The 144,179-nt window shown below is 38.0% G+C and overlaps 4 protein-coding genes across 5 annotated transcripts in view; 3 read left to right on the top strand and 1 right to left on the bottom strand.

Annotated features, from left to right (window-relative positions):
- Positions 1 to 26,375, top strand: part of LOC127526920 (NXPE family member 3-like) — a 93,856-nt gene extending 67,481 nt beyond the window's left edge. Inside the window, exons 4-6 of the mRNA XM_051924079.1 lie at positions 1,585 to 1,649; positions 3,768 to 3,977; positions 25,561 to 26,375. Of these exons, the coding sequence (XP_051780039.1) occupies positions 1,585 to 1,649; positions 3,768 to 3,977; positions 25,561 to 26,093 (808 nt within the window). The 3' untranslated portion in view covers positions 26,094 to 26,375. The remainder of the gene's footprint in view (positions 1 to 1,584; positions 1,650 to 3,767; positions 3,978 to 25,560) is intronic.
- Positions 26,376 to 36,529: 10,154 nt separating this feature from the next.
- On the bottom strand, positions 36,530 to 38,594 carry LOC114647600 (uncharacterized). 2 transcript variants are annotated; one of them, XM_051924096.1, is made up of 3 exons: positions 37,832 to 38,594; positions 37,370 to 37,438; positions 36,530 to 37,028 (listed from the first exon to the last, which is right to left on the bottom strand). In XM_051924096.1, exons 1-3 carry the CDS (start codon positions 38,195 to 38,197, stop codon positions 37,026 to 37,028), a joined length of 438 nt encoding a protein of 145 aa, XP_051780056.1. In that variant the 5' UTR covers positions 38,198 to 38,594; the 3' UTR covers positions 36,530 to 37,025. The 2 variants fall into 2 exon arrangements, with proteins under 2 accessions (XP_051780056.1, XP_028652038.1); XM_028796205.2 differs by having other exon boundaries at positions 37,363 to 37,438; positions 37,832 to 38,590.
- A 4,003-nt stretch (positions 38,595 to 42,597) lies between these two features.
- wrap53 (WD repeat containing, antisense to TP53) lies at positions 42,598 to 77,745 on the top strand. The gene is made up of 11 exons (XM_028798189.2): positions 42,598 to 42,810; positions 48,342 to 48,962; positions 49,772 to 49,870; positions 51,744 to 51,852; positions 55,463 to 55,551; positions 60,402 to 60,492; positions 60,831 to 60,963; positions 64,768 to 64,976; positions 73,353 to 73,456; positions 73,768 to 73,911; positions 76,063 to 77,745. The coding sequence occupies exons 2-11, from the start codon at positions 48,529 to 48,531 to the stop codon at positions 76,274 to 76,276; spliced, it is 1,626 nt and encodes a 541-aa protein (XP_028654022.2). The 5' UTR covers positions 42,598 to 42,810; positions 48,342 to 48,528; the 3' UTR covers positions 76,277 to 77,745.
- Positions 77,746 to 85,984: 8,239 nt separating this feature from the next.
- On the top strand, positions 85,985 to 143,398 carry si:dkey-111f13.5 (uncharacterized). The gene is made up of 6 exons (XM_028796204.2): positions 85,985 to 86,189; positions 103,194 to 103,399; positions 110,451 to 110,696; positions 116,062 to 116,189; positions 123,365 to 123,434; positions 141,376 to 143,398. Exons 1-6 carry the CDS (start codon positions 86,081 to 86,083, stop codon positions 141,547 to 141,549), a joined length of 933 nt encoding a protein of 310 aa, XP_028652037.2. The 5' UTR covers positions 85,985 to 86,080; the 3' UTR covers positions 141,550 to 143,398.
- Positions 143,399 to 144,179: the final 781 nt, after the last annotated feature.

Below are 144,179 nucleotides of genomic sequence, written 5' to 3'. Positions count from 1 at the left end.
TACCAGTCTCAAAGTGGGTATGCTGGCGTCCTGGCAGGATTGGACCGCCAGAATATTTGCAAGTTATTTAGTCAATGGGAGAGCAGCCTGAAGTCCTTGAGGCATCTGTAAAGATGTTGTAGTGCTTCCTTAATAAGGTGTCAATGTGTTTAAAGCAGGTCAGGGCCTCTGTAATGTGGACACTGAGGTATCTGAAACTGACCACTTTCTCCACCCGAGTGTTATGGTAGTGCCTCTGCTGTTTTCTCCAAAAGCCCACAATCTAATATTCAGGTGTAGATTGCTGGCCTTACATCATTGTGACAAACTCTTCACTTCATCCTGCTAAGCCTATTCATTGTTGTTAGATATCAGGAATACCACATCTGTGTCATGAGCAAACTTGGCAATGATTTTTGAGTCATGTCCTGCCGTGCAGTCAAATATGTAGAGGGAGTACACCAGAGGATTCAGAACACAGCCCTGTGGAGCCCCAATGTTGAGCATAAGGAATGATGATGTTTTACTACTCACTCAAAAACCACAGGGTTCTGCCTGTCAGGAAGTTAAAATCCAGCTGCAAAGTGATTTGATCACACATGGGTCCCTGAGCTTGATGATTATCCTAGAGGGGTTTATTGTGTTAAACACAGAACTATAGTCTATAGTTAGCGTTCACTAATAAGTCCCACTCTTGTTGTCCAGGTGGGCTAGTTTGTATGTAAAGTCAAGATGATGGCATCCTCTGAGGATCTACTGGAGCAATATGAAAGTGTAATGGACCCAGTTCTTATGGCAGAAAATAGCTCATGTGATTTTTAACTAGCCTCTCAAAGCACTTCATTCCTGTAGGTATCAGTGCAACAGGAGAATAGTCATTCAGGCTGGTTGGGCTTGGTTTTTTAGGGACAGAGACAATTATGGATCTTTTAAAACATGTTGGTACAACAGATTGGGTTAAGGAAAGATTAAATATTACCATGAATATTGGTGTAAGCTGATCAGCACAGAACTTAAAAACTCCTGGACTCCTGGAACACCATCTGGACCTGCTGCATTTCTGGTCTCATTTTTCTGAAAGCTGTCCTTACATTGTGTTCTTGCTGACCTTGGCTAATTTTATACAACTACAACAAAGACATGTTCACAGAAGCAATCAAAGCAACAGGTGGCAGATAATACCATTTCTTGCTTCTAGATATTTCCTGATCCTCACTAGCAAGCTTATTCACTTATCTTGTTTACTGTATTGTGTTCTTTTGCAGAAAACATTAAATGACAGACAAAACACACTCATGGGTGGCAATGAAATAAAACAAGAATAAATACATTTCTGATCCTGGAGATTCTGACAACATGAGTCTAAAATGGAGGAATGAATGTTGAGAAGGGATTATCATATTCTGACTAACCTAACTTTTTATTCAACTTTTATTTAACATCTGCACATTGCTCTGTGGATGTGCCTATTCTGAAAACATGCACCTCACAAGTTAGAGTTGTCCATCTTGAATTTATAATGAATGTTTTATTATTAACAAGCAGGCATTTACGAAAAAAGAAAAGAAGTAATGCAGTGATTGTAATCTCTTCCTTTACCCACAGGAAATTAACTAACATTGAACTGCCAGGGAACAAAATACAAATTCACATTGCTCAGAAGAATATCAGTAAGTATTGCAGCTTCATTTTTTTTTCTTTGTCCTATTTCTTTGTAATATTTTTCTGTCATTTTTTGTTATAAGCTATCTAGTGTTATGAAGCTTAGGTTTGAGGTATTTTGGTATCTGGTTGAGAAAGTAAAATTGAAATCAATTTGCCTGCAACAAAACTAGAAGGTCTTAATAGTAAAGGTAATGCATGCATCAGCAAAGTTCAGCAAACAAAAGCAAATTGTCCTTTTGAAACTGTGCCAAGCCACTATGCAAAAATGCTTCTGGCATATAAGATTCATTATTATTTATCCAGGAGGAAACCAATATGATAGTAAATAAATTCTGATCATCTAGGTGTGGAAAATGTACCACAAGTGCAAAACACTACATGCATGAAAAAATAAATTTCAGTAAAACTCTTGCTGGGTAATTTTTGGCAAACAGTTAAAGAGGATCAGGACAAGCACTCCAGACATTCCTCTAATGTGTCTTGATACTGAGCAATATAGATGGTGGAACAGTAGTGCAGTGATTAGTGCTGCTATACCTATCACCATTTATTTATACACATATTGCCATTTCATTATAATATTTGAATAGGTGAACAGTAAGAGAACATAACCAGGATAGACTCTGATCACCAGCAACCATGAACTGAGTTAAGTGAGTTGCCATTGGCTCTCAAACAATACTATGCCAGACTTCATACTCATAGGTAGTAACTCAGCCCAAGAAGCAGTAATGGAAAGCACTTCCGCAGGATACCTGGAAGAAAAAAAGAACAGTAAATGGTTGCTGATGAACACAATTACAAATAATTTAAAAAAAAATTATACCAATGCCAAAAGTTCTTAGGCTTTGAGGTAGTGGGTCTTTGTGCTTTGTGGGGGTTGGGTTGATTTGTTTTCAATCCTATCTTTTGTAAAAATTGATCTATATGTATGGAATGATTACAATAAAATTAATTAAAAAAAAATTCTTATAGCAAGATAGCATGCCTAAATCTGGCAACTAGATCATTTCAAAATGTGAGAGTTCTATATCTAAAGACTCCATCTACTGTTATGGTTTTATTTTTCTTTAGAAGTCTTAAGTTCACAGCGCATGCATGATCATCAAATATGTCTATGTGAAAAGGTTTAGCTGTCAGATAAAAGTACAGTTGAGACATGACATGGAAAGCTTGTTAGTTTTAACTGGCAGACGTTGATTGATTTGCACTTTCAACAGCAATAAGAGTGGAACCAGCACTTACAGTTAAGAACAGTCAATGAATGTGAAATAAATCAAGAAATGTAATTCTTTAGCGAATGTGTGAAGTTCTCTTCTTCTTTAAAAAAATGCACTTAACCACTATCATTTGTCAACAAAATGTTGATTATACCCAGAGCTGATAACTGCCAAGAAACCATTAGGCAATGGCAAGTGAAAAACTGAATGCAGAAAAAAATGGATATAAATATTAAAACAAAAATAAAGATTTGACGGAGTTTAAAAATGTAAAATAACACCAAAAGCACTATAAGAACTTTGGCTGTAGCAAACAAGCATTTTGATAAACAATTTATTATGATTATTATTTAATTAATTTAATTTAATTCATCCGGATAGTTCTTGTGGGAGACAAAAATGGTTCCTCTATGACATGGCTTTAGAGAACAACTCTGGTACCTTTATTAGTAAAATTGCAATTTCATGGTAAGTAAACAAAAGAAGTGCTGGTCATATTTTTACAGTGCTTTTTTATTTTTATAATATATCAGCAAAAGTTTTAAAGTTGATTGCATCTTATATTGTGATTGAAGTTATTGCAGTATAAGGAATTTGCATTTCCATTGCATAGCAGTAAATGCTGTTGTAGTAATCTCTGAATTGATATATTTAAAAACTAACTGATCATGTGTTTACTTTTGAAGCCATTAACCTCTCTACATCTTTTGGTACCACATCTCCAGTTCTCCCCAAAGACTACTTCAGCCTCTTGGTCTCACAATGGTTACTCAGCTTTAAAGACATTTTCAAAGAATGTCAATATCTAATATATTTAATGTTGATAAAATATTGAAATATATCTGTATTAATTAGAAAACTATTTGATCTGGACTAATGGTCCCTCTATGTTTTTGTTTCTAGTATTTGACCTCAAGAAATGCACTCCAGGGATGAAAGTTCCTATGCCAGCTGGATTCTTTTTACAAGACAAATGGAAGTCACTAATTTGTTCCACTCAGACCTTCAGCCAAGTCAACCAAGTGACCAGCTGTTTAAGGAAGAAGAACATCTACATGATGGGTGATTCCACACTGCGTCAGTGGTTTGAGTACTTGGAGCAGTTTGTGCCTTGTAAGAGATGTTAATGTCTGTATTGTCCAAATTGTATACCTCAGTCATTGGTTCTCCTTAATTCAAGTAGAAGCAGATCAGAATAAGCTTACTTGATTATTTTCATAATATACTGCATCTGACCAACACTTTTTCCATTTATTTACATATTGCATTTACATTATCATGTTATTTATAAGAATTTTATCATTTAAAAAGTAAAACGACAGTCATCAAACAATCGATTATATTTTATTGACATTCACTTTCTTAAAAGCTTTTTCTGCTACCTGGCGACAAGTAGGTTACCCAAATTGTGAATTTGTAAATACTTTGTTTCAAATGCTTAGATGTTAAGGTGACCATTAATGTTCAAATTAGTGCAGTTCAAAAGTTTTTTAAAGTTAAGGAAAAATACATTTTATATAAGCAAAAAAAAAACATTAAGATTTACCACCTATTCATTCTTTCACTGAAAGCCTGCTGGGTTCAGGGTTACAGCCTATTCTGGCAACATTAAGTACAAATTATGAACCAACCAACAGCGTGTCAGTCCATCACAGGGCATACACATAACCAAACACTCTTACTGACCAATCTAGCCAGCTTTATAAAAACGGAGACAATTTCTCATTGTAAGTTGAATTTGGAAATTAGCTTACTTTTACATGGATACAACTGATATAAATTCTTGGAATATAAAAGGACTAAATTCAAGCCTAAAGGTATTTTCTTAAATTAAATTTGGCAAAGTAGTAAGTAATTTGTTATAATAGCTTGATGTTAGTCTCTTTTCTGCATTTTACGTCATTCTATCGCAATTGTAATGACAGTTACTGTTATTCAGGAAATTAAAATTACCATGAATGCAAGAAACACATACAGCTAAATATACAGCTCTCACGTGACAGCTTTTAACTCATCAAATTCCCTTTAGCATTTTAGGAGCAAGGGACAAGAACTGTAAAGCAGATGTTTACAAGCTTCTGTTAAATCTGACCCTGGAGCACTTAAATCTGTTTAGTAATAAAAGATCTGTTTAATATCACAAAAGATATCATAGTATCATATACTTCATTACACCCAAAAAGGAAATTAAGCTGTGAAAATAGGTCAGTAAAGTATAAAAATGAAATCTTAGAAACACAAAAGATTAGTTCAGATCAGCAGCAAAACCATGTGTGTGGGATCCTGGCATAAGTAATTAATGCTATAGTCTCACAGTCCCAGGGATTCATCCATGCCAAAGACACACATCTTAGTACAAATGGCATCTCTGAATCAGGATGTTATAAACAAAACATTGTGACTGATAGGAACCCCATCCACTGTTGTTTCCCAGATTCTGATAAGACTGGCTCTTGAGTCCCATAATACTGAAAATGGATGAAGCTGATTTATTAAACTGAAGGATGGATGGATAAGGAGATATATGACTAAAAATGAAATTTTATAGTTTAGTGCTATGTATTGCCCAAAATGACTGTAAGTAAAGAGTTTCCTGAGTGTTAGGCTAATGGCTGTATTGTCATGGTATGGCCAGTAGGGGGCCCCACTAAGCCCCAAGGTCACAATTACACAGGAACAACCAAAGGTTATTTTTTATTTTCAAACAGTACCTCTGACAGGCTTCTTTTCCTCAGTAATATACCATTCAATTCAATCCACTCCATTTCTCTTGTTTTCTTTTTCTTTTTATTTCTTCTCCTCTCTTCCCAAACAAGTGTTGTCTAGCTCCTCTCCTGACTCTGACTTCCTGGGCCAAGTAGATGCTTTTTTTAACATCCAATCCAGGCAGGACCACATCAGTCATTGTGCAGTAAATATTAGTAAATATACTGGTATTCATACATGGGGTTCTCGACCTCAGCCAGACAGGATGCCACAGCTCAGTGTACAAGATGATGCTCTGCTCATAATAGGCAGTCACCAATTGTCTTGTCCTTCCAGGTATCCCTCTGGGGTTGCTGGGACACCAGTCCTGGTGTAATAGCTCATGCAGCATCATTCCGTGTCTACATCCTGGCACAGAAGGACTATCACAGACCCCTCAATGACCTGCCATTATAATGGTCTCCTAGCCAGAAAAGGGAGCAGGTTTGTCCCTCATGGCTGGTTGAATGGAACTCACCAAGTTAGTGTTTGGATTGGTCTTGTCTCGCTTTTAAGTTTGATGCACATACAACAAGACACACACATAGACCTATCCGCTTAAGCACTGATTATAAGTACAGCTTATACAGCTTACCACTCCTCAGTACTCCGCCTAAGGACTCAGTAGTTTCACAGTGTACAACACATATGTGTCCACAGATAAAACCTGAACTTAAAGGCTGGTATACCTTGGTATCCAAGAATAGCCTAGACCAACCAACAATGTGTTACTTCCAACTGTGCTGTTCTCTGTTGGGACATCTCCCCTTCCTCTATGCAAAAGAAAGTGGCACATATCCCCACACCAGGTGACTATATCTGTTTTTATTTGTTCAGTCACTTAAGATAGGCAGATAAAGTTACAGAAAAGTAGTGATTATTAAGAATTTATTAAGAACAGAATAAAATCTAATAGAAAATATAAACAGATAGTAATGTCTACATATATAGCAGCGGTAAAAAAAATATCCTTTCTTTTAAGTCAGAAAGATTTCTGAAAGATTGGCATCAAAAGAAACATCAAGAGGGTGTCATCAGTGATGACTTCTTTAAATTCAGCAATCAGGCTCTCTCTCTCTGAAAGAACTGGAATCCCTCTCTGTCTCTGTGATGTTTCTCCTCTCTGTTTCTGAATGTCCTTTCAGATAGGTCTTTCTTCATGCCAAAATTCATGTGCAGTTCTGGACTTTGCAATGTTTTAGGCAGATGATTGCCTACTTATTCTTCAAATAGAAAACTGTGCCCAAAAATTTTTGATCCTGAATGCTTTATGTGTTCTCTTACTGTTTCTAGTTGTTTTCTTTGAATAGTCTTTGTTTAGAATGACAAGACATGCTAAATTAGTTAAAAATGAAAGATGATGTGCAGATATGTATATACCATGCATACACAGGTCACCATGGTCCATTTGAATAAAAGACTTGTAACCTAGGCAGAGTGTAGCTTGATTTTTAGTGTCTCGTATATGAAGTATCGAGAAAGTATTGTAATCGTCCAAAAATTTGACCTTGAGACTTTGATGAATCTTGATGTTTTAGACCTCCCCGAGTCCTATTTACTTTCTCGTAGGGAAAGTATTGAATTTGTCCAAAAATTTGATTCAAGATTTTGATGAATCTTGACGTTTTAGACCTCCCCGAGTCCTAAAATACATAAACAGCATTAGGCATTAATGCCCATTTTAAAGAACTGGCTGTTACTGAATTTCTTGTGGTTAAAATGCATACAGTGACAATTCTGTTGTTAAAAGCACTGTAAAAGAATAGACACTAGTCAGAGAAAGATTGGGGTGCATTTCTGCAACCAATGATCTCCATTGTGAAATAAAAAGGTTTGGGGCTGCCACCTGTATACCCGAACTTGGCTACAGAAAGGCAAAGTTTTAAGCACAAGTGAATACAGTGTTGAGTCCAAAACAGAACTGATCATTGGAGGGAAGATGTCGGGTTTTAAGGCAGGACAAAAGAAGTGACATCGTTGGGACTGGAACTGGTAGTGATGTCTTTGGGGGCAAAACCGGAATTGACGTCTTTTGATCGGAACCGGAATTGACGTCTTTGGACTCAGGCAGAATTTCCTGTGTCTGGTCTGCAGAGATAAAAGAGGAATATTTAGTGCACCATGCCCTACCCCCAGGCCTGGGGTGGAATTACCTTCTTTTGGTCCTTTTGGCTGACTCCTGTGCACACATGTGTGATACCATATATAGCTGGGAAAAAAAATTGATGGCTTTCAAAATAAGAAAAAGAAGATGTCTTCTCAAATGTGAATCCATATGATGACTCCTTCCATGATGGGAAGGGTAGGAGTTTATATGGCTTGCTTGAACTTATGAGGTTAGGCAAAGAGGCAGAAATGAAAATGACATCTCAGATCATCGACATTCAGAGCTTCTGGTTTGTAGATGCAGAAAAACAGGATATGAATAACAGTGCCTTCTCTCAACCCAGGGTGGAATTAGAGAATTTTGACAGACAATACATAAGTCCTTTGAATGCTTCCTACTCACACATACATGACACACTGATATTTGGTTTTCACAAACCATGGGTTCTGAGAAAGGCCAAATGGAGCTCATTAATGTGCCTCCCTCTGGCCAACAGCAGCAGTCACTTCAGCATTGCTTCAACATGCTGTCCAACAAAGCTTTGAACAACAACCCGCCCAAAAAGACCAACACAGCATGATAATAATCATAATCAAAATATGTGTATTCACATTGGGTTGTTCAAAACCAGATTGTTAATTACAAAACTGCTTGGAATTAGGGATGTTTTCTGTTGTGCTACAAAGCTTAATTTCTCATGGATCATAGCTGGTGAATGAAACACAGATCTATCACTTTGAACTAGGAACTAAAATACAGACAGTGGAAAGAAAAACTCATGGCCAATGTTTTTTGTGTGGAAGGGTAATTTTAGATATCAGTTGACCTTATGCACAGAGGTGGGTAGAGTAGCTAAAAATTGTACTCAAGTAAGAGTAGCGTTACTTCAAAATAATATTACTCAAGTAGAAGTAAAAAGTAGTCCACCAAAAACTTACTCAAGTAAGAGTTAAAAAAGTAATTGGTGAAAAGACTACTCAAGTACTGTACTGAGTAACTGTATGAACATAATAAATGATTTATTTTTTAGAAATGTTGTAATAAGACAGACAAAAATATAAAATAATGTTCAAATTCTGCTATTTCCAAATAATAAAATAAAAAAATGAGTAAAAATCAATCACATCTTTGCAAAATAAAGATGCACAAATAACGCAAAGTTTCAAATCTCAGTTTTTCACAACAAAGCTTTTGAAGCCGATACCTACTACTTACAGTGACAAGATATCCTGTACACTGACAGTATAATACTGCATATGCACTTTGTGGTGTAGCGGGTCTGTGGCTTCAAAAAAAAAAAAAGGGCAGTTTCAAATCCATAAAGCCATGTCACTCTCTGTGGGCGCAGGGAGTTAATGAGGTAGTTGGGGCGAGTCGCACCTGCACGTGCGGATCCGATCATTCTCAATTGATTTATTGGCTTCCTGAGGCATGTAATTAAGGCCCCCGCAGATGGGAGTGTATATATACGGGTCAGCACAAAAAAAGGGGGAATCAAAGAAAAGGAGAAAAGACATGAGGTTAAAAGACATGAAAGGCAGGCTTGGGAACGACGATCTGGTTCTTGCAGTGAAGCTGTGACCGTTGAGCAGTTTACAAGAGCCCCGCATGACTAAAAAGTCTCTCACAGGCTGTAAGACGCAGGAAGTTTGTGTGGTCATGTGACTGCATGGCTAAGTCTGATTGGTGAAACAGTCATGCAGTAGATCCACTGACAACTTCTCTCTTGAAAAAATATAGTTTAATGTATAAATGGAAAAAAGTAACGAGTCGAGTGTTGCCCAATGTAGCGGAGTAAGAGTAGCATTTCTTCTTCACTAATGTACTCAAGTAAAAGTAAAAAGTATGGTGCAGTAAAACTACTCTTAGAAGTACAATTTTTTTAAAAAGTTACTCAAGTAAATGTAACGGAGTAAATGTAACTCGTTACTACCCATCTCTGCTTATGCCACATGGTCAATCTTAGATATGTGCATTCAAACTGATACAAACCTTGCAAAATTATTAAGGGGAACTTGTTCTCACAAAAAGCTGCAGATATCCTCCCCAAAATGACATGATTGCACACAATTCTGAAAACACAGAAAACAACCACAAAACCTGATGGATTATTCTTCCATCATATAGCTCAGATCTTGCTTCCTTAGATTTTCACCTTCTTGGAGCTTTCAAGGATGACATCTGTGAGAAAAGGTTTTGAGAGTGAGGATGAAGTTATTGAAGATTTGGATGTGAGTGAAGAAGTAAGACTCCTAAGAAAAGGCTGGTAAAGTTGACAGACATACTGTTGTATTATCATATAACATATACAGTATACAAGTGAGTCACAGACAGCAATTCTGCTGATACGAACAAGCACATAGAAACCCCAATTTTTTATCCACTGACTTCCAATTTGTTAAATCGAGGGAGTTCCGTTTTTTTACTTGCAAATGAAGCAAACTGGATTTGACACATATGAATGCTTAGCAGCCACCATTAACAGTGAAGAATTAGACTGCACACTATTCACTTTGTCACCATTTTTAATCATTTGGTGCATAAGTCACCAAATGTAACCAGTGAGGTATGAACGAAAGAATCTGTATAAATATGAATTTATTAACAAAAAATAGATGGATCGCCGTTTTCTGAGGATCATTCGAGACTAGAAAAGGCTCTGCAGGATGTGCTCTCATCTACTCATCATGAGCCCGCAGCACCTGCTGTAACAGGAGCTGCATTTCCACTCGCGGAGTACGAAATCCGAAACGAACTGTCCGAACTGAAAGAGAGGATTGCTACACTGGCCACTGCCATGGTTACGGCCATAAATGAGCTTAAGAAAGATAACAAGAATGATCTTAAGAAGGCGAACATTGAGCTTAAGAAGGCGAACATTGAGTTTAAGAACGAGCTTAAGAAGGATAACAAAGATAAGGAAACGAATCTATTTAAACGTTTTGACGTGAACTTTAAAGGCATGTTGGAGAAATTAGAGGAACACATCGAAGAAACTAGATCCAAACTGAAAATGCTTGCCGACCAGATTAACGACGTTACAGATCAGCTGGATGACGTTAAGCAGGCACTCACTGCTCGAGTTGAAACAGCGGAACAACTGGCATCTAACGCCGATGAAAAAGCCACAGCTGCGAATTCCGAATGCAAAAAACTTGGAGACAGACTTGCGGCCCTGGAAGATGGGTATAAAAGAAACAATATAAGAATTGAGGGTATACCTGAGAAACGAGAAAGCTCAAGCCCATTGAAATTTGCAGTAGAATTACTGTCTAAAATAATTGGAGATGACTTTAAACTCAACATTGAAATAGCAGCGGCTTATCGCACAAACAGGCCAAGCATCTTTAAACCTAGGTCTTTTATTGTCCGCTTCGAGCGACTACGATGTAAGCTTGATGTGATGGCACTTCTCAGACACAAGCAAGAGATTATATTTGAAAATAATCTTATTCGTATTTTCCCCCGACTTCTCACCATCAACAGCTGCAAAACGTTCTGCCTACATTGACATTAAAAAGTTGCTACGGAAAGCCGATATCAAATACAGTCTCTTGTATCCTGCCAAACTGAAAGTGGAAGTTCAAGATCAATATATTTTTTCAAGCAAAGAAGAAGCTGAAAAAGAATTAAAGAAGCTGTTTCCAACACTCTTTTGAAAGTTAATAAGGAGCCGTATTCTATCAAGGCACAGGAAGGACCTATGATCTGCTCTCTGGATCCATATTTAAAGAGACTGGTATTATAATTATACATCCTTTTCTTTATCTGGACATCATATGTTTATGTTTTAATTAGAGTTATAGACGTGAGTGTGAAAGTGTGGAAGTAATTAAAGTAGGATTTTTTTTTTTAACTTCCTTAAAATAGACTGTTTAACATAATACCCTTGGTTTATTGCTATCTCTACTATTTATACTATTACTATTATACTATTACAGTAGGAATTACCAGGTCTATCCTAGACTAGTCTTTAAAATCATTCCCAGGGTTGATTCTTTTTTTTATTTTTTATTTATTTATTGATTTTTTTTTATCTTAATATCTTAATATCTTAAAAGTGCTGAAGATTATTTTAAGCTTAAAGACTGTTAATGATTATATTTTTGGCAGATAGTATTAAGAATTTAGCTGCAATAGATATCTCTGTTTTAATTCTCTAACGCCGTTGCGGGGTGGAGTTTGTTTTGTTTTGGACGTGCTCTGTCTCTTGGTATGTCAGAGGACCGGGACATCGCGAAGTGGGATCAAGCCTCATGTGGGGAGGCAAAATGGGGGGTGGGGGGCTAAAGGGGGGAGAGAAGGAGAGCAGGCTATATCTAATCTATTTTTGTAATCCTTATAATTATAAATATCAATGCAACAATAGGCTAAAATTCAATAACTCGTGGGGAATCTTGAAACTAAGATTAAAACTGCCTCATTACCAATTAAAACTATAAAATGACATTAAAAAATCAGAACCAATGTCTCCATGATGGGACAGTTAACTTTGTGAGCTGGAATGTTAAAGGCCTGAATCACGAACTAAAGAGAAAGAAAGTATGCTCTCACCTAACAGGCTTAAACGCTAAAATAGTATTTTTACAGGAGACCCACTTACTAAGCAAGGATCAGTTCAGACTACAAAAAGACTGAACTGGCCAAATGTTCCATTCTAGCTTTATAAAGAAAACTAGAGGGGTGGGAATTCTCATACACAGAACAGTTCCATTTGTAGCATCAGATGTAGTATCGGACCCTGAAGGGAGATATGTGATGGTTGTGGGCAACTTGTATAACAGTAAAATGATTTTGATAAATGTTTATGCACCCAATGTTGATGATAAGGAATTCATGCAAAATCTATTTGCATTTATCCCCAACATGAACACTCATAAAATTATAATGGCTGGGGACTTTAATTGTGTTTTAAATCCACTCTTAGATAGGACTTCTGTGACAGGGGTGACGACATCTAATACTGCAAAGACAATTACACAGTTTTTAAATGATCACAATTTATCAGACCCCTGGAGGTTTCTAAACCCAAACTCAAGAACATATTCATTCTACTCACCAGTGCATTATAGCTACTCAAGAATTGATTATTTTTTTTATAGATAATAATTTCCTGCCTACAATTAAATCATGCAAATACGACACAATTGTTATCTCCGACCATGCCCCTCTAGTCTTGGAGCTAAAATCATTAAGCCCCTCACACTCACCTCACAGATGGCGCCTTAACCCTCTTCTATTGGCAGACGAGAACTGCACAGAATTTATATCCAAACAAATTAGCTTCTTCCTAGAGACAAACACGTCCACAGAGGTTTCTGCAGGAACACTCTGGGAAACTCTAAAGGCCTTCTTAAGAGGACAGATTATTTCATATCTTTCTCACAGAAATAAATTAGAAACCAAGAAAGTGTCAGAGCTAAGAAGTGAAATTACTAGAATAGATGAAGAACAAGCCAGGCATCCAAATGAAGTTCTCCACAGGAAAAGGCAGGCACTGCATACAGAACTTAACATCTTAACAACTAAAGAAACTGAACAACTTATATATAAGTCTAGACATCATTACTATGAACACGGAGAAAAAGCTAATAAGCTTTTAGCTCAACAAATTCACAAACAAGAAGTTCGCAATGCAATACCAGTAATCACCAACAACAATGGAGAAGAAATTATTGACCATAAAAATATAATGCACACATTTAGAGATTATTATAAATCCCTATATTCTACTGAGCCCAAAGAAGACAACGCACAATCTAATGCATTTCTGGATACATCACAGATACCACAAATAGATGCTTTAAGTGCTGAGGAACTGGATAAACCTCTAACGCTAACAGAATTACTAGATGCTATAAAGTCACTTCAAAGCGGGAAATCAGCAGGCCCCGATGGTTACCCCGTAGAATTTTATAAGAAATTCTCCACTCAGCTATCTCCCCTCTTATTGGCAACATTTACAGAAGCTAGAGACAACCAAATACTACCTCAAACATTTCGACAAGCATTAATCACCTTCTTTCCTAAACAAAATAAGGACTTGTTACAATGTGCATCATACAGACCAATTTCACTCCTGAATAATGATGTTAAGATACTCTCAAAAATTCTAGCTAGAAGGATGGAGAAAGTGCTGCCTGCCCTCGGTAATATCACAGGATCAAACAGGATATATTAAAGGCCGACACCTATCTTCCAATATCCGACGCTTGTTTAATGTTATATATTCACCAGCAAAATCAAACACCCCAGAGATATTACTATCATTAGACGCAGAAAAAGCATTTGATATGATTGAATGGAACTACCTTTTCACTGCATTGGAGAAATTTGGGTTTGGCCCGAATATTTGTGCATGGATCAAACTACTGTATACCAGTCCAGAAGCTTCAGTTTGTATTAATAACATTTGCTCAGACTACTTTAAACTAGAACGTGGTACTAGACAAGGATGTCCCTTGTCGCCACTGTTGTTTGCAATCGCTATTGAACCACTGGCGGTTCACTGCTGAAATTCTTATCAGATAAAGGGGATTATCAGAGAAGGACTGGAACAGAAAATTTCTCTATATGCAGATGATATGGTCTTATATATATCAGACCCAGAAAACACTGTCCCTGCTGTTTTAACAGCACTAACAGAATTTCAAAAGATATCTGGTCTTAGAATTAATCTGAATAAAAGTATACTCTTTCCAGTGAATTCACAAGCATATAATATTTGATTAGACACCCTACCTTTTACCATAGCAGATCAGTTTAAATACCTAGGGGTAAATATCACAAGTAAACATAAAGCTCTTTATCAACAAAATTTTGCCGTCTGTATGGAAAAAATTAAGCAAGACTTGCACAGATGGTCAACCCTTCATCTCACTCCAGCCGGAAGAATTAACATTGTTAAGATGAATATCCTTCCAAAACTTCTCTTTTTATTTCAAAACATTCCCATATATATCAATAAATCGTTTTTTAAACAGTTAGATTCAACAATAACCTCATTCATTTGGAACTCAAAACACCCACGTATCCGAAGAGCGACCCTACAAAGACCTCAGGCAGAAGGTGGCATGGCTCTACCTAATTTTCAGTTTTATTACTGGGCAGCAAATATACAAACCATAAAAACCTGGACACAAATAAATGAACATACACCGGCTTGGTCCGCAATAGAAGTAAAATCCTGTAGTACTTCTTTATACTCCCTGCTCTGCTCTCCAATAAATGTAAGTCATCGCAAATATACTAATAACCCAATTGTGCTTTACTCACTCAGAATATGGAACCAAATTAGAAAGCATTATAAGATTGAAAATCTTTTATCGGTGGCACCTCTGCAGGAGAACCACCTCTTTCAACCCTCGCAAACATATCCAGTTTTTAATACCTGGAAAAGTTTTGGGATTAAAATGCTCAGAGATCTTTATATAGACAACATATTTACATCTTTTGAACAATTGCGTTCAAAATTCAACCTCCCAGCTACACATTTCTTTTACTATCTTCAAATTAGAAATTTTGTTAAACAGAAATTGCCCGATTTCCCCCACCTCGCACCCTCCACAATGCTGGAAAAAATACTGCTCAATTTCGAGGAATTAAACACCATTTCCGCATTATATAAAATCTTATTAGAGTCCCTACCTTTCAAAGATCCAAGAGGACATTGGGAAGAAGATCTCTTAATCAATATATCAGAAAAGGAGTGGAAGGTAGCAAAGCAGAGAATTCATTCGAGTTCCATATGCGCAAAGCATAGAATTATTCAACTAAAAATTATATATCGAGCTCATCTGTCTCGCTTAAAACTGTCCAAAATGTTTCCAGGGCAGGATCCAACCTGCGAACGCTGCAACCAAGCTCCTGCCTCACTGGGTCACATGTTCTGGGCATGCACCAAACTAACATCATTTTGGACCAAAATTTTTAAGTGCCTCTCAGACAGCCTTGGTATCACAATCCCTCCTAACCCATTAACAGCTGTGTTTGGTGTTCTTCCAGACGGACTTGAATTGGAGAAGGACAAGCAAACGGTGATTGCTTTCACTACACTTTTGGCACGCAGACTTATTCTGTTAAATTGGAAGAATCCTAATTCTCCACTGATAAGTCAGTGGGAAACCGATGTTTTATATTATTTGAAATTGGAAAAAATCAAATTCTCAGTTAGAGGATCTGTACAAAATTTTTTCAAAACCTGGCAGGATTTAATCAATATTATTTTAGAATAAGAGAAATAACTATTACCGCATTTAATCCCCTTCTCCATCTCTTATTTACATATATATTTATTTCTCCCTTTCTTTTGTTTATTGTTGTCTTATTAAAAAGCCCTAAGCAATTCTCCTTCGGCTAAGCTCTCCTTCTCAGGGGTGGGGTTTGATTTGTCTTCAATTTTGTTGGGTTATAAATTGATCTATTTGTATGGAATGATTACAATGAGAGTTAATAAAATAAAATATATATATAAAAAAAAAAAATTGATTATTAAAAAATGCTCAAAAGAGCAAAAAGAGGCAAAATGATTTGTTTGAAAAACAAAATACAGAGCAAACAAAATCCAGTAGTCAGAGACCCAAAAATAGATGCAAGAACTCAAAACCAGTAGATCTAAAGAAAAAATACTTTCCTAAGGTCCACTACAAACTAATATTGTATAGTAAAATAATTACTATATATTAAAATATAGTAAAATTTTGACTTTGGTATTGATACCAGCTTTTGGAGCACAGTACAGTACCGCTAACCAATTGGTTCTGAAGTAAATAATGAATGACTCCAAAACCCTTTTCTTACTCTAGGCTCCATGTTGCATTGACATCCCCTGTGAAGCAATAAGGAATAAGCAATCAAAGCAATAAGGAGCTGGAATCTTTGCACTGCATCGCACTTCATAGCCACCTACCTACACTGCGGTGCATCAATTGGAGTTGGGGGGGGGGGGGGTGTCTGATGTTTACTTTCAGTACTGAAAACACCAAAGATCTCTTACAATACCTTTTTAAATTTGGGGTTTTAAGTACTTTTCCAGTACCAGTATACTGCACAACTCTAGTACAAACTCAACACACCACATCATAATATTGTAAGAGAAAAAATGAGAAGCATAATAAATACATCTAGTTATCCTGTGAGTATAACAATTCTAAAACTAACATTAACACATTGGCTCTTTGGACCATTTACAACCAGAATGCTGCAGTAAAAGTTCATGCATATATGATAAATAAACTCCATCAAAATTGATAAAGATGTAAAGAAAAGTATTATAAAACAATGGTTTTATTATCAACAGTAATCCTGTCAAAAATGTAAAAAAAAAAAAAACCCAAACTCTTAATTGCTTTATTTTGACCAGCAGCGCAACTAAATGTCAGCAGATGATTGAGAGTCCTTAAAGGATAGCACTACACTGTGTGCAGACTTAGAAGTATGTTTTTTTGCGCTTTCTTCACTTGGTACCCACTACACATTTGGTAGTTGGTGACTGTTTGCACTCACTGCTGGCAAAATGTCCTGACATGTGTGACAAATGCTTTTGGGAAGGATATTCTGCATCAGTACCAGAGCCTGCAGGTTCCGCATCATCAAATTGATTCTCACTATCTTGTTCACTATCATTATCATCAAAACATTCATCTTTCAACAAATCTAGTTCTTTCAAAACATCAGCAGTTGTATACAGCAGTTTTTTGACATGACGTAACTATGGACTGTCTATTTATAGCATAATTTTCTATAAGCTTTTGCGGCTAAAAAAAATATAAAAATTATATGGCTTTCCAGTAGATGGCAACACAACACAGATTACTGAGATGCAGCAGCAGAGCAAGCTGTCTGGGTCTGTGGCGGCTAGATACTGAGATGTGAGTTATATCGTATGTCAAGTCTTAAAAGGCTCAATGAGATACAACTTAACCCATACCTGTGGTCAAAGTGTTAAAAACATTCATTGTAATAAAGTCTGGGAAAACCTTATAAATGTTGCTAAGTAACAGATTAAAGTAAGTGGAACAGAAGGCATACAGCACATGAACAGAAGAGCCAATAGCAAGATCCTTGGCTCTGTCATGACCAATGGTGGAGAAATTGCTCAAAAATTTTACTTAACTACAAAAAACAAGCAAAAATATACTATAACAAATGCTGAAGTACCCCATTAACATTTCTGCTTAAGTAAAATTAAGGAAGTACTTGCTTGTAAATATACTTAAAAGTATTATAGTAAAAGTATTGGTTGAATGTATTCCTTGATGCAACAGTATAATATGACATTATGTGTGCATACTGAATTTATATTGTGTAAAATACAAAAGTAGTACAGGATGTGCCATTTTAACTAAGAATAATGCAGATTATGATTTTGATAATGCCACATTAAGGAATCCATTGGCCCCAGAATTTCCAAACTCAAAAAACATCTCCCTCAACCCCAACCCCCTCACTACTCCATAACGAACATCATATGTGTCAATAATAAATCAAAAACAGGTAATGAAAAAAAACTCCAAAAGCTTATATTGGATTCATTTGACCTTTTTTTGTTCATTACATGGTTGCAAACCAAATATGATTACATTTTAAATAAAGCCCACAGTATTTTCGATTCATAGCAAATATGCTGAGGCACCAAGATTGTATAGATTGGGTATTTTAAAAATGGCATCAACATTAGACTGGGAATAAGTGATTCTTAAAGAAGAAAGTCTAAATCTGACCAAAGCCAGCCTCTGGTGTACTAAAAGACAGCTTTTACAGTGAATAGTTAATTTGTTGAAAAACTACAGAGAAAATTGTGTCTAGAAGCTTGTTGTGAGAAATGTCATCATGAAGCATTCTGCACAAATCACAGCTCCATGAAATTTTTCTAGTTTGCATTACTCTTTGAAAGAAGCATGAATTATAGTACAAAACTAAGGCCAACTAGTTGTAACAGTGTCAGACTGAATAAGTTTCTTTTTTCACTTTATGTTGCATTTTTAGTTTAAGTGTGAACATTTCTGTGCTCTTAATTTTATTTTTTCTTAAGTGGTTACCTTTTTCATTTTAATTTGTAAATAGGCATTGGGTTGATAGCTCTTGATTTTTCCCCAGGTGAAGGTAGATTAGGTGGATAAAAAATATCTGAGTAGGATTGATAGCAGGGCGGGATAAGTGTGAGCACACAGAAAAGAAATGTGCTGTGAGCTTATTATTTCTTTTTGTATTTTCTTGATTTTTAGCAGTTCTGTAATTTTTATTCCTTTTGAATTTTGATGTTGATTTGATATGATATACTTTATTAATCCCCAAGGGGAAATTGTCTTTTTGTATTACCTTTGCAGGTCAGTGCATATGGTCGTCCATTGTTCAGCACCCCTGGAGCAATTTTCAGGTTAAGGGTCTTGCGCAAGAGCCCAACAGAGTAGGATCCCCTCTTTTTTTAAAGAATTTGTCTTTTTCTGTTTTAATTTGGAAATTAGAAAAACTGTAGCTATGAATTTAATTTCTATTTCATGATATTTGAGAAAACAAGACTGGCAGGTGGTGAACCATCATATAGGAGCAGCATAACATTCTCAAAGTTGGATACTACTCCAAGAATGAAAGATTATGGAGAGAGTTGTGGTAGAACTCAAACATATTAATTAAAGGACGGAACCTACCCTCTACCAGGAGAAGTCTGATAAACCTTTTTGAGTCAGTAATCAAGCAGGAGAAAAGTTGTCCATCTGCGTCCTTTATTACTCTTGTAGCAACATGCTGAAGAGGGACCATCCATCACAACAGTCTGTTACAGCATGGTCAGAATGATCAAAGAGGGTAGAGGTTAATTTTATAAACTATTGAATTTACATACAGTGTTAACCAATGCATACATTAACTCTGATTGGTTTGTTGGTTTACATCAAAATGACTTACTGTCTATAAAATTAAAGAGTATTTTATTATATTCTTATTTTTCCTATATTTTAGGCTCTGAGGCTAGGGATCTCCACTGGCAATTGGAAGGTTGCCGGTTTGAATCCCGTAAATGCCAAAAGGGACTCTTTTCTGTTGGGCCCTTGAGCAGGGCCCTTAACCTACAATTGCTGAGTGCTTTGAATTGTGAGAAAAGTGCTATATAAATGCAAAGAATTATTATTATTATCTTTAGGTTTAGCTATTATCCCTGAAATTTCAGTGTATATGACAACTGTGCAATCCTGCTTACAGGGCATCTGATACTCTCTTAATCATCTCTTAATACATTTTATGTATTACATCTTTGTCTTTCTTCTTCATCTGTTTTCCTGATATGCCTGACCAGGTTTCTGACATTTTTAGCCCTTTATGCTATTTCTTTAAGATGAACGCTATGTTACCCTAAATTATTCTGTCACAGAATACGAGTTTGAAAATGCAAGTGCAAATATTTTTGATACTAATCAAACTTTGAAAAGATAGTGGTGAGCTCCTCCACAGTGGACAGCATTTATTTGACAGTCACCACAGTTTTATTAACTCTTTACAAGTTTACAACAAATGAATGCCTTATTTCTCTCACCTAATTCGAAAATTGTCATTGAGATATGCACAGGCTCTGTAATACCAGCCTCTAGCTGTTCTGTCATATGAAAGAAAGTTGCAAACCACAAAGCAAGGGAGGAACAGAATGAGAAGATGTGAAGAAAAAGTGAAACTAGGTAAGGTCATAACCAAGAGATTAAAGAGATGTGAGCCAAAACCCAAAACATGAACTCGTTGTCAAAAATAACTAGCAAGAAATTGGTAACCACAAGACTCTTCAAGAAATTCATTTAGGTTAGACTGTTTACCACCATTTCAGATAATAATTATAACAGCATGTAGATGACATCATGCATCACAGCCTCTGGACATCACTACATAGCAACCAAGGCTTATTGCTACCACAAAACCTTTTCATCTCATGTAGCTGGACAACATCCATGTCTCACAACCATATAGCAAAACAGGAAGCGCTGGGACTCTAAAGAGTGGGTGATGTCTATGGTGACGCTTCCTATGAAGTCAGTAGATAGATTGACAGAACATAGTGGGTCATGAGGTCACTGGAAAGGGGTGTATGGCACTCCTAATATCTATGGAAAAGGACGAAGGTCCGAGTCTTTAGAGTCCTGGGGCCTCATGTATAAATGGTGTGTACGCACAGAAATGTTGTGTACGAACGTTTCCACACTCAAATCGCGATGTATAAAACCTAAACTTGGCGTAAAGCCACGCACATTTCCACGGTACCTCATACCCTGGCGTACGCAATTTATCTGCTCGGTTTTGCAGACTGGTGGCACCCAGCGTCAAAGCAGTGCTACTGTTCTTGACGCGGCTTTATAAATACACTGAAACTAACTGCATATTGTTTATTAGTGTAATGCATCTGATTGTAATTAACCTGCAGCAATATAATGGTCCAGGGAATAGCCATAGTATTCCAAATACCATAACTGCTTTAGCGTTGTTACTCTCAATGCATCTTCTTCTTCTTTCAGCTGCTCCCGTTAAGGGTTGCCACAGCAGATCATCTTTTTCCATAGTACTCTCACTGCACCACTCGGAGTATTTATATCACTGTATCTGAGTGGAGAATCACAGGAGCAGCTGATCAGAAAGAGAATTATCGGTATACAGCATGGAGCAGACGCTGCTTGAGCCACAGTAAAACGTTTCAGAGACTTTCCTGTATGGACTTCGTGGTTTAGAAAAAGTTTCATCCCAAGAACTTTAAACGCACTCAATCAGTCCATCAAGTGCTCCTTGTAGAACTGTTTGTACTTATAAGTACAATTACCTCACTGTAAACTTGCACTACAGTTATAATATTGCACAACCTGCGCCACTTTATAAAGCGCGTATTTACATATGATGATGATTTCATTTTTAAGATGAAATGCAGCAAAATGTGTTGATTATATTATACAGATAAAACTTTAACTTCATTTAAATAATCTGTATTGTTAATAATTAAACATGTGAGGACACTGTGCCGCAGCGCTAGCTAGTTCAGGGATTGTTCCTGCATTGCGTTGTATTCTTGCTGGTGCTGACGCGACACTGGAAGGATAGACGGATAGAATAATTAAACATGTACTATGAAGATATTTCAATGTTCCTTAAAAGTTTTGAAGAATCTGCGTTCTAAGCTTACAAATGGCTTCACGTCTATTACATAGATGATTGTGTGGCGATTGGGTATTTGGAGAAAGAAAAGTAAGGACAGGAATTGGAGGTTAGTACGTTTGAAAGAGACAGTACTTCTGTAATAAATTATTTCATCGAAGGTCGCACATGGCGCAGCAAGCCTCTTGCGTGAGACATGAACAATCACTGTGCCACCGTGTTCCCATGTTTAATAACATGCTTTCATTCCTATCATCATGAAAAAGATATCACGTATACATCTCAGTATTTTAATTATTCAGAGAGCTGTAATATCACGAATGTAATGGATTATGTGTCCTGTCGGAGAAAGAGAAAGCCCATTTAAGAAGCAGGTAGTGATTCACACACAGAGCACATAGAAGATCAAATACAGAACAAAGCATTTAACGTGCTACTTAGTTACAATGGGATTTGAGAAACTAGTAAATTAAACGATTTTAAGATGAAGTTTATGATGTTCTACTTTAATGGCAAAATAAACTACGTGATTAAAGTGGAAATTTCGAGATTAAAGTTGACATTTTGTGCGTTTTTCCCACTGTGTGCCTATTTTATTTGTCTGTACCCTAATAAGCTTTCATATGACACTCAGACGGTGGGATACGACTCGCCTTTTCACAACGACTTTGATATGTGCCTTCTTTTTTATTTCGGGCACTGTGTGATTTTGTGAACTTGAGCTTTCGAGTTTCTCCGACACTCTGTCACTCGATCAACTTCCTTTTGTTTATTATACCACTGTTTAAACCAACAAATAGTACGTTCTTCCTTTGCCTCCACTTGGTATTTGCTGAAATTCTTATATTTTCCCCTGTGCTTTTCCCATTGTCTTCACAGAAGGCTATTTATATTGATTTGCATATTCAAAGAGGTGTAATTCTGGGAGGAGTTGGGGCGGGACAGAAGGCGCGTGCACGTGCGTTACTTTTCACGCTGATCGGGATTTATGTAGCGGAAGAACGTGGAAGTTTGCGTACGTACAGATTCCTGAATCTGGATTTTTCTGTGTGTACGTACATTTCCGCTTTTGTGCTTACGCCATGTTATAGTGTGAGTTCTACACACGGCGTTATACATGAGGCCCCTGGTGCTTCCTGCCTTGCTATATGGTTGCGAGACGTGGATGCTATCCAGTGACTTGAGACAAAGACTGGACTCCTTTGGTGCTGTGTCTCTCCAGAAAATCCTTGGGTACCACTGGTTTGACTTGTCAAATGAGTGGTTGCTCATGGAGTCCCGAATGAGGCGCATTACCTGCATTGTGAGGGAGCGTCAGTTACGGCACTATGGCCATGTGGTGTGATTCTCCGAGGGTGATACAGCTCACAGGATCCTCATTGTTAAGGACCCAAGTGGCTGGACCAGGCCAAGGGGATGCCCATGTAACACCAGGCTGTGGCAGACAGAGAGTAATTTCTGGAGGGTGGGACTGGACCGCATGTCTGCCAACCAGGATCCTGAGCTGTTTCATTATGTGGTGGGTGCGGCAATGAGATGTACCGGTGCATGCTCCCCAACCAGACCTGACCTGACCCCTCTTTCATAATGGCCCCCTCTGTGGAGTGTACAGCTTAAAATGATCCTGTGGATAGCCTCCTTGCCTGGTCTTTGAGTTTTGTGGTCTTCTCTTGTCAGGTGTGTAGTGGTGCCATATTCTTTTTATTTTGTTATAATATATTTAATGGTGCTCTGTGGAATATTCAAGGTTAAGGGTATTTTTTTTTATAACCAAACCTGATCAATACTTCTCCACTACTTTTTCTCTGACCTGTTTAGAGTGCTCCTTGTTATTAATTTTGGTCACTTAGTGGTGTTACAATGTCAGTGTCCTTTCAGAATAGGTCTATGTATACAGATATCATGTAACAGATCATATAATGCTTTGATTGCATTCAGGTATACCCTAATCAACTAATTATGTGACATCTAAAGTTAATTGGTTGCACCAGCTCTTATTTAGGGATTTAATAGCAAAGGGGATAAATACATATACACTCACAGCTTTTTCTTTTTTTCTTTTTTCTTTTACTTTCTTATATACAAAGTATAGGGAAAGTATTGTAATCGTCCAAAAATTCGATGTTGTGATTTTGATTAATCTTGACATTTTAGACCTTCCCGAGTCAGAAAATACCATTTTTGGAATTATGTCTAAATTATTACCAAATTATGCATACATAGGAACAAAATGTACATTTCTATCAACTTTTGGGCAATTTCCATTAACTGGAAGTGGTACTTTACCTTTTATTCGTACAGCTGCAGGGTCCAATTTATTCAAATTTACTTTTATAATAATTGTTCAATATGTTATTAATTTGATTTGATTTGTCATTGATGGCTCTTTAATGTACATAATATAAAAATATAATCATTGTCTTGCGGTTTACTCCTCATATATCCCTCCCCATATATGAGTATACAAGGGCACAGTGGCTCAGTGGGTAGCGCTGCTGCCTCGCAGTTAGGAGACCCGGGTTCGCTTCCCAGGTCCTCCCTGCGTGGAGTTTGCATGTTCTCCCCATGTCTGTGTGGGTTTCCTCTGGGTACTCCGGTTTCCTCCCACAGTCCAAAGACATTCAAGTTAGCTGCATTGGCGATTCTAAATTGTCCCTAGTGTGTGCTGTGTGTGTGTGTGTGCGCGTGCCCTGTGGTGGGCTGGTGCCCTGCCCGGGGTTTGTTTCCTGCCTTGCACCCTGTGTTGACTGGGATTGGATCCAGCAGACCCCCTTGACCCTGGATATTGTGGGTTGGATAATGGATGGATGGATATATGAGTATACGAAAAAGTCTAGTGTAGACCACTCCCGATTTTTTTATATATGTATACAGAAGGTATTTATTTTCATTCATTACATAAAATCCAAATGAAAATGCATTTTAGTTCAGATTGTAATGTAAAAAAACAGGCAAACACCAAGGGGATAAATACTTTCACAAAGGCACTCTAACTGACATTTCCACCTCTAGTTTAGTCTCTCGTTATTTATTGACTACTAAGGACTGACAGCATTTTTAAACTTGGACCTTGAATGTCCTTCTATTTACTGGTTATATTAATTTGGTAAATAGTCAAGACATGTAAGAAGCTTGGCTTTCAATACAGTTTATGTTCATCATCTTGACCTTATTAAAATATAATAATAATTATGACAATTTTAAAGTTTTTGCAGATGAAGCTATACAACAGTATTTCCAGCTAGTGCCTCAGATTGAAGATATTAAGATTGTTAAAATAAGTATAATAGCAATAAAGAAAAATAATGTTTCAAAAAGACAGTAAAACACAAAATACACATAAATACAGACTATTATGTGGCTATCAATGACCAGCTACCACATACCTTCTGTTTTTTCTCTGAAAAATCATTGGAAACTAAAATACCAAACTTTTTATAGCTCCTGGGTGCTGCAGCTTGACCTCATTACTCTACTTGGGGGAATAATTAGGTAAACCATTAGGTAATTAGATAATTAGTTAACGTATTCTGCAGATTAATCACATTATTAACCAACATAAGGCAAAAAGCTAATAGTTTTTTCACATTTGGAATTTTAATGGAAGGTATGAGATGAGCTACATTATTTGTAGGAATGCATTGTAAAGGCTATAAGAGCAGCTGTAACAGATCTTTCTAGATATAAATTTAATATAAATTTAATATTGTCTCTCTTTTTCAGCTCTAAAGCGCATTGACATGCAGTCAGCTCGTGAAGCTGGCCCATATTTGATAGTGGACACTGAAAACCACATTGTTTTGAGGTGGCGAGCTCATGGCTTGCCTCTCCGGACTACCAAGATCATCTTTACAGATCTCCACTACATTTCTAATGAGATTAGGAATTTGGGAGGAGGTCCTAATGTAGTGATCGTCTTCAATTTGTGTGCTCACTTCACCACATTCCCTGTGCATCACTACATTCGACGAGTGGCCAGTATTCGAAAGTCTGTAGTAGAATTGCTGAAAAGAAGCCCAGAAACCACAGTCATCATCAAAACTGCAAACACTGGTTATAAAGACGTCTACGGGAGTGACTGGCTCACCTTGCAGCTTGATACAATCTTGAGGAAGATGTTTGAAGATGTTGCAGTGGTGATTATCGATGTTTGGCAGATGACTTCATGCCACTACTCAGGAGAAAATATCCACCCAGTGAAGACTGTCATCCAGAATGAAGTCGACATGTTCCTGTCCTTTATATGTCCGGTATGATTACTGCTGGTCAGCGTTTTGCTCTGGTTAAAATATGCATACATGATTGCGCACCAAACATTTTTATGTTGTGATGCTCATAATTTTTTTTTCTGTTAGATGGATTGAAAAATGGTACAATTACAGATTATGTTAGGCTGCTTAACTTGAAATGTTTTAGAAACATAACACAGGTATTCACTGAAAAGAAAGTTTTGATTATTTTATGTGATTTCTGAGTTCTAAATTCAAAAATGAAAACAATTTTTCTCAATCATATAACATTTTTTCACAAGATATTTTGTGAATTATAGTTGTTTATAATGATTAATTAAATGTGAACATTTTATTTGATGATAATTTGTTTGAATTTTATCTTTTATAATATTAAAATCCACATGGCATGGTGGTGTAGGGGTCCAGGGTCTTTCCTGCATGGTGTTTGCTTGTTCTCCCCATGTCTGCATGATTTTTCTCCTACAGTCCCATGCAGGTTAGGTGGAATGGCAATTCTAAATTGACCCTAGTGTGTGGTTGGCATGTGTGTGTGTATGTGTTCACTCTGTGATGGAATGGCATCCTATCAAAGCTTAAACCTGCCTTGTGGCTTATGTTAGCTGGGATAGGCTCCGGTAACCCCCACGACCCTGTTCAGGACGAAGTGGATTAGAAAATGACTAATATCATTAATCCGTATTTAAAGCAAACCAATTATTTTATACTTTAATAAGATCAGAATACAGCTTGAATTAAACATAGTGATGAGTCATGGCAGCGGACAGCAGCATATTAAGCTGTTACAGACACGTCAGTAATAAATAAGCATCAACAACTGTTGCTAAATCTATGCATTTGAAAGAAAACTAAGAGGATTTTAAAAATACATATGTGATTTGTGGGGGACCTGAAAGTTCTGTGTGTCTTACTGGGCCAACAGGTCATGGCATACACAATTCACATGTTCTCTCTGTGAGAGGAACAGCAGAGCCAAAAATGTGAAATACGTTCAGAAAGAATGACGAGCTAGAAAAAAACTACATCTTGGTGACATAAACATCATCAGACCGTTCTGTGTCCAGTTAGTGCTGCTTCCATCACTAACTTAAATGAAGGCATTTTTCCAGAACTGATATTAAAGAACTGATTTCTGATGCAGAATCTGATGGGGTGATGAATAACCTGAAACGAGATATCTGGGTGTTTTTAGGTAATGGTAAAGATCAAAATTATAAAGAAATTGTGAAAAATGTGTTAGTTAAGTTTAAGGAATTGGGTTACAACATGAACCTCAAAATGTACTTTTTGTATTTGTATTTGTGAAGAGCAGGGTGAAAGATTCTATCAAGATATCATGGATATAGAAAGAAAGTACTGGGGACATTGCAACATCATTATGTTAATGGACTACTGCTGGATGATTTATAACGGCCTATCAGAAAAAAGTGTGCAAATGATGGGTAACAAAACTAAGAAGTGACAAAACTAAAGAAGTTATATGCACATCAATGGATATATGTTGTTTTCTTTACATTTTTTTAAAATATTGGATTGGATAAATATGTTCTTGTTAAATTTTAAATACATTTTTTCTCTGACTGGAAAACAGGACTTGTTATCCCTATCTGGAAAGGAAAGGGTGATCACCTGGATTGCGGCAACTACAGGGGGATAACACTGCTCTCGGTGCCGAGTAAGGTCCTTGCTAGGGTCGTCCTCAATAGGATCTGTGATTGCTTGTTTACCTACCAGGGACCGAAGCAGTCTCATTTTACATCTAAGAAGTCTACCATCGACACCATCCTGACACTGAGGGTTCTCATGGAGCACAAATGGCGAATATTGGCAGAGTTTCTTTGCAGCCTTTGCATGTATTCCATTTAATTTTTTTAAAAAAGACTTCATTTATTTCATTTCTCAACTTGAAAATTTTAGAGGAATTAAGAGCAAAACACTGTACCTCCAATGTCCTTTAGTCACATTTGACAACATGCAAAAACTGACTGTAACCTTATTCTATTCCCAGGTCACATGGGTAAAATTTCAGTAACTGCTAAAGTTCCAATTATAATTGCGCCTAATAATGCACATAAAATTGTAAAAATAAATTGGCAAAGAGAGAGAAGATAGAAAGAAATAAGGTGAGAAGACTTATTGAGAAATATAAATCTTGTTTTACTCATCATCACTTCAATCTTCAAAGTTACTGTCTTTTGGACAAAATAAGAGATACAAATCATTATATTGTTACAATTTCTTGTAATCTCCTTGGTAAGTTTCATGCTGACACTATCCAAGTTAAATTTTCATCTAGCAAAAAAAAAAATGTAATTCTCAGATATGTTGTGGTGATCTACATGAAACAAATTGTAATTAAAAAGGCAAATGAAATCTTACATTTTAAAAACTAAAAAAAGAATGAATCAAGAAATATTATGCTCAGAATATACTGTATATAGTCCTGTGCACATTTCTGGCCATCTACCACACTGCAAAACAAGACAAAGAAGCACTAGAAGCTGAGAAGAACAATCAAGTGCATCCACGAACTACTGTGAGAGACAAAGAGAATTCAACCTCTTTAGCCTCAAGCACAGAAGGTTGTGTGGGACCTAAGCGGGTTTTGAAAAGTCATTGTACTTTGTACATGTCAAAATAATGACCCTACACATCTAAAGAGTGATAACAATGCAGGTAAAAACAGACAATAACTTTGAATAATGTTAACGTTTACCCCCCCGGGTGGAATTGAAGAGTCGCATAGTTTTTGTATCAGTATGCTGCTGCTGGAGTATGCGAATTTCCCCTTGGGATTAATAAAGTATCTATCTATCTATCTATCTATCTATCTATCTATCTATCTATCTATCTATCTATCTATCTATCTATCTATCTATTTAAAATTTTCAAATTCAATGATACAGTTGATCTAGAACCAATTTTTAAATTAAATACTAAATCAAGCGTTTGATGACATCTAGTGGAAATTAAAGGAACTACAAGGGGAACCACACTAAAGCCTGTAGCAGTCTAGAACGAACTGGACGGGTTTCTCATTACATGGAAAACCCAGATAGCTGTTATAGAAAATCTAGATGTGGAACTGAGATAATTTAGCTATTAACTAATCAAGTTGACTTGGTAAACTGAATGGACTCTTCTCCATTGTAAAATGTATTATGTTTTTATGAAGGTGGGATCCTATTGTCTTTAACGGAGAAGGCAACATGGGGACCTAATTATGTCCTCTAAGTATTACTTCAAAAAATACAATAACCCTTCTGACTCCATATAGTGAATTTAGCCTAAGCTCATTTGTCCTATCCAGCCACTTAAGGAAAACCAAAACATTTGTGTTGGGGATCTCCTTACCACCAACAAAAATTAATACATTATCTCATTTAAGAAGTCTATTTCCTTCTTCTTATGTAAAACAGAATTTGAATGTAAGTCTTCATTAATTATATGGATGTTTGGATTCGACTAGACAGCATAAAGGACTGATGCCTCATATTAGGAGTGTGTTATAGACTCCCTAATGCAGACAATAGCTTTTATCTAAATATTCTTAGTAATATTAAAAAGGCAAGTTTAGAGGGGAATATTATAATCCTGGTGAACTTTAATTACCTGACTATTACTTAGCTAACTTTACCAATAGTGGTGTATATCGTTGTACTTTTGCATACAATTATTTATTTCATAATTTCCATTCTGTTTATTTCATTTTGGCACAAATGGTATTCCATAGTCCAGTAGAGAATGCTGGCTTCTTGGGTGGACCAGGTTCAATGGTATGGTTGGAATGTTTTTATTTTTTATGTGGCTTAACATTTACTCATCTTCTTCTACATCTTCATCCACAACCACTTGAATATCTGACCTGCAGTTCTTTACTCTTTCCCAAGCAAAATATCAGTAATGTAATATACAAAAATGTAAAAACTCAAACTTGTATATCCCATTATTTATAAATGAAACAATAGAAAGTTTGCATTATGGTGTACCACCCTGATTTGGGGTGTTCATAAGAAATGTAATGATTTACTTCATGAAGTACAAGTACATACTAAACAAGAATAGTCACATCAGATATTTAAAATATTAAAATGTGTGCTTCAATATAAATCTTTAAACTCTAAAAATAAAAACATTTTAAAATCAAAACTGTCTATTATAATACATTACAACTTCACAAGCACAGATAACTCGTTATTTATGCTGTATATGTCTTATTATTGTGGACAAAAAGGCGACCTGAGCTGAGCAACAGCAGTGCCAACCACTGCTCCACTGTGACTCTGTGAGATCAAAGAAAAAAGAACGTAGTCGAAGACACGCAATCATACATTTCATCAAAACAAAGCGGAAATGCCGAAATCGTAGTCAAAAGTCGGAAAAAATATTTAGGTCTTTCAAAGACAGAAAATTCAAAGTGGCCTGTCCTGATTGACACCGCTGACTGGTTCTGTTTTTTGTAGTCGCGCTGAAGGCTGTCTAAACTGTCTGTGCTGATGCTTTGCACTTTTTCTTCTATTAATAAGATAGAAACGTCTTGTAAAAAGTAATACATCTTTTGTTATTATTATTATTATTATTATTATTTCATACAGTCTTGTCTGTTGGTGGGGTTGAAGGGTCTGTGGCTCCTTCGTACAGTGCCCATTTTAGGACATCCTCCTCCCTCCGAAAAAACTCCATCCTTCCTACTACCTTCGCCAAAATATTCCTCCTCCCTGCGAGGAATCCCCAGTCACCCCTCCTCCCTCCTCTCTCCTCCGTCCGCTCTCAGTTCTCCGCTGTCCGTTTTCCGCCATCAACGATTCCATGTCTTGGTGGGTTTGCGTTGCTTGTTGTCAATATCTTTACACCTGTTTTTAAGGCTTATTGACTGAAAGGGGCTTTCGTGAAAAAAGTTAGGGCTTTGCTACAGGATACACCCTCCACAAGTTAAGGAAGTTAAAAATAAAGGTATATATTTCTGTTTTAATTAAACCTTTTAAGTTTGTATGCGGGCGGCATGGTGGCGCAGTGAAAGGTGCCAGTTAGGAGACCCGGGTTCGCTTCCCTGCGTGAAGTCTGAATGTTCTCCCCGTGTCTGTCTGGGTTTCCTCCGGGTACTCCGGTTTCCTCCCACAGTCCAAAGACATGCAGGTTAGGTGCATTGGCGATTCTAAATTGTCCCTGGTGTGTGGGTGTGTGCGCCCTGCGGTGAGCTGGCACCTTGCTCGTGGTTTGTTTCCTGCCTTGTGTTGGCAGGGATTGGCTCCTGTATTTAGGATATAGCGGGTTGGATAATGGATGGATGGACATTTGTATGCATAGCCCTATTTGCCCGTTTTCGTTTTTTTTTCTTTCTTCAGTAATATTTCAGCAAACCCGGAGCTTGTCAGTTCAAATCCTGGTACTGACACCACTGTGTGACCCTGAGGAAGTCACTTCACCTGCCTGTGCTGCAAAAAACAAAAGTAATGTAACAAATTGTACCTCAGATGTTGCAAGTTGCTGGAATAAAGGCATAAGTCAAATAGATAAATATGTATTATACACATAGGAACTATTCATTTATTTTCAGTTAAGTCATCTGCAGCAAACCTTTATAAATGAGGATTTCTCCTTTTTAGATAGTGCAAACTGTTTCTTCTTCATTGAGGTTTTCTCTTGGAGAGCTTTTTTCATTTCATTGAAAATTAAAGCAGCAGCTGCCAAAATATGTAGCGTTCTTATTAATCTTTCAACATTGTGTAACATAACTTTATAAAGTAACATAAAAGGTTTAAATACTGGTTATCCTTTTACAATAAAATATTACTAAAGAGATACAAAAAAAGTAAAATGCATATGAACCCGGGTCTCCTAACTGGCACCTTTCACTGCGCCACCATGCCGCCCGCATACAAACTTAAAAGGTTTAAATAAAACAGAAATATATACCTTTATTTTTAACTTCCTTAACTTGTGGAGGGTGTATCCTGTAGCAAAGCCCTAACTTTTTTCACGAAAGCCCCTTTCAGTCAATAAGCCTTAAAAACAGGTGTAAAGATATTGACAACAAGCAACGCAAACCCACCAAGACATGGAATCGTTTAAATCAAGGCGCTGTGCTACCTTATTCCAGATCGGTCCTAAGGCGTTCGTATTTTTCAAAGCAGGTCTGGTTTCCATCTGCATCTGTAGCTGAGTTGAAAAACACCATCCCATACTATTAGTTAACGATTAACACATTTCTATATGTATTGTAAGCATACAATACAACTGATAATATGTTGCGCTTATTTATTTGGTGTACCGACATTTTTGCGTGGTTTGTGCCCTTCAGAATGAAAAAAGTTTGCATTTACCATTTTAATAAAAGGCGAGCTTTTAAGCCTGAAAAATCACACCGTAAATGCACACATTTAATTGCACACGTGTTAATATGTATGCTTACACAATATTAAAAGACACTCAACAATTAACGTCATTTACTTTCGTTCCCACGTTTGAGTCGTGCTGTAAATTCTTACTGTGAAATATAATTGACAAATAATTTGGTTAATGAACTTGTGAAGAAGGTGGAGCTGAAGTATTACGTCACTTCATTAACGAAAATGTCGATGAGGGGGCGGGGGGGGGGGGGGGGCAAGTAGATATTGCTGCAGACCGGAGTAAAATGGGAGTTAATATCATTTTCGACTTCAGCCAATCAAATATTAAATTTGCGCACGTCGGTCACTGATCAGCCAATCGCAAATTTAAACCTCGCGGTCAATCACCGTTTTATTCAACAAATCGCTAATCGGTGTTATTTGTCATTCATCGGCCACTTTAGCCAATTGCCTTTTGGATACGTAAAAAAGAAAGGTGGGTGTAATTTCTAAAGGTGGACGTGTAAGATAATTTCTAAAGGTGGACGGTCAAGATAAAGTGACTGTAAGAGACGGAGTGTATATTCATAAAATTCATCTGCGACGATAGTCTACTAGTGTACACTATACACTATATCTTACACTATAGCACTTTGTCGAGTGCATTATTAAGACTGCAGTGTATTTTTACCACAGTCATTTATGAAGTAGCGGTTCTGAAAAAATAATAATAAAAGTTTGCATATGAGACATTTATCGTTACTGAACAACGTCTGAAGAAAATTTAAATGAACATAACAATACAAATTTGTGTCCGCCTAATTTTAATGGATTGACGTGGACTTAAGTGTGGGCTCTACTTGATTAAGTCAGTCAGATTAAAACAAATGTTTGACTGTTGGTGTTTACTCGAATGTCCAAATGAAATAGCCGCCTACATTTAACGGGTCACCTTAAAGACCTCAAAGGCTATGAACGTATTACAATTTTAAACGTTGAATAAACTGTCAGAGTTCCTAATATTCCATTGTAGCCTCTTCTTGCCTGCAGATCACAATCTGTTCTTTGTTTGCTGATGTTAATATTCTTCGGTCTTCATGTCTGTTCTCAATATACCAGCAGCTCCAGTGAGTTTCTTGCCTATGAATCACGTATTTAAGTTTATTTTTTAGCTGTATTATGATTACAGATTATTACAAATCACATACTTGACACTCTCACGTTCAGGTATCAGGGAATATAAAACGTTAAGAAAGCTGGCAATAAAATTGTGACTTTAAAGAATCCATTGGCTGTCTCTATGTTATCAATGTTAAATGTAAGAAACACAGTTGTCATAGTGCTAATAGTCACCTTTCAATTATTATTTTTACAATGAAGTTTACTTTGTTAAACGATCTGTGAAGAGCAAATATTATGCCTTCAAAAGACTAATAATTTTGCAGTTTTTGTGACTGTGCACTTGTTAATCAGGGTATTCAATTATTTGACTTAATTGGACCTTTATTACTTTTGGGATTTTAAATACCTCTTTAAGATCGTCAAATATGTGTTTATTATAATACATATTACTTATGCTAAAGTTACATTTAGAGATTAAAACATGACAGATGTTTGTAGTTCATATCTCATTTATCCTCCATTTGACTCCATCAGGTCCTAGTGGTGTGCTGAACACATCAGCCTGTCTTTAGGGTCTCTGAGACTGGAGGAGGTCAGGAGTCCAACTGTACAGCAGGCACTGATGGGCATCAGCATCACGACTGGTAACAAGATAGAGATGACAGATATTTGAGCTGGACATAATCCTATATGAGTATCCAAGCAAACAGCATATTAAGAGCACACCAAGTCTGTATACTCCAGTATGGCCCTGACATAACCACCTGTACAGCTGTAAACGACTCCACTTAACTGGTCATTTAGCACACACTGCACTGAGTCTGTCAAGTCATAGCCATTAAATAATTCAATCTGAACACCTGGAAATTTATTTTGGCAATGATATTTCTGGTAAGGCATTTTTATATTGTCGTTTCTCATTGGTTTATACTGAAAATTTGGTTTACATCAATGTAGTTTTCAATAGTATGTATTATATATAGTATATAAAAAAATTAAAGGAACAATTTGAAAGCACATGAGATCTTAATGGGAAAAAAAATATCTTGCTGGCTGTCTCTACTGCTATGGACTGATGTGTTAGGAACAAAAGGATGGCACATCGTTTGTTGGAAATGAAAATGATGAACCTACAGTGGGCTGAATTCAAAGACACTCCGAAAATCAAAGAGAAAAAACGATGCGGCAGGCAGGCAGGCGAGTCCATTTTGCTGAAATTTCATTGCAGCAACTCCAAATAGCACTCAGTAATTTGTATGGGGGTTGGTGGGCATGCTGCTAATGAGATGAAGGATGATGTCCTGGGGGATCTCCTCCCAGATCTGGACCAGGGCATCACTGAGCTCCTGGACAGTCTGAGGTGCAACCTGGTGGCATCGGATGGACTGAAACATAATGTCCCACCCAGAGGTGTTCTTGGGGCAGTCAATGGGATCAGTTCCTTCATTCTCTGACCACATGAGGCCGGCTGTTGTGGTGCACCCAGGAGCCACTGTACCAGCATAGGGTCTGCCAATGGGTCCAAGGATTTCATCCAAATACCTAATGGCAGTCAAGGTGCCCACTGTTGTCTAGTCTGTAGAGGTCTGTGTGTCCCTCCATGGATATGCCTCCACAGACCATCACTGACCCACCACCAAACCAGTTATGCTGAACTACGCCACAGGCAGAATAACGTTCTCCATGGCTTCTCCAGACCCTTTCACATCTGTCACATGTGCTCAAGGTGAACCTGCTCTCATCTGTGAAACGCACAGGGTGCCCACCAGTGGTAGACCTGCCAATTCTGTTATTCTATGGCAAATGCCCATCGAGCTCCCTGGTGCTCACTAGAGGACGTCGGGCCACCTTCAGGCCACCCTCCTCAAGTCTGTTTGTGATTGTTTGGTCAGAGACATTCACACCAGTGGCCTGCCTGCTGGTGGTCATTTTATAGGCTCTGGCAGTGCTCATCCTGTTCCTCCTTGGCCAAAGGAGCAGAAACTGGTGAGTCCTGCTGATGGGTTAAGGACCTTCTAAGAGGGGCCCTGTCCAGCTCTCCTGAAGTAACTGCTTGCCTGTCTCCTGGAATCTCCTCCATGCCCTTGAGACTGTGCTGGGAGACACGGCAAACCTTCTGGCAATGGCACGTGTTGATGTGCCATCCCAGAGAAGTTGGACTACCTGTGCCAGCTCTGTAGGGTCCAGGTATGGCCTCATGCCACCAGTAGCGACACTGACCGCAGCCAAATGCAAAATGAGTGACAAAACAGATGAGGAGGGAAAAATGTCAGTGGCCTCCCTCCACCTGTTAAACCATTAATTCCTGTTTTGGGGGTCATCTCATTGTTGCCCCCCCCCCAGTGCCCCAAAGCAGCTGAAACTGATGAACAAGCCCCACTGCTACTTAACTGACCAGATTGATAGCCCACAAGTGTCACTGACTTGATGCTGTACTCTCATTAAAAAGGGTTCCTTTCATTTTTTGAGAAGATATATCTATCTATATATATATACTGTATATCTATATATATATAATGTCAAGACCTTAGAACAACAAGGTCCTAGCTGTGAGTCATGGTTTTAGAATACTGAGCTTCAAAGGTTTTGACTATTTATCAGGCGTATACAATCCTTTTCTTTTAATTTTGTTCCCATATGTAAAACCTGTATTTTAAGTTAAAAATGCAAGCGTTATTGAAAATGTGACTCCTAATAAAAGATTAGTAAGAACCATATTATTCTAGAGTAAGTTTGTAAGTGAACAGCAAAGCCTTGATCAGGACGCTCAGTTTCCAAGCTCTTTTATCTAGCAAAGTGCACACCATTTGTAACCATGTGGATACGAGTGGAGGCTCTGGTCATATCTATCAGTTCTAACAGTGTTAATACGCAAGGTGATTGGACCAACACCACTTAAACAGAACACTCAGCATTATCACTACCAAAAACAAGATTTTATTAATAATTATTCAATATAAATTGTGCAACTATTTCAAGAAATATTTGCAATTATCAATAATGATTGGTCAATTGAATTGAAAGAAAGAATGCACAAAGATTAAATTTAACAAACAGACTGATCAAGGAATATACTGAAGTATTAAAACAACAGCATGCCCACTTCTATATATTATATATAAATAAAACAACAATGTAAAATGCATAACAACTGTACAAAGCAGTTATAACAATTAAAGAAAAAATCCAGATGACATCAATTGTCTAAAAACAGACATGCAATTTCAAATATACAGAACTTAATCAACAATCTTTAACAATAACAGAAAGTGTCCTTTATTATTTACATTAATAGTTACATTAAATATATACAACTTTATTTTGCACAGTCATTTTAACACACAGAAATAAAAAGGCAAAAGAGAAGTAAAGAAAGAGACACATTTATTTGAGTAGAGTTGAGATGTAATCCTGAGTTTAAATGCCTCAGTGGTGCTTTCCTTGTGCGTCCAACTGTTGCAAAACAAGTTTGTCAAACTCTTCCCTCTCACTAAAAAAACAAAACAAAAACAACCACACAAATGAACAAATTCTAATCATACCAACCAGAAACACTGCTGCATTTGTCATTTGAAACCACAATTCTTGACCTTGTACAGTTTAGAATAAATGCTACATATAGCATACTTCTAAATGTAATTTTACCAATACTAAAAATGTACTAATGTATAGTTTAAATGTCACTTTAAACATATATATTCACATTTATATATATTTAGTTTATATTCTTGTCTAAATTCACAACAACTATAGGGTATTCTGTTTAACAGAATAATGGCGCTGAAAAGAAAAAGAAAGGACTGTTTATTTTCCACATGACGTACCACTCACTGTATGCTGGTCCATCCATGAACAGATTTTCTGCCTCTGGCAGAGAAGTCCTCTCAACTGTTTGTATAGCTTTAATAAGAGCCCATCAAAAACACAGAAAAAGAGAGGATGTTACTCATAGACACATTTTCGGTACTCAGAGATTTACTGAAGGCTAATTAACCTCTGGCATCAGCACATCCAGAATGATGCAAACTCTGTCAATCCTCTCAAAAGTGCTTACAGCTCTTCATCCAAGAAGTTGTAGAAGCCATCTATCAGCTCATCATCTTCTATATAAGTCATTACCAGGTGACCTTTAGGATTTTCATAATTTTTTAACCATTTGGACGATACCTTATGAGATACAACAGTCTGTTGGACAAGAAAATACAAGTGTTTGGCACTATAAAGTCATCATAGCTCTTTGCTGCCAGATAGATTACAATACCAAAGTTTTACTTGTCATCTGAACTAAGTTACCAGCAAGTGATCATCTGCTCCATGGTCCTTTATTATGAACTCTAACAGTTTTTCATGTTGAGTCCTCCTGTAGGCCCTGCTGATCTCTGCAGCTGCAAAAACCTGAGCCACTTGTTCTTCAGTCAGCTGCCCTACTGCAGCCACACGGCCAGCCTGCTCTCCTACACTGTGGACACACACAAATAAATGCATCAGACTGTCACATGTAGTATTTGTCTTATGCAAGCTGTCTGGTTTTGGTCTGAACAGTTGTGTTTTCTCGGAAAAGTGGACACATTGGAAGACAGTTGAAACTGTGAGGAGTACTCTGTGGATCACTACAAAAACTCCTGTTGGATGTGATCTCAATAGCTTTTCTGAATACATCCATTACTTCAGAGTATTATGATTGCACCAGTCCGGACACTGGCTAAAGTAATATGCAAGTCACAGAAAAGCTTTGAAGATATTTTTATTCTAACCATCAAAATAACCAATCTAACACTCCTCATGTGAGAACGGGTCAAAAAGCTTATGACAATCCTTCATACCATGTTCAATTTTAAGGTTTTTACTCAAGTTGAACCAAGTATCAAACCACAGTGGTAGACTAAGTTCTACATTAATACCTTGGTGTGGCTGTATCAGTATATTCCTCAACGAGTTCACTGCTGCCATGATCTTCTTGGTCCTGACTTTTAGATATTAAAATATTGATGTTATTCATTTAACAGAAAAAAAAGAGTGCCAGTAAAAGTTTACCTGTGTACACCAAAACACACACTGGTGTATTTAAAGTAACACTATATGAACTTATTTAAACATTAAAAAATGTAAAATTCCAAGCTTTTTTAAACTGTTTTCACCTGGTTGGATGTGAGGTGTCACCTTTGATTGTCCAAGCATCCCAAAAAGTAACGTCTAAAAAAGCAGGGTACCCGCACCGGCACTCAGCAATGGTACACTCAGAACAAGTACCAATATCTGTAAATTATTCTAACAAGGCACAGGTCATTTGGCACCCACTAAACCAGACCATAGGAGATGGCCACATAAAATTATGGGATAAATTGTTAACAAAACAAAAAGGAAACACTGAATATTTACCACCCATACTCAGCCTGAGTTAATGGGAAAAGTGGGATACACGTACCTCCGTAGGAAACTGCTGTTCTGCGGTGATCTCGCAAGTGTTCATTTGCTCGTATATATGAGCGTGAAGAATACAGTCGTGGATGACAGAAAGGGCACAAAAACACATCTGAAGATTAAATCTGTGATCTGTGGTATTTTTGATCGTGATATGATCCTGTTTAAAAAAATGTAAAATAACATTACAGCGTTTTAATTGAACATCTCACAAATGTAAATATGCACAGAGTTAATAGGGAACCAAACTACTGGCGGTGATCTACTAGCATTCCACTGAGCACCGGAGAGGGGGTGGGTAGATTGAAAAAGATTGAAAAGATTGGTGGAAGTTACACTTGATAGACAACTTCAAACGTTGAGTGAGTTTTTGATTGTCATACTTTAACAACAATCTCATTCGTTGAAATTCTGAATTAGCTAATACTATCCACTTCCATTTACAGTTATCCCGCCTTCAGATCTGCCCATAATGTCTCCGGTCTGCAGCATTACCCTTCCCCGGGGGGGGGTTGTGTGGGGTTTGATGGAGAGCTGAAGGCGGATGACGGAGATAGGAGGGTGGATGGTGGAAAACGGACAGCGGAGAACTGAGAGCGGACAGAGGAGGGATGAGAGAGGAGGGAGGAGGGGTGACTGGGGATTCCTCGCAGGGAGGAGGAATATTTTGTCGAAGGTAGTAGGAAGGATGGAGTTTTTTCGGAGGGAGGAGGATGTCCTAAAATGGACACTGTATTTTGGCGAAATTCGTTAATCAACACTACTCATGAGTCAACTAACCAAAGTGACATGTAAGGTGTTATTAAATAGGCTACGTGTCAGAAAAACAGTACGGTTTTATGCCAGATAAAGGAACAAGAAATGCGATTTTTGTTCTCAGGATTTTAGCAGAAAGAGCTGTTGAAATACAGAAAGATATTTATTTATGTTTTACAGATTGTGTGAAAGCATTTGCTCATGTGAGGCATGAGTCATTAATTTACATGCTAGAATCTGTCAATGTGAATGGGTAAGACTTGGAATTATTCAAGAATTTATGGGATCAGGAATCTGCTATTAGATTAAGCGGATTTATTAATTGATGTAGAGAGGTGAAGAGAGGAACAAGACAAAGTTGCGTCTTGTTTCCTGATCTTTTATACAGAAATCATCTTATCAGAGAGCCTGAAGGGATAAAGGTGTTGCAAAAAGAAAAATTGGAGGAATTAGTACTGACCGGACGGATAGATGGTTAAAGGGCAAGGGGTCGTCAACGATTAACGTTTCTTGACTGGCTACAACAAGTAACTATGAAGACATTCGACATATTGAGGAATCACAAATACAGAAATGAGAACAAAGCTATAGCTGCTGCCCACGTTAGGATTCTGCCACAGCACTTTGAATAAGAAACTCTTTTATTACAATAAACCAATCAAATTAATCAAAACAAGCAATTCACTTAAACAGGTAGTTCGAAAGAATCGAATCAGTAAAGTGAATTTAAATGCCATTACTATTCCCCACCTCCCATTTCATAACCTTAAGCAATCAAGCTGAGATGACTGACAAGCACCAAACGTATAAGAAATGGGGTGAAATGAGGGAATAACACAGACTAAGCTTGTAAGGTGACAGGACAGTGGGACTAGATTCAAATGTCAAAATGAAAATAGATGTGGGACAAGGTTGTGACGATTTTCAGGGTGTTATTTAGAGTGAGTGAATTGGGTGGGAATATATGTACCGGTATTGTATATATTGCCGTGGTAGAATTTTACACTAAATACACTTTAGTGGCCATTAACAATTACCTCATCATGTGTTTGCGTTACGGCATTTATTAAATCTAAATCTCTTAAGTGCAAAGAAGATTTCATATTAAGCTTAACGTGCTTTGGTGAGTAGGAATTCTTTTTCATCTCACTATGTAAAGTGGTTCAATCAGTGCTGCTTGAAGCCCTTTTGGAGCCCTAGGTTGTGGGACGGGGATGGCGTCCTTCCATTTCCATAAGACGTTGTCGATATTAGACTTCGATGACCTTTTCCACCTCAGCTTCTGGAGCTCACGCCCCTTCAGCTACATATTTGGCGCTCCTATACCTAAACACGGACTTTACGGAGCAAATACTTCTAATGCCCTGATGGATTAGCCGACTCACGTTGTAATCACCATTCTGCATTTTTTGACGAGGGAGCCCCGTGCTGCCCATATTAGTCAGTCATTTTCCAACCCGCTAACACAGCGTCACGGGCGTCTGTAGAAGCCAATCCCAGCCAGCAAAGGGAGCAAGGCAGGAACAAACCCCGGGCAGGGTGCCAGCCCACCGCAGGGCACACAGACACGCACACTTTAAGCACACACTATAGGACAATTTAGGATCGCCTACATGGGAGGACTGTGTGAGGAAACCGGAGCACCCGGAGGAAACTCACGCAGACACTGGGAGAACATGCAAACTCCACGCAGGGAGAACCCGGGAAGCAAACCCAGGTCTCCTCACTGCAAGGCAGCAGCGCTAGCACTGCGCCACCGTGCCGCCCGCTGTCCATATCACCCATACCATCCACCATTGGGATCGAAAAACAGCTAGTATGACAACAGATAGTATGTAGGATGTGTTTCTTAGACCTCTGAGAACAACACCAGAACATAGTACTTTAAAAGAGCAAGACAAGCCGTAGACTTTCAGCATGATGTCGTTTAACATAGTTAAACATTTCAAACTGGACTGTTTGCTGAATTATTTAATAAGATTTACTGTATTCTATCTCTTGTGTGAGATACAAATAGTGCATACATTTTTAGGAATAATCTAACCCTAATTGTTAAATGGAAACTAGGGTATGTTAAACTATTTGCAAACTCATTTGAAAAAACAAAATAAACAAACCTTGATTTTAAAAAGTGTTATTAAAAGCAAGATAAATAAAGCAGCATCATTTAATTTTTGAACTAGTTTATTCTTTCATGAGTCACATAACTAGGTTTAGTGACTTTTGATACATTTTTTTCTCAGCTTTACTAAATCTTACGCTGAGCATTTCCAATGACAGTGATACACCTCAGGAATTTCTTCTTGTTTTGAATGATATTAGCTGTTTTAGGATCAAACCCCAGATGTTACGTGTAAGGAATTTGCATGTTCTCCCCAGGACTGCATGGATTTCCTCCGCAGCCCATAGAAATGCAGGTGAGACGGACTGGCTTTGATAAATTTGCCCTGCTGTACAGACTGTGTATGTTTGCTCTGTGACAGGCTGGCACACGATTCCTGCCCAGTGCACAGTTGTTGCTGGGATAAGCTCCAGCGACCCTGTTGAGGATAAGAGGGTTTGAAAAGTGGATAAATGGAGTATCGTTTTAACAATACGTTGGTTTCTCTTTTAGTAATATAAATGTGAGAAATATGCTTGAAAGGAAACAAAACCATGTTATTTGTATATTGTTGTTTGTCCTCTATGACTCCATTGTCATTATGAAAATAACCATCGTCTTGGGTTCAAGTATGCTTCTATTTTTGTAATCTGAGTCCTCTGATTAAGAAGTTTTAAACGCCTGTGACTTAATGCTTGTCATTATTCATCTGCGCCGGTTGGTGCCAGTAATGTACGTTGTGACGTGTTTTTATTTCCCCTTTCTAACAAGAATACCACATCTCGCGAGGGTTCGGTGGCACTGTTATGGCTGCTTCCTTGTAGCTATAGTGGAAAATGTGAGCTCGGCTTTCAGTTTTGGATTATATTTTTTTTTGCAAAATCCAGAATTAAGAGACGTGTTTGTAGCCAAACCACGCTGAACAGTGGAAAAGGCAGTGTGTCTGTGAGACGGAGGTGCACACCAGGTTGTGTTTAAGAGGCGGCGAGAGAAGGTAAACACTTCGACGTGTGCAGTAGCGGAGGCGGAAGTGCTCTCTCCGCACGTGCCTTGGACTTTATCGCGGTACACCGAAGTTAAGCCGTTGATTCTTAAGGGGACTCACAGAGCGGGGCAAAACGTCTGTTAAAGGGCCTTGGGCAAAGCCGGCATGAGCACAGGCCTTGTAGCAATAGCGAGATTACAACTTTTTTTTTTTTTTCTCGCTAGTGATAGCTATTGCGTGTTAACTTAAATAGTACTTTATTGTTGCACGTGTATTTTAGTTTTCTTTGGTGCGCTGGGAAAGATCGAGGCTTATTATTGCCTGGTTTTGAAGCTCACATATTCCTACGGTTAATTGGACGTCATCAATATAGTAGCGCGCAAATGGTTTATTTGCCAGATTTTTGTAAACAGTGTGGCAATGCAGCATACAACATCATAGAGCATATATACACTGCCTGGCCAAAAAAAAGTCGCCACCTGCATTTAACTAAGCCAGGGGTAGGCAATGTCGGTCCTGGTGAGCCGCAGTGGCTACAGGTTTTCATTCCAACCCAATTGCTTAATTAGAAACCAATCATTGCCAATCTCAGACATTAATTTTATGGCTTGTTAGTCTGTGCAATGTAAGTCTTTTATATCGTAGATTTTTTTCCTTTCCAAGGATATCATCCAAATGATTTGAAGACTAAAACGGATCATTTTCAGTCTGACACATTTTTCTATTAAGTGTTTTATTAAATCAAACAGTACATGATGAACACACACAGATGTAATTGGAAAAAAGCTAGCTGGAGAACTGCTGGCTGCTTTGTCTTTTACATCTTATTGCTAATAAGGAGCAATTAAAACACTGAATTCAGCAGTTTAAGTTTGAAATAAGCAATTAAGGTTGGAGAACCTTAACAAGCGAGACCACTAAAATGAAGCATCAAAATGTCACTTAAGCAATATGTGCTTCATCAGCAATAATTGAGTTCTCGTTACCATGAGCTCCAAATTGCGCAGCACTTCACACTGTATCTCTTTTCATAGCTGCCTCTCTGGTGTGCTGCACCATGGACCCCATTAAATCATTATATCCCTGTGAAGTTGCAATCTCTTTGAAGCAACAAGAGGGAGAGGTCCCCTGTGAAATCTAGAGCACCTAGAAGTAATAAAGGGGTAGGGGGGAGCTGTTCACATCATCGCGTAATATTTCGTAGCCTCCTGTCAGGTGCACCACTGATGTTGTTTTTAGGGGGGGGGGGGGATTAAAAGAGACTGCCCATACTGGTACTATACTGGTTTTAATTTTGGGGTTTTCAATACCTTTCCAGTACAGATACATTCCTACAGATACATTACTTTATTAAGGTTTTGCTTTTTCATTTAATGTTCCTGTTTCCTTTGCTTTCCAACATAATTCTAATTTACATGATATTTTAAAGGTATGATGAGATGTTTAGCTGCTGTTTAGAGGCTATCCTTCTATGATCTGGCATTTTCACTTATCTGACAATCCTCCGGTCCTGATGGTGTCAGATATACAATAGTCTACCTGTATTTTATAATCATTCTAAAGTAGACTTATAGAATGTCAGTTATAAATCAAAAGTTTATTTTTTTAGTTTTAGGAATTAAAGTAGTGAAAACCCTTAGTTGTAGTTGATGGCAAAGCTTCATTGTTTATGCTTTCAAGAAACACTTAGCAAAAATACATTTTTACTTTGAAAATATTTAGTAAAGTTCTGCTCTAATACAGTCACTTCCCAGAGATGTATTTTTTCACAAGGATAATAATCTCCTCTTCATCAATAGGACAGTTACCATACTGCTTTTCAAATTCTGTTTAATTTCAGTTGTGAATTAAAGTGTTAAGTCATGGTTTGCAGAATTGAGTGCTACTATGTATCACTTTGTTTCTAAATAAGTTCCACAAAAAAGCTTTGTCAGATACAGTGTATTCTAATATTTAAAATACACATCTTTTTTTTTTGGGGTCATTTGCCTGTGTTGCGTTTTATTGTGATTGTCATTTCATCCTTTGACAGTGATGATTTATAGGAAGCTAACAAAAACTATGTTCTTTTTTATTAGCATCGATGGAAAATAACCGCTGTATTTGTTTCTCTTTTACTTATTTTACGGGTTTAAATCACTATTTTCACCAAAATGTTGTCTTTGATCAAAACAAAAAGGTTTTTAGTAAAAATTATGTTTCAAAAGTTATGCAACAACTGAAAAAACAGAAATGTCTTAAAACTAAACTTATTTCAGTCCTACAACATATTCGTTGAGTACATGCCTCTCACCTTCAACACTGAAAATATACATGCTGTGCCACAAAGAATTGAGTTTTGGTGTGGTGTATATGCAGTACTGTGCAAAAGTTTTAGGCAGGCGTGAATAAATGCTGTAAACAAAGAATGCTTTCAAAAATGGAAGTGTTAATCATTTATTTTCATCAATCAACAAAATGCAGTGAATGAACAAAAGAGAAATCTAAATCAAATCAGTATTTGGTGTGACCACCCTTTGCCTTCAAAACAGCATCAATTCTTCTAGGTACACTTGCACACAGTTTTTGAAGGAACTCGGCTGGTAGGTTGTTCCAAACAATTTGGAGAACTAACCGCAGATCTTCTGTGGATGTAGGCTTCCTCACATCCTTCTGTCTCTTCATGTAATTCCAGACACACTCGATGATGTTGAGATCAGGGCTCTGTGGGGACCATACCATCACTTCCAGGACTTCTTGTTCTTCTTTACACTGAAGATAGTTCTTAATGACTTTGGCTGTATGTTTGGGGTTGTTGTCCTGCTGCAGAATAAATTTGGGGCCAATCATATGCCTCCCTGATGGTATTACTTGATGGATAAGTATCTGCCTGTATTTCTCAGCATTGAGAACACCATTAATCCTGACCAAATCTCCAACTCCATTTGCAGAAATGCAGCCCCAAACGTTCAAGGAACCTCCACCATGCTTCACTGTTGCCTGCAGACACTCATTATTGTACCGCTCTCCAGCCGTTCGACGAACAAACTGCCTTCTGCTACAGCCAGATATTTCAAATTTTGGCTCATCAGTCCAGAGAACCTGCTGCCATTTTTCTGCACCCCAGCTCCTATGTTTTCGTGCATACTTGACTCGCTTGGCCTTGTTTCCACGTTGGAGGTATGGCTTTTTGGCTGCAACTCTTCCATGAAGACCACTTCTGGCCAGACTTCTCCGGACAGTAGATGGGTGTACCTGGGTCCCACTGGTTTCTGCCAGTTCTGAGCTGATGGCACTGCTGGACATCTTCCGATTTCGAAGGGTAATAAGCTTGATGTGTCTTTCATCTGCTGCACTAAGTTTCCTTGGCCAACCACTGCGTCTATGATCCTCAGCGTTGCCCGTTTCTTTGTGCTTCTTCAAAAGAGCTTGAACAGCACATCTTGAAACCCCAGTCTGCTTTGAAATCTTTGTCTGGGAGAGACCTTGCTGATGCAGTATAACTATCTTGTGTCTTGTTTCTGTGCTCAATCTTGCCATGACATGAAACTGTTTTTCACAACCTCACCTTGGTAGCAGAGTTTGGCTGTTCATCACCCAGTTTTAAGCCTCCTACACAGCTGTTTCTGTTTCAGTTAATGACTGTGTTTCAACCTACGTATGACATTGATGATCATTAGCACCTGTTTGGCATAATTGGTTGATCATACACCTGACTATAATCCTACAAAATCCCTGACTTTGTGCAAGTGTATCTATAAGAATTGATGCTGGTTTGAAGGCAAAAGGTAGCAACACCAAATATTGATTTGATTTAGATTTTTCTTTTGTTTGCTCACTTTGCATTTTGTAAATTGATAACAATAAACAATCATTATTTATATTTCTGAAAGCATTCTTTGTTTACAGCATTTTTTCACACCTGCCTAAAACTTTTGCACAGTACTGTATACTGTATGTAAACATAGGTGTTCATTGTCTAGACATCCTCCTTCCAGTGACTTTATTAACACAGAGGTGCTAAAAAAAATTTACAAAGAGGTGATTGTTCCTTATTAATCCAGAAAGGTTTACAGAGCCACTTTGGTCATTCTTACCAGTCCTGGCAATCCTGTTAAATGCCCTCCTCTCCTACATGTAAAATTTTAGGTAAAGTTACAAGAAACCTAGTGCAGAATTTTGGAATCTGCTGTTCCGGCTTGCCCTTGGTAACGTAAGTGCTCATGAATTTGATGTCAGAAAATACTTGGCAAAAACCAGGAGCATAGATTTAGTAAGGCTCAAACCGTTGCACAAATGAAATGAGTGACCACCTCAACTTTACCAACATGCACAAGTATGATCTTCAGGAATTTTAGAATTAGTGGCATACAAACAAGTATGTCAATTTTGGCCTTTTTAGTGTGGAGAAGTGCCAACGCTACATTCCAAGAATCTCATCTCATCTCTTAAATGCGGTAGTATCATTGTGTGAGAATGATCTGCTGCATCTGAACCTGGACAGTTCGCTGTCATTGTAGAAGCCATTAATTCAGAGCTTTATTCTTGAGAAAATTGTCAGATCATTTGCCTGTTACATGAAGCTGAAGTGCAAGTAAACCATGTCACATGACAAGCCATCCAAAACATATGATTAAGTCTAGATCAAAATATGTGTACAGGGCGAAGCTTAGTGATAGCTAAAGCAAAATTGAAACCTGAACCTCTGTGTAAATACACGAAAATATTTGAAATGGACAATTCATGGCTGAAGAAGAACTAATTTCACTTTATTTAAGTGGTTATATGGGTCTGAATTCCTTAATAATATTGTGGTCAGTTTATTGTTACTTGAAAGTGGCTCAGGAAATTATTAAGCCTAGAGAAATGTAATGCTACATGTGAAAAATACATGTTGTTTGGGTGTCTATCAAAACATACAAAAGTCACAGTGAAAAATATGCAGAAAACCAGAACGGGCAATCATAATTTTTTTTGGCCTATAATGCCATTTTAAGCATCCATAATGCCATGGACCAGAAACACAAGTGGCATAACCTACAGTGCGAAAAGTATCTTCTGCAGCTCAAGCAATGTTATCTGCAAAGTGTCATTGGCACTGCATGCTTGCATATTCTGTTTTCAATATAAGTTTCTGCTCAGTCACACCATGGTTTGCAATGTGGGCATGCATGCAGACCTAGTTCTTACTCTCTTTTACCTGATGGATAACAACAGAAAGATGGATGGTGCCACTGGTTTCCATTTTGTACTCCATACTATATTTGCACCAATGCTTTATGCAAAATTAGGTCAAAGTGTAAACTTGAATATACGTGCTCAAATTATGCAGATTTTTTTCCTTAAGGAGGTGGGAGACAGGCAGTCAGGGCAAAAAGTGTAATTTTAATATTGGTTTATGAAATCTGTAAAACCATGCAGACCCGCTGTATATATAAATTATGGTGACTGTGTTTGAGACATTTTTCTCCTCATATTAAACTGTTATAAGCCGCTGCTGAATTTATCCTTTCATGTTCTTTGAGTTGATCGCCTTTCCCCTATATGTTTTTATTGTTCAGAAAGCCGCATTGTTGAAAGGTAACCTAGAGCAGAGCTGTGATGAGTGCTGTCCTCTTCAGAAACTTCCACACAAAATACCACCAGGATCCTGGAAGAAGGCGTACCAAAAACTTCAAAAAGCACTATCCTAGTAGCACATTTCAAAGATCTATTTGATGCTGATGCGGGAGAATTTGAGAGAACACAATGGCTACAGAGTGCACCACAGCTATTGGGACTGAGGCAGAGACTGGTACTTCACAGACCCCGTTAACATCAGATGAAAACCTGGATAAGCTTACACCAGGTGAGAATGATGAGCCTGCTGCAAAACTTCAACGCATTGAGATATGTGGATCGGTTATTGCACTACAGGATGAGAACATAGCTGATGTCCCTTCAGTTTTGACCAGTACCAATACAGGAACATCTAATGACTATCTGGAGGACATAAAGATAACATTGTCCCCAAAATGTAGCCCTTCAGCTGTTGATGAAGGTGTGCCAGCCCAGTTCAATGGTGACAACTTGTTGAAGGTCTGTGAAAAACTGGAAGATTCTGAACAGAATGGGCAGCCTGATACTGCGATAGGAATGCTACCAGAGGAAGTGAGCAGTAGTCAAGGAGAGAGCCATTTCCAGTAAGATTTATGCAATTTATCCTCTAGCCTTAAAATCAAAGTGCTCAGGACTTAACTTTTCAGCTGTTTGGGGTTGGGAACAACTTTAGAAATTTAAATGTGGGCTTACTATTTTTAAGGCAGTTCAGTTTATTTCTATGAATCATATGCCCCGTTTAAAAGTTCAGAGTACTATTAAATTTACAAGTAAAGCTTAAATAAAATAACTGAAATTACATTCAGTATAAACTGGAGATGCACTATTTGAGGTCCCCAAGGCTATTTCTGGTACTTTTTTAAGTGAAATCAAATCCTATGTCAGATTTCAGGACAAGCCCTCACCTGCAGAGTTCCAAGTGGGGTGTTCAAATAGAGCCTGTAAACATTAAGATTCTGTTCAGTTTGGATTCATGATGTTAGTGAGGCAATTAGAGTGTGAAATATATAATTGTGTAAAAAAAGCAATCTCTGTTGTTTTGCAACTCAGCTTGTTCTGAAACTGGCCAGTATAAAGAGGGGTTAGGATTAGACTTTGTGATACATGACAGTTTAAGGAAACATTTTTGTCTGTTACTGTACATTGAAATGTGATTGATTAGAAAGAGTTTTATGTTTCTTGGGTTATGCTTATGGTTGGTTGATTATTTAAAATTGTAATTTACACAAGGTCATGTAGTTTTTTTTAATTATTTAATATTATTATTATTAAGTTGCATTTATAGAGCGACTTTCATTTGAGAATATGTAAATAGTATGCAAGTAATGGGCTACAGAATAATACATTTTAATATGTCTTAATATGTCATTTTCTTTTTCAAACCTAATAACAGTATGGTTGAATTTGACTTCATCACTGAGCCCCAACTATTAACAGGATCCTGGGCAGAGTATTCTGGTACTACAGAAAATTTTTTAAAAGGCTGCAAATGGTAAGAATATGCACAATATAGTATTTTAATTCCATGCACTATCCCCCACCTGGTTTTTTGAATGCTGTAGTTGTACATACTTCCAGTGCATCCAGAAAGTATTCACTGCGCATCAGTTTTTCCACATTTTATGTTACAGCCTTATTCCAAAATGGATTAAATTCATTTTTTTCCTCAGAATTCAATTTTCAATTCAAAGCTCAATTTTGAGCATCATGGCAAAGGCTGTGAATACTTATGTACATGTGCTTTCTCAATTTTTTTATTTTTAATAAATTTGCAAAAATCTCAAGTAAACTTTTTTTCACGTTGTCATTATGGGGTGTTGAGTGTAGAATTCTGAGGAAAAAAATGAATTTAATCCATTTTGGAATAAGGCTGTAACATAGCAAAATGTGGAAAAAGTGATGTGCTGTGAATACTTCCTGGATGCACTGTATTATTGTAATTTTCTTATACAGCAACATGTAAGTTTCATGATTTTGGAGTATACATCACAACACGAAACATACAGTACCAATTTTTATATTTTGAATGTTAAATATTTGCAAAATATTGAGGCTTTACCAACCAAGATTTTATGGATATTTAGTCACTAATATACTGTTTACATACAGTCCCTTTTAGAGCAACCTTTAAGCCTTTGATGGAAGAGAGAATTTCTAAACTAGGAAGAAAGAAATGTGTTACAGCCTGTAGCTTGGTTCATCCTGAACATAACACATTATTGGTAATAGTGGGCACCCTTATTGAATACCATTTTCTAATGTAATGTATTTAGAGTTTTTGTAATTAATGCAGACTGAGGCTTCTGACCCAGTATAAAGTAGGTTATCCATGAAGATCAATTAGGGACAAACCTGAAACACTAAGTGTAGTAAATATATAATCCCATTTAACTCTTTTCAAAAAGCTTTTTCTGCATCCATTGGCAAGACTTCTGGCCAGTCAGAATTTGTGGTCAAGTATATTACATCAATATTATCTGATGAATGTGGAACAAGTGATGAGCAACAGAATAACACATCTTAATATAATATAATTTTCTTTTTCAAACCTAATAACATTATGGTTGAATTTGATTTCACTGCTTAGCCCCAAACATTTAACAAGAGTCTGTGCAGAGTATTCTGGCACTACAGATAACAGGAACAAACCTGAACCTGTGCAGTGTAGTAAATATATAATCCCATTCCACTCTATTGAAAGCTTTTTCTGCATCCAATGATAAGACTTCTGGACAGTCAGAATTTGTGGGCAAGTACTGTATATTAAAACAGGTGCTGAAGGTTTAAAGCGGAATATTTTCTGATAAATATGGAACAGTATGCAAGTGATGTGCTACAGAATAATACATCTTAATATATTTTCTTTTTCAAACTTAATAACATTATGATTGAATTTGACTTCACCCTATGAGCCCCAACTGTTAAGTTTTATTTTTATTTTTACAGCATGAGCTTAGCCTTCACCTTTGTTTACCATTCATGTGCTGTGGATATCAAATCTATATATTCCATTATTGAAATTTTACCTTTTGTTGATATAAATGCTAAACTAAAGACAGATTATTTCAAACCTAGTCTCACCATTAATAAGATCTTGTAGCCAACAATATTTAAGTGAAAAAAGTGTTTATTTAATTATTATTAATTATTTTATTTTTTTTGAGAAAAGCGATTCAAAGTACAACACTTCCAATGTCTTCTGTTTGTGTTGTTTGTACCTCTTGTGTAGTTGGAATGTATATATTTTTATATTATGTTTTCAGAGGAACTCCAATATAGTTCTTTATTTTTTTGTTCTATATTTGGAAATTTTTGATAGTTTGCAGAAAACTAAGTTTTTTCCCCATTTTCCCTGAATATTGTAGGGCACCAGATGGCTCCTGCATTCTAACAAACAGTGCCGACAATGTCTTGCGCCTCTATAATCTACCTCCTGAAATGTACAGCCAGGATTGGGAGGGTCTTCCAGAAATTGTGCGTATTCTTAATTGAGTTCAGCCTTTCATTTGAACTTTTCTTTTTGTAAAACTAGGTATTTGTTTTCTGGACAAGTTAATCCAAGATGAATCTTTATACACATTACCCTAGTACTACACATTACACTTGTATGAGTACTGGCGAGACTTTGAACTCCCACATGGGAGAAGAAGAGAAGAAAATGCTATACCATTCAAGATAATGGATTATACTATAAAGGTCCTGTTCTAAATTCGGATATAAACATTGGCTTCTTCAAATACTGAAGGCTGATGTTTTAAATTAAGGTATATAGATAAAAAAAAGCCAAAAGTTATTACGTTTATAGATGACATAAAATTAGAAGGTTTGACAGATACCTTATTGTCAGCCACATCACTATTGCCCAAGTAATTCAGGTTTGCTTTTATATTTGGCAAAAGAAATTTAATTTAGATGAATGTAAAGCTTATGTATTTGTTGGATTATTCAATATTTAAATGTACAGTGAGTGACTTAAAGCAAGATAGTATATCTAATGGAAAAGACTTGCTTCAGAAACCAAATTAGCATATCATTTTCAGTGTAAACATAGTCCCCACATGAGGCAGTTTATTATAAAATGTATTGCTCTTTCTTTTATTATATATTTAAATGTATTTGCTTATCTATGTAAATGATGGACAGGTATTCTGTTTTATTGGTAAATCTTTGAGCATGTCTTGAATGAATATTGCTTTGTAAGAATAAATTTACTGTAAGCATGTCATAACTTGCATATCATATCCTCTTTAATGAAATCCCTGTGTGCGTCCGTGTGTGTGTCTTCTGGTGAAGTGCGCATGCGCGGGGCACGGTGCGATGCTTCAAAGGCCACCTGACGCGTCACACAAGACAGAGAGGGCGAGACCTATAAAATATTGCGTGGCCGATCCAATCGGATTTCGGTAAATGAGGTAAGACCTAAAACATAAGGCACGAAAAATCCAATCATGTACTAAGACGCGGAGACCAGCTTCCCGAAAAAGGCCGCTTGACACGTCACACAAGACAGAGAGGGCGGGACCTATACAATATCACGCGGCTGATCCAATCGGATTTCGGTAAATGAGATAAGGCACGACAAATCCAATCAGGTACTGAGACACAGAGACCAGCTTCCCCAAAGAGGTGGGATTAGTGTTTGTTGTTGTGCAAGTGTTCACTCTGAGGATGTCAGATTTGCAATTAAGAAGCTTGGCCCGGTAAAGTGTAAAGTGTCAGTCGTTGAAGGGGTTTTCCTAAATATACGAATTTTCATGATATTACAGTAGGATGACTTTTAAAAATAGATTTTTTTTTTGCGCACATAAAATCCATTGCTGGGGAGACGCCACACATACAATAATCAGCTGCATGCCAGCACAGATTAAAATACTTGCTAAGGAACTGCACAGTACTTACTGGAGAGACGCCACGTGTGACAGAAAATTAAAAGCGTATTACGGACATAAAAGCCAGTATTACTTGCAGAGAAAATTACATGCATTTTATGGAGATACAAACCAGTATTACTGCGAGAGAAAATTAAAGGCACACAATACAGTGACGCAGATTACAGCCACAAACAAGCCAGTATTACTGTGACAGATAATAGACGGTCCCTTGCCATTTAATATAGACTGTTCCTACTAATCTTTATGAACTGCCGTTCTATCGCCCGTTATTGTAACGGGCTTAATGTCTAGTGATATCATAAAATGATATGCACCAGCGATACCCTGCTAAAGGAGTTATTTAGTAAATGATTATGTTGCTTATCCTTAGACAACAATTGCTGAGTTAATTTAAACAGATATGTGCCATAATTAGCAGTGTATCACAAAACATTATCAGAAAATAGCATTTTGTATCAGTTGAGCCAGCCCAACAAAAAGAGAAAAAATAGTTTGTAGGTTTCAAAAAAATGCCTCTATTAAACATTTTCCAATCAAAGTTTGTAAAGAAGGCAATAACAAAATAAGAAAGTAGGGTTTACCATCCATCATCCAAGCACAAGATTATATATAAGAAAAGATGATATAAAAATGACAGAGAAATACAATTTTCATCACACTGTAATAGTGGAATCAATTAATATAGGTTTTTGGCTTAGTCAAGAGTTCCAAAAAATCTGCATGGTCAAAACTCTTCAACTTACTGTCTTTTGTCAGTTGTTTTTTTATATTCAAAAATGAATGGGTAAATCTTGTGTTTCCTGTATTGAAACATTGATTGAAATGGTCAATGTCATCACCCTTTCATTCCAACTTCTTTATTAGTAGACCTAATATTTTTGGGATATTCATTTGTTATGGTAACATTTATTTAGATAGATACTTTATTAATCCCAAGGGGAAATTCACATACTCCAGCAGCAGCATACTGATAAAGAAAATATTAAAGAGTGATAACAATGCAGATATACAGACAGTCAATAACTTTGAATAATGTTAACGTTTACCCCCCCGGGTGGAATTGAAGAGTCGCATAGTGTGGGGGAGGAATGATCTCCTCAGTCTTGTCAGTGGAGCAGGAAAGTGACAACAGTCTGTCGCTGAAGTTGCTCCTCTGTCTGGAGATGATACTGTTCAGTGGATGCAGTGGATTCTCCATTATTGACAGGAGCCTGCTCAGTGGCCGTCGCTCTACCATGGCACACCACCGCGTAGAAGAGGGCGCTCGCCACAACCATCTGGTAGAACATCTGCAGCATCTTATTGTAGATGTTGAAGGATGCCAGCCTTCTAAGGAAGTATAGTCGGCTCTGACCTTTCTTACACGGAGCATCAGTATTGGCAGTCCAGTCCAATTTATCATCCAGCTGCACTCCCAGGTATTTATAGGTCTGCACCCTCTGCACACAGTCGCCTCTGATGATCACAGGGTCCATGAGGGGCCTGGGCCTCGTAAAATCCACCACCAGCTCCTTGGTTTTGCTGGTGTTCAGGTGTAGGTGGTTTGAGTCGCACCATTTAGCAAAGTCCTTGATTAAGTCCCTATACTCCTCCTCTTGCCCACTCCTGATGCAGCCCACGATAGCAGTGTCGTCAGCGAACTTTTGCAGGTGGCAGGACTCCGAGTTGTATTGGAAGTCCGATGTATATAGGCTGAACAGGACCGGAGAAAGTACAGTCCCCTGCGGCGCTCCTGTGTTGCTGACCACAATGTCAGACCTGCAGTTCACGAGACGCACATACTGAGGTCTGTCTTTAAGATAGTCCACGATCCATGCCACCAGGTATGAATCTACTCCCATCTCTGTCAGCTTGTCCCTAAGGAGCAGAGGTTGAATGGTGTTGAAGGCGCTAGAGAAGTCCAGAAACATAATTCTTACAGCACCACTGCCTCTGTCCAAGTGGGAGAGGGATCGGTGTAGCATGAAGATGATGGCATCCTCCGCTCCCACCTTCTCCTGGTATGCGAACTGCAGTGCAATGCATCAACTGTTTTAAATTAAACATTTAGTGCGTAGCTTTTGTTGCATTTTGTATGTGTTTTGTGTTGTTTTAAAAGTCATTAACATTTCGTTCTCTTTTTCAACATTTTAATCTCTTGTTGATGATAAAACATATCTGCTTTTCTTTCACAATCTGCCTTTCTCTCATAGAATGCAGTGTTGCGGATGACTGAAGGGGATACAATTTATGACTATTGCTGGTATCCAATCATGACTTCCTTGGATCCAGAAACATGCTTGTGAGTTCTTCTGGAAGATGATTTATGTATTGCTTGTGTTTTTTTTTTTGTTTTTTTTTAACATTTTATTGAAACAAACAAACAACATTCCATACAAGCAAGTCAAATTTTATAAAACTAAGTTCAAATCAAATCAACACCCACCCATGAGAAAGAAAGCTAGGCCAACAGAGTAAAACTTTAATAGTACAAAAAATAAATAAATAGAATAAAAAAGAGATGAGAATCCGCTTCCTCAATTTAAATACTTATTCTAAAATGTTATTGATTAGATCCTGCCAGGTTTTAAAAAGGTTTTATACAGACCCTCTAAGTGAGAGTTTGATTTTTTTCCAATTTCAAATAATATGTAACTTCAGTTTCCCCCTGACTTAAAAAATGTGATTCTGCCAGTTGAGCAAGATAAGTCTATGTGCCAATAGTGAAGTAAAGGCAATTGCAGTTTATTTGCCCTTCTCCACTTTAAGACCATTTGGAAGTACACCAAGCACAGCTGTTAGAGGATTAGAAGAGATTGTGACACCAAGGCTGTTTGAAAGACATTTAAAGATTTTGGCCCAAAATTATGTTAATTTGGTGCATGCCCAAAACATGTGGCCCAATGAGGCTGGAGCTTGTATTGCTTGTTATGTATCTATTGATTTATCTGAACCTCCTTATCCAAGTTATGAATATCTGGATCCAGTTCTTGTAATTTTGTGTCTGTATGCCCTCAATATTGTTATGCTCACTTACTTTGGAAAAATTATACTTGCTAGATTCTTAACTGTGTCTTTGTGTTATTGGAAGAAATCACATGTCCAGAGCAAACCAATTTAAACAAATTGAAAGCATGTTAATTCATCACAGAAGGATCACCTGGGGCCTCATGTATAAACGGTGCGTACGCACAGAAATGTTGCGTACGAACCTTTCCACGCTCAAATCGCGATGTATAAAACCTAAACTTGGCGTAAAGCCACGCACATTTCCACGGTAACTCATTCCTTGGCGTACGCAATTTATCCGCCCGGTTTTGCAGACTGGCGGCACCCAGTGTCAAAGCAGTGCTACTGTTCCTGTGTGATCACCCTTTCATTCTTAAATCCACATTCCTGGCGCGGCTTTATAAATACACTGAAATTAACTGCATATTGTTTATTAGTGTAATGCATCTGATTGTAATTAACCTGTAGCAATATAATGGTCCAGGGAATAGCCATAGTATTCCAAATACCATAACTGCTTTAGCGTTGTAACTCTCACTGCATCTTCTTTCAGCTGATCCCGTTAAGGGTTGCCACAGCAGATCATCTTTTTCCACATTACTCTCACTGCACCACTCGGAGTATTTATATCACAGTATCTGAGTGGGAAATCACAGCAGCAGCTGATTGGAAAGAGAATTATCGGTACACAGCATGAAGCAGATGCTGCCTGAGCCACAGCAAACGCTTTAGTCCCTGTACGGACTTCGCGGTTTAGAAACAGTTTCATCCCAAGAACTCTAAACACACTAAATCAGTCCATCAAGTGCTCCTTGTAGAAATATTTGGACTTATAAGTACAATTACCCCACTGTAAACTTGCACTACAGTTATAATATTGCACAACCTGCGCCACTTTATAAAGCGCGTATTTACATGTGATGACGGTATTCATTTCTAAGACGAAATGCAGCAAAACATGTTGATTATATTATACAGATAAAACTTTAACTTCATTTAAATAATCTGTATTGTTTATAATTAAACATGTGAGGACACGGTACCGCAGCGCTAGCTAGTTCAGTAATTGTTCCTGCCTTGCTCTGTATTCTTGCTGGTGCTGACGCGACACTGGAAAGATAGACGGATATAATAATTAAACACGTACTACTAAGATATTTCAATGTTCCTTAAAAGTTTTGAAGAATCGAAGTTCTAAGCTTACAGATGGCTTCACGTCTATTACATAGCTTATTGTGTGGCGATTGAGTTTTTGGAGAAAGAAAAGTAAGGACAGGAATTGGAGGTTAGTACGTTTGAAAGAGACAGTACTGCTGTGATAAATTATTTAATTGAAGGTTGCGCATGGCGCAGCAAGCCTCTTGCGTGAGACATGAACAAGCACTGCGCCACCGTGTTCCCATGTTTAATAACATGCTTTCATTCCTATCATCATGAAAAAGATATCACGTATACATCTCAGTATTTTAATTATTCAGAGAGCTGTAATATCACGAATGTAATGGATTATGTGTCCTGTCGGAGAAAGAGAAAGCCCGTTTAAAAAGCAGGTAGTGATTCATACACATAGAGCACATAGAAGATCAAATACAGAACAAAGCATTTAACATGCCACTTTAGTTACAATGGGATTTGAGAAACTAGTAAATTAAACGATTTTAAGATGAAGTTTATGATGTTCTACTTTAATGGCAAAATAAACTACGTGATTAAAGTGGAAATTTCGAGATTAAAGTTGACATTTCGTGCTTTTTTCCCCACTGTGTGCCTTTTTTTTGTCTGTACCCTAATAAGCTTTCATATGACACTCAGACGGTGGGCTATGACTCGCTTTTTCACGGCGACTTTGATATGTGATTTCTTTTTTATTTCGGGCACTGTGCGACTTTGTGAAGTTGAGCCTTCGAGTTTCTCCGACACTCTGTCACTCGATCAGCTTCCTTTTGTTGATTATACCACTGTTTAAACCAACAAATAGTACGTTTTTCCTTTGCCTCCACTTGGTATTCGCTGAAATTCTTATATTTTCTCCCGTGCTTTTCCCATTGTCTTTTCACAGAAGGCTATTTATATTGATTTGCATATTCAAAGAGGCGTAATTCTGGGAGGAGTTGGGGCGGGACAGAAGGGATTTATGTAGTGGAAGAACGTGAAAGTATGCGTGCGCACAGATTCCTGCATCTGGATTTTTCTGTGCGTACGCACAATCCCGCTTTTGTGCTTACGCCATGTTATAGTGTGAGTTCTACGCACGGCGTTATACATGAGGCCCCAGGTGAAAACTGAACAGGTATCCTAGTCGTATGAGGTAGTAATGCTCTCTGCTCCTCCACCATGTTATCTGTTATACTTTTCTCGTATAAAGAAAACCATTGTGTCTTTATAACACTTTGTTGCTGATACAAACTGACCCCCCCGAACCCCCTTAATTAGCCATTGATCCATGTTATTTTGTATTCTTTTAATAATGACCATTTTGGTTTTCAGGATCCTCCTTCCATGATGTCTTGTATTTTCATTCATAGTGTTGTGATTGGCTAGTGCAGCAGGCTGTGTTTGATGTAAAGCTGTTGGTTTGTCTGCATTGCTGCATTTAATCTGCATTTTTAAAGTAAAACTTTTCACTACTTGCCTTTAATTCTATTCAGAGCTGAACTGCAATCATCTGCTTTAAACACTGTTCAGCCTGACAAAGCAGAAGTAAAGACATTTTAGAAATTTATTATGGCTTGAGCTTTTTAAGGTGGAAAATGAAGTTTTATTTAATTTTTACAAAAATAAATAAAATGAGCCCTTGCTCTTTTGCAGGTAGAGGCATTGTTATTTGTCCCCTTTATTCTCCTTCCTTTCAGTGATGTAGTGTGTGCCTTACTACCACTGGAGAAGAAAGATTAACTGCTGTCATCCTTTGAATTTGTTTGAATGTAATAATAATTCTTTACATTTTTATAGCGCTGTTCTCACTACTCAAAGTATGCTGCATTACCTTTTGCCTCCTCTGCCTCAAGCGAGCACCTCTGCATCTGCCTTGTTTACATGTCCTCCTGTTATTGCTTTGATAAAAGTCACATTGTCTCTTCAAAGAGAGAAGTCTGAAGCAGTTGTGTTGGTACTGCGCCTGCACTGGGCAGATTCCATTTGTAGCAGGAACTCCCAGCTGTACTGATTTCACTCCGGTTGAGTATAAGGCAAATCAGGATGATAGCAAGTGAAGTGAAAAAGTATGCCTAAAATAATAACCAAAAAAAAAAAAACATGATTCCATGACACCTTGAGTGATAAATATCTAGCTTTATCTCTGTTCAAAATTCAAACAGCTAATTACAGCAGATAAAAAAAAACGTAAACAAAGACTGAGACGAACAGACCTGTTGCTGGTCACCATTAGTGCAGCGCCCCGTTGTATATGTATTATATTTGAAATCCTTCTCTATCCAGTATAAATTTCATACTAGTGCTGATAATAAATATAAGAATATTTACCAACAAGCAGAAAAAATTCTAATTGCTTGTATCCAAAGTGGAAGATTAGATATTTGAGAAATGTCTGGAAATGAGAAGAATATGGACATAAACAAGCTCTTTACCATCGAGGCCAAGACAGAAACATCAGCAAGGTAAAACAGCATGCTCAACCATCAATAGGAAGTTTTAAAATATGAGGTGTTTTCCACTTTTATGGCGAAAACAATTCCAGTTTTGAAAACAATGCAAATTTAGCAGTGCATGTTTTTGGATCCTTGATGATTCTTTCTGTCTTATTTGGTTTCAGTTTACTGTCTATAGAATCACTAATTTGTAGATGCTACATCATTTTCTGGATGATTAACCTGGTTAATTTTCAGTAAAATCTTTGACAGCACTGTATGAGACACATTTAAAATATACACCACACTCAAGAATAGTATAAAACTACTTTCTAACCTCCCTTTTTTGATTAAATTAGTTTTTTATGCTATTTTGTTCTATAGGAGTAACTACATTTTTGTACCTTAAGTTGAATATTAAAGTCCGTTTTTGATATATTTGCATCATATTTTTCTAGTTTCTCATTCACTTCCTGCTTATCCTGCTTCTACTTGTATGTAATATATTTTTCTGCTCATTCTTGTGTTTTTGTCACTCTTTGTCACTCTCTGTCAGCATTGCAAGCAGCAGTCGAGACAATCCTATCCATCTTTGGGATGCTTTCTATGGTGATGTCAGAGCAACATTTCGTCCATATAATCATTTGGTAAGCAACCTCCTAATTAACATTTTTGTCTTCAAAATTTTAATTAAAAAAATAATAAAGAGGTTTTTACACCAGGTTCATGTGTGTTTTAAAAATGACTGCTTTATTTGTTGCTAGCTATCAGTATATACTGTAGATCCAAATTTTATGTTATGTTAAAGTTTGATTGTGTCATTGGGAAGCTTAAAGGCTATCAGCTGTTTAATACACAGTACAGCACAGTAATATTTTCAATAATATTTTAGATGTTTATTATTTTACAGTGTTCATAGCCTTTTCAAGGATATTTCTTTTTTTTTCTGATATTATTTCATAATATTTACAATTATGGCCTGTAGGATGAATTGACTGCTGCACATTCGCTCTGTTTTTCTCCTGATGGAACCCAGCTTTTCTGTGGCTTTGACAAGATGGTACGCATCTTCGAGACTTCCCGCCCTGGGCGAGAGTGTGAAAAAAGGCCAACCTTAGGTAATCTTAGACTAACGTCATCTTTGTTCTTAGGTTTGGTTTGGTCTGGGAATATGTTGGTTTAAAGCAAAAGCCTCCAAATTTAGATTAGCTAATAAAATTATGTTTTGAGAAGGGACCGTGAAGTGTACAACTTAGCATTATAGCTAAGTAACAGTTTCATACTAACTTGTTCCTTGCTTGAATAGTGTGATTTAGCATAGCACACTATAGGGCTTTCAAATTATACAAAAGTTAGGGTTCAAATACTCGTATTAAAAATTAATTTGAACATATTAAAACATAGGTTAAAATTTCTAATTTTTAAATTATGTTTAATGAGAAAGAAAACCAGCTTTTGTTTTTGTTGCCATGAATGCTTAACGGTTTTAATATAAAACAGCAACAAATCGGGGATCTCAAGTTCAAGTGTGAAACAGAACAGGATTAGGAGAAGAATTATACTTTTAGGGTGTTGGGCAAGTTGTTAATACGTCCAGCCATTTAGGGGTGTGCAATATTGGTAAAAAAAATTGCATCTTGATATTTTCTGGGACTTTGATGATAACAATAATTAGATTTTGCATCCTTTAAAAACTTAATTGTAAAAGTCTTATTGATCTAGCTTGGTCTTGTTAATAGGATGTTAATTGTAGCTTACTAACGAGATTAATGGAAACAGTTAAGGAAAACAGGTTTTATTTATTCAATTAAAACTGAAGTAAAATAACGCAAAAATATTAAATCGCCAGTCAAAGCATTACTGAGATCAAACAATGCAAGTATGAGTAAACCATTTCAAAGTGGCCTGTACAATTTATGCAAAAAATTGCACAAAGACCAATAAAACTATTAATAATGAGAGCATTTTAAACAAAGTTACCCTTATTGTATACAAGATATTTCAAAAGGAAATTAAATAATTATCATAATTGAGATACAGGGCATGAACAATATAGTCTGGATAAACATAAACTGCTCTGCTGTAAGGTGAATTGTGTGGCATACAAGCAAGAACAAAAATCTAACATGCTGTACTATAGTGTAAAAATCCAAAGTTCTATCAAATACTGCATTTGTAAACAAGTTCTGTCATATATTACACAAAGATACAAAAAAAACCTATAACATTTTTAAATAAATTATTAGCTTTAGATTCTGTCCAATATTGCACAAAGATATAAGAAAAAATAACACAATTGTAAAATTCTACTGAGGAAAGTTCAAGTTGTGTGACAGACATTAGTCTGTCCACAGCATCTGGCTTCAGAGCAGCATGGTTGCGTGTTACAACATTTCCTCAGGTGCTGAAAGCCCTCTCAGAATGGATGCTGAAGGCACAGATGCACAGGCAGTTTTTTGCAAGTTTCCCCAATTTGGGGAAGTGTACTTCACTGTCCATCTCAGATTTCATCAAGTAGCTCTTCTTCGCCTTCTCTGAATTGCTGTATTTTTTTATTTTTTATTTTTGTAATAGCTGTCAAGACTTTTTTGTTTTTTTCATTCCTTTTTTGCTCCCTCTCTTGTGCCACCTGCTACAGGTTCTTCAGCAATCGGGGTGGGATGGAATGGGGCAAGGAGGCGGGGATATTAGCGAGTGTTTTAAATAATGAAAGAAAAAAAGAGCTTTGGAATTGAGGAACCTCAGCCAAGACAGCTTGCAAAGTAAAATGTGCCCGATAAGCATATACTTCTTATGGAAATAAAAATAATCCATTCAAATGAATGAGACCGTGAATGCATGGACTCTCAAGGTGTGTTTTTGATTGTTTTTAACAAAGTGAGTGACATACTTAGCTCTCACATTGTTAAAACAACAATTAAGATATGATCATAGGCGATACATATTGCACATTCCTATGCCCATGAACCAAAAAACAGAGGAGTGTGGTAGAAACACACTATTATCAGCAATGTGTTTTGACAAAGTAGTTTCGTCTAAATATGAGTTTTCAGGGTGTAAAATAAAGATTTAGATTTTTATGCTTCCTGTAGTACTAGGGTGTTGTACTGTGTTAGCCATTGTGAATGTAGAGAAAAGCCAAGCAAAATGACACCTTTTATTGGCTAACTAAAAAGATTACAATATGCAAGCTTTCAAGGCAACTCAGGCCCCTTCTTCTGGCCCCATCTTGCCTGAAGAAGGGGCCTGAGTTGCCTCGAAAGCTTGCATATTGTAATCTTTTTAGTTAGCCAATAAAAGGTGTCATTTTGCTTGGCTTTTCTTTTTATGCTTCCTGTAAATTATATATTTTGCACTTTTGTGTCAGCCTACAATTTAATCCCACTCATACTGATGTATTTTAACACTGGTAAGTTTTCATAGGAAAAATAGCTGCATCTCGTTAGCATTTCTTAAGCTTTCATATTCATTAGTTGTGTTGCACTTGCAATGATATGAAAAGATCAGTTTTCCTTACTGTATTCACCTTTTGTTGATCTAAGGGCTGAAATAAAAGCGAATCATGCCATACCTTTTTTAACCTTTAACATCCTTGGCATTAAGCCCTAGAGTCTCTTGGGCATGGAATTTTCTGTAAATACAGTTAACCCCTAATGTACCTCTGAATTTAACTGTTATAATTCAGTGTAGTGTTGTGTTACTAATGCAAAGGACAGTATTCTGCTGCCATCTACTGGATAAAATAGCATTTTGCTGCAAAAACAATATTTCTGTGTGTTTTATCCCTGCAAGTTAACGGGGGATGCACAAACCAGTGTGTTTCTTCGTGCCGGTCGCACGCCCGGATAAATGGGGAGGGTTACGTCAGGCAGGGCATCCGGTGTAAAATTTTGCCAAATCAATAAGTGGACAACAATTTTGGATGATCTGCTGTGGCAACCCCTAACAGTAGCAGCCAAAAGAAGAAGAAGAAGAAGTTAACTCATCAATATTCACGAGTGGGGCAGAGCCTTCAACCAAAACAAAATGATATATAAATGAGAGACTGGTATGCCAGTTTTAGAACAGAATGAAACTGTTGAACTGTTCGTTCAATCAAGCGATAGTGATGACAGTGTAAATTGGTCATCAGACGTTGACATGAACAGTGAAACTGAAGTATACAGCACTGTACCACCGAACCATCATGGTTTGCCTGGTGACTTTGTTTACCTGAAGGTTCACTGTGGTGCAAGTAGGTGGGCGACAAAAAGGAAAGGAAAAATAATTGCAATCAAGCAGGAGGACAAGAAAGACATTATTCCCCGAAGCAATGTTCACAATGTAGCAACTATCAATTGTATAAGGGAAAATGTGGAAGTTATTAAGCCTTGTACAGTAATAGTCTACAGTAATACTAGGGGTGCATCGATCACGTAGCTCAGATATTCTACTCTTACATATGCAAGTGACAGAAAAAATATTGTATGAAAAATGTGCAAAGAAATACATTTTTACTGTCCAACACAGGACTGTGCTTTGAGGACACCTTCAAAACATATCACACCAAGGACATGGACTAAATCTGCATCATTACAGTTGTAGACACTAGACATACTTTTCCTGCTGTATATATGTTGACATTTTGGTATTTACATATTTCTGTTACATGTAATATTTTTTCTTGTTGAAATTAAACTAGTTTTTCCAGGGATAAACATAATACTAAGGAGGCTACTAAGGTCATGTAACAATACTGAATTAAAGTGTTAAGCTAATTTTTGGAGAAAACAGTTAAAAACTTTACATTTTTATGTGTACTGTATTTAAACATAAATGGAATATAATTCCTACTGAAAGGTATTACTGTATATAAAGTTATATAGAAGTTCATCATTACCTGATCTTAAAAAAAACTTTTATTTGTTATTTTGTGCATTTAGTGAAGAAGCAGGGGCAAAATGGAATCATCTCTTGTATCGCATTCAGCCATGTACAGGACATCTATGCCTGTGGCTCCTACTCAAAGACCGTGGGACTATACTCTCGAGAAGAAGGCATTCCAATTGCGGTTTTACAGGGTCACCAAGGTGGTGTCACACATATGATCTTCGCTCCTGATGGTAACCTTCTGTATACTGGGGGAAGAAAGGTAAAGATTATTGGTTATTTTAAAACCATTGAAATAATTAAAGTTGTTGGGGTATTTCATGCATTTCCAATAACATTTTATTTTTTTATTTATTGTTTTTTATATTTTATTCAATTTATTAAAATCAAACAACATCCCATACAAGTAAATCAAATTTGCTTGTGTTTTTTTTTTAACATTTTATTGAGTTTATCAAAATCAAACAACATTCCATACAAGCAAGTCAAATTTTATAAAACTAAGTTCAAATCAAATCAACACCCACCCATGAGAAAGAAAGCTAGGCCAACAATGTAACACTTTAATAGTAGGAAAAATAAATAAATAAAATTAGTGTTAGGGTTAGAATGAAAAAGGGGTGAGAATCCACTTCTTCAATCTAAATGCTTATTCTAAAATGTTATTGATTAGATCCTGACAGAGAATCTGTGCAAAACTTTTTAAAAACCTAAGTGAGAATTAGATTTTTTCCAATGTCAAATAATATGTAACATCAGTTTTCCACTGACTTAAAAGAGACGAGTTAGGATTCTTCCAGTTGAGCAAGTGAGTCTACATGCCAATAGTGAAGTAAAGGCAATTACAGTTTATTTGTCCTTCTCCACTTTAAGCCCATCTGGAAGTACACCAAACACAGCTCTTAGTGGATTAGAAGAGATTGAGACACCAAGACTGTTTGAAAGGTATTTATTTAAGGTTTTTTAGTCCAAAATGATGTTAATTTGGTGCACAACTAAAACATATTGCCCAATGATGTGGAACTTGATTGCAACATTCACAGGTTGGGTAATGCCCTGGAAACATTTTGGACAATTTTAAACGAGACAGATGTGCTTGATAGATGATTTTAAGTTGAATAATTGAATAATTCAATTGAATAATTGAATACTTTGCACATATAGAGTGAATTCTGTGCATTGCTGCCTTCCACTCCTTTTCTGAAATGTTGAGTAAGTGATCATTTTCCCACTGTACTCTGGGATCATTGAAAGGGAGGTTTTGTTTAGCAAAGTTTCTAATTTGGAGGTAGTGAAAGAAGTGTGTTGCTGGAAAGTTAAATTTGGAGTGTAATTGTTTGTAGGATGTGAAGATGTTGTATATGTACAGATCTTGAATGTTTTCCAGACATTATAAACTGCGTACGTTTGAGAGGGAGGAAAAAAGTGGTTCAATACAGATAAAAGCTTCTCTGTCTTGAAGAACTTCCTTCATTGGTTCCATATTCTGAGTGAATGAAGCACAATTGGCTTGTTAGTATATTGGCAATAACTTCTATTTATTGGGGTACAAAGCAAGGAATATAAAGAAGTACTGCAGGATTTTATTACAGTGTAGTAAAGAGGTAGTTCCATTCAACCATATCAAATGCCTTTTCTGCATCCAACGATAATGAAATCTCCAGGGTGTTAGACTTTGTGGGTGAATATATTACATTAAACAGGTGTCAAAGATTGGAAGCTAAGTGTCTTCCTTTAATAAATCCAGTTTGGTCTTGTGATATTACTGAAGGAAGCACTTTCTCAATCCTAGCTAGCTAGGACTTTGGAGAGTATCTTCACAACATTATTCAGAAGTGAGATTGGTCTGTATGATGCACATTGTAATACGTTCTTATTTTGCTTAGGGAAGACGGTAATTAATGCTTGGCAAAAAGTTTGAGGTAGAATTTTATTGTCTCTAGCTTCTGTAAATGTTGCTAATTTAATTGAGAAGTTTTTATAAAACTCTGCAGGGTAGCCATCAAGGCCTGCTGCTTTCTCACTGTGAAGTGAGTTTATAGCATCTAGTAATTCTGATTCTGGTTTATCCAATTCCTCTGCACTGAGAATATCTAGTTGTTGTATCTGTAATGCATCCAAAAACTCTAGTGTTCTTTAGACTGAGTAGAATATAAGGACTTACAGTAGTCTCTAAATGTGTGCATTCAATATTTATGGTCAATGATTTTGTCTCCGTCTTTATTGGTGATTGTTGGGATTGCATTGAGAACTTCCTGCTTGTCGATTTGTTGAGCTAAGATCTTATTAGGCTTCTCTCCATGTTTATAGTAATGATGTCTTGAATTAAAAATGAGTTGTTCTGTTTCTTTAGTTGTCAAGAGGTTGATTCTGTATGCAGAGCCGCATTTGAACACCTGGCATGATCATGATCTATTCTGGTAATTTTACTGATTAGCTCTGATCCCTTCTTGGTTTCCAATTGATTTTTGTGGGAAAGATTTGAGATAATCTGTTTTCTTAAGAAAGCCTTCAGCGTTTCCCAAAGTATTCCTGCAGAGACCTCTGAGGATGCATTTGTCTCTATGAAAAATCGATTTGCTTGGATATAAATTCTGTACTGTTCTCATCTGCAAATAAAAGTGGGTTAAGACACCAGCTCTGAGATGAGTATGTGGGGCATAGTGATTTAAGCTCCACGATCAAAGGGGCGTGGTCGGAGATAACAATTGTGTCGTATTTACAAGATTTAATCGTAGACAAGAAATTGTTATCTATAAAGAAATAATCAAGTCTTGAGTAACAGTGATGCACTGGCAAGTAGAAGGAATATGCTCTTGAGTTTGGGTTTAGAAATCTCCAGTGGTCTAAGTTGTGATCAGTTACAAACTGTGTCATTTTTTGCAGTGTTAGAAACATTGTATATTTAATTCAATTTCATTTTTCTATTAACATTTTCACTTCTGTTGATCTTGGTAATCACTCTAGAACATGCACTCTGTGTCATGTGTTGTCTGGATCTGGGTTGTGCGGAGACATGGTTCACAATAGTACTCAATGGGAAATAACTTTCTAATGTTTGTGTGAAATTTATCCTCAACAAATTTTCATCAGTGTCCTTGTGTGTCATGTTGAAAAACTGATTTTACAATAACTACTTAGTTAATCTGTGCTAATTCTCTTTATAAATTTGAATACTTTAAACGTATTACTTCTTGTTCTTCATTTGATTAAATTGAAATTGTTCAAATTTGTCTTACCCTTTGATCATCTAATGAGTCCAGCTTATATTTTGTGGATTTTCTCTACAGTTGCTATGTGTTTTGTTTTTATGTAGTATGAAAGCCAGAATTGCACACAATTATCCACTAGTGAGTTTTATATATATATATATATATATATATATATATATATATATATATATATATATATATATATATATATATATATATATAGCTTAACACTAGAATTACCAGAGTCTACGAAAAAACTCGTAGATCCGGCCCACCTTAAAACCGTTCTCACCTCTCCACCAGAGTCTTTTGTCTTCTAAAAGTGCCGATTAAGACGAGCAGCAAGCAGCCGGCTATTCCATCCCCCACCGACGCAGAACGTTCACTGTTTTCCCAGCTCATGCCTTGTTTGATTATCTGGGAGTGACTGAACTGCTGGAGTTTTAGAGTGGAAATAATAGATCGTTATTTGGAACACATGCATGTCATGTGTGTTCCATTTCTACAGTAATCTGTGTAAACACATTGTTAAAAGCGAAACTTTTTCATATTTTAGTAATAAATGTGCAAAATGTAGGAATAAACTATAGAATGTGTGAAGCCTGATTTCCAAAGATCAAATAAACACTTTCACAAATGGTTCAAGAACACTGTAACAGCTTCCGTGGCGTAGCACTAAGATTTGCTGTCTCATATCGCAGTAGGCTTGCCGTTCCTCAGAGACCCGAGTTCGATTCCCTGCTGGGGAGAGAGTGTTATTTTTTTTTTCTTTTTAAGCTTTGCCGCTCTGCCTGCCTGCCTGCAAGCGTCTGCTTTCTGAGTGCTGTAGCATTTTTCTTTTTTTTTAACCTTTTGTGAAAGTGTTTATTTGATCTTTGGAAATCAGGCTTCACACATTCTATAGTTTATGCCTACATTTTGTAACATTTATTACTAAAATATGTAAAAGTTTCTCTTTTAACAATGTGTTTACACAGATTACTGTAGAAACGGAACACACATGAAATGCACGTGTTCCAAATAACGATCTATTATTTCCACTCTAAAACTCCAGCAGTTCAGTCACTCCAAGATAATAAAACAAGGCATGAGCTGGGAAAACTTAGTGAACATTCTGCGACGGTGGGGGATGGAATAGCCGGCTGCTTGCTGCTCGTCTTAATCGGCACATTTAGAAGACAAAAGACGCTGTCGGAGCGGTGAGAACAGTTTTAAGGTAGGCAGGATCTACGTGTTTTTCGTAGACTCTGGTAATTCTAGTGTTAAGCAAACCTCCCTTGTGTTATACTCCACACAAACTCATATTTGTAACACAGAAGAAGACCTAAATAAGACAACCTATATAAATATCTATATAAGAAAGGGCAGAGCAGGCTCTTTTTTCTTAAGAGATTGTGTTCCTTAATGTGTGTAGTGACATCCTTCACATCTTTTACAACTCTTTTATAACTAGTGTGATGTTCTACACTGTTGTGTTGGCCCAATAACAAAAGGTTTGGCTCAGTCATGCTGCACTTAGAACTTTCAACCAACAAATTATTCAGCACAAGTGTGTCAAAAATGCTACCAACAACAACATCCCTGCATAATGCTTCACTGTGATTGTAACTGCTATGTCAAAAGTAGTCTGTCTTTTTAATGTTCTATTTCCTTTTTTAGAATGTTAGGGTTTCCACATATTTTTCCATGTCTGCATTCTGTCTAGGTCTCTCTGCAGTGATTTGACTGATTGTCCACTGCTTCTTTCTTTCCACAGTACCTTTTGTGTATCCCCTTTGTCTTGTACTCCCAAATCAATTCTTATAAACATATTTTCTTCATTTTTTTCAGATTGTCTCAAATATCTGTTTCATACATTTTTGCCCCTGTTCTGTTAACATTTTTACAAAATCACATTTCATTTACAACAATATCTTGTTGCTTAGTCATTTTACTGCTCATCTCTGTTTTGGCTTTGTCGTCTTCAATTTGCTACAGTTGTCTTCCTCTACAAAATAATATGTTTTGTACTTTCCTTTATTCATAAATTACTTGTCTCCATCCTCTACCTCCTCTAATTGCTCTTGGTAAAATACCATACTTCTTACCTAAAGAGGGAGTTTCCCTTAGTTTAATTAAGGATTTTACATTCCACCTCATGTAGACTCTCAACCCAGGCAAGTATAGAAAAACGGAGACATTTTTTAGTCAGTAGAGTATAAGCAGAGATGTTCTACACATTTTTCACATTATAGTATTGTGGAGGTGGGGACAGTAAGCAAAAATAGTGGTTTGTTTCAGTAAATTTTCTTTTTCTACCACTGTCGTCATTGTATCTTCTTTATGTATCATTACTTTAGAGAACTCCCAGTATGATGCTTGAGATCATCTTATAAAATGTAAATGACCCAAAAAAAAACTTAAAATAAGAAATTCTAAAGAACAAGTAAACGCATGGCATCTGAATTGATTGTTTTCGTAACTAGGCGTAATACTTCAAGCCAGAAGCAGTGAACATCCATACAGTTTCAAAAATCAGTGGCAAAACAGTAGAGTAAGGTAAACCATTGTAACAATTTTAGCAGACAAACTTTGGAATTTCAGGAATTAAATAAGACATAGTTCAGTTTAGTACTAGAAAAGACCACAGAGGTTTGCTACTATGTTATTTTGAATGAAACTGTTCATATTTTTATTGCAACACGTAAAGTAAACCTTTCTTCATGACCAAACCATACAAACATTTTTGAAGATCTGCAGAACACTGGTGTGAGGTAATAGAGCTTTCAGTGGAAATCATGGATAGAGAATAATGTACCATGCATTTAAATAGTAAATAGCAAGAATATAACTAATATCATGTGCCACAAATTAACCCTTAAAAGAAAGTGATAAGTGTATTGAAAGATGGCAGAAAGAAAGGCTGTAAGATTCGACTGTTGGATTAAACTTGTAAGCTAAAGGAATACAGTGATCCCTCGCTATATCGCGCTTCGCCTCTCGCAGCTTCACTCCATCGCGGATTTTATATGTAAGCATATTTAAATATATATCGCGGATTTTTTGCTGGTTCGCGGATTTCTGCAGACAATGGGTCTTTTAATTTCTGGTACATGCTTCCTCAGTTGGTTTGCCCAGTTGATTTCATACAAGGGACGCTATTGGCAGATGGCTGAGAAGCTACCCAGCCTACTTTTCTCTCCTTCTTGCGCTGACTTTCTTTGATCCTGACGTAGGGGGATTGAGCAGGGGGGCTGTTTGCACACCTAGACGATACGGACGCTCATCTAAAAATGCTGAAAGATTATCTTCACGTTTGTATCTTTTGTGCAGCTGCTTCCTGAAGGACATGCTGCACGGTGCTTCGCATACTTAAAAGCTCGAAGGGCATGTATTGATTTTTGATTGAAAAACAAACTGTCTCTCTCTCTCCCTCCCTGCTCCTGACGGAGGGGGTGTGAGCTGCCGCCTTCAACAGCTTTGTGCCGCGGTGCTTCGCATACTTAAAAGCCAAACAGCTCTATTGATTTGTTTGCTTTTCTCTATCTATGTGACATTCTGTGCTCCTGACGCGCACTCCTTTGAAAAGGAAGATATGTTTGCATTCTTTTAATTGTGAGATGGAACTGTCATCTCTGTCTTGTCATGGAGCACAGTTTAAACTTTTGAAAAAGAGACAAATGTTTGTTTGCAGTGTTTGAATAACGTTCCTGTCTCTCTACAACCTCCTGTGTTTCTGCGCAAATCTGTGACCCAAGCATGACAATATAAAAATAACCATATAAACATATGGTTTCTACTTCGCGGATTTTCCTATTTCGCGGGTGGCTCTGGAACGCAACCCCCGCGATGGAGGAGGGATTACTGTAACATGAGGATCTGGTGTAAATGCAGCCTCATTTAGTCTAACCAAAGGAGAACAACAAGACTAGAAGAATGCCTAAAGTGCCAAAATGAGCTGACTCACTAGCAACATGGTAGCCAAACATTGTGGAGCCACTCTGGCCAGTGTTCACATGTTGTTGGACTGGTGGTATATACAAGTTTCCAAATAAGAATTTGGAACAGCAAATTTGGAGAAAACAAAGCTAACCAAATTTTCAGTGTTGTATTGTAATGCTGATCTTTCGCCTTAGTCAGCTAAATAAAATAAATAAATACAAACTGGTAATCCAGACATACTACTTTTTGTAGTTGATCTGCATTTGGAGTGAAGTGATACACATTTAACATGTTTAGTTTGCTCTTCATATTCATGTAAAATATACAGTTTATCTTTAATTGAGTTTTTTACAAATCAATTTACAAATTAATTACCACCATGCATTTCTCTGAAGTCCGATCGGAAATTCACATGAATGCACAGAAGAAAGTTAAACAACTAAGGGCTCTGAATACTCGGATGGCATGTCAACCTAGCATCACTCGCTATAGAAGGTCCTGACAAAGAGAAAAATCTGAAGTTAAGTGTAATGTAGTCAATAAATCAAAATGACAAATAGCAATAAAAAGAAATATCAGTAATATAGTGATGTAATATAACATACAGTATTCAAAGCATCCATCAACAAGCAGTGAACAGTATAAAACATTTGAGGGGAAAAAACCTGTCTACTGTTACCCAGAAATGGATTTTTATGGGTACCATGAGTTATGGACATCCAAACTATGCTAACCCTAGAGTAGGAGAGATGAGCCAGGCAACAGTTTCAAAAATACAGAGCTTAGATTAAGACATTCATCAAATTATAAAATATTCTATGAACTGTTTAACCAGGAGAACATGTAGAAAATGAGATGTAAAAATAAAGTGAAAACAAAAATAGAAAAATCAATTATAAACATAAGGAAAAATATGAGTGAAAAAAGGTCTTCAACTTACATTTTTCCCTAGAACAGAGTTATTGAAAATGAATAGCAGCAGCGCATACAAGGCAAGGAAACAAGATGAGGAAAATTTGGACTCCGGTTCCTGAGAAGTGTGTTTTATTCAGGTTTTTGATTAAAAAAAAATAGCAGTATGACATAGTAGCTAGAGCACTGGACTTTAAACCACAACCTTTCAAGTTATTATTTTTTTTTTTAATCTATGACTTATGTATTATTTACCTGTCTGTATTACATATATAAAACCAACAAATCAAAAAAATCTTAAAATGCCCCTTTAGATCGAGGAAGGTGGTTAATACATAAAATTGGTCATTACGCTCAAAATAAACATTGCATATACAAGTTTATCTTGGTTTCTGAACATGCTTCATTGGTAGAAGTTTAGAAACTTATAGCAGTTGACTTGAATGTGTGATTCATGCCTTACGAGCCTTACAACTGTTGAACACCACCTCTTAACTCTCCACCTCGTGTTGTGTATGCATAGTTTCTGTTTAGTTCACATTTTATTTATTGCTTCACTGTTACGTTTTTTTTTTTTTCTTGTCTCATTTGAGGATCCTGAAATTCTGTGCTGGGACTTGCGAGAACCTGGGAAGGTACTTTTTTCAATGCAGAGGACAGTCACTACCAACCAGAGAATGTACTTTGACCTTGATGTGTAAGTTAATTCTTAAGCTGAATAAAACAAAGTACTATTTCACTGTTTTATTTTTTCCATGTAATAACCTTCCAGTTCTACAGATGTTTAGTAGTTTTAAAAAGAAAAAAACTGTCTAAATTCTGTCTAAACTCTCTATAATCCTTTTTTTCTGTCACCATATACAGACCATTGTGTGTATGCATGTGTGGGTGCACATGTGTGTGTATATATAATATACACACACATACAGATTTTTATATACATATATTTTTTTTTTCTCAGTGTGCTTTGTGCACTTCATTTGAGCTGCTTGTTCTATTTTTCTTCAGGACAGGGCGTTATTTACTCACTGGTAATACCAAAGGTGCCATTTATGTTTGGGATACTTTACTTCAGCGGCCTGGAGACAAGGAATCGGTCTTACAGCCAGCACTTCAGTTTGATGCACAAAAAGACTGCATTAATGGAATCAGGTAGGGCAGTGAGTAGAATATGACCTTTTACATTAGTAAAGAGAAACTTTGAAGTTAAACTGCATGGCTACTGGTTAAAGATCTTGTAAAGCATTAACATAAAGAAATTAAAGTATGAAGATAATGCATTATGTTCTTCTTGTTCTTTCCTCACTACTTGGCTTGATCATGTCCCTGTCTTCCTTATGGCTTCAGCTAGACCAATGTTGAACAGAAAGGAAAAAAACAAGATTTGGAAATGTACACAAATGATATAAAGTTCATCCGTACATACATCAATCAATTTTCTAACCCACATATGAAGTTCAAGGTTACACTGAGTAGATAATTATTCCATCATCATTTCAAATGATAAGTTCATGGTCTAATTCGACATTGAAGATTATATTGTTTTGTAATCAAGATGTCGGTGTGACAGCTAATAAATAGTGTTGTGTTTGGAGGCAGAGATAGCAATGTGTATTAACAGAGCGAAATTGCAAAAAAGTACTTTATAATTAAATCTGTAGTTAATAAAAAGAATATTCAAGAATCTTTTAATTTTCTACCAGTTTTCAGTTATCAGTGTTCTTTTTTGATTTGTTTAAAATCCTAAGGTAATAGTTCAAACAGTCCTGCGGTGGGTTGGCACCCTGCCCAGGATTGGTTCCCTGCCTTGTGCCCTGTGTTGGCCGGGATTGGCTCCAGCAGACCCCCGTGACCCTGTGTTCGGAATCAACTTGTTGGAGAATGGATGGATGGATAGTTCAAACAATATTTAAGTATATGGGACCATTGAGTGCCTTTGCTTCCAGCCCCTAATTTAAGCAGTACCCACATTATGTTATGAAATTTACATAGGTGTTCATTCCAGCTGCAAGCTTTTTTTTTTATCCTCGGAGCACTGCTTATTTCCATTTTGTGTGATGCGTATTCACCTCTTTCAGTTTATAATTCTTGTGAAAATGTCAAGTTTTCTTGAGTTGTCTAAGTAAATGGTAAAGAACTATAACTGCAAACAACTGTTGTGAGACATTCTGAAATTGATTTATAGTGTGTTTCCTGTTTCTGCTATCTACTATACATTCTATATTTCTCCACACCAGGCTGATACTGCTTATTTAAAATGCCATCCATGATAAGTTACTACTATCCTTTATTAAACAATACCATTTTTTTCTATTCCATTCAATTCCATGTGCCTATTATTAGAATCTGAAAGATGATCTAGTAATATTCAATGTCACATATGTTGTATACAAAAATGCACAAAATGAGTAAACAATTTTACATAGAAATATGTAAGGTCTATAGTTTAACTTGTTTGATACACAGATATTTTTGTGACACATTTTAAAGTAGGAAATGCATATGTAGATATAAACAAATTGTCATATTTATTTTCCAGTAATTTGAACCACTTTTAATAACTTCCCTTTTTCCTTTTTTATCAGTTCTGAGCTCTGAATGTGAGCAGGTGTATAATTACAACCTAACTGTGTTTTTATATATTTTTTAAATACAGCAATTAACATACATAGTTAAAAATGAAAAAATCCAAATTTATATTTTCTTTTTTTTATACTTCCCCATACTTAAAACTTTTCTTTCATTCATCTGCTTTTATATCAACCACATACAATAGATACTCAAGAAATTTCTGAGAATGTAAATTCTATTTTGAAATTCTCTGTGTTGAGATGAATTATAAGCCTTGTCATTTTAGTGTGTAGCACATTTGAGTTGTATTTAGATGGCACAGTATTCTACACTGCTGTTACCCAACTCCAGGAGACTGGGTTAAAATCCCAGTCTAACTATTGTCTGCATAAAGTTTGCATATTCTTTCTGTCAACGTGTGAAGTTTTCATCATGAAATCCCATGTGTGTGTTAGAGTGATCTATTGTGAGGGATTGACAGTGTGTAAGTCCATATTCTTTGTGATGGTCTTTTGCCTACACCAGTCTGGTTTATTGCATTGTAATTGATGTATCCATGTTAGGGTTGGGACCTTAGTGGTCCATGAATTTAAATGTTTGACTGAACATGTTTAAACAATATATGAACCATCTTATGTTAAGGGGGGTATGGCTCTTGCCTGTATTCATTTTACCTATATCAGATTGCTGTGTCAAACTCTATGTCGATGCCTGTTCTGATTTCTTTTATAGTTTGCACCCTCACATGCCCTTGCTGGCCTCAGCATCAGGTCAACGCAAATTTCCAGAACCTTCTGAAAGTGGAGACGAGTCAGACACAGATGGAGTCCTCCTGACACATCGCCACATCAGAGGAGAAAATTCCCTCATGCTGTGGTGGGCTGGACCCAAGCAGCCAGAGCATATCGACTGCCACGTGGAGCTCCCTACAGAGGCCGTGGCATAAACTGCAGTTGAACCACCATTTTAAAACTACTTTGTTGTAATGTTTCATCTTGTAACTGGTTGCTTTTGTAAATTTACTGTATAATATGTAAGCACTAAAGATGCAGTAACAGTTTGTGAATTTTTATGCATTAAGAAAACTGAGTGACGTAGTATTTGAGGTGTTTTCTAAAAAGAAGGTGTTTTGGTTAAAGATGATGTGGTCCAGAGTGTCACAATTGGAGATTCACATGAATATAATCCAAAGAGATGTTTTTAAGGTGGAGTGTATATACACATTGATCAAAAAAACACTGCATTAGTTGCTTTTCACAGTAGGTGCTCCGCTCCCAATCAACATCTGACTTTATTATATAAGGGCTATTTTTTGTCCTGGTTGGAATGTTTTAATTTTCTGTTTTTAAATAATTTCTTAGTTCTTGGCCCTACGTAGCAGATATTTAAGAATTGAAAAATTCCTAAATAAAAGTTAAGAATGAAGAGTGAATGATTTCATACTGCATTCTTTGACCATCACCAGCCCATATGTTTGATTCAACAACATTTAATTAATGAAGCAGTACCAAACACCTAATGATATTTAAATGATCAAAATTAAACCAAATTGTATAAAATAAAAACAAAAAATACTGAGAATGTGTTATAACGCCCTGGCAGGTCAAGGTGTTAGCTCAGCCATTTAGTGTATGCTTAACTGATGGGCCTGGTATGGCTGTTGAATGTGAGAGTTTGGTGTGGCACTGCCTTTTGTCTGTCTTTGTCAAGCTTACAATTAAGATGAGAGATTCGGGCCTTCTTGTATGTACTTCATAACCAAGCACAGCAACAGTTGTAAATATTTTGAGAATATCAATATATTTTTGTGTTATATAGCTAGATCTGTTCAGTACAGTTGTATTATTATATAAGCTATGGTTTGAGAATACTTGCAACCAATCACGATAATTGTACACTCATCGACTTTGTCATTAGGCATCATGAAACAGGCGTTAGCTGGCTGAACTTTTCATATCCTTATAAAATTCTACTGTACAGTTTGCCATTTTTGATTGGTAAATAGATTTTTTTGAATAAACTTTAAGTATTTAATTATGAAAACTGTTCTTGTTCATGTAAGGAGTCTTCTACCCTGAAATTATTTTAGGAACTGGATGCCAAATATTTGTCGTTTGTTTTTTTAACTTTTGTTAAATACATTTTGAAGATGAATGTGATATTTATGAATGTTACAGTAATAATTGTATGTTACATTTAAAAGGAGTGGGATTGCCAGCTTGATATTTGACTTTCACAATAATTCCTGTATTTTACATTTAAAAGTAGTGGGGTTGCAATATTGTCTGACATTTTTTAGACATGGAACAGCAACAGAGATATAGCCATCCTGAAAAATATTACTAATAATGGGTAGAGTGTGTGCTCCTTATCATTATGTAATTTCTTTAAATAAAATTATTATTTTGCTTATAAGTTTTAAATTCTTTAATTTTCCACTTTTTTGTATAAATGCGCATGTTGACCTAACTGACTGCCTGTCCATTCCACCAGCATAAAGCGCAGATTGTTTTTTTGCTCAGGGAAGCTGAGTTGAAATGTGTGTAGGTTAGTAGGTGTGCAGAAATTTAATGATTATAATACATTTTATTTGTTGTATGGAACATTTCTTTTTAAGGCAGTGAAAAAACATTCAGATTAATGTCACAAAATCAGCAGTGCAAATCCCAATAAATTCTCTGTACAAATATATACAGAAAGTATGCATGGTGACCGCTAGCCTTTCATTTCAGACAGGACCAGATAACATTTATTCTTGAGGTCTTAAGGATGTTAACCAGTACACATTTATAAAGTCACTATGCACTGGGGTAATTCTGAAAGGGATATGAAATGGCAAACTTTATCCCATTATATAAAAAGAGTGATGGGGCTGATCCAAATTACTACTGGCCAGTAAGGTTAACGTGCATCACAGGTAAATTAACAGAAGGAATTATTAAGGAAAGCATAGGGCAACATAAGGGAAGCATGGGTTCAGAAAAGAGAGGTTCTGTTTTACCAAAATGCTGAAATTCTATGAGGATGCAGCAAAAGGATGTGATCAAAGGTGAGCATGTGATGATATTTATCTGTACTTTCATAAAGCATTTGATAAGGTGCCACATGAGAGGTTAGTGATCAAATTGAAAGAAGTGGCAATTTAGGGCTTTGTGTGTAGATGGGTGCAAAGTTGGCTCAGACACAAGAAGCAGAGAGTTAGAGTGAAAAACCCTATGAGAATTGGTGGATGTTAAGAATTGTGTTCCACAGGGGTCAGTGCTTGGGCCAGTACCATGTTTAATATATATCTAAATGATATGGATAAGAATATAAGTAAAAAACTGGCTTAAGTGTGCAGATGATACCAAGATAGGTGGATTGGCAGATAATCTGGAATCCATTGAATCATCATAGAGGAACTTGGACAGCATACAGGCTTGGGCAGATGATTTTTTTTTTGTAAGAAAATGTAAAGTATTACACATAGGGAGTCAAAATGTTAGGCTTGAATACACAATGTGAGGTCTGAAAATCGAAACACACTTTATGAAAAGGATTTAGAGATCGTAGTGGACTGTACAACTGCCAGACAGTGTTCAGGCACCATTAAGAAGGCTAACAATGTTCGCTTATATAGTGCCCTGATGTGTGGAGTAATAATAATGTTTTATTTATCTAGCGCCTTTCATACACTCAAGGACACTTTACAATTCAATACACACATTAACAAGACAGTAGAAATTTCATTCACGAAAATGAATAATACTCATTGAAAAGATGTGTTTTTAACAAGTTTGAAATGAGTAATAGATTTTTTCTCACGAAGGCTGAGAGGGAGAGAATCCCAAATTTTAGGGGCTATCACTCTGAAAGCTCTGCCCCACATAGTTACTGAGCTGTGTTTAGGTACAGTGAGTAACTTAGCGTCCGATGATCATAATGCATGGGCAGGAGTGTAAGGAAGCAGCAGCTCCGACAGATAATGAGCGGCTAACCCAGGAAGGGTTTTAAAGGTGAGAAGAATAATTTTATATTTGATTCTTGAAGAAACTGATAACCAATGTAAATCATAGAGGACAGGAGTGATGTGAGCAGATATTTTAGTGTGGGTAAGTAAACGAGCAGCAGAATTCTGAACATATTGTAATCTATTGATATATTTAGTCGGGTGGCCATAAAACAAAGCATTGCAATAGTCCAGACGGGTAGTGATGAAAGCGTGAATGAGTGTTTCAGTATCCTTCACACTGAGGAAAGAATGCAGGTGAGCAATGTTGCGAAGATGAAAAAAGGCTGTCTGTACTATTGAGCTAAAGTGTGATTGAAAAGTAAGAAGCTGATCAAAGATGACACCCAAATTACGGACTGATGCTGAGGGTTCAACCAGGATCCATTAATGTCAATTTTTAGCCCACGAAGGGTAGAGAGGACAGATTTGGTACCAACTAATAAGATTTCTGTTTTATCAGGATTGAGTTGTAAAAAAATTATCTGTCATCGAATGATTGATTTCCCGAATGCAGTCAGTCAGAGCAACAGGTGAAGATGTTGCAGTTGCATCAACACTTTATATAAAGTTGTGTGTCATCGGCATAGCAGTGGAAGCTCAGACCATACTGACGAATAATCTCACCTAATGGGAGCATATAGATGTTAAAGAGGATTGGACCAAGAACTGACCCTTGAGGGATACCTTGTGTGAATGAAGTAGTGGCAAGGAGGTTCTGTTCAAGCTTTGTAATGCACTGGTGAGGCCTCATCTGGATTACTGTGTGCAATTTTGGTGTCCAGGCTATGAGAAGGACATAACAGTGCTGGATGAAATCCAGACAAAAGCGACTAGGCTCATGTCAGGGGTACAGGGGATGAATTATGAGGAAAGATTCAAAGAGCTGAGCCTTTCCAGTTTAAGTAAAAGGAGATTAAGGGGTGTCATGATTGAAGTGTTTCAAATTATGAAGAGGATCAGTACAATGGATCGAGACTGTTACTTTAAAATGAGTTTATCAAGGACACAGCTAGAAACTTGTTAAGGGTAAATGTATACCAAAAATTTGGAAGTGTTTCTTTACACAGATTCAATCTTTAATATTGTTTTTTGTATCAGTAAGGTGCTACTAGAGTAAGTGAATTTCCCCTTGGGATTAATAAAGTATCTATCTATCTATCTATCTATCTATCTATCTATCTATCTATCTATCTATCTATCTATCTATATAATCAAAGACACACGTGTGAAATAAGCAACCATGCAGTGTGGGTAGACAGTAAGACATTAGGAACTTTCAAAACCTGACTTGGTGTCATTTTGGAAGAATTAAGTGAGTAGAACTGTTGTGTTGTGTAGGATTGAATGCCCTGTTCTTGTCTAGGTTGTTCAAATGCCTGTCATGCTTTATTCACATTTAACCCGGTTTCTGAGGTCCTCTTTCCAATATGTGAAATTCTCATGACTGGTTGGTGCCCATACAAATGTGCTTGTGGTAGTCTCCCCAGTAGATTTCCTGTTTTTTTGAGGTGACAACTGCATTGCTTAGGCGGGGTGTTGTTTTTTTGTATCTCTTCAAGAAACTGTAAGCAGAAGTGTCATCATTAAAGACATGCCAAATTCCAGTGTCATCATGAAACACTCAAAAGATGATTCCAGGATGTTTCCCTAGAGGAAGAGTTACAAAGAAAAAGTGATATCTAAATCTGGCAAATAAAAAGAAAAGATTAAAATGGGCAGAAGAATACAGACATTGGACAGAAGATGATTGGAAAAGAGCATTGTGGTCAGCATTCTGGAGTTTGAGGACCTGTAAGGTGTTTGTGTCTTCAAGTACAGACTCTGATGTCCTTATTCTCTTATGCAGTTGCCCCTCTTTTTTTGTTCTTTATTTCAGCTTATGCAATTTCTTGTATTATGAATTTGTTCATTTCCACATTTTCCTTGGGGTGAGAGCACAGGGTCAGCCATTGTGCAGCACCCTTGTAGCAAGTGTACGTTAAGGGCCTTGCTCAAACGTCCTAGTGCGGCTGCTTGGTGTCTTGAAACCAGCAAATGCTATTCTACAGTTTTAGTCAGTTGGTCTGTACAGTGCTTCTGAGGTTGTTAGTGCAGCACTGGACTCCTTAAAAAACATCTGTGAGGATGACTGTTGGGGAGTGTCATCTCCTGCTGAGGATGAGTCACATCCAACAAAAAGGAGAACAATGAGCAAACACCTGGGTCAAAGTGGTGTGCTCTCAACTTTGGGCCATGCAGACTCTGGTGACCCTGCCATTTCCCCCCATCAGTCTCTGAAAAGATCCCTGCTCAACATCCTTGACAGGGCCATTTCAGAAATGGAAACAAGATTTTCACACAAGAATATTGACCGGATGAGAGCCATATCTAGCCTTGCACCCAAATCTAGCGCTTTTCTAGATCCCACCCTGTTGCACCCTCTGGCTGTGATGGCTGGCACTGTAGCAGATGTTGTAAGTCTGAAAAATGAAGTTCTTGTGGCAAAACAGATGCTGCTCAAAAAATGTTCAAAGGAAACAGACCTGTCCACTGTGTGTAAACTTCTGCAGGAGTACAAGGAAGCCTTTCCTGAGTTGCATAAATTGTATGTAACAGCCCAGGTAATTGGTGTGTCTTCAGCATCGTGTGAGAGTTCCTTCTCCACTTTGTCACGGGTCCTAACCCCCTATCGTCGCACCATGTTACATAAAAGAAAGAGGAATTTGGTGATCTTGGCCCATGAGAAGTCCATAACAAATAACTTGGATATGGATGAATTTGTAAGAGTTTTTGCAAAGGGAAACAGGAGACTGTTATTGTAGAGTGGATTGAAGAGAAAGGAGAGAGAAGCTGTTCAGTTGCAAACACAGAGTTCAGTTGCTTGCAAAACAAACAAGCTTAAAACAAGACAAAAAGACAAAAAAAGAAGAAGAAAGTTTAAATGTTCTGTTCTAAATCTGTTGTGTTCTACAAATTAGTTTGAGAATTGTAGGAAAAGACATGGTGAATTGTTTTTTTTTTTTTTTAATTACTATGCCAACCCTTTTTAGTTTTGTAAATATTGGCTAAATTGAGAGGTCTTATTTTATTCTTACTTTATTTTGCAAATTTATTTGAGAATTAGGCCATCCAATTAAGATACATTTTATGTTGTTGGTTGTAAAGATCTGGATGGATATTTTATTTTATTCTTTATTTTATTTTTTTGTATTCTATTTTTCAGTTTTATTTTTCAAGACTTGGTGAATTGATTTTTTTTTTATAACTTGGCCTACCCTTTTTAGTTTTGTTAATATTGGTAATAGTGATAAGTGTTATTGTTGGGTTTGAATATATTTGATATAGGCCATCCAATTAAGGTAAATGTCATGTTTTTAGTTGTTATAATCTGATGAGGAATATTTTATTTTATTTTCTGTTGTTTTATTTTTCAGTTTTCCTCCTGAGGGATTGCCACCTTATCGTGGTCAGGGGGTTTGTGTGCCTCAGTGACCCTAAGAGCTACACCAGCAGAAGCTTAGCCTTCAGGTGGGACACCGAAGTTGGACAGGTCTTAGGGTAGAGGCCTGGCAAAGTGCAATCCAATTACATGACAAAAACAGTTATCCAGAGCACCCCCACCACCACCCCACCCCTTTCCTCTGTCGCCACCATGTGCCCCCTTCACATTTCTGTCTGCCCCCTCATATATGCCTGTCTAGAACTGGCCCAGCTGCCTGCTCTTTTAAGTACATTTTTGCAAACTGTAACCTGGTCATCCTGTTTTTGTGGCTAACTAGTGGTTTGCATCTTGTAGTGTGGCCTCTGTATTTCTGTTCATGAAGTCTTCTGTGGATAGTCGTCTCTGACACGTACACATCTGCCTCCTGAAGATGGTTTCTGGTCTGTGAGAGAGACATGGGGACTTTTTCTTGACCATAGTGAGGATTCTTCTGTCATCAGCAGTTAAGGTCTTTCTTGGCCTACCAGTCTCTTTGTGATTATTGAGCTCACCAGTGCGTTCTTTCTTCTTAATGATATTCCAGACAGTTGATTTAAGTAATCCAAAGGTTTTCTCGATGTCTCTAATGGTTTTATTCTTGAGTTTCAGACTCATATTTGCTTCTTTGACTTTCACTGGCACAGCTCTTGTCCTCATGTTGAACAATGGCAACTACAGACTAAAAAGGGTAGAAGCAAGCTGAGATGTCTTATACCTGCACTAATGAAGAGCACAAATGAGGAATCACAAATACCTGTGATGCCAATCATCCCAAACATTATGGTGCCCTGAAATGGGGGGATCATGTAGAAAACGTCTTGTCATTTCTACGTGGTGTGACTGAAATGTATGCAAATACCCTTAAAATGAAAGTCTGCAGTGTGCACTTAATCACGTCTGATTTGTTTGATGTGTAATTTTAAACTGTGAAGCAGAGAGGTAAATCAATCAAAAATGTGTCTTTGTTCCACACATTATTGGAGGCACTGTACATCTTTAGGATGGAGGAGGAAAACCATTGTACTCACATAAAGGAAAAATGCCCATGCGTGCCCAGGGAGATCCTGCAGACTTCACACCAGCACTGCCCATAGCTGACCACTTTAACAAAGCAGTGCAGTTTTTCACAGTGCCAGCCACGAAATGCATTTGAGAACCGATATCATAGATGGAGGGATTTTCTTGAAACAAAAATGAGATTATGTTATTAATAACAATGATGTATTGAATTGTTGTTAATAACAAAAAAAAATGAAATATTTAATTTTTACATAGCCTTGTAACTTCAAGAGGAACCGCTACTGAGATAGCTCTACTAAGGTGGTTGACCATGTACAACTTGCTAGAGCTACCAACATGTCATCTTTCCTGATCCTACTAGATCTCTCACATTCAAACACAACATTCTTTTTGCCACCCTCTCTGAAACTGGCTTCACTGGGACTGCTCTCAGATGGATAGTCCTACATCTCGGGTAGATCTTTACAGCATGTCCTGGCAAGGAGAGTTGTCAAAGGCACACCAGACATGCACAGGTGTACCCCAAGGATTGGTGCTGGGTCCTCTACTTTGTTCTTGTACATCACCTCACTGGGCTCCATCATCTAATCCCATGTGTTCCCTTTTATCAGTGCTATTCTGATGATACACAGCTAGTCGTGCCCTCTGGAGGACAATATGGTATCAGCTAGAGTCTCTGCTTCTTTTACTGATATCTCAACCTGGATAAAGAACCACCCTCTACAGCTAAGCCTTGCAAAAACAGAGCTTCTTGTGATCCCGGCAAGCCAGTCTGTTCAACTCCCTATCTTTGTACAGCTTGGTTCACTGTCACTAACACTAGCCAGGTCAGTATGCAAACTTAGTGTGGTGATTGATGAGCAGCTATCGTTAGATGACCACATTTCGACTGTTTCTCACTCATGCAACATCCACAAGATCAGACCTTATCTGACAAAGCATGCAACACAATGTCTGGTCCTGGCCTTAGTTTTATCATGTCTGCACTACTAAAACTCACTCCTGGCAGGAGAACCCACATGTGCTAACAAGCCACTGTGGATGATCCAGAATCCAGCAGCCCATCTTATATTTAACCAGCCAAGATGGGCACATGTCACTCCTCTCTTCACGTCGCTATATTGGGTCCCTGTGGCAGCACACATTAAGTTCACAAACCTGATGCTTGCCTACAGAGTAGTCAATGGGTTAGCGCCTGAGTATATGGAGACACTTGTGAAATGCTGTACACCTCCTTGCACACTTGGGTCTGCTGGAGAACACTGCCTGGTGATGCCACCTTTACATGGCATCAAGTCTCAATCCAGACTGATTTCCTGTGTATTTCCTAGATTGTGGATGGGCTGCCCACCTCCATCCCTGATTAATAAAGTATCTATCTATCTATCTACATGCTGACTCCCTTAATGTATTGAAGAAGCAATTGAAGACCCACATGTTCTGTGAATATCTGTCTAATTAAAAAGAGAGGGAAAAAACTTTGCTCTGTGATATTTCATATTGTCAATTAATTTGTTGTTTAAGTTTAAATGTGGTATCGATTGAAATCTATGATTGTAAATGAGTTACCACATCTCATCACTTGTGGCAATCAACTTTTGTTACCTGTCCTATTACACTTGCTGAACAAACTGGCCCCTGCCTAATGTTACTCGATTATGCTCCCCTGTTTTATAACTGGCTTTGGATAAAAGCGTCTTGTAAATATAAATGTAACATTCAGATCGATAAGACGCCACACCGAGTAAACGCGAATCTGCGTAGATATAGACGTTCACGGTAATAATAAAGAAATGCTTAGAGTTTACTATGAGTAAAATACCACTTGGAGTTTTAAGACAAAAATGAAACAACTTTCAAAGTCAAAATACCATCAGAGCTGCGTGTATCAGTGCCGGGCAATCCGTTAGGCAATATAGGCGGCCGCCTAGGGCACCGTTTTCTGAGGGGCACCATTTATGTAACTTAAGAGGCCGGATAACGTAGGGGACCATGAAAGTTGTTGAAGTATAATAATACCGACTACTCACTATGAACAACGAGGAACTTTCCAAATGGGCTTCCTTCGGCATTGCGTATGATTAGAAAAAAAAATGACGCTCGGAGTGTGTCGGCTGAGACTTGCCTGATAAGCGTGCTTCACGCGCACCTTGGGCGCCATCTAGTGATCAATTACTGCTACTGCAGTTGCTGCTAAGCAACCCCTGGGCACGTTTGTTTACGTCTCTGAGAGAAAAAAAAAAGAAAAGCAATAAAGCTGGGATAATTGAGCAAATATAATGCAGGCTACCGAAAGCAAAGCAGGGGCATCAGATTGCGACCTCCTCGAGAGAATCGTCAACAGGGGCACGCTTTCAACTCAGAGGACGACGCACCGCCACATTCTAGGTAACTAGTGGGGGTCCGAGCGGCTGCGGAAAGTTTAAAGAAAGTTTGTGTATACACGCGCCTCATTATTAATCTGATTTGAAACACTCGTTATTATATTGAGATTGTGTTCTGATAAAAAAAAAAAAAAAAAACATTCTTATTGAAATCAAAGCTGCGTGTACGAGATTTTGCTTATTCAATAGCTTGGAGCCTCCAAAATGAACAACGCAGCTGTTGTATCCAATTCAGTCCTCCCCGTCCCCCCGGCGGGCAAAAATGTCAATCAGACGTGAGAATCAGTGATGATTGACTCCAACACTTGGGCTCAACTTCAGTTCAATGCAATTTTATTGTCATTATTTAGAAGCATGACAGGTCAGAGTTTCGTTTTGCATTCAATTTCATATTATATATTTTATTGTTTTTAATATTAGTTTCATGTATTTTATTGTTTCAAACCTAATTATTGTTTTATATTTTTCCCCAAAATTATGAATATCTTGTTCGATGTTCAGAGAATGCACAGTTTAGTGTAGCAATATGTATTGTATTTGTATTAAGTGTATCATCTCATGACTAGAAAGAATGTGTGGAGGTTGGATGAATGGGCATCAAAAATGTACCTTACCTCATGCTCAGGGCCGGATTAAGACCTTTAGAGGCCTTAAGCACTTAAAAGATTTTCGTACCCCTCCAACCTCTATTATTGTTATTTTATTATTATTTTTATCATTGTATATATGTATGTAATTTTTTTCATTTAATGTGTGAGCCCCTTTTTGTGGAACCTGGTTCAGCTGCACCATTTGCAGTTTTGCACCATATAGTCCATGGTAAATCCAGCAATGAGAAATTTCTGTGGTGCCCTCATTCCTTCGGTGCCCTAAGCGTGTGTTCATTTTGCTTAATGGTTAATCCAGCCCTGCTCAGGCTGCTTTGTGAAAAGTACTGAGATGAGTGTGCACAGCAGCTCCTGTTTTGTGTCGCTAACTGTTGCTGGCTTCCCCCTTGTTGTTTTTAACTCATCAGCCCTGCTGTCAGCTATACTGTTACATATTGGATTTTTAGAACTTCATCACAACATGCATCTCCTAGCATTTCAAAATACCCTTCTTACCATGTTGGTTTGGAGCCACAATGTAACATTAAAAACACATCACAAAGAACACAGCCATCAACCACAAATTTAATACAAATAAATATAATATAGCAATAAGCATAATACAGGTATAAGGTTAGATCGTACATATTACACTTACAAATTAAACCAACGTCTAGACTTGACTCATGAATAGGTTAGGGTTAGGGTTAAGAAAGTTAGGGGGACTTTTATTATCCCAGATTTGTAGTACTAGGGTGTTGTACTGTGTTAGCCATTATGAATGTAGAGAAAAACCAAGGAAAATGACACATTTTATTGGCTAACTAAATAGATTACAATATGCAAGCTTTCGAGGCAACTCAGGCCCCTTCTTCAGGCAATGTTTACATCTTGCCTGAAGAAGGGGCCTGAGTTGCCTTGAAAACTTGCATATTGTAATCTTTTTAGTTAGCCAATAAAAGGTGTTATTATCCCAGATTGAAATTGTTCCCATCAGGAAAGTACGAACCACAAGTCATTGTTACACAGATACAAAACAATAAGCAATGACACAACAACTACAAACCAGTGTTTCCTTAAGTACACACACTCTGGGTTAGTACAAAGGTGAATTATTACCTTTAACAGAATTCAGCGGAAAATAACAGAATTCAAAATGCTTATAGCTCTAAGAAGAACAGTTCTCAAATCTGTTGCTTTTTACCCTCGGATACTTAAATCTGCAGCCGGATGGCAATAACTGGAAGTTGAAGCAAAGAGGATGGCAAAAGTGTGGCATAACTGAGTTGGCCTTCTTTCTAACTTGTTTTTGATACAGCTCAGTAACCAGTCATCTGCTGTGAATCAATAATTTTCATGCTGATCTTTACAATATTGTTAAGATCGTTTATATTCTTATTGCCGGGGTTGCCAACCCCACAGATGCAAGCAAATGTAACAACAAATTCCATAAAAGTGTCATTCTAGTTTTGTCCAAAACAATTGGGTTTCCAAGAAAGAAAAGCCGTGTCTGTCCCTTCTTACACATTTTTTGCATGTTAAGATCAGTTTAATCTGCTATCAATGATTGTCCCAGGATATTGGTTGTGCATCATCTCCATTGGCTTCTACTTAATTAAAGTTTACACAGTGGAAGGATTGGAGCACCTAAACTCTACAGCCACATCCTTTGTCTTACTGATATTTAGCTGTAAAAAGTAACGATCACACCACTGAATAAACTCATCAATAACAGGTCCATGGCTGTCCTGCTTATCTTGTAGAAGACTCACAATGACAGGGTCGTCTGCAGATTTCACGATATGTCTGTCCTTGCTTGAACTGCAGTAGTCCTTTACGTGTAAGATAAACAAAAGAGGAGACAGACAGCAGCCTTGAGGATGTTTATTCACATTAAACTTATTTAGAAGATTAACTGCAGTTGCTATTTATCTTTGGAACCTTGAACCTGTAGTCTGATGGCAACAAATGAATTTGAGAGTGTAGAGGGTGAGCCCTGTCTAAGAGAATACACTCTGCTTTCCGTAATACTTTCTTATTACAGTATTTTACAATTATTTTCAGACTCATCTCAATGCCATGTCCACTTTATCAAAACTCTTCCCACAGTATGCTTTACAGAAGGCACCCGAGCACATAAGTTAACCCTTGGTCCAAAATGTACTTCAATCACCGAAACACTTCATACTTCACTCAAAAGTGATTCCTGCTGCCATAATTTTAGCATATGCTCCTCATATAAGTCTACTCATATAAGACTACCTCTTATAGTAGATCACCTCATGTATACATTTATTCATGTCCAGTACTGCAAATGAAAACATAACACATAAAATCATCGAAAGAAGTCTACTGTAGCCCTAATGGTGATCCATCAACATCACACTAAATGTTATCTCCAGCCATACACCAAAATCTCTTAGAGTGCCATACCTAACCCTCGATGTCTTCCATGGTTATATCTATACAACCACAGCCATTGCATCTAGAACTAACAACTGGTCATGTGGGTAGCAGTTGTATACCTTTCATCTCCAAAATTGCAGAAAAAAAGGAGAGTATTATGGCAGGAATAACGACATCATCCTAGGATGGGCTGTAAGCCACTCTGTGACTTGGTGGGATTGATGAAAGTCCATGTTGTCCCATACAATCACAAAGATTGGTAATTTTTGCTCACTTTCTGCTGAAATCCTTTCATACAGTTCATCAAGAAAAGCGATAAGGCCTGCTGTATTGTATGGACCAATGGTGGGCTTATGTAATTGCAGTCCGTTACCAGATATTTGCCACACACATTGTGATGTTAGCTGCCCTCTTGCCTGGAACATCCATAGTTGCCTTTTTCCCGATCACATTCCTTCCACGGTAGCGTCTTTTTGTCAAGTTGAAACCAGCCTCATCCACAAAGATGAGGCTTCTTTGGCTTCAATCTCCATTACTCTCTTCAGTAAATTAGAAAATAAACAAGATACCATTAGTCAACAGATTGCACAGCTAACTGTGTTTGTGCAAGATCTCAAAGAAAAATGTCTGTGCATGCTGTGTTGTTCAAAATCACCTTAAATATCTTACCTGGATGTACTGGTAACTGAGTTCTTGACACCCTCGGAGTTCCTCTCAGAGGGGACAGAGGACAAATGTTTCATCCTGAACTGATGATTCTGTAGCACTCTTGAAATGGTTGAAGTACTAACATTGTGAATGCCTGAAAATATATTGTCGCATTTGATTATGTTTTTGTGTATTTCTCTTAGAGTTTTTTACAATTCTTTTCAGACTCGTATCATTGCCATGTCCACTTTATCAAAACTCTTCCCACAGTATTCATTATAGAAGGCACCTGAACACATAACTTAACCCTTAACCCAAAATGCACTTCAGTCACCAAAACACTTCATACTTCACTGAAAAGTGATTCCTGCTGCTATAACGTTAGTATATGCTCCTCATGTAAGTCTACTATGTCACTCATTGTACAATCAAGTAAAAAATACAAACAAACTGAAGCATCATAAAATACATATGTTATGTGTTTCTATGTCCTCTATTTTTCCATAGTTTACTGTTGCACTGCAAAATAAAAGAAAAACATATGACATCTCATGTATATATTTATTCATGTCTGTTACAGAAAGTGAAAACACAACACTCAAAACAACCAGTAGAAGTCTACTGTTGCCCTAATGGTGATCCATCCTGTCCTCTGCATTTGGCCATACATTTAAATCAACATCCCACCAAATGTTATCTTCAGCCATACACCAAAATCTCTTAGTGTGCCTAATCCAGCTCTTGATGTCTTCCACAGCTATGTCCGTACACCCAGCAGCCATTGCATCTAGAAGTGATGTCTAGTCATGTGGTTAGCAGACATATACCTTCTATCTCCATGTAGAAATATCTTTCAGTGAGATTGAAGAAAGGAGAGTATGATAGTGACCTCATCCTGGGATAGGCTGTAAGCCACTCTGTGACCTGGCAGAATGATGAAAGGCCATGTTGTCCCATACAACTGTTTCATCCTGATGTGATGTTTCTGTAGCACTCTTGAAATGGTTATAGTGCTAACATTGTGAATGTTTGAAAATATGTTGTCTGCGATTATGTTATTGCGGATTTCTCGTACTGCGATGCTGTCGTTGGAAATGACCGTCTCAACCATTGCATCAACCTATTGAGGTTTAAATATTCTTCCTCTTACCCCTGTTTGAGTTAACTGATGGGTGCTACAGCAATGAGACAAAGACAAATGTGCACTGGTACGTCAGTTTCTTCTAGTAATATACACATCAATCAGATACACATTTGGTCAGAATGCTCTTGCACTGTACCTGTTGGTTTTCCTGAAAATCCTCACTGTCGATTTTTTGGTGGATCTAAGTAAGTTTGGATGAATCCTCAGACCTGCTTGCCTTAGGCAAAGACCATGATTGACCACATGATCGATTCTGGTACCTCTGGTTTCATCAGATGTAATTGCTCTTGCACTTCTGTGATTTCTTCTTCCTCTTCCTCTGGCTGCATCCGTTTTTCTCACATTGGCTAAAGGAAGCAAATTTCATTGCAAACATGGCCTCTTCTGTATATGTGGTAACAAGGCACAAACAACAAAACCTGGGTAGGCCTTTAAGCTGATATGACAACCAGGAGTTTCAGAAAGTGAAATGACTACATTGCATGAACTGAGAGATCATGACTCACATATGCAGTAGTAATAGTGCAAAAATCTCTTCAGCAACATCTACATTAACATTTTACCTATTGTAGACACTAGAGCAGGGGTGGTCAAAGTCAGTCCTAGAGGGTCGCAGTGGCTGCAGGTTTTTGTTCCAACCCAGTTGCTTAATTAGAAAACAATCCTTGCCAATAATTTAATTTCATGGCTTGTTAGTGCTTTAACTCTGCCATATCAGGTGAGGTTTCATATCCAACATTTTTTTTTCTTTCTAAGGATATCATCCAAATGATTTGAAGTCTAAAATGGACGATTAATTCTCAGTCCTTCACTTCTTTCTCTTCACTTTTCTTCCAAGTATTTAATTAAACCAAATAGTGCACGATAAATACACACAGGTGTAAATGGTAACATGCTAAATGAAGAAATGCTGGTTTCTTTTGTCTAAGTGCTAATAAGGAGCAATTAAAAACTGAGAATACAGCTGTTTAAGCCTAAAATAAGCAATAAGGGTTCAAAATCTTAACGAGCGAGACCACTAAAATGAAGCAGAAGTGTTACTTGAGCAATAAGGGCTTCTTATTAAGCAACTAGGTTGGAACAAAAACCTGCAGCCACTGTGGCCCTCCAGGAATGACTTTGCCCACCCCTGCACTAGAGGGTAGTGCAGCTCCTCAAACCGAGGACACAAGTGCAGTCACACAGTCAAAAGACTTCAATAAACAAGGCTTTATTAAATCCAGTACTTTATAAAGGCTTCAGAACTCCTTCAATATACTTTCCTCCACAATGAATCCCCCGTCTCTCCTCTAGGCAAGCTTTGTCCATCTCCTCCTGATACTGGCTCACCTGAATAATTCTGGATGGCTCCTTTTATCCGTGGACCTGGGATTGCTTCCAGTGTCAAGTCTGGCAGCACTTATAGCTCTCTCTGGTAGCATCCACATAACCCAACAGGGTTGACTTCTGAGACTACATGTCCTAAGGTACCCTATGAACGGTAGCTCTGCCTGAGGGAAGCTGCCACCTAGCACACTGAGAGAATAAACAACCCCCAGAGACAAGCCTTCCCTATCTTTCCATTTTATCTCAGCCAGGAAAGGTACTGATGACACATCTGGCCGGGATGCCTGTCCATCCACCTTGGGATTCCACCATTCACCAGTAAAGGAACCTTCTTCTTTTCTGGTTGGGATGCCCATTCATCCACTTGGGGCCTTCTGTTCGGGTAAAGACCCTTCCCTTCTGCTGGTCAGGATGCCCATCCTTCCTATTTGGCACTTACACTATGTACATGCACATTTCAATGCAAATATGACCATTTTTGTATAGATGGTCAAAATGCTGCAAACTAGAAGGCAGAATAAACATTTGCTAAAATCAGAATGATCCTTTTATTTCAAGCATATGCATAGTTTAATTTCTGTCAAAATGCATATTTACATCTACAATGATCTAAATTTTATCAGGTTTTGAACTGAAAGTTAATATTTGATGTTTTGAACGAAGTGTCTAAATGTCTGAAAAAGTTGCTGTCATTGTACAGAATTTTGCTGGGGTTGAACATTGACTGAAAGTGGTATTCATGAATTTTGGAAGAAATGGTGATTGAATGCATTTTGTATGAAAGCATTGCAGAAGTAGACACAGTTTAGTTCACTGATATGGCACATGTGTTATTTGTTTGGAAAAGGGAATACGGTATTGAGACAAGTCTGTTAACAATTGTAAAACACTGTTAACAGGCCTTTCAAATTGATTTATCCCATTTTTGTTGCTGACATTAAGATTTCCAAACCAGGCCATCAGAACACAAGTAAAGACAGACTCAGTAAAAGGTTTACAAAAGATTGGTAGAACTCACATTAAAAGGCTTGATTTCCTTAGATGATAGATGCCTGTTGTCCCTTATTGCCATTTGCTTGAGCTCTTTCCTTAAAAGTCAAATTTCATTCTATGATTGTCCTCAGATATTTATAACTTTATACAATCTTTGCTACCTGCTCCTTGATGATTGGATGGCGTTTCTTCTAAAATTCATTATTTGCTCCTGTCACAGATGGCCAGGGTCCTTGTCCGGCCAGGACGCCTCTTCACTGTATGGACCAGGGGAGCAAGCCTGGTCAGAACAGTACATCTCCAGGGATGCTAGATGGCAGCCCCCCTGGGTGGCAGTGGTGCCTCAGATTCCCGTAGGGCTCCATGGGAGATGGAATTCTCTACAGTCCTATTGGGATCTGGGGGTGCCACCAGGGGGTGCTGTAGTTGTTCCTGAGCCCATGTCGGCGGTTCTTCTGCCACACCCTGAAGTGCTGCCAGAAATAGGTCATCAAACACCTGGAGCACTTCCGCGTGGGCTATAAAAGGAGCCAGCAGCCACCACTCTGGGAGCCAGAGTCGGGAGGAGAGGGACTAAGCTTGCTGGATAGGAGTGGTGAAGATAGAGGGTGAAGAAAGGAAAGTATTGTTGCAGTGTTGTGCTTTGGACTGTGTTGTGGGCTCTTCAGGATGGGGAAGACATTCCACCCAAGCAAAAAAGAAAATAAAAGCACTTTATTTTAGTAGTGTGCCTCCAGTGTCTGTCTGTGTCGGGTTAAGCACTGGTATAGTGCCATCTACAGTCACACTCCTTAGTTTTTGTTACATTTAGTAAAGACTCATAGCACCAGCTACCAAAATCTTCTACCACTCTGAGCCAGTCTTGTCAGATCATTATGAATTTTCCTTATTTTGTACAGCTAACTTTCCAGTCAGATCATTTTTAAGACTGCCATAGTCTGGTGTCTGAGTTTATCAAAACTCTGAGCTGTTTTGGTCCCTGTGGCACTCATACATTCCAGTCCTTCTACCACAGCTGTGTCAGATCTTGTCTTTATTTGAGGAGACTGATACTGTCTGATTAGTGAAACTGATGGTGCTAAACCTGCTTGATCTCTCCAGCTAATAGTTTCACAGCTTCATCTGCTTCCCTCAGGTCTGAAACCCCACTGATATAACTTTGTAAGAAGTGCCTGATGCTGCCAGTTTACATTTTTGAAATGGATCTCTAGAGAACTGTGAGGTTAACGGCTTTATCAATAGAGCTGGAGCTGTCAGATTTCTGAACATAATTACTTAAATCGGTGGAGTCTGATGCTGTCACATTAAAGACAATTTCAGCCATACACTTTTAAAGCTGTTCTCTTTGCCACATTAGTGTTTTCTGATGCTGTTAAATATCTCAAGATGAGTGTTTCACGGTTTTGATGCTGATCTGTTTAGATCTTTCAGATTGCTAAATGTATCAGTGGAGCCTGATTCTGGTACAGCACTAATAACTTTACTTTTTCAACTTTGGCGTTAATCTATTTTGATCACTGACATTGGCAAATTTACATTGATTGACAGATTATCTGTTAACTACTTCCAGCTACATTTTTACCTAAATGGTTACATGATATATATGAAAAACTTTACACTTCTGGAATATTTGTTTCATTACCTCTGATATTACTTATTAAAAAAATATATGGCACTGGGAAGAAAGGAATTTCTGGAGTGATTTGTGTCCTTCCTGATTTATTGAAGTTAAGTACTGCATATAATGGGTGTCTATCATCAGTTGATAGATGATTTCCAGTTTTTTCAACACACTTTACCATATCATCAACGTCAGTCCCGACAACTTTAGCTGCATGTTTTTTGTAATCTGCTAGAGCTTTTTTAGGTGCGTTCACATATGAGGGAGAATCAAGCTAAAGTTAGAAAATGGGATTTATTAGAAAATGGAACAAACCTTTACAAAACTGATAAAGTCATTTCTCGATAGAGTCTCCACCCTTCTCAATGCACTTGCCCCACCTGCCTGGAAGTGCCTGGATTCCAGCAGAATAAAATGTTTTGTCTTGTCCTCACAGACACTCATGCACCCAAGTTATTGTCGAACACTACATACCGAGGGATATTACAGTCACTAGTGCAATTACTGTGACATGCTGGAGACCAATGTGAAGCCTGCTATTCAATCCAAGCAGTGGGGACTGCTATCTCAAGGAGTCCTTTTGCTGCAAGACAATGCCCACCCACCCACACACTGCTACGGACACCAAGGCTTGCCTGGAGAAACTGAAGTTTGAGATATTGCCAAATCCTCCTTATTTGCCAGATTTGGCACTGTGTGATTTCCAAGTTTTTGGACCGGTAAAAAACATCTGTGTGGTCGTCGATTCAAGACAGATGACAATGTGAAGAAAGTAGTGCATGACTGGCTGCAAGGACAAGACAAAACTTTTTATTCTTCTGGAATCTGGGTACTTCTAGGTAGATGGTGCAAGTGCATTGAGATGGTTGGAGACTACATCGAGGAAAGACATTATCGGTTTTATCAAGGTTTGTTCCATTTTGTAACTTTAGGTTGACTCCCCTACAAATAATGCACAAAGAACCTACTGCAAAAACCCATGTCTGTCTGTCTGTCCACATGAAACAACCTGGCCCACTGCAGACCAGTTTTATTAAAATGCAGCCCACTTATTCTTCAAAGAAATTGTTGATACAGTTTAATTTCTTACACACATTGAGTTGCACAATATTTAAAAATGTCTCTTTGAAAAGCATTGTCGAATTTGCGAACTCGTCCATTTTACAACAGATAAATGTTCTGTGTGACTTCAACTAGGAATGAGTTTACTTTTTCAAATGTACTTTGAGAGCGGTTGCTTGAACTTGAATATTTTGGATATTTTCCTCTTTTACACGTCTGACAACTGCTCAGATTCACAATGCATGTGAATGGGTGATGCTGAGGAAGAGTGAGCACGCAAACAGCTCACACAGTGGTGCCATTCTGCTGCTGCTTTAGGTAAGTTAACTAATAGGGAACACAAAAGTCACTTCTCTACAAATAAATGGAAGAAGAAAGCAATTATTTAAGCATATAATAAGACTGAATTGATTGGACAATATCATCTGCAGATTATTCTTGTAAAGAACCAACCTTATCAACCTGCAGCCGAGTGGTGTTTAAACTAATTAATAACACGGGAAAGGCACGGCTGCCCTGGCTGATATAAACACAGGACAGGTTTAGAAATGGACAGTGATGTCTGAAGGCTTCATTGGGTTAAGCCCCTAATCTTTCAGCCCCAATCACAGCAAGCCCCTGATCTTTTTACCCATCATGTACAAGTCATATTTCCATTATACAGTAAATCAGCTCTTTTCCAAGTTCTTACTCATTTAAATAATTCCAATGATTACTGTGTTCTAACTAACATTAATAGCTAGATGGTGCAATTATTTCAGTTCCTTTCCTTTTTTCAAAGGGTAATATTGATAGTGATTTTATGCTAGTATTTTGTATTAATAGATATCTTTCAATAACTAATTATTGGATACTACTGTATTGGGTACACTTTCAAAGGTATTATGATTAACAGTCATCCTGCCAACCGGGGTCTTTGGGGACCTCAGAGGTATATACAGTATTTTGTCATATCTCACAGGTGCTTTTTTATCATTCCAATTTTTTACGATTTTGTCAAGCAGTTTGTTCCTAATAATGTCACATCATTGTTTTCTATTTCTGCTGTGATTATTGCTTTTTAAAAATACAAATGACAGAAGTGCCCAAAAGCCCCAGTCCAAAGCACCCAATCCCGCCTATGCAGCTTTAAGAAATATAACTATTGATTCAGTCACTGTTTCTGATTAGACCTAAGTTAGAGCGTCACACATTATCAAGGGGTGTAGGAACACTCTATTAGTCATTTAGAAGGAGACAGACACAGCAACAGCTAGAGATTTCCACAGCTCCTCTGTTCACAACTTGAGATACTGCTGTTCCTAAGGTACGATAAGTTCCAAGTCAGAAATACAAGCATAGCTTCATTAATGAAATGTTATATATACTGTAGTTATAAAATGTAATGTTTATGTTCTATTATAAACAATAATAATGTAATGCAGGCAGAGCATGATGAAGACAGGGTGTGAGTGTGGGAAAAAAAGAAATTGTAACACGTTTTGAGGCTGCAGTGGGGGGAAGGTTGAAAGGAGATATACTGTATGTAAGGGGAAGGAGGTTCCTCAGAGCTCCAAGATGTGTTTGGGTCTAATAAATCTAGAATATAAGTATTTATGAACATGGTGGATGTTGCGGCCATCACTGCCCTCATTGTCTGGGTGGGGAACATCCCAGACTGGAAGTCATCAGAACGTGGCAGACATCGCCAGATCTTCCTGAGGCAGCTGGGGCATGCCTTGGTCATGCCACACATGAAAATGAAAACTGAAACTCCACCATTGGAAGCCCCAATCAAAGCAGCATTGACCCTTATGGAAGTGAGTAAAACTCCTACTGCAGATGTGGCTGTCCAATGTTCGGGTGGAAAACCTATTTGGAAAAGGTGTCACCTTTGCTCTTGAGACATAGACAGGAAGGTAGCCAGTGCACTGAGCATAGCATGAAGCAAATTGTGTGCTATGACTGCCTGTTGTGTGTTTAATTTTTTTAATTTACTTTGCACTGAAAGACAAAATACAATTTAGAAGTGTTGAAGAGTTTAGTTTTAAAAGATGAAAGGGAAGAATATGTAAATACAAATAGTTGACGTTTGAATGACTGCGTGTTTATTTCAATTATTGTATATGCAAAATATGCAAATCAATTGTAATTTTGCTAAAATTATAATAATATTAATATATTTTTTCTTTAGATAACATTATTTATATATACCGTATATACTTGTGGATTAGTTCTCCCGCGGATAAGTTGTGACTTGATTTTACAATATAATTTCTGGTATTTTATAATGTTGGTCGTATAGATTGAATGTGGAAAACTTGTGCTATTGGTACAAGGGATTATGATATGCTAACGCCCAACTGAGAGAGTAACTATGGAACACACTGCCTTTTTGTCTATATGGGTGTGGTAATGCGCTGTATCAGCGTGTGCTCCTAACCCCTCTCTCTCTCTATTGTGCCTACGTGACCTGAACTATTCCAAAGCAACATTTGTACTGATGTGTGTTTTTTGTGTCTCACACCCTCATACACCTTTATCGTAGGAGCATCCCTTATCTATAATGAAGCGTTCGATCAGAAGAAAATATGAAGCTGGTTTTAAATTAAACATCGTTGAAGTAGCAAAAGAAATTGGTAACTGCGCTGCTGCAACAAAATTTGATGTGTCTGAGAAACTGATGTGAGATTGGAGGAGGAAAGAAGATGTTAAAAAAAAAAAAATAAGTGTCGCATTTTTGAATGGGTGTATAAGTTGGGGTCTTATTTTATGATTGATTTTTCTGGTTTCAAGACCCGTCTTATACGTGAGTATTTACGGTATATTAAATTATCCTTGGGGTCTCCAGAGACCCCAGTCAGCATTTTGTGTATGTAACATATGTCGGTAGGATGAGGATTAAGAAAATTGAACAACAATTATTCACAGACCATCCACTATTAACACACATCAATCAGATTTTTATGTCACTTGAAATGCATTCTGCTGTGTATGAAAGCTATTGAGCCAACACAAGCCTGATTGTGTTCCATTTTTAACTTAATTGTGAAGTGCTGTTAAAAAGCATATTTTTTGTGTCTATAACACATGGAATTGCATTCTATTATTGCTTTTACTTTTGAATATGACTCATTGTTATAATTTTATAATAAACAAAAATATGAAAAGTGACTGTTGGATGAAGTAAATAAAAATGTGAAATCCTCCAACTTCCATATCAGTTAACTTGGTTCCAGAACACACCTGAATATTACGAATGAAGTTAAAAGTTAAATGAAGTTAAAAGTGATGACAGACAGGATTATGACTGTAATTAAATAACAACAAGAGGTCCTTGTCCACTTTAATAGTTGAGTTTACAGGGAAGAATTAAGAGCTGATTGCATTTAGAGTATTCATTTTTTGTATTATTATTCAAATTAAGGTTATTATCTAGGATAGTTCCTAAGTATTTATATTCCATCACTATTTCTACACCCTCTGCTAGAACAATAATTTGGGCTTGATGCTGTCAGATCTCTAAAAACCAAACCTCTATGTAAACCAAAGCCTAATGAGTTTAGGTCTCCAACAATTGAAGTTTCACTCCTTTCAAACTGATCTCATTAGATCTTCATGCATGGTGACGCTATTGGTAGAACCTTTTTTTGGAAAGATGGTACTTTTACACCCTTAAAGTTGATCTCATTAGATTTGTGAGGCTGACCATTTAAATCATTAGAGCCTGATTTTCTTAGATAGCTGAAGTTTTACTTTTTGCAGCTGATCCCCGTTGATCTTTAAGGATGAGAACATGTTTGAAGTATCCTGATGCTGTTTGATATGCAAAGCTTGGTAGGGATATAGTTTTGAAGCTAATCACTGATGATGACTAGTGAGGAGTGAAACAGGCAAGTTTTGATTCATATTCAGTTTCATGAAATTGACAGTCAAGTTTATTTTTCGCGGGATTTCAAAATTTTAAAATATGAAACAATCTAAAAACAAATCTTCCAAGGCTTGAATGTTTTTTGGGGGTGGAGAACAAGGAATATTGCTCCCTAAAGCCTTGTTCATACTTCCTTTCTGCAGCTGGGTAAAGCATATAATCTGTTGCACAACAGTAAACCATAAAGGAGCGCAGTTTGTTTTTTTAAAAAAAGTGACATGCTTCTTATTTTCCACATGAAGATACACTAAAACACTCCATCGTTTTCTCCACAGGAAAACCTCATTACATGGGAAGCTGCTCCCCTCCCTAGCAATCACCCTTTCCAGTTTCTTGATTGCAGCAGATGAGGTTGAAGATATGCAGCAGCTTTGCAGCTTCAAATTTCTTTTCTGCTTCCCATGCATTTTTATGACTGAGATCACCAAGATTGTTATCAAAATTGGGCAGCTCAGCTGTCATGTCTCAGCCAGCACATCTCCCCTGGCTGAGGTTCAAAGTGGTGTTTCTTCTTTGTTTTGTATTATTTTATGCCATTTATTTGTATTAACCTTTATTATGTACATTTTTCTTTGTGTTCATCCATAAGTGAATTGTGGCTTTGATTGTGCCCCTTGTGTTTTGTGGGTGGCTCCTCCAAGGGGTGGGGCCACCTGCCAATCACTGCCAGGAACAGCCCTCCATGCTATTTAAGGGAGGGCCTTCCATAGTTCCTGGCGGTTCATTAAATTCGCTGGGAGTGGAGAGTGGTTTTGGTGAGTTTTTGTGTTATTGTTTTGCTTTTTGTTTTCTGGAATTTTGACCCTATGCTCTGCTTTTGATTTCACCTCTTGGATTCAGTTTTTGTTACTGTGATTATTGATATTTTTGACCCTCAGCTTTGTTTTTGACCATGACTTTTGGATTCCGGATTGGGAATTTGTTTACTGTGTATCGCCTTGCTATTCAGGCATCTCCTTGTGCTCTTTGAAGCTTTGGGGCTTGCACATCCTTTTGTGAAAATAAACCTTTTATTTTATAAGGATTTGTTTTTGGCCCTTTTTTTCTAGTCAATGTATTTTGACAGTGTTTTCCACCTTGTAGTGGGCAACCTCAGATTTGTTTCTGGTACCTGAGTTTTTGGGACTTCCAGACCACAACAAAATTTTTACACATAGCAGGAAATGAGTCTGGTGTTTTTTTAATTCCACTGGTATTTAAATACTAAATGACTGGCAGACGAATGCCAAATGATTACATGAAAACACTTTAGACAACACCAAACCCAGTTCATCTTATGTCAGTGGCACAAGTTTCACTGGAAGTGAAATGCAATTAGTTTTGCAAATTATTTTAAATAAGAATCATAACTAATTTGACAAATGAGAGTAGACCATTCTGTCCATCATGGCCATTTGTTTAGCTAATGGCTAAGCTGTCCCAATATCTCATCCAGATTCTTCTTAAACATTCTTAAGGATTCTGCTTCAACTCCAAGACTTGGTAGTTAGTGCAGATTCCCACACCTCTGCATAAAGAAGTGCTTCCTGGTTTTCGTCTTAAATGTACATCACCTTAATTTCTACTGGTGTCCTCAAGTAAATTTTCACCATTAATTGAAAATATTTACTTTGTCAATGCCTTTGTGGATTTTGAAGACCTGGATTAGGTCCCCACGCCGTCTCCTCTGCTCAAACTGAACAGATTTAATTCTCTAAGTCTCTCAGAGTCCGACATGTCCTTAAGTCCTGGGATGGATCTGGCTGCTCTCGCCTGCAAAACTTCAAGTGCTGCTATGTCTTTCTTGTACTGTAGTGGCCAAAACTGCACTCAATACTGCAGATGCGGTCTCATGAGTGCATTATATAGTTTCAACATAACATCCCTTGACTTAAGGTTTGGTTAGGTTCTGTACGTTACTTAGTCGATAAAAATGATGTGTAAACATATCTCCCTAAATCCTTTTCAGAGATTGCTTCCTACATGACAAGGTCTCCCATGTTCTATTTATATTTGATGTTCCTTTTGCCTACGTGTAGCACTTTGCACTTGTACATTACGCTGCATTTTCCAGGTGTTTTCCCAGTTCTGAAGATTGTTCAGGTATTTTAAAATTTGTTTTGCTGCCTCCTGAGTACCCTATTATTTCCAATTGCCATATCTCCAATTTTGTGAATTTCACAAGTTTATTAACAATACCAGAATCAGTGTCATTAATATAAATCAGAAGAAGTAATAGTCCAAGGACAGACCCCTGAGGGACTCTACTCAAGACGTCACTCCATGCGGAGCAGTCTCCTCTTATCTCTTCTCTTTGTCTCCTGCCATTTAAACAACTTGAGATCCAGTTTTGTGAGTTACCTCACAGTTTTCAGGGGGAAATTTTTGAAAGTCTTGGCAGCTGACATCAGTTTGTGACAGTTTAAAGGTCAGTTCTGGTAACCATTTCCTATCCACGTTTGTGGATAACTTCCTAAAATTCTTACTTTTCATTATCTCAGGCATGTGACTTTTTGGCAACATTCTTTGACTTTTCAGGTTGTTTCTGGCTTGGTGGTTTGATTTTGATTTCGATCTCTAGAGGTGTTTTTGATTACTTCTCTTTAAAAATACTTTATCTCAATTAAAATCACAATAAACACTTGATTGGATAAAGTGTAGGTAAACAGCCTTACACAATACAGTAGCATTGAATGAAGGGACAGTTTCTTTGTAGAGCTTGTTTTCATGAACAATTTTATAATTATACTAATTCTTTGAAGTTTCAAGTATTATATTATTTGAGAAAAAATTGGGTCTTTTTTGGGGGGGGCAGGGAATGCCAGTGCCTACTGTGACAGTGATGTTTTGACTGGTTTTTTAAAGATCTTTCTGTCATCTTTTGAGTTTAGCTTTATCTCTTTATCTTAAGAGCTGACCATTATGTAAAACACTCTGCGATGAACTTGCTGTGACAGTTGCTATATAAAATAAAGCCTGCCTAACCAATGCTTTGTCAGACGCTCACTACCTTTGGACCTGATCACTATTGTTCACTTTTTTTGGTCACCATATACAGCATTCAAATTGATTTGAAATGCTGCTGCCCAAATCAGGATACCTTCCAAGCTTGAGGTGGCTATGAGTAAGGGGTGACACAGATGGAAACTCCACCCAGTTTGCTATCAGTTGTTTTTTTTGTGCTGTTAAATGAAAATGGCCATCAGTTATGGAGATGAACTCCATTGTTGGAATGACACTTCAGTCCCACCTCTTGCAGGAATTTTACTGGTCTGCTGCAAGTTTGTGATCAGTAAAACATTTGATCAAGGTATTTCCTCCTTTCTTTCCAGTCCTTGGAGATAAGCTGTGTAAAGGGAAGAAAAAGAAAAAATCACACACAACCAAAGAGAGCTCTAAAGATGAGCCACAACTGCCAGTGTTGGAAGATGATTCTGATTCTGAGGACAGCACCATCCAGAGGCTGGAGGAACAACTGCTGGCAGTCCAGGCTGATGCTGTGGAGGAAAGGGAGTGCGCCCTGGAGCAGCAAAGACAGGTATAAATATAAATCCTTATGTGTGCATATATATATATTGTCAGAAAAATTACTATAAGACATCGAGAAGGTTTGGGGCAGCCACCCGTATAATTGTTCCCGGCTGCAAAACTGATTAAATAACAGAGACATGTTCATTCAACTGAGTCCAAAACAGAACTGATTCTCAGGAGACAAGATGGCAGCTTTAAAGGTCAGTAGAGGAGGTGATGTCATCAATACCGGAACCTGAAGTGACGTCATTGGCTGCCCCAGAGCCGGGCGGGATTTCCCTAGAATGGTCTGCAAAAGATCTAGAGGGAAAATTAGTGCACTTCGCCACCCCCCTGGTCTGGCATAGAATCACATGTATTTAAGCCCTTTAGTTGTCTCCTAAACACACGTGTGTGACAGGGCCCCCCCCCTCAGCCCAGACCCATTGGGTCGGGCGTTCTGCACAGAGAGGTCATGAACGCGGGAGAGAGCATCGGTGTTGGCGTGTAGAGAACCCTTCTGATGAATGAGCGAGAACTTATAAGGTTGTAGATCAAGGAACCATCTTGTGACACGCGGGTTAGGCTCCTTATGCAGGGCCATCCACTGTAAAGGTGCATGGTCCGTGACAAGTGTAAACTCCTGACCCAAGAGGTAATACCTCAACTGTGTAATCGCCCACTTAATCACAAGAGCCTCTCTCTCCACTGCTGCATACCTGGTCTCCCGATCCAGCAGTTTCCGGCTCAGGAACATGATGGGGTGTTCAGCACCATCGACACTTTGGCTCAGCATTGCTCCTAGGCCTGTGTCCGAAGCGTCCGTCTGGAGGATAAAAAGACGTGAAAAGTCAGGTGCCTTTAAAACAGGTGCCGACGTCAGGGCCTTTTTTAAGTCACTGAAGGCTGCCTCAGTCATATCAGTCCATACCACAGTGTTAGGAGCCCTCTTCCTTGTTAAATTAGTCAAGGGCACGGCTTTCTCCAAAAAGCGTGGTACAAAGCGGCAGTAGTACCCTGCCAATCCGAGAAATGCATGGACCTGCCGCTTGGTTCGCAGACGGGGCCATGTCAAAATGGTTTCTATTTTAGAGCAATGTGGCTTCACAGTACCACGACCCACCCAGTAGCCCAAAAACTTGGCTTCTTCCAATCCATTGATTTGAAGACTGGCTTCACCCAGCGTCCGTAATACCGCTCCAACGTGCTGAAGGTGTTCCTTCCAGGTGCTGGAATAGATGACAACATCATCTAGGTAGGCAGCACTATATGTGTTATGGGGGCGGAGCACTTTGTCCACCAGATGCTGGAAAGTTGCAGGAGCCCCATGTAACCCAAATGAAAGGACACAATACTGCCAGTGCCCACTAGGGGTGCTAAACGCGGTTTTACCCTTTGCGGAATCTGTTAAAGGAACCTGCCAGTACCCTTTGGTCATGTCAAGTGTGGTCAGATATTCTGCCTGTCCAAGCCTTTCAAGGAGGTCGTCCACTCGAGGCATTGGATAAGCATCAAATTGTGAGACCTGATTAAGCTGATGGAAGTCATTGCAAAACCTCCAACTCCTGCAACCAAGACAATTTGGCTGGACCAGGGACTATGACTCTCCTCTATGACTCCTAGGTCCAGCATGTGCTTGATTTCCAGTTCCACTTCAGCCTTCTTTGCCTCAGGAAGATGATAGGGCCGTTCTCGGACTATGACCCCGGGCTCAGTCACAATATCATGGGCAACCAGAGAGGTCCTTCTGGGGTTTTCGTCCACCACCTCCAGGACGGACGAGATAATTGCTTCTAGCTCTCGCCTCTGTTGGTTATTCAAAGTAGACCCGAAGTTAAGTGTGTTACTCTGAGCAAAGAAGGAGCGGGGCTGGCTGGAGGTGGGATCAGGGTCCCTTTCCTTCCACAGTTTCAGCAGATTCACGTGATATATCCGCTCATTCGGTCGACGATTGGGTTGTTTCACCAAATAGTCGACGAGTCCTTTTCTCTCTTTAACTTTGTATGGCCCTTGCCAGTGGGCAAGTAGTTTAGAGTGGGAGGTGGGAACCAATACCATGACTCGATCCCCAGGTTGGAACTCCCGAAGTGTCGTGCCATGGTCATAATAGTGGGCCTGTGCTGCTTGCACCTCTTTCATGTGACTTTTTAATATTGGCCGAATTTTCTCAAATCTATCACGTAATTGCATGATATATTCCAAAATATCAGTCGAAGGAAGAGCCTCTCCTTCCCAACCTTCTTTTAAAATGTCCAATATGCTCTGGGGTTGTCGTCCATATAATAATTCAAAGGGTAAGAACCCCGTTGACGCTTGAGGGACTTCCCTGTAGGCAAAGAGTACGAGGGGAAGGAGTTGATCCCAATTCCTCCCATCCCTGCTGACCACCTTGCGAAACATCTGTTTGAGAGTCTGATTAAATCTCTCTACTAAACCATCGGTTTGAGGATGATACACCGCGGTTTTCAAGTGCTTTATTTTATGTAACTTGGCCGTTTCCCTGAACATCTCCGAGGTAAACGGCGTCCCTTGGTCCATAAGGACTTCTTCAGGGACCCCAACTCGCGCAAAGACTCCCATTAGTTTCCATGCGATAGCTTTAGAATTAGCTGAGCGCAACGAAACAGCTTCTGGATATCAGGTTGCATAAGGACTAATATATATTTATGTCCTCGGGCCGAGGGTTCCAGGGGTCCCACTATGTCGACCCCTATCCTTTCAAATGGTACATCAATTAAGGGAAGGGGAATGAGAGGAGCACGGTCCCTTCTAGGAATTTGCTGCAGCTGACATGAAATACAGAAGCGGCGAACCTCCTCGTTAATTCCCGGCCAATAGAAATGGAGCTTAATATGCTCTAATGTTTTTCGGTGCCCAGGTGGCCTCCTAGGAGGTGGGCATGTGCTAACTCACAAACTTGCCGCAGGAAAGTTCGTGGAATTAGCAACAGCTTCCGCACCCCGTGCTCACTGACCCGATATAATAAATCATTTTCTATCACAAAGTGGGGTCCTTGTGGCATGGGCTGAATGGTGCGTTGGCCGTTGACTATGACTACTACATTCTTAGCAAACTTAAGGGAATCATCATTCCATTGTTCCCTTTTAAATGATGCCGGTGTTTGTCTAAATTGAAAGCTCAGATCTGAGAGAGGGTCTGGTCTAACGGGAGATTCCTCTCGTTCTGGCGAGAAGAGGACAGATGACATAGTGGTCCGCGACGGTCTAGGAAGCTCCCCATCCTCCTCGTGGTCTCCCATATCTCTCTCCACCGTCTGCGTACACGGTGTGGAGACAACCTGAGACGGTCGATTCCCATCTGTTACTAGGCCCAATTTTGAATAAGGAGAGATCAGTACTTTTAATATCAGACCAGTCTCGCCCGAGAATCACAGCACACTGTGGATTTGGGAGGACCGCTACAGTGATTCTTTTGAGTGATCCTCCGTGGCAGATGAAACATCGGGCAGAGTTATATGAGCGGACATCTCCGTGTACACAGGTAATTCTGGTCTTTGTTTTTAACCATTGTCGCGGTGGTACATATCGGCGGTCAACAATAGAAATGTTGCTGCTGGAATCAAATAGATCTTCCACCTTGTAACCATTTATAATGACCTCTCCCTTTTGAGCCATTAACAAGGGGTTTGAAAGCGCACACAATCCATCCCTCTCTCTCCATTTACATTCCGCCTTGCTTCCAAGCAAGGGCCGCGCCCGCGGAATCGGGGACTCCAGTGCAAACTCCGGTTTATGCCGAGAGGGCAGCTTAAGAGGGACGTAATCTCTACGGCGTCCGCTTAAGGACCATTCCGCTCTCCCTAATTGCGAGGCTGCCCTAGATGTCTCAATTAGCTCATTTACATTCGAAAAATCTCCCCAGACCAGCTGGGTGAAATGCTCTGGCAGGCTATTTATGAATAAAAAACAGGCCACTTTCTTCACTATTTGGAAGGTGGTGCATTCAGTGGGGCTTAACCAACCTGCCACCTCTTCCCAGAGAATGTCAAGTTGTTCCCGGGTAGACCGCTCATGGTCAAACCTCCAGTTTTTCACTTTCCTCACCTGCTGGTCTGGGGAATCTCCACTTTTCTCTGGGACCTTAGCTTCCTCCGAGAGAGCATAATAAGTCCCCATCACTTCCCCCAGAGAAACCAGCCCACGTCTATGTGTCCCATCGACACTCTCCCTATTTAATTTAGGTGACCCAGAGATAGACAAAGGGAGCGGAGTCTGCACCGGTTCTTTCCGAAATCCGAGACGCAATCCCCACCCGAAAGCTCGGCCCAGGTACTCTCCCACCTGGACATGACTCAGGTCCGGTCCCGTTCTCTTCAGGGTTTTCTCCATCCTGCCGACTATGCCACTGTCAGAAAAATGACTATAAGACATCTAGAAGGTTTGGGGCAGCCACCTGTATAATTGTTCCCGGCTGCAAAACTGATTAAATAACAGAGACATGTTCATTCAACTGAGTCCAAAACAGAACTGATTCTCAGGAGACAAGATGGCAGCTTTAAAGGTCAGTAGAGGAGGTGATGTCATCAATACCGGAACCTGAAGTGACGTCATTGGCTGCCCCAGAGCCGGGCGGGATTTCCCTAGAATGGTCTGCAAAAGATCTAGAGGGAAAATTAGTGCACTTCGCCACCCCCTGGTCTGGCATAGAATCACATGTATTTAAGCCCTTTAGTTGTCTCCTAAACACACGTGTGTGACAGGGCCCCCCCCCTCAGCCCAGACCCATCGGGTCGGGCGTTCTGCACAGAGAGGTCGTGAACGCGGGAGAGAGCATCGGTGTTGGCGTGTAGAGAACCCTTCTGATGAATGAGCGAGAACTTATAAGGTTGTAGATCAAGGAACCATCTTGTGACTCGCGGGTTAGGCTCCTTAATTAGTACTTAGTACATGTGATTTCTCATTTTTTTTATTTTTAATAAATTTGCAAAAACCTCAACTAAACTTTTTTCACCTTGTCATTATGGGGTGTTGTGCGTAGAATTCTGAGGAAACAAATGAATTTAATCCATTTTGGAATAAGGCTGTAACATAACAAAATGTGGAAAAACTGATGCGCAGTGAATACTTTCCAGATGCACTGTAATATATGTGTTATATATAAACGTCCACAAGTGGAAGTGTGTGTGTGTGTGTCTGTCCGGCCCAGAAGAGAGAGGTGGAGTCAGGGTGAGGACACCACATCCGAGGATACACAAGCAAGGTCAGCATGTCAGCAAAATGAAACCTCCAAAGAAAGACTCACTCGCTTAACCGCTAATAAAGAAGCAACGCAAGCTCATTGACAAAATGGTATCCCTTTTATTTTTCCTCCCGCCACTAATACACAAGTGAGGCAAGCACGTTGGCAAAACGAAACCTCAGAAGAAAGACAGTCGCTTAGCCACTAATGCACAAGTGAGGCAAGAACGTCAGCAAAATGAAATCTCCTTGAAGAGACATGCCCAGAGTAGTTCCTTCCAATTACCTGACATCTCTACATTTCAATTTTTTTTCTGATGATTTCAATAATTTCTAGGACCTGGCCTTAAATCTTACTAGTACTAAAAGTTCCAGAGAACTGGCTGAATCTTGGCTATCAGACAAAAACGCCATTAACAGACATTTGGACATAAACCCAGCATATGCAAACTTAAGTAGAACATGTTCATAATAAATAAAACGTTACGACCTGTAAACCCCCCTCCCCACCCCACCAAACGAATTGTGCTATATATTGGCTCCTGGTAGGGGCTAAAAGCTCTGGAATAAAAACTACTTTATGATACGTGATTCATTTTTCTACCTTTGTGGATCTCCAGCTGCTAATATGCAAACCGTATCACAGATCTTCGCTTCCATATATATATATATATATATATATATATATATATAATATATATATAAAACTTGATTCTGACTCTTCTTCAGACTGGTCAGTTGCATAGGAGGTACACAGAAAAGTCCAAAAACTAAGAAAGAAGGCCCAAAACTCCAAAGTTAATCCACTGCTGGACATCTTGGTCCTGTGCAAGCAGTAGTCTTTTCACAGAAACTCTGTTTATTTAAAGAGCTTCTGTGAAAAGCCAAATTTCCCAATGGAGTTAAATAAAGTTCTATCTGTCTATCGGTCAGCAAGTCTTCTTGCCCTTTGTCACCCACCCAGCCTCAATCATGTCTGCTCTGAGCAGTTCAGGAATCTGCTGGGTTGTCTACCCTTTAGCATTGTCAGGTTTTGTTGCATACTTCTGTTCAGAAGTACCATATCTGTGCTAGTGCCCTTTTGGCCTTCCAAGGCACCAAACACATGATCCAGCATAAAAACCCTTAAAAGCCCCTGCACCTCTACAGAGGCATGTGTTGGACCTCTCATAATGACATCTTAACCTGGAAGTTTCAGGTGAAAATGCTGTGCTATGCAACTGATATTCATTTTTTTATGTTTGGGATATGGAGCTAGGCAAGCGGGACCCCAAAAATCCATGTCAGGGTCATTTATTAAGCACATTGTCTAATAAAGGCCTTTTTTATTGTTTTTTTTCTTACTTTAATTATTTCAAATCAGTAAAGCAAAATCAATAGAAGACAACTGTTAGACACTTTATCTGGTTCAGAGTAAGCAGTCAACCACAATTTTTTTATTCTGAAACATAACTACTGTAGCTAAACTAGTCTTAGACATTCTGTTTATTTCCTATTCTGAGACACTATTTTTATTTAAAGACATGACATTTTCCACTTTGATTAAACACTCAACCAGGAATAAGGGCAATCTTCTCTCACATACACAATCACACTAAACAAGATACGTACATATGGATACGTACTGCATGTACACCCTTGACCAGTGCATGCACAAACATGCATGTGCTCAGATGTGTTCATTCGCAAGTATACTCCATCACTCATTTATTCTCTTGCATACACACCTCCAATCATGTGTGCCACGTTGTCACCAACAAAAGACTAAAATGTAAGTACAATGTTTCTCTTCATGTTATTATATTTTTCCAAACTGTCGCATTTCACAGAGTTGGGCATTGAAATACACTTTGAATGGAGTGCTATACTTTCTCTTTCCAGACTCTAAAGGCTTACTATGAACAGATTTTGCAGAACCGGGACCATCTAGAAGAGGAGAGGCTGTATCTGTTGAGTGTAAGGCTGCGTGCTGAAGCAGACGAGGTCCTCCGTCAACGCAACTTTGAACAGGAGCAGGAGCAGAGGCGGGTGGTAGATGAAGCCTGCCGGGTCCTGACCTTACGTCTTCAGAAGGAGGCAGAAGCAGAAAGGCACCAGGCTATCCAAAGAGCTCTGGTGGAGGCAGAGGTAATGTTGTAATTCTTGCTTTTATGTTCTCAGGGAAAATTTTGCCGCATTATTTGTTGTACACAGGGCCGGTGGCAGCATTAAGATGAATTAGGCATTCACCTAGGTTGCAGATCATAAGGGGGAGTTGGGGGGAACCCAACAGTTCATTGGCACACTAACAAGCTTGACCTAGGGCGCAAAATAGCCTAGCATCAGCACTGGTTGTACATAAATAATTCATATCATTGTTTTTGTTGTTTTGTTGTGCAGGCACCATTTTGAGTTTGTGATTTTTCTGTGGATTCCTTGTTATTGACAACGAGGTTCATTACCAGTTGCCTGACTATTATCTGCCATGTATTCAGCATTTTAGAACATGTAGAATTACATTTTGCTTGATTTTGTTATTTGGTCTCTGCTTTATTTTTATTTAAATAATAATAATAATACATTTTATTTTGTTATGTTTATTAAGTTTCACACCACTATTTTGTATTTCTTTTTTTGATTCTGGTAGCTGCAATTTTGTGTTCTCTCAATGGCAACAATGTTTTTTTGTTGTTAACAAAGCTCTCTGAATAATTTAAATACAGAGATGTATACTTGATATCATTTTCATGATGATAGGAGTTAAAGCATGTTGTTAAACATGGGAACACGGTGGCGCAGTATTAGCGATGAGCTGGTGCCCCGTCCAGAGATTGTTCCTGCCTCCTGCAAGATGCTTGCTGCGTGTACTGTCTCTTTCAAACATACAAACCCCCAATTCCTGTCCTACTTTTCTTTCTCCAAGTACCCAATCGCCACACAATCAGCTCTGTAATAGATGTTAAGCCATCTGTAAGCTTACAACGCCGATTCTTCAAAACTTTTAAGGAACATTGAAATATCTTCGTAGTACATGTTTAATTATTCTATTCATCTATCCTTCCCGTGTCGCGCCAGCCCCAGCAAGAATACAGGGCGAGGCAGGAACAATCCCTGAACGGGGCGCCAGGTTGTTGTTAGCGCTGTGACACCGTATCCTCACATATTACAATTATTAACAATATAGATTATTTAAATGATGTTAACACTTTATCTGTATAATGTAATAAACATACTTTGCTGCATTTCATCTTAAAAATGATATCGTCATCATATGCAAATACGCGCTTTATAAAGTGGCTAAGGTTGTGCAATATTATAACTGTATTGCAAGTTTATAGTGAGGTAATTGTACTTATAAGTACAAACAGTTCTACCAGGAGCACTTGATGGACTGATTGAGTGCATTTATAATTCTTGGGATGAAACTGTGAGGTCCCTAGAGGAAAGGCTGTGAAACGTTTGTCGTATGAGAGAAGTTCAATAAACATTGCGCATGGCTGAGGCAGCGTGTGCTTGATGCTGTATACCGATAATTCTCTTTCTGATCAGCTGCTGTAGAGCTGTGATTCCACACTCAGATACAGTGGGATAAATACTTGACAGTAACAACACTAAAGCAGCTATGGTATTTGGAATAGTTTTGCCATTCTGTGAGCCATTATGTTGTTACAGGTTAATTAAAATCAGATACCTTAAACTAATAAACAATATGCGGTTAATTTTTGTGTATTTGATAAAGCCACGTCAGGGATGTGCATCTAAGAAAGAAAGGGAAACCACTGCTTTGATGCTGGGTGCCGCCAATTTGCAAAACCGAGCGGAGAACTTGCGTATGTCAGGGATTAAGCTAGCATTAAAATGTGCGTGGCTTTACGCCAAGTTTAGTTTTTATACATCGCGATGTGAGTGTGGAAATGAGCATACACAATATTATTGTGCGTATGTACCGTTCATACATGAGGCCCCAGGTGCGGTGCCAGTATAGGGCCTCAGTAGACCTATGCCCACCCGCTTTACTCATTGGCCCACCCTGTTTAGCAGCTTAGCTTTTCTAATGATTTTACTTTTTTACAAATGAAAATTTAACTTACGTTGCATACATACATTTTAATATAGATCTCACATGAATAAAGTATCAATTAAATGTAAACCTACACAGCAAAGTTGTCAGTGTTACTTTATCACTGTAAGACTTTGGAAAGTGTTTATATGGATATTGATTTTATGGCATACATGTACCTAAGAAAGTTTAGAAAATTAAAATTTAAACACAGACACTAAAAACATGTGACGTTAACTGGAGGCTATCAACTAATAACTAATAATACATTTACTTATTGGGTTTGTGGTTTCTTTTCAAAGGGAAACATGAACCAACTTTTAGGCTTGATTAGCAAAAGGAAAAGAACAGAACTGCAAAATGTTCCAGAATCTGAAAACGTCTGTTGGGACCCAACGGCAAGTGAACCAAAACTCCACTGCTAGCTCTGCTAACTTTACCAATGGGCTTGCTGCCAGCTCTACTGCTGAGTATTCTGCATAGTCTAAATCTACACTGCTGCTAAATTTCAAAGGAATGGCCAGGTCACAGATTTGTCTGATTTTCACAAGCCATTAACTCAATTGGCACTAAAGTTTCTAACTTCTGCTAATCCGAGCAGCTTTGCAGCCCATCGGTACAACAGGTACAGACATTGTTGGATTACAGGATATCAATAGACATGATTTTGGTGGTAAGTTAATTGGGAACAGATTCACTGGTAGACTTGGAGACTAGAAATGCATGTCTCAGGTATGAGTCACTAAAACTGTAAATACACAAGGAACCCCCAAAAACAGTCATTTATAATATTACTGGTCAAATTTATAATGGATATTATTTACACATCTGTGCCTTATGATGGGCTGGTATCTCATATGTATAAACAAAAAATAGACAATCAGTTTATTTTGTAAGTGGATTTAAAGTAGAGTTAACAAAAATCATTCAAACTAAACATGCAAATAAAGAACAAGCAAACAAAATGTCTGATGACTCTAATTATGCTGATATAAATCAATTTCTAAAATGTTTCCTAAAATAAAAACATTAAGCCCACTTATTATAAATGTAGGTCCACCCTTTTATGAAATCCTGGTGCTGCTACTGCTGGAGATTACTTAGAGATGTCGACATGCTACTCCCAATTTCTGGATTTTTTACTAAAGATCTTTGGGTGTGTGCGGTTATATAGGGAAAGGATCATAAGGCAGTAAGAACGTTGATTGACTTTGATTTGTTATGAACAAATTGTGTCTCACATTTCTGTCCTTGACCATTTTTTCATATGGTTTCCTGGTTTCTGTTTCTGATGGATCTTTTCTTGCCCCATCAAGTACCTTCATTTTCCTGGTTCTTGTTAAAAAGTTTATCCTTTTAGATAACCTTACAACAACACCTCCATTGGGTATGACATTGTGGGTTTTCTTAAGATGGCATTGCGATAATCCTGCCACCCAAGTTTCTGAATACAGGTAAAATTCTGTTAGAACGAACTGCCAGGGACCTAAAAAATATTTCGTTGTAATGAAAATTTCATAGTAACGAGATTCTGTATTTGTCACTGTAGTGCCAGGCGTTTGCAATCATTTCAATGGCTTCTTTCGCGTTAATTTTAATCTCCTCCTGTCTACAAGTTATGCTGATGAGAATTTTTTTCAGCATTTCCTTGCGATAATACACTTTCAGGGTGAGAATGATGCCCAAACCCAATGGCTGAAGCACTGCTGTGCAATTGGGTGGGAGGAATTCAACGCAAACATTATCTAAATGTGGAAACATGTTGTGGGCAGCACAGTTATCAATCAGAAGCCGAATCATCCTTTTCTTCTTCTTCATATTGTGAGGTTTCTGAACTCTCCCCACCCAACAGGAACAGCACGCTGAAGTGTTTGTCCCGAAGTGCGATTGCTGCATCTGTGGAAGATTGTTTGTCCGTTGCTGGGGTAGGGCAGCAGCAGGCTCACAGCTCTGCAGTGAAGCACAACAGAAGCAAATCTTAAAAGATCTGGGTCGCGCTATAAGTCCCTGTCTTACACTCCAAAACACGAGGCTTAGCAAAACCAGCATTATTCGGCTTGAAACAGGAAAAGCACAGTTATTTATTGTAGTGGGATCTGCCACTCTCCTATACACAGACACAGCAGTTAGGCAGGGTCGTGGCCAAGTAATCCTGTTCCCTGATTTACAATGTTCTTTGCATCACCCATCGAGATCTTTTCTGTTTACTTCGGTGAAGAGCCGAATCAGAGCTGTGAACCTGCTGTTGCCCCAGCAACGGATAAACAGTCTTCCACAGACGCGGTGATCGCACTTCAGGACGCTCTTTGGCGTGTTGTCCAGTTGGGGGAGGTCCCAAGAGAGTTTAGAACACATTTTCTTGAATGAGTGCCACATTAATAGGAATGTTTCTTGAACGAGCATCACTGAACCACATAAAAACGGCTTTTTCGATGTCTTCAAATGCTGCAGGTCGCATCTGTTTGCAACCCGAGATTTTTCTTCTTTTTTTGCTCAGTCTTTGAAGAAAGTTGACAGTGACAATGGTGAAATTCTGAATTCACTGGCAACGTATTTTTTCTTTTTGCAGCAATCGAGAGCTGCAAAAATGTAAAGTTTTTTTTTTCTAACATGAACTGTTGTCGTTTATTCGTGTCTGTCATTTCTATAGGAGGGTGGCATTGAGTTAAATTCCAATGGGTTTTTTCAAATGTTGACTAGCAATAAGCAAAAGGTATCACTGAAAACAAAAACAGCAAAAAAACAGTACGAGGAAAGTTCGAAGACAAGAAAAAAAAATTACAATGTTTCTGTTTGGGGATCGTTGTGCACAACTGAGCTGTGACCACAGAACTAACTGCTCTGTCGATGATTCATTCAGGCATTTCAAGGTCTTTTGGGCACTTCGTTGTAATGAAAGTATCTACTGAATGTATTTCGTAGTAACAAGATTTCTATAGACTCGTGTCATATGGGGAAACTGTTGGGAAAATAAAAATACTTCGTTGTAATGAAAATTTTGTTGAAAAGATATTCGTTTTAGCGGAATTTTACCTCTATTTTAAAATAATTCACAAACAATAGTTATTTAGTAAAAAGAATTCTAGGAAGCAAAATCATTTGGGTTTGTTTTACTCATGTAAGACTTTTGTTTAATGTTTTGTGATTTGGTGAAAGAGATTTTTGACATCAAGATTTTGTCTTTACCCAATTCCCTGAATATTCTCTATCTTCTCCCGTTGGTTGTCTTCATTTCCTGGACAACAAAGCTAACATTAGTCCTTCACGATGAACCTTTAAGTCAGTGCACCACAGGTAGAATCTTTTCGCCCATCAGGATTTCCTTGTTCCCCTATATTTTATATAAAAAAAGGCAGGTTAGGCCAGGTTTGATGGGTCTGAATAATGAGAGTGGTCTATGGTAAATAACCAGGCAGAGTTCAAAGTATTCACCCATGTTTTTTCTATAAACAGACTGGATTTGCAGCACGACTGGAGCAGACAACGAGAAAGGTTAGACAAGATTGTGAGAAGCAGGCCCAACGGGACATGCAAGAGAAGGAGCGGAGGCACAAGCAACAGCTGAGGTTTCTGCAGGAAGAGTGAGTTACGGGAGCAGTGAGTGTCTCAGGGGGTGGGGTCACTGCCTGAGCAGTCGCAGTGTCAAATGGGCATGTGGAGTCACTGTGTGAATGAAGGAGGTGGGGCCTGTGTTTGTGGGATGGGGTTAGATTTAAGTGGTTTATGTGAAAACGAGGGGTGGGGCCGGTGTGTGTTTGGCTGAATACAAGGAGGGAGTGAGGAGAGGAGAGAAAGAACCTTATGTGAGGTGTGGATACTATGAGATATCAGAATGTAACATTCTCAGAATTTCTTAATACAACCTCAGGGTTGCAGGGGGATAAAGCCTATTCAGACATGATATGATAAATAATAATAATTTGCATTTATATAGCGCTTTTCTCACTACTCAAAGCGCTCAGCAATTGCAGGTTAAGGGCCTTGCTGAAGGGCCCAACAGAGCAGAATCCCGTTTTTGGCATTTACGGGATTCGAACCGGCAACCTTCCGATTGCCAGTGCAGATCCCTAGCCTCAGAGCCACCACTCCGTCCTGCATTTTAAGGTCTGATGTCTGTTATACAGTCACACTATATCTATGAATATTTATATAGCATATTGAGCTCATAGATAGATGGCTAGAACTTTTTTGTCCCCAAGGTGAAATTAAAACTTTACAGAAACTCCAAGAAAAATATAAATATTATAATAAACAACAACTCCCCAAACACACTCAAGTACTTCTGGCTGGAGTGTAAGACATAAATTCTTTAAGTTAAAGTTCACAGTACATTTAGTTTTTGCTTAGTTTGAACATGAATATAATGGAACTTTAACATGGATAATGGAATATTTCATACCTCAAACCCTGGACACAACTCCACAGACACAAGTTCCCAGGTTCACAACAAGTATATTTTTTATTGAACAACATACCTTTGACACCCTTCTTTTCACACAACACAGTCCTTCTTTTATCTCTGTTTCTCTCCTCCACTCCTCCCAGGTGAGTTTTGTCCATTTCCTTTAATACTGTGAGTCCCAGGGTGAAGTGGAGGTCTTCTTTTTAAAGCCCCAACCCAGAAGTTCTTCTGGTGCCAACTGCTTGTCTCCAGAAAGCACTTCTGATTCAGGTGAAACCTTAGTCCTCACTTTTCGACATCTCCCTCTGGTGGCCCCCATAAAACTCAGCAGGACGGTTTTATGTGAGCCACCACCCCCATGCTGCCCTGTGGGCATCCATAAGAGATGCTGCCACCTAGTGTATACGGGAAAGACCAGCAAGTCTCCCATTGTCCGATATATGTGGGCTCCTGACCAGAAAAGAGTCAATTTCTTATTTAGGTCAGGATAATCAATCTTGTTTTTCCTGTATAGTGGTGTCCCAGTTAGGTAAGTGATTCCCATCCATGGCTGCTGGAATGCCAGTCATGTTGCTCTCCCCTTCTGTACTATTCATTATATTGGGATGCTGGTCCATCCGTTACACCCTACAAGTTACAGGTAATAGAATGTCCTTAATGTTAGCTATGTACGTAGGTGAAAAGTAGGTCCTAGTGTATGTGATAACAGATAGAAACCTTAAGAAATGTTCCCTATATACTTAAACCTCAAGTGGAATACCATAGACAAGAGGTTTCCCTTTTTATTCGCATGTATTATCAACTTTTTCCTTATTTTATGCAAACTGTTTGCTTTGAACCTCACTAAAATCTTTTAAACAAAAACACATTTTTTTTGTACAACAAATCATACTATTGCTAGAATGCCTTTCTGGTAGCATTATTTGAACGTTTTGAACTATTTGGAAACCTCTTGAGAAACACAGCTACAAAAAGACCTGCTGCTACTGTCAACAACTGGCTTGTCGGTGGCAGTAAAATGAGGCCAGACCTGTTCAGTTGTACCACAGATTAACATTTAAAGGTTTTAATATTTGAGTAGAGCAGGTCCACATTGTTGTGTCCACAAATGGAACATGCTGACAGAAGTTTGTTCCCCTGGTTGAAGTCACCAGCATTCTAGGGTCTGAATGATTCATCGCTAGAATATTAGTAGTAGATTGAATCATTTCTGTTTATGAATTGATAAACATTAACCAGGATTATGTAACTTATTTGCATAGGCAGTAACATGGACAAATTCAATCAGTATTTCAGTGTCTGGATCTTACATTTTAGCTTTTGTTATACAGTAATGTGCTCACATTTTTACTATTATTCATTCACATAGCTGTCCAGTGACCTGCCTCCCTTCTCCACTCTGTCTGATCATATCAGATGAAACCTATCCAGCATTAAAATAGAATCTGAAGTAATAAGTTTATGCTGGTTCTCTACAGTACCCAAAATTTCACAGTATCTGAACTCATCCAGTTCATCCAACTTTTTTAAAAGTGACTGAACATTCCTCATCACAGTATATGGAGGCAGGCCAGAATCCTTTCCACTTTTATCCTCAAACCAGGGACTTCATGTATAAATGGTGCGTATGCACAAAATGTTGCGTAAGCCCGTTTCCACACTCACATCACGATGTATAAAACCTAAACTTGGTGTGAAGCCACGCACATTTTCACACCAGCTAAATGCTTGGCGTACACACGGTCTCTGCTCAGTTTTGTAAACTGGTGGCACCCAGTGTCAAAGCAGTGCTTTTGTTCCAGTGTGGTTTCCCTTTTTTTTTTAGATCCACATCCCTGACACAGCTTTATCAAATACACTGAAATTAACCGCATTTTATTTATTAGTTTAAGGCATCTGATTGTAATTAACCTGTAACAATATAATGGTCCACAGAATGGCCAAACTATTCCAAATACCATAGCTGCTTTAGTGTTGTTTCTCTCAATGCACCACTCAGAGTATTTATCCCACTGTATCTGAGTGTGGAATCACAGCTCTACAGCAGCTGATCAGAAAAAGAATTATCGGTATATAGCATAAAGCACACGCTGCCTCAGCCATGCTGCCTATTTGAACTGCTCTCAAACGACAAATGCTTCAGAGCCTTTCCTGTACAGACCTCATGGTTCAGAAACAGTTTCATCCCAAGAACTATAAACGCACTCAATCAGTCCATCAAGTGCTCCTTGAAGAACTGTTTGTACTTATAAGTACAATTACTTCACTGTAAACGTGCGATACAGTTATAATATTACACAACCTGCGCCACTTTATAAAGCGCGTATTTGCATATGATGACGATATCATTTTTAAGATGAAATGCAGCAAAATATGTTTATTACATTATACAGATAAAATGTTGACATCATTTGAATAATCTATATTGTTAATTAAACACGGGAGGACAGAGGGGCGTAGCGCTAGCGACAACCTGGCGCCCCATTCAGGGATTGTTCCTGCCTCGCGCTGTATTCTTGCTGGGGCTGACGCGACACTTTAAGGATAGATGGATAGAATAATTAAACATGTACTACGAAGATATTTCAATATTCCTTAAAAGTTTTGAAGAATCTGTATTCTATGCTTACAGATGGTTTAACATCTATTACAGAGCTGATTGTGTGGAGATTGGTTACTTGGAGAAAGAAAATGGAAAGACAGGAATTGGGGGTTAGTACGTTTGAAAGAGACAGTACTGCTGTAATAAATTATTTCACTGAAGGTCGCGCATGGTGCAGCAAGCATCTTGCGGAAGGCAGGAGCAATCTCTTGACAGGGTGCCAGCTCGTCACTATCACTGCGCCACCGTGTTCCCATGTTTAATACATGCTTTAACTCCTATCATCATGAAAATGATATCAAGTATACATCTCAGTATTTTAATTATTCAGAGAGCTGTAATATCACGAATGTAATGGTTTCTGTGTCCAGTTGAAGGAAGAGAGAGCCTGTTTAAGAAGGCTGTAGTGATTCACACACAGAGCACATAGAAGAACACATACAAAACAAAGCATTTAACGTGCTACTTTAGTTACGATGGTATCTGAGAAACTAGTAAATTAAACGATTTAAAGATGAAGTTTATGATGTTCTACTTTAATGACAAAATCAACTACATGATTAAAGTGGAAATTTAGAGATTAAAGTTGACATTTAAAGCTTTTTTCTCACAGTGTCCCTATTTTTTTTTTCTCTGTACCCTAATAAGCTTTCATATGACACTCAGATGGTGGGCTACGACTCACCTTTTCACGGCAACTTTGATTTCTGACAACTTCTCTTTTATTTCGGGCACTGTGTGAGATTGCAACTTAATAAAATGAGCTCCTTCCCAGTCCATCTTGGCAGTGATCTCATCAGACCTGCCTCTACTGTAAAAAATCTTGGTGTCATTTTTGACTCCTCCCTCACTTATTCCGCCCACATAAATCACATTAAGAAACTTTCTTACTTTCACCTCCGTAACATATCCCGTGTTCGCTCCTTCCTCTCCTTCTCTAATGCTGAGAAACTTGTCCATGCTTTTATCACATCCCGCATCGATTATTGTAATTCCCTACTGGCAGGTGCCCCTTCTAATCTTATATCACAGCTCCAGCTTATTCAAAACTCAGCTGCAAGAGTCCTTACTCGAGCCAGCAGCAGCGAGCACATCACACCCATCCTGCTCCGCCTTCACTGGCTCCCTGTGTCCTACAGAATCGAATATAAAATCCTACTAATAACCTACAAAGCTTTAAATAACCTCGCGCCAAACTACATCAGTGACCTTCTCCATCACTATGTGCCTGCCCGCCCACTAAGGTCCTCTGATTCTGGTAATCTTGTTGTGCCCGTCACTAATCTACACTCCATGGGTGACAGGGCCTTCAGCTGTATAGCGCCCAGACTCTGGAATGACCTACCAAAATTAATCAGGTCAGCTGACTCCATGAATTCTTTTAAAAAACAACTCAAAACTCATCTGTTCAGGAAGGCTTTTAGCTCTACTTGACTTTATTACCTTTCTCTCAGTTTACTTCTCTGTCAAGATGCTCATGTAACCTGTATGTGTGTGCGAGACCATCAATTATGTTGTCTGTTTTTTTTTTTTTTTTTTTTTGTTTTTTTTTCAGAATTTACTGTCTTAATCTTCTTTGTTTATTTATCTGGTTTGTACAATGCTATATACTGTATATTCTGCCGTTCTTTATTTATTCTGTAAGTGCCTTGAGCATGGGAAAGGCGCTATATAAATAAAATGTATTATTATTATTATTATTATTATTATTGTGAACTTGAGCTTTCGAGTTTCTCTGACACTCTATGTCACTTGATCAACTTCCTTTTGTTGTTTATACCACTGTTTAAACCAACAAATAGTACGTTTTTCCTTGCCTCCACTAGATATTCATTGAAATTCTTCTATTTTCCCCCATGCTTTTGCCATTGCCTTTGCACAGAATGCTGAGCTTAAGGGCTATTTATATTGATTTTCATATTCAAAGAGGCGTAATTCTGGGAGGAGTTTGGGAGTGACGGCAGGCGCACGCATTACTTTCACGCTGACCGGGATTTATGTAGCAGAAGAACGTGGAAGCTGCCGAACGCACAGATTTATGCATCTGGATTTTTTTGTGCTTACGCACATTTCCGCTTTTGTCCGTACGCCTTGTTTTAGTGTGAATTCTACGCACAGCATTATGCATGAGGCCCCAGATCTTCAACCTTTTCATCCTCGGATGAGCTGCTCTTCTGATAAAGTATAACAGAGCTCCTAAGGTGGCAATTCTCACAGTGTTACCAGCTGAGTGTGAGAATGTTTAATGTATCCTACTTTACATTCCCAGAGTCTCTTACATTCTCAGATGTAGATGTAAGGTAGTCTTCAGATCCTTTCCGCTCTCCCTGCGACATCTTTCAGGTTTGCAGCTTTTCCAAAAGGCAGTTTGGTTTCTTAAAGGAATACTGCACTCTAAAATTATAATTTGTTAAATATATGACTTACCGCTTGTGCTTTGTAACAATGGCAGAGAAAAAAAAAAATTTGTAATCTATGAGATTAAAATTTTTCTCAGGCGTCACTGCAAAGTGCATGGGGTTAGTAACCTTTAAAAAAAAACAAACATTTTTGGCTTTTCCTCTAAGTGAAAGTGCACTTAGTAAGAATACTTTGAACATCTTTTGAAATTACTTCCTCTTCACTTGGGAGATATCTCAAATGCATGTATACAGTAGATATCTTAAAATAACTTTTCCCAATTATTTCTAAAAGGACTTCCCGTCATTTAAAGATATCTCTAAATGCACTCGACATTATTTTGAAATGCATTTCCAGGTATCTGAAAATAACCTCCTGTGCAATTTCAGATATCCCAAATGCATTTGAAGTATTTTAAAATGACAAGGAGTGCTATTTAAAAATGGGAAATTTTACAGGAAATAGTTTAAAATATCTTCAAATGCAAACTGAGAGATCTCAAAATTAATTCTGAGAATGAAAACTTAAGACACTGTAAAATGTATTTGAGATGTGGTCAAATTCACTCATATTTCAGACATCTAAAATACATTTAGAGAAACCTTGAATTAGATTTGCGGTATCTTAAAATGTCTTTCTTCTTCATCTTTGATATCTTTATTTGAACTTTCACATATCTGAAGTGCATTTTAGAGTAACTTTAAAAAGACATTACATTACTTAAATACATTGAAATAGCATTCTAAAATATTTAGAGTACAATTAAAGATAAGTTAAATGACATTTACGATACTGTAAAATAATGTCCTGACCATTCAGAGAGATGTGAAATGCATTTCACAGTATTTACTAGATAAAAATTCATTTTCATACCCTTCAAAATGCATAGTAAATTCCTTTAGAAAATAAGAATTCTTACAGTAACTGTTTTTTAGATATCTTTGACATATCACAAAATGCATAAAGTATAGTAGACATCTTGAAATACAGAGGAATTCATTGTGAAATATCACAGAAGTTTTTGCAAATTGTCAAAAACCTATTTCAGGATTTCTTGAAATGAATTTCACTTTTCTATTTAAGGATATCTCAAATTCATTTGCTTATTTGTTTGCAAAAGTATGCAGTGCACTAACTTTTAAAGACATGTTTTGAAAAAAAAGGTGGAGTTTATCTGATTACATAAAGCTGTGGGGCTTAGGGGAGTGGCATTCGGGAGGAAGACAAATTGTGTGTTACAAAGGGGTTGGAGCATGGAGGGTGTATAACCGCAAGTGGGAAGGATCAGAGCGAGTAACTCATGACAAGTTCATGGAAGTCCAGATCTGTTGCTGTTTCTCTTTCACTTACAGAATTGCACGACTGAGACACGAGGTGAGCAGAGTAACCAGAGAGAAGATGCGGTATGAAAAAGAGTTTAAGGTATGTTGGGGTTTGGTAAGACTGACTCCGATAGGTCTGTTTTGGTCATTTCACATGACAGATGACAACAGTTCTATCAGTGATACCTGAGCCTTGATCATCCAAGTGTACATTGAGGTAATGCACAAGTTTAGCATCAGGATGGAGCCTTGGCCAGCAGAGATATTATATAATAGTAGCAATGTGCTGGAGGAAGAGAATATCTTCTTCTTCTTCTTTCGGCTGCTCCCATTAAGGGCTGCCACAGTGGATCATCCTTTTCCATATCTTCCTGTCCTCTACATCTTGCTCTGTCACACCCATCACCTGCATGTCCTCTCTCACCACATCCGTAAACCTTTTCTTAGGCCTTCCTCTTTTTCTCTTGCTCGGCAGCTCTATCCTTAACATGCTTCTCCCGATATACACAGCATCTCTCCTCTGCACACATCCAAACCAACATAATCTCGCCTCTTTGACTTTGTGTCCCAGCTGTCATGATCCAAGTAAATCCACATCCAAAAGAGAAAGATGATGGTCTTGGAGGACTTGTGGGTGAACACTTTTAATTTTGTATCTCCTGTAGCAAGCAGCCCTGAAACAGTGTTTATAAGCTACTTCCAGTCACAAAGCAGTCGAGTTATGGATTGATTGGGGTGATAGACAGATACTGTACTGTAATGCTAAAACACTGTTAAAATGGGTGGGAAGAGGACAAAAACTGCCCCATCTAATAATGCCTGCCCTGGTCAGTTCTGTTTGGCATATTATTATTTAACATCTTTATTTTCTCTTTATTAACCTCCATACGTTTATGTATTTAAACAACTCTTATCTGATCATTTTCAACCTAATTGTATTTTTCTAGTTGAATAGACATCTTGGTGATGCAATCCCATTTACAACTTCCATCCCATCTCCTGCTAATCTTCATCTGTTTGGCCTTTTCTCTTGGCTTCCTAGATTTCTTGTCATACTGTTGTTGATTAAGCTACTCCTTGAGGTCTTAACATCTGATTGTTCAGCCTTGCACCTCACACTAATTCATGGTAATGTTCACATCTTTGAGACCAATCATCTGAGGTGTTCTTTCTCTGTGAAATTTGTCATTGAAGCAGCTCATACATTTACAAAGGTGATCACCTCAGGCTCAACATTACTACCATATATATTCGCATATAAATCGGGTCTTGAAACCTGAAAAATCGATCACAAAATCAGACCCTGACTTATACAACACTTAATTTTTGTTCTCTTTTTACATCTTTTCGCTTACTCCAATCTCGCACCAGTTTCTAAGACACATCAAATTTTGTTGCAGCATCACAGTTACCAATTTCTTTCTCTGCTTCAACAACTTTTAATTTAAAACCAGCTTCATATTTTCTTCTGATCGAACGCTCCATTGTAGATAAGGGATGCTCTTACGATAAAGGTGTATGAGGGTGTGAGATACAAAAAACACAAAAGAGTGCAAACTTCGCTTCAGAATAGTTCGTGTATTACCGTGTGGTCGCGTAGGGCACAATGCATAGAAAAAAAGGCAGTGTGCTCCGTGGTTACTCTCTCAGGTGGATGTTAGCATATCATAATCTCTTGGACCAATAGCGTGAGTTTTCCGCATTCGACTTACTGTATATGACCGACATTATAAAATACCGGAAATTATACAGTACAATCAAGCCCTGCCTTATCTGCAGAAGAACTTAAACGCAAGTATATACGGTAATTCTGTACAATGCCATCTAGAATTAAAAAATTAAGTTCTGCCAAGTATTTCAAAATATGGCCTACTGCTTCTAATTATATGTAATGAGTCCTGATCAAAGAAACCACACCAACATACTTGTTAGTTATAAATTACTTAAGTGTTTCCAACTTTTTGGCCACTAGCTGTAGATGGACAAAAAATGTGATCATCTAAAGAAAAAAAAGTAAAAATATAAATATTTACTTCAGGTATTACTTTTTCATAAAGTTCACCATCATAATTCTATTGCAAGGCTAGAAGTGGTCCCTGTAAAAACCTGGGTGTGCCTTCTTCTATAACCTGCATGTTACGGGGACACAGCATTTTCTTGTAAGGAAATTAAATACAGAGATTGTCCGAAAGCACCATCAGAGTTTTGAAAATTTGTTAATGATTTTATTTTCATCATGCTGTAAATCTTAGTCTTTTACTGAGAGCTATAGATGTTGCTATTGGAATTATTTTTTGTCATATGAGTGGTGACTTATTCCCATTGCTGTTGTGATTAGCAGCAAACAAGGTGAGTAGGCCTCCAAATGTCACCAATCAGGGCTTCACTGAGTCTGACCCCAAAATAAGCCTCATTCCAGGCAACCAGGCCCCAAACTTGACAGACAAGCTTCCAGGCCTACTTAGGGGTTAAAGCTTTTGAAAGTTAAAAATACTCAAAAATGCACAGCAGTGCCCTTCAAGGGAGAGAGAAACCACAAACCTCTGGCTTTTAGGTGAACACAAAATAGAAGTTTCTTAAATATATTAAAGATTTATTAAATAATAAAAAAGAATAAACAAATAAAAGGCAGAAGGGGTACACATGAAAAGACAATCCAAGGCATACAACTCCAATTCAAAATCCAAACGTTGAATCAAAGAATGCAGTACAGAGGATCCAAACAGCACTTACTTCAATCATAAACACTCAACAAACTCTAAAAGAATCATTTCTAGACTGAGCCTTCAGCCAGAATATAAAGATGTGGGTGGTCCTAAACAGTGATGTCATGGTGGCCCCAGTTCCTGGGGTTCCACCTATAATGCTACGGAATTTGAGCAAAGCTCTTAAACTGAAAATTACTTTTTAGCTGACAGCCCCAAGGTGGCTGAATCTTTTAAAGGGAGATTGGGAAAGTGATCTTGTAAATGATCAGAAGTTAAATTATCTAACTCATTGGTCCTATCATATAATCCAATAATACAGCAGAACACAGTCATTTAGATTTGAAATGAAAAATAAATAGTAATATTTTTTTCTATGCCTTTATTATGTTTTTTTACTAAAAAAGGATTAGAAAGAAATCGAAGAATCAAAAAAGATTAAAAAAATGAAAAGTAAACCTAACAAAGGAAAAACCAAGTCCACAATCTAATATTGGAAAAACAGAAATGAAAGCAAAGTTCAAATGCCAGGCAATTAAACATGAGTACCTTCAAAAACACTGAAATAAGGGAATTCAGGAATGCGCAAAACAGAATGCCTTAGCACTAGACTGAAGATTTAAGCACTTAAGTAAGGCTGAGAGTGAGCCCTTGTCAGTATGCAGCATCATGTGGCCTTTATCCCTTAGATTAAATATATAAGATATGTGGAATATAATTAACAAAACCCAAATTAATAACATGACAAGTGTCTCTGAGTCTGTGTGCCTGGCTGATTGTTATGTTTCTGTCATTTTAACAGGTGGTGTATTGCAAACATTTGTAGTAATAAAATGCATTTCATTTGTCATTCCAACAAATGGTGTATCACAAACATTAGCACTGGTTTTATGAATCCAATACCAAATGGCATATAGTAGAGACATATGCATTGCATTGGCATTTGTTGTTCCAACAGATGGTGCATTTATAGCAATGCATTTTAATACTAAAAACTAAACATGTCTGTGATGCTCCATCTGTTGGAATGACAAATATAATGCATTTTATTACTGCATGCATTAAAAATACATTCCAATAGATGATGCACTTCAAATGTTAATACAGAGGTCTACGCTGATTTATTTAAATTTCATCCTATCTTAGATGGTTAGCACAGCTAGCAAACATATAAAACAATAACATAGTGGTTAAAAAACCCAAGATATGTTAAATGAAAAATAACAGACAGAAATAAACAATACCATAGAAAAATAACTAAAAATAATCAACAACAGATAACAAAATAATCAGACTAAATAAAGGAACACGTAGGCTAGGGATGGAGCCCTGGTTAATCCATGCAAACTACTGTAGATAAACAGAGCTGGCTGTGCATCAACATTCACCTGCCATCCTCTACCCTCAAGCTTTTATTTTGGTCTGGTTTCAGTTGTGATCGAGGTTTTTACCCTGGCTTATCTTTATTGTTCTTTTTGTTATTTTTAAATTAGTATTTTTTATATTTTTATGTAATTTATTATTTTGTTTCTTTATTATTAAATATATACATTCTATATCTTTAAATGTCCCTCTATTCCTTGTACTTTGTTGGTGATAACCCCAGGAGGTGGATCCACCTTGATATCACTGCTCTTGTCTCTTTCCTCTGCTCTTGTATTCAGGTCAGAGAGAAGAACCCAGCAGTGGCTGATTGATTTTTTAAAATGTTGTTCATGAGTATTGCTTTTTCTTTTTAGTTACTATTTTGTTTTTGTGATTTGTTTGCTTCTATCATTGGGTTTCGCTTTCGTTAGACTTGTTCTCCTCAGCTTGGCTTTTTGTCCTTTTTCTTGTTTTCCTATTTTTGGTATTAAATCCTCAATTTATAATGATTCCTGTTGGTATGGTCTCTACAAACCAGGGTTTTACAGTATCCACTGTAAAACATTTTTAAATATTTTGGAAGTTTGATTGCATTTTCAATTTTTAAAGGCATCTCCACATTTTAGCCCTAAGCCTGGTATTTTGGCATTTTCGCCGAAAGCCTGAAGGTACACATTTTTGACTGGCTGTCTAGGGGCTAGTGTGCTGACTGGAGATAGTTTTTTAGGACAAAAGACTGGGAGGAAAGGCATAAATCAAGAAACGATGTACAAGTCAATCTTGCATATGAAGGAACTGATTGGATAACCTTTATAATGGCGTGCTGTTCCAACGCATTTTAGGATTGACTTCTATGGAAACGGGAACGCAAAAACTCCAACAGAGCGGCACCCATCATCAAAACAAAAAAGTGTCAAGACTGACGTTAAATAATAAACTTTTAAATAATGTTTCCAATCATAAAAACTAATGTCAAAACATGTATAACATCATTTAGAATTCAGGATAAAATTGATGAAAATATAAATCATGACATCTAGTCTGTTTTTAGACAGTCCAATGAAGGCTCAAGTCGGCTTTGTGGCTCATTTTAGAGGCCTTATTTCCTTCTTTTGCCATGTCTAGAACCACTTTTCAAATCACTTCCAGCCTCATCATCTAGAGAGCACTGTCACAGCCCCGGGTTAAGTATCCACCAGCCATCCATTTAGATTTAGATTCAGCCATTGTCCTCTAAGAATGTTTGCCACAGCAAACGTTTCCTTTCCCATTAGCTTTCCCTTCACTTTTGCTTAATTATTGTCCTCTATGTTATGGTTAAACCAGGGTTCCTCCCCTAGCTTATACTTCATTTTTGTTCTTCTTTTTTTACATTTTTTTTCCATCTCTGGTGAGGGACTGCCCCAAGCCCTATAAAGGTTTATGGGAAACGCAGTCCCTTGCGGTTCATTTGAATGTGCTTTGGTGATTAAGGTGGGTATTAGCTCTAAGTATTGTGCTTGTTTTCTTCTGTTTCTATAGTCTATTTGACTTCTCTACACTGGTTTTGGGTTCTTCGTTTTGGATTTGTCAATTTGGAACTGTGTTTCTTAAGATTGCCTTTTAGGTAAATCATTTTGTCTGTTCTTGCTATTTTGAGTATTTTGCAATGTTTTTTTCAAGTTTGGAAATAATCCTTTCTTTCATAATGATTCTTTGTTTGCCTTTCTTGTACAAGCCAGTGGTTGATGGTTACCCCCTCCTTTGAGGGGTATTCAGATTTTTTTGGACTTTTTGAACCTAAAAAACTGTAGCTCAATAAAGACCTAGCATATGCCAAGGCCAGCCTAGGAATTAGGCAGGCTGCTTTTTAGAGTACTTTTTCTAGGTATGGTAGGGGGATTCAGGCCTGCTCCGTGGCTAATTTTTTGGGGCCTTGCACCACTTTTCCCATTTCTTGTGCTGGACACACAACTGTACTGCTATACTGAATATTTCTACACCTTTCCTTTTAGTTTTCCTTTAACCAGTACCACTTGGGGTGCTGTAACAGTCGTCATTTTGTTAGCTTTGTTCTGTTTCCCAACCTCCAGTCTGTAGAATATTTTTGCCAGTCCCAAGGATAAGTTAATACCAAGGTCATTTTTTTTAGTGTATGTGAAACACAACATGACACAATTTTCCATTTAGGTAACATTTAGAACAAAAAATGTTTCATGTTGGGTCTGGACACTCAAAACTCCAATGGGGAAATGTTAGTAAATCTAGACGATCAAAACTCTGAGATGGATGTGCAACTCCAAACTAAACTGTAAGGGGGAAAACTCTCAGATCTGATGTTAGTAAATCTGAACACTTGAAATGAAGAACAAGAACCCATACCTCCAATCTACTTTTAGTAAATTTGGACACTCCAAATAAAGAAGGATGACCCAAACTTCCAATCTAATGTTAGTAAATGTGGGCATCCAAAACGAAGAAGGAGGACTCATGCCTCCAGTCTAATATTAGTAAATAATGATGCTCAAAACTGCAAGGGAGAAAGGTCTCCAGTCTAATGTTAATAAATCTTGATGCTTGAAATGAAGAACGAATACCCACACCTCCAATCTAATTGTGGTAAATCTGGACACTCGAAACGCAGATGGAGGCCCCGCAACTTCAATCTAATGTTAGTAAATGTGGACTCTCGAAATGAAGAAGGAGGACTTGTGCCTCCAATGTAATATTAGTAAATCTCAACAACAACAACAACATGTTTTCATACAAAGTGCTTTACAAGATGAAGAAACAAAAGTTTAGGAAAAATAAAAACATAAAAGTAAGATTAGGCAATACTAAGTAACAAAGAATAAAGATACGATGACCAGAAGGACAGAAAAAAAAAACTCTAGGGGGTTGCAGAAAAAAAAACCAAAATCTACAGGGGTTCCGACGCCACGAGACCACCCAGCCCCCTGTAGGCATTCTACCTAACATAAATGATCTCAATCAGTCCTCATGGTTTTCAAGCTTAACATTGAAGAATTTGATGATGATGGTCCTGTGGACCTCTGGTCTTCAATCCATCAATGTAGGGACTGCATGTTGCTTTGATCAGGTGGTCATGGCACAGGAAAAAGAAAGTAGGGTTTAGTGCGGATTGCGGAGCCATTATAAAAACAATAATTAAATGCATATACAGAATATCAGGGTTACATTAAAATGAAGCTATAATAATGGCTTTTTAGCAGTTTTTTAAATTGCTCCACCATATTAGCCTGGCAAATTTCTATTGGTAAGCTATTCCAGATTTTAGGTGCATAATAGCAGAAGGCTGTCTCACCACTTCTTTTAAGTTTGGCTATTGGAATTATAATAAGACACTCATCTCAACACTTGAAACTGCAAGGGGGAATGCTTCCCGATCTAACATTAATAAATCTGGATGCTTGAAACAAAGAACGAGAACCCGTACCTCCTGTCTAATTTTAGTAAATCTGGACATTCAAAACAAAGAAGGGAGGACCCACGCCTCCAATCTAATATTAGTAAATGTTGACGCTCGAAACTGCAAGGGGGAAAGGCTGTTTAATCCAATGTTAGTAAATTTGGATGCTCAAAACGAAGGAGGAGAACCCATGTCTCCAATCTAATGTTAGTAAATCTTGATGCTCAAAACTGCAAGGTCCTTCCCTCTCCACTTTCCAAGCAAATGTTAATACATTGCAGCTCCATTGACAAATCAGACTTACAAAGAGTGAACTGCCACTTAATGTATTTCTACTTTAGGTACTGGTTGGACAAATTAGTATACAGATTAAATAAATGTATTATATTTTCATCTTCCCTGGTCCATGAAGATTTCTCAGTCTTCTGCCAGTCAGTAAGTCAAAAAATTGAAACCCAGTGCGGTAGAGTGCCCTGACACAGCCTTCATTTTAGATTTCCATTGGGCTTTGCAATCTAGTGGTAGCTGCCTCGGCTTCGTCTTTAGCATTCCTTCAGCCATCATCTTCTAGGGGGCACTGCCAGAGCCTTCCCTTTAGCTTTCTATCAGCCTTTATCCCCTAGGGAGAGCTGCCACTGCTTTTCCTTTAACTTTCCAGCAGTAGTGAATCAATAAAGACAGTAATTGAACACTCAATGGGACTAGAAAAGCCGTGTAACCACAAAGCACCCAGACATGTCTGATTTGATAAATGAAGTGGCATAGGTGGACCTGCATACATGTGGCTTGTTGTTGTGTGATGCCTTTCTTTATGTTGGCACAGAGTTTGCTTTCTCTAATGCAAGCAGGTGACTCTGCCTGTTAGTGTTGGCCAAGGCACCATGTTTACCCAGCAATGAGGGGAGGAGGGTGGGAGTGAGGGAGCCTTCTGCTTTTACAGATGAAGCCGGAAGCCATGATTCAATCTTTCCATAATATTAATTGAAAGAAGCATGCCAATCAAAATTTCAGCTCGGGGTCAACTTTATAGCTCCCCACCTGCTTGAGCCAGCTCTTTGTCCAAAGTGAGTGTGGGTATCATTTCTTCGCATGGGGGGGGGTATGGTCTGGGGTGGAGATTGACTCCCATAAATGATTCAGCCAATGTCCTGTTTGGCTTGGCTGAGGCAAGGGTGACAGCATCAGTTGTTTATTCAGACTTGTCCTGAACCTTCTTATGGTGCGGCCAAGTATATAGCCTGCAGAAGTGGTGAGGGTCCTCAACTCTTTTTCTTTTAACATCTCTGGGGGTATCTGTTTGGGTCTTTAATTTGTTTCTGCTAAAAGTGACATAGAAAGCCTTATGGTGCTGACTAATTTTGGGACCAATGGCGATCTGATGCAGATAAAAGAAATTGGCTTTTTTTTTGCGCATCCTTTACATTAAAAACAGGCTGATTAGTGTAATAAGCACAGCCAGCTTTGGTTCATTATTCCTCTCAAAATGTGCTATATATGATGCAGACAACTTGATGTTGATGTTTTTCTTTAAAGGTGAGTGATAGGTGGTGACTTCATGGTACACTGAAAATAAGTTTATATTACAATCTATTAGAGAGAGAGATGAGCACAGGAAGCAAAAAAAAGTGTAAAGCAAAATGGTCAAAACAGGCTCGTGTGCTGCCTTGCTGAGTTCTAGGTCTTGTGTCTCTGCCAGTGTGGTGGGATGGCATACCCACTTGCCCACCTAACAAATACACAGAGAGTCTCCCCTCCGTACTCCAGTTCCTATCTTTCTCTCTATCTAAACCTTCTTTTTGTTGCCTGCTGAGCTTCCATCCCAACTTACCCATGGACTCAAGATTCATTTTGCCTCTGGGTTTGAGGTAACCTTAAATCTCCTTGTTGATGTGAATCTTATTATTTATGCATCGCTTGAAATTAATATTCCTTTTTTACACTATTATTTAATTATTTTTATGTTTATGTCGGTATAATTACGCCACCATTTTGAGAGCTTTTTTTACATAAGAAAGGAGGAAAGGAACAGAGAACAGAATGACAGAGCACGATGTAGAAAGACAGAGCAAGGAGCCATAAATCCAATGCACAAACTGAAAGACTAAACCCAGGGACATGTGAGAAAATAAACAAAGTGACTTTTGAAGCCAGGGAAATTTGTCATTGTATTATAGTGAAGTTTGTGAGACTTACCAAGTACATATATCAGGTTCATCTACTTTCGCCCTTGAAGATTAACACACACACATACACATAGTGATCCTAGCCAGATAACGTCTCGAGTGATGCCAATAGACAATCACACCACAATATTCTGCATGAGATTCTCTACACAGGGAATGAGTATCACCAGCTCTAACAAACACGCGGTTGTCCTCGTGACACACATAAAAGCACAAATGTTTTGGTTATTTGTCAGTTATCATCCAAACAATGTCTTACTTTTACTGCAGTTGTTCTAATTATTAAGGAGTGACCTCAGTAGCCTCGTTACTTTGGCCAAAAATGTAGCAATTTTAACTCACACCTGAAGCCCTCTTATTATTTCAATCACTCTAAATAAAAAACTATAGAAAATATAAAAGTGGTAATAAAATAATGTGGTATTTATTATCATAAAATAATATAAAATAGAAGACAATATAATAGAAAATAAAATAAATAGCAAAATCTGGATATAAACTGTCTTAGAAAAGCTTCCTGAAATGTCAAGGAGTGGATGTTGTCCTGGGCAGCTTTAGATTTAGCGATAGGTGTTATTTATAGTTTACGTTTTCCGATATTTAATGTCTCACATATCTTGATCGCTTCCTATGTCTTTGCCTTTCTGTCCTCACCAGGGTTGCCAGATTTCCAAAAATTCTTAAACTAAGGAATAAAATAATAAATGTATGTTCGTGACATTTGCGTCACCATTTCATTATACTTACTGATGAATGGCCATGGTCATATTGTTTACTGGTGGTTAAGACAGTTGGTACTATATGACTGGAGCTGACACAAGTGTGACATTATCACACAATGACTATTTAAGATGGCAGTACAGTTACTAGAGTATTGTAGACAACCTTTTATACGCAGTTTTTTTTTCCTGCATGTTTTAGAGTTTTGAAAAATGAGGAATACATTTCTGACATCATTTTACGTTTTGGTTTGAATTTAAAAGTAGATTTTTGTTATCATCTTGGTTTTCTTTATGTATGCGATACTGTTTTGACAATCATGTGACCTCTGTTGTCACATGATGCAATGGACGTTACTCTATAAAAATGACAGCATTCACAATACACATTATGCCTTGGTGGGCAAAAAAACTTCAAAAGAATGTTTACTGTCAGCTTATTTCCCAAGTTGGTCCAAATGGTAGGATTTGAGTTTCAACTTTCACTTTATCTTTGACTCTTCAGCATTGACTTTTCCTTTGGTTCTTGGTAGCCTGTATCCAGCAGTGGCGCTCTTTCTCCCCTGGGATGTGTTTGTTGATGCAGAATTGACTAGAGCCAATACAATCCCTTTTCTACACATAAGTGGAAAATAATTACAAGAGATAAGTATGGTACTGAAAGAGATATATGTATTTAATTTGCTTTAAAATATAACATTCATTCCCAGAATATTATGTGTAATCCTGTATACATACAGGTGCTGGTCATAAAATTAGAATATCATGACAAAGTTGATTTATTTCAGTAATTCCATTCAAAAAGTGAAACTTGTATATTAGATTCATTCATTACACACAGACTGATGTATTTCAAATGTGTATTTCTTTTAATGTTGATGATTATAACTGACAACTAATGAAAGTCCCAAATTCAGTATCTTGGAAAATTAGAATATCAATTAAGACCAATGCAAAAAAAGGATTTTTAGAAATGTTGGCCAACTGAAAGGTATGAACATGAAAAGTATGAGCATGTACAGCACTCAATATTTAGTTGGGGCTCCTTTGGCCTGGATTACTGCAGCAATGCGGCGTGGCATGGAGTCGATCGGTCTGTGGCACTGCTCAGGTGTTATGAGAGCCCATGTTGCTCTGATAGTGGCCTTCAGCTCTTCTGAATTGTTGGTTCTGGCGTATTGCATCTTCCTCTTCACAATACCCCAAAGATTTTCTATGGGGTTAAGGTCAGGCAAGTTTGCTGGCCAATCAAGAACAGGGATACCATGGTCCTTAAACCAGGTACTGGTAGCTTTGGCACTGTGTGCAGGGGCCAGGTCCTGTTGAAAAATGAAATCTGCATCTCCATAAAGTTCGTCAGCAGCAGGAAGCATGAAGTGCTCTAAAACTTCCTGGTAGACGGCTGCGTTGACCTTGGACCTCAGAAAACACAATGGACCAACACCAGCAGATGACATGGCACCCCAAACCATCACTGACTGTGGAAACTTTACACTGGACCTCACGCAACGTGGATTCTGTGCCTCTCCTCTCTTCCTCCAGATTCTGGGACCTTGATTTCCAAAGGAAATGCAAAATTTACTTTCATCAGAGAACATAACTTTGGACCACTCAGCAGCAGTCCAGTCCTTTTTGTCTTTAGCCCAGGCGAGATGCTTCTGACGCTGTCTCTTGTTCAAGAGTGGCTTGACACAAGGAATGCGACAGCTGAAACCCATGTCTTGCATACGTTTGTGTGTGGTGGTTCTTGAAGAACTGACTCCAGCTGCAGTCCACTCTTTGTGAATCTCCCCCACATTTTTAAATGGGTTTTGTTTCACAATCCTCTCCAGGGTGCGGTTATCCCTATTGCTTGTACACTTTTTTCTACCACATCTTGTCCTTCCCTTCGCCTCTCTATTAATGTGCTTGGACACAGAGCTCTGTGAACAGCCAGCCTCTTTAGCAATGACCTTTTGTGTCTTGCCCTCCTTGTGCAAGGTGTCAATGGTCATCTTTTGGACAACTGTCAAGTCAGCAGTCTTCCTCATGATTGTGTAGCCTACAGAACTAGACTGAGAGACCATTTAAAGGCTTTTGCAGGTGTTTTGAGTTAATTAGCTGATTAGAGTGTGGCACCAGGTGTCTTCAATATTGAACCTTTTCACAATATTCTAATTTTTTGAGATACTGAATTTGGGACTTTCATTAGTTGTCAGTTATAATCATCAACATTAAAAGAAATAAACATTTGATTAAACATCAGTCTGTGTGTAATGAATGAAGCTAATATACAAGTTTCACTTTTTGAATGGAATTACTGAAATAAATCAACTTTGTCATGATATTCTAATTTTATGACCGGCACCTGTACATATTCAGGCTGGAGAGAAGCAAAGGGCTATCCCAGCCAAGTGGGAGAATGCTGACACACATCCATGAGAAATGTTGGTGGCAGAGTCAAATGCTTTTGACGTCGTTCTGGATTCTTGTCATTATAAACACGCACATAATTACATATTCATAGAATTCATGTCAGATATGGGTGACTACCAGAAGAACTGGCTGGTTATTCATACCTTCACAGATTCTGGGTTTTAAACCATATTGGTCAAGCAGATCTCAGCACCTTTTAAAATAACCTGCTTGTGTCCATAACATGTTTTCTGCCTGTTTCCAAACCTGACTTACAGCTGTCATTTGTCACTCTCCCTGTCAGTCTCTCTCTCTCTCAGCTGAATTGAATTACATTTGGCACAAATGACCATCTTGCTACATAGCACTGGTTTAGTTTTGTTATTACACTTCTGACTCTTGCTTTTCCTGATCACGTCTTTGTTATTGTTATCATTTTTTCTTGCTCATAATTATCTCTGGACACTTCAACGTGTGCATAACACTTAGCTTTTGGTCAAATTTCTGGACAACTTCTGTGCATGTTTATTATGGCTTTCTTGATAGTAGCGTGTCTTTTGACTTTCTCTGTCTTCCAAGTTACAAATTGGTTCTCATCCTCAGACTTTGTTCATTGCTTATTCTGATCATTTGGTTATCGAACACTCACTTACCCTTTTTCCAAATATTCTCTTTTCTTTTCCTGATCTGATACTTTACAATATGACATTCTTCATGTTGCCTACCATTCTGTACATGTCACATGTTGGATTATTTCCGGACAAACCTCAGAATTATTTCCAGGATCAGGATAGATCTGTAAAATCTGGGGTCACCAAGCCATTGTAACTGCTGATGCCTCCAAAACTACTGCACTCCTGAGCATTTTATCGTGCCTTTGAGGGAGCCCCTGGGCTACATGGTCTCATTCCTTCCAATCTGGGACCATGTGATGCCACCTAAAAGGCTAAGATAAAGTCAAAATGTTGACACTTCTCTGTGCTTGGAACTGTTTGCTGCCCCCTGTTGGTCATGAGTTATTCTTACCTCTAGTCAACAATCATGGCCCTGCTTAGTGGATGTCATCATGATTTATTTTGTGTTATTATAGTGTCTTATTTTCTTCAGTTCCCTTGTACATTTTGGGGGGTCACAAGTCATTCATGACATTAGTTTTTTTGTCTTTGATTGATATAATCATTATAATTAGTTTGTGTCTTTCTGCCATTTTGTTGATTCAAGGGATTTACTGGTTTTACATGTTTTTGTAGTGGTTCCTAGAGGCAACATCAAGGGTACACAGACATCACAGGTCAAGGGCTATCAAGATCAGCTTCATGAATCCATTGATTGTACAATTTTGCGGAATTTCAAAAGAAAAAAAGTGCATTTGTGTGTTTCAAGTCTTCAAATCTTTCGTTTAATTCCAGTTTAAACTATAAATTGGGGTTATGTTTTAGGTTTAGATGCTAGGTTTTCAGTGCTTTCAATTTCAACATTTCCATTGTTAAGACTTCCATTTATCTCCCAGTCTTGCCGTTTCACTTACTGTGTACCTTTCATTGGCATAACTTGGGGCAAACGTACCTGTCACTTGCTGAGTTGCCTGCCTTACAGCATTCTGGAAGAATGCAGCATGTCTACACACAGGTCATATCTTTCTTTTGCTGACATTTGCTGATACTCTTGAATATTGCCCTTCTGGGGCACCCTTCACACACACAAGTCAGCACCCACACTGGCATGAACAGGGCCTCACTAGCTGCCAGTGTGTCTCTTTTCTCCCTCTTTCACTTGTTAGAGGCTGTTTACAAAGCAGATCAACCAGGTGCACCTAAGGATTTAAAGACATGTCTACTCTGACAGACTCAGAGTATTAAACCGATTTAGTCTTGAGCAGAGGAGACGGTGTGGAGACCTGATACACATTTTCAAAATCCTCAAAGTTATCTATAAAGTAGATCCAGTGGAATTGTTTCAACATAACTGTGAATCAGGCACTTGAAGACATCAGTGGAAATTAAAGGGTGGGTTGGGGGGGGGGATGGGGGGGGGTGCATTTAGGACTGAAGCCAGGAAACATTTCTTTATGCAAAGAGTTGTGGGAATTGGAACAGACTACCCAGACATGGAGTTGAAGCAGAACCCTTGACAACCTGTAAGAAGTACCTGGTTGAGATTTGGGACAGCTTAAGTATAAGTTAAATAAATGAGCCTGATGGACTGAATGGTCTCCATTCAATTGTCAAACTTCTTATATTCTTATGTCTACTGAAATTCAATTTGTTGTTACCACCCTCACGAAGGAGGCAACTTGACTTGTTTACAGTTTAAATTGTAAATTACAATTAGATAAGAAGACCTTAACAAAGGCTTCTTTGGTCTTACACTTATAAAGTATCAATAAAGTGTTGATTCATCTTTGCAATGTAGCCTACTAAAATAAATTCACTTTGGAAAGGTCAGAGGTGGCAAAAATGAGGCACATTTTTCTTGATATTGCTTCTTTCAGTGTAAGATCTGTGATTCCTTCATATTCACATGAAGTCATTTTACCAGAGTATCGGCTCTTAATATGCCACACTGCAAAGAGATTAATAACCACTTTACTGATGCTTTGTAATTGTTATCAAGGCCTAAAGAAGCCTTTCTTAAGCTCTTGTTGCATAAAAGTATATGCAGTTTTGCAGTGCCTAAACGAAAGTACCTAATAATAATAATGAAGATGAAATGATAGATGAAGAAATTGTAAAATTGTGAATTTCCCATCGGGATTAATAAAGTATCTATCTATCTATCTATCTATCTAAAAAAAAAAATAAACAAGGCAAATAAAGTTTGCTACCAAATTAACAACACCTTAATAGGGAAGAAAGAATTAAGCAAGAAAGTGAAGATGTATTTATTGTATATAAAAATGTAGCAACAATACTATACAGAATTTTGGGTGAAACTGAATGTGCAAACATCTCAAATAACAGCAGGTGAAATGAAGTGTTGAGGCGGAGTGATAGGTAAAACAAAAAAAAATAATATATAAAAATAATCTCTTTATTATAAAAGAAAATCTTAAAACAAGACTATTGCCAAGAGATTTTTTCAAATCCCGCCCTCCTCTCAACCATTTACGGTTAATGGCCCATACCCACGGTCCTCTCACCTCTCATTCGTGTGAATGCTTTTGTCAGACACAGTTCCTGCGCTCTCAGCTCTTATGAATTTTTAAATTTTCCTCACTTTAAGTTCCCAATAAAAAAAAACATATTATGTCCAAATCTTATTGAAGAATTTCATCCCGAAGGGTTATCAACAGAAGAAATGAGTATATCACGGGCAATCCTAGCACGAGAAACAATGAAGTCAAATGAATGAATGCGAAAATTGTCGATCGGTTACACAGCAGATTGGTTAAATGCGTATCAGTAGACTATGCTGAAACAGTTGGTGGTGATTGTGCGGAAGATGAAAACATCAACTTACAATATCCTGTAGAATATCTACAACCGTTAACACTGTCTGGTCTTCCACAGGCCGAATTACTGTTGAAAGAAGGATGTATCGTAATGTTATTGTGAAATTTATGTCTGAGTGATGGGCTATGCAATAGGACAAGATTAGTTGTATTCAAAATTGGTCGAACAATTCTGACATGTAAAATTTTAACAGGGTGACAACAAAGGTAATGTAGTGCATCTTCCGCAGAAAACATCAGACACCAAAGGAGATCATGATATGCCATTCGTATTAAAACGTTTACAGTTTCCCGTTAGAATAGCTTTTGCTATGACAATTAATAATCACAGGGACAAACATTCGAAAAAGTCGGTTTATTTATTAGAGAGAAAGAAACGATATTCACTCACGGGCAGTTATATGTTGTGTTGTCATGATGTAACTCCAAACATGGAATCAAAATTCACTGCGATATTGACGAAAAGTTAATTCCAAACATTGTATTTTACTGAAGTTTTACAATAAAAGTGTAAGTTTAAAAAGTATTTTCATGTTAATTTCAAAGCCAAACAGAACAAAAACGTATAACCCAATGAATACCACTAACGTAACATGAAACATAATTTTCTTTCAATTTATTACGTTTTACCCTTTTTTAATATGGTTAATTACTCACTGTAATGTAAAATAGTTAGTTCTGTTATGCAAATGTAACAATTCCCATGAAAATAACAATCTGTTTAAATTGTACATCTGCTTCCCCATATGTGAGTGGCAGAGCCACGAAGTGACTAGCACATAGCACCCGCACGGGGGTTGGTGAGCGAAGTGAGCAGGAGGCAGAGCTCCCGAGTCTTTGAAAAAATAGAAATGCAACCAATCATAGAAATCACAGAAATAAATTTGCTACAGTGGCATAGACCAGAGGTGGCCAACTCCGATCCCAGAGAGCTACAGTGGCTACAGGTTTTTGTTCCATCCCATTTACTTAATTAGAAGTCAATCCTCACCAATAAAAGATCTTATTTAATTTCATACCTTGTTAGTGTCTTAACTCTGCTATGTCAGTACATTCTTAAATCATAGATTTGTTTTTCCCTTCTAATAATTCATGTATCATCCAAGTGATTTGAAACCTAAAACGGATAAGTAATTTTCCGTTCTTCACTTTCTCTTCAGTTTCCTTCTGAGTACTTAATTAAACTAAATAGTGAATAATGAATAAATACGGTTGGAAATGGAGACAAGCTGGATAGAACTGCTGGTTCCTTTGTCATTTGCATCTTATTGCTAATAAGAAACAGTTAAAACAATGAATACAGCTGTTTAAGACTAAAATAAGCACTTAAGAGATCAAAATCTTAACAAGTGAGACAACTAAAATGAAGTAGAAAAATATAACTTGATTTCTCCGATATAATGATTTCTCATGAAGCAATTAGGTTGGAACAAAAATCTGAAGCCACTGCGGCTGACTGCATTCAGCCCCATCATGCTCTTTGTTTTAACTTATAATTGAGTGCCCACCAGCTGCAGGACTCATGACCTAAACTGTGTCTTAGAGATCCATTTTTAAATGACGCAGTAATTTCTGGCTTTCATTTGTAACCAGTGCTCTCAATGAACTCGTCTGACATAGTAATTGACCAATGGGGATCCATGCAGAATGGAACCATTGTGATGTTATAATCCATTAGATAAATAACTCTTTTTCCTAAAATACAAACTAGTGCTACTCTTCTTATACACCATTGATTGAGCAAGCCGAGACAGACACTTTTGTATGGGGGCTGCTAACTTATAAAATGTCATTTGTTTATTTCTTCCCTTGTAGGAGGTGCAAGTTAACTACAAGCGTTTCATTGACCTCACCGACTGTGGCCTGCACTCTGATTACTTGCTGAAGCTACGCACCTTGGGCAAACCTCCAGGGATGGCTGACCAGGCTGTGCAGACTGATGCCGGACAGAGGAACCTGATCAAGGCCCCTTCGGATCGGATCATTTAGGGCACTTCAGAGTTTTATTTTATTCATCCATTACTATGGGAATGTTTTCCGTTATCTTGTAATGACTGCTGTTGACACTCGGAAGAATAAATTCAGTGTCTCTCAGATCTTGGCTGGAAATAAAGGTTGTAAGGACCTCAAACTATCCTGAAGTCCACCAAGTTACCGAATCTTTAGAGGAGTCTATGACTCCACAGATACCCCAGTTGCTTTGGCCTGAACTGCACAGCCCGTTATTGATATACTTTGTTATGTGGGTTCACATATAATGTGTGAAGTACCTATTGCGATAACCATGTCTGTCTGTCTGTCCGCTTGAAATGACTTGAAATATGTTGAGACAGTTTAATTTTCTTTAACTGTAAATGTTACTGGAACTGCTGCTGTGTTTCTGTAATGTAAATTTAAAGGTTTCTGAAACTGCTCCGGGCCTTTTTTAAACTTGTGGAATTGAGCTGAAAAGCCTTTTTCATTTAATTGTCAATGATGTTCAGATATGATGTTTAGATCATTGTACCCAATGTATGCTACAGTAACCCACCCTTTCCTTTTGGCCACTTGTCTTTGACAAGTTACATGTTTCGTCTAGGGTTACATGATGTCCAGTTTAACACTGTGTACCTTGGGACACACAACCTGCCTATCATTTGAAAATATGTAGACATGTGGACAGGGTAAAAAAAACATTCTTGTAATGTATTAGATGAAGTTTTTCTTATTTTGAATGCTTTGGGTGTGACTAGTATGTTCTATTGTTAGTCTGCTGTATAAAGATATGCATGTGTTGGTTTACATGGCAGTCTGCACTGTGAGGTAATCAAAGATGAAGAAGTACCTCTTCTTCATCAATTGCTAAAAGCAGGTACTATAATTTTATCATATTTTTAAATGTTATGGTGTCCAGGACATAACAGTTTCAGCCCTTGCTAATCAAACAAAATGTAGAGAATGTCTAAATTTAGATTTTGGTTTACTATACTTCTCAGATACTGACATACAGCAGCCATACTACATGCACTTCAGAAGGGGTCATCCACCTAAAGCTAAGCATGTCTGAGCCCAGTCAGTACTTGGATGGGAGACCATCTTGGAAAAGCTTGGGTTGCTGCTGGAAGAGGTGCTGGTGAGCCAGCAGGGAGTGCTTACCCTGCAGTCCGAGTGTGGATCCCAATGCCTCAGTGTAATGATAGGGTCACTGTGCTGTAAAAATGGTGCCATTTTTAAATGTAAAACCGAGGTTCTGACTCTCTGTGGTCATAAAAGATCACTGGACATCCTTCAGAGAGAACAGAGTGTATCCCGATGTCCTGACTAAATTGCCCTTAATGGCCTAGTCATTCTGGCCCCTAATCATCCCGTCTTTAACTGTCCATCTCACTCTCACTACCTAATGTATGGTGAGTGTACTGGCACAAAAATAGCTGCTGCTGCATGATCCAGGTGGATGCTACACATTGCTGCTGGTTAAAGTGGCTCCCTTCTCACTAAAAAGTGCTTAGAGTAATGAGAAAAACACTTCAGAAAAGAACAGAATTATTACTTTTATTATACTAGTGTAGTGAACAGTGCTAATGGAGCTTCACAAGTTCAGAGAGCTTGGATCAGTTTATAATATACTAGCAAAATACCCGCGCTTCACAGCGGCGAAGTACTGCTTTAAAATTTGTATTAAGAAGAAAAGTAAACCTTTTTAAACTGAGGGAAAATATGCCAATAATTATTTGTTAAGGATCTCTTTGTAAACCACGTTGTCAGTTCGGCCCTCCGGTTGTAATATGACCAAGCTGTGCACTGAGCTTACTCTTGAGCATGCAACGTATAGTTGGGCATGTGAAAAGCAATCTTGCCTCAAATCAATGCCAATCTTTTGTAGGGTCTGTCCCTGAGACTTATTAATTGTCATTGCATTAGCAGAGCCTTACTGGAAATTGGAGGCATTTGAATTGAAATGGGTTTCATCGATAACTTCACATCCAGCTTTAGAGAGTTTAAACATTCATAAACATCAAAGTGTCCACTACTCAAATCGTCACCTGTGAATCTAAGATGTTTAAGAGGCATTGGCGGTTGTCCAAAGGTATAAAATATTTGGCCATTTTGGTACACTTGAAAGTGACAACCGAACAAATCAGTGGCAGCCATCAACTCACATGCAGAACCATAGGTGAAGGGCTTAAGCATTTCACTCTTATAGTGCTCCTGTGTAGTATAATTATCTCCTGTACCGTCATCAGTCCACACCTTGAACCTGTCACAGTCATTCAATACATAAGACACAATGTTCCTCCGGATATCATGAGTGAGCCTGATATGGCCGTGCAATATGTAACACAGAAAATGGAAAAGGCAGTCGCCATCTCCGGGCATGGAAACCACTCAGTAAGTGACAGTTCTTTGATCGATGGTGATCACCTCGATAGACATGTTAATGGGGGTACGGTTGGAACGATAAAGGAAATGGGTACCTGAACAATGTAAACTAAGTCTAAAATACCTACACAATAACTATAATCGTAATAAACGAACAATAAAACAGCAGTGAAGCTGTGGATTAAATAAAAAGGCTGCAGTTATCAGCAGAAAGACGTGAATACTGTGGCGAAGCAAGGAAGGGAATGAAGAGACCGGAG

This window comes from Erpetoichthys calabaricus, chromosome 3 (assembly GCF_900747795.2).
Source record: "Erpetoichthys calabaricus chromosome 3, fErpCal1.3, whole genome shotgun sequence".
Lineage (NCBI taxonomy): Eukaryota > Metazoa > Chordata > Cladistia > Polypteriformes > Polypteridae > Erpetoichthys > Erpetoichthys calabaricus.
This window is presented reverse-complemented; position numbering and strand designations above follow the sequence as displayed.

Coding starts and splice junctions, on each gene's coding strand:
- LOC114647600 (XM_028796205.2), bottom strand. CDS start 38,197: ATGTATTCAGAAAAGCTATTGAGATCACATCCAACAGGAGTTTTTGTA. Junction 37,439..37,831: donor GAGCAGATGATCACTTGCTG/GTAACTTAGTTC, acceptor CTCTTATTAAAG/CTATACAAACAGTTGAGAGG. Junction 37,029..37,362: donor GGACCAGCATACAGTGAGTG/GTACGTCATGTG, acceptor TTGTTTTTTTAG/TGAGAGGGAAGAGTTTGACA.
- wrap53 (XM_028798189.2), top strand. CDS start 48,529: ATGGCTACAGAGTGCACCACAGCTATTGGGACTGAGGCAGAGACTGGT. Junction 51,853..55,462: donor GGGAGGGTCTTCCAGAAATT/GTGCGTATTCTT, acceptor TTTCTCTCATAG/AATGCAGTGTTGCGGATGAC. Junction 73,912..76,062: donor GACTGCATTAATGGAATCAG/GTAGGGCAGTGA, acceptor TTTCTTTTATAG/TTTGCACCCTCACATGCCCT.
- si:dkey-111f13.5 (XM_028796204.2), top strand. CDS start 86,081: ATGCAGGCTACCGAAAGCAAAGCAGGGGCATCAGATTGCGACCTCCTC. Junction 110,697..116,061: donor GAGCTCTGGTGGAGGCAGAG/GTAATGTTGTAA, acceptor TTCTATAAACAG/ACTGGATTTGCAGCACGACT. Junction 123,435..141,375: donor GGTATGAAAAAGAGTTTAAG/GTATGTTGGGGT, acceptor CTTCCCTTGTAG/GAGGTGCAAGTTAACTACAA.